This window comes from Lissotriton vulgaris, unplaced genomic scaffold (assembly GCF_964263255.1).
Source record: "Lissotriton vulgaris unplaced genomic scaffold, aLisVul1.2 SCAFFOLD_598, whole genome shotgun sequence".
NCBI lineage: Eukaryota > Metazoa > Chordata > Amphibia > Caudata > Salamandridae > Lissotriton > Lissotriton vulgaris.
Window position 1 is genome coordinate 904834 of NW_028241877.1, and position 144179 is coordinate 1049012.

Here is a 144179-nt window from a genome sequence, read left to right on the forward strand (position 1 = left end):
GTTCCACTCGTGCTGCAGCAAAATGAATGGCTGCATGGTCTTGTGAACTGCATGGTGCCATTTGTGCTGATTTTCAGTGCTGCTTACCCTACTGGCACTAAATTTGCACCATGAGCTACGTGGGATGCATATTTCTGTCCGTTGGCAGAACTCCACGGAATCACGTGAAGTTTTTGTGGAATGCCAAGAATTTCATGGAGTGAAACTCTGCATGTTCCACCCACTTCTCGCAAAGATGAGGAAATGTGAATGCATGTAGGTTGCAGCTGTCAAAAATGAGGGTTTAAAAAGACCGATGGCAGTTCCCTCTAATTGTTTATCTCCCCTGTGCCACAGCCAAATGGGCATGCCTTTCATAAAAGATCTTTTTAGTCTGCAGACATCTGAATAGAACTATAATTTAGGAATCCCTTTCCCTTTTTTTATTTTTTTCCACAGTAACTCAAAGAACCATTACATACAGTAGTAAATCAAAATCATTTCAGTCAGAATAATCTGAATGCATCCCCCAAATACCGAAACCAATCTTACGTTTCTTGAGCCCTTTTACCGAATACATATTAAACTCCAAAGAATTTTTTTTTAACATCTTAGCTCTCCATCGCTCAAAAGGCGGAGGTTCGACCTGTAGCCACTCGGCTGCAATACATAGTCGAGCAACAGTCATTCCAATAAACAGAAAATGTCTGTGTTTATATAAGGGAGTACCCTTACAGAATTCCGGACCAATACCCAAAAGCATCACTACGGGTGTTATAACAATGGGAATCTTTAGTACGGTAGAAAAAAAATGCTCAATGCGTTGAATATATTCTGCCAAACAAACGCATGAAAAACAATTGCAGCATATCTGAATTGTCTCCCCGACATCGAAAACATTTTCCATCCTTTACTGTTCCCAATATTATCATACGAGCCGGTGTATAATATAAACTAAAAAAGGTCTTAAAGCATAGAGCTTTCAGATTCACAGATAGAAGAGTCTCCCTAGATCTAACTATCGCATCCTTTAAATTCAGATGCTCAATAACTAGTATCACAGACCACTTTGTACTATGTTTATCAAGATTGTCTTTTTTACAAGATAGTAGTATTTGATAAACAGCCCCAATTTTAACCTGACGTTAAACCGCTTTAACTACTGGGCTGAAGTAAGTATGGGCGAAATTTGCGAATTCGGGATCCGCGAATTCGTGGGAAATGGCAAAAAAAAAGAAAATCCACGAGCTCGTGGATTTTTGTGCCATTTGCACAAATATGTGACCACGAGGGCCTGTAACTTTGCCAGCGCGCCAAAAGGTGCCGGGGTCTCTTGAGTGAGCTGTCCATCATAGTGGGGACGGGCGGGAAGACGTTTCATACCGCTAGTGTGTGGTGGACAGGGCCAAATGGGCGGGGCTTATATGCGCCTTCATATGCATCTTGTTAATAAAGGGTCAAAGACCGAGCATAGCAGCAGATGAGGAGATTGAAGCCTCCTGGTCACAGGAGCTACACGGGGATGGCGCTCGGGAAACTCATGGATGCAAAAATACATTTGCCACAGGACCCCAGAATCCTTCAGATGTCCAATATAGCTCTGCTGCCCGTGTTGGTACAAATCCATTCTGATCCTGCTCAGTGGGTTCAGGCGCATGCAGCTGCTGCTGCTGGACAATGTCCCATCCCATACCAAACTGCCCCGTACAGGCATATGCTGGAGCTGGGCAGTAGGGTGCAGTGACATGCGGGTGATCCACACCTGGTACATGCGCATACCAGTGCCAGGGGGGGACACGTGTTTATTGGTGCTGTGTACAAGTTATGTCTTTACATTTTGACTGCACCAGATGGTGGTTCCACCTACATGGATCAGGAGCATAATGGTGCTGTGCGGTATGGGTAGGGGGGCACTTAGCACAATGTGTGCTCAAACCCAGAGGGCTCCCAGGCAATTGAGCATGAATGATTTTCACACTGAGAGGGCTCTGGGGCAGTTCAGCAGCATGGGGGCTCACACCCACTGGGCCCCGGGCAGTTCAGTAGCGCATGGGCTCATAACCCCTGGGCAGCTCAGTAACATGGGGGCTCACACCCACAGGGCTCCCGGGCAGTTTAGCAGCGCCACCCTCTTGTTCATCACTGCCACCGTCTAGTTCTTCACTGCCACCCTCTGGTTCATCACAGCACCCTCTGGTTCACCACTACCACCCTCTGGTTCATCACTGTCACCCTATGGTTCATCACTGCCACCCTCTGGTTCACCCCTGCCACCCTCTGGTTCATCACTGCCACCCTCTGGTTCACCACTGCCACCCTCTGGTTCACCAATGTCATCCTCTGGTTCATCATTGTTACCCTCTGGTTCATCACTGCCACCCTCTGGTTCATCACAGCCACCCTCTGGTTCGCCAATGTCATCCTCTGGTTCATCATTGTCACCCTCTGGTTCATCACTGCCACCCTCTGGTTCATCACAGCCACCCTCTGGTTCACCACTGCCACCCTCTGGTTCATCACTGTCACCCTCTGGTTCATCACTGCCACCCTCTGGTTCACCACTGCCACCCTCTGGTTCATCACTGCCACCATTTGGTTCATCACTGCCACCCTCTGGTTCACCACTGCCACCCTCTGGTTTACCACTGCCACCCTCTGGTTCATCACAGCACCCTCTGGTTCACCACTGACACCCTCTGGTTCATCACTGTCATCCTCTGGTTCATCACTGCCACCCTCTGGTTCATCACTGCCACCCTCTGATTCATCACAGCACCCTTTAGTTCACCACTGCCACCCTCTGGTTCACCACTGCCACCCTCTGGTTCATCACAGCACCCTCTGGTTCACAACTGCACCTGCTGGTTCATCACAGCACCCTCTGGTCCACCACTGTAGATTATGGGGAGAAAGCACACCTGCCCCGCCTTAACCGGGGGCTGGTTAATGTGTTACTGAATTTGAGCTTCAATTGTGTATTGTATTGTATTGTGAGGGGTGCTTATAGAGCCCACTGACACCATGGGTTTCCTGGCGCTGGTTGGAAGTAGAGGGGACAGAGGGACTAACCAGATTGGGGGAAGAGCCAGGTTTTTAAGGACTTACGAAAGAGAGTCAGAGAATTAGAGGTTTTAAGAGGAAAAGGAAAAGAGTTCCAAAGCTTGGGGGCCAGGTGTGCAAATCTCCGGCCTCCAGATCTGCAGAGCTTGTAAGAGGGGACAGTCAAGAAGTGAAGATGAGAGGATCTCAGATTCCGGGATGGGCAGTAGGGTCTGATGAGAGATTTCACAAAGGCGGGACAGGGCCCAGCTAACGACTTGAAGATGAAGCAGCCGATCTTGAAGGCCGCCCTTGAGGTGACAGGGAGCCAGTGGAGTTTGGCAAGTCGGCATCTTCTTCATTATCTGTAAGTGATTCCTGTTGTGGTTTAATTTTTGTGACAGCCTGGAGCATTGTGCCATACTTGTAACTATTCTCTGACCCTGCTTCGAGGGTCAGAGCAGGGTCAGAGAATAGTTGCAAGAAGGAAACAACTCTGGAGGCGCCGCTCAGGAAGCACTTACAGGGTTACAGCAGGTGCCCAAGTTGAAGTTAATTTCTTTGTAACCATTTTGTAAATGGTTACAAAGAAATTAGCTTCAACTTGGGCACCTGCTGTAACCCTGTAAGTGCTTCATGTACTTCCGTTTTTGAAAATCCGTCCCGCACGTGATTTCGCGGATTTTTCTGCAATTTCGCGAGATTCGCGGACCATGAAATTGCAGAAAATCCGCAAATTCCGCGAACGGAACGGATTTTACGCCCATGCTTAGGCTGAAGTCCGCTCTACCATTTTTCCAAAGAGTAAAATCTCTAACCTGGAGATACTTGAAAAATTGGTTTTGAGGTAAATTAAACAGCCTGGATTTTTCTTCATAAGACATCAGGAAGCCGTCATCCCTAAAGAAATCCCTAAGTGAGACTATACATTTTACCATCCACACTTTAGCAATAGTATCCCAGAATATAGGTGGAAGAATATTTACATCGTTAATTGGAGTATATCGAGATAATTTTCCTACTGAACACAACTTACGTATTTTTTTCCACATGTTAAAAGCAGATATAAGAACCTTAAACCTTGTGCTTTTGTAGTAGCTACCATCAATTTGTTTAAAAAAGCATTGACGTGCCTCAGGACCCAGCAAAATTTGAAAAATAGACGGAGCCTCCACCATATTGCTCACATCTTCTCCAGTTAATAGGATCCTCATTCTCAACAAAAATCAAGAATAAAAATAAAGAGCAAAGTCAGGGATGGCAAGCCCTCCCTGCACCACAGGTAAGGTCAGAACTTCATTGCCAGTCTGGGTTTCGCCGGAGCCCAAAGAAACTTGGAGCAAATCGACTGTAAATGCTGCAGTTGTGCCATAGAAAACTTCAACGGGACAGCTCAAAATATGTATAATACCTTTAGCAAGACATTCATCTTTATAATACTAGTCTTACCAATCAAAGTAAATTGCATTCTAGACCATTTATCTAGTGAGTATTGAATATTACTTAATAGTGAATTCCAATTAACATTGACCAGTTCCTCCATAGATAGTCTAATTTTAATACCCAGATAGATCACTTCTTTTACCACTCGTGGATCTTGCATAATCACTTGTTCAGTAATTAAGACCTGTGTCTTAGTGACATTTAATTTATAACCAGACCTCTGGCCAAACAGAGATGCAAGCCTCTCTATCTCTTGCAACGCTGAGACGGGATCAGAGGTGGTTACAGCGATATCATCTGCATATGCAAATACTGAGTACAATACATTATGAACCATGAAGGGTTTGATCAAAGAGTTGTTTCCAAGTTGTTCAATAAAAGGATTTATAAACAAAGCAAACAATAGTGGGGAGCAGGGGCACCCCTGTCTAGTACCTCAAGTGATTTGTACTTCTTCCGAGAGTAAGCCCATTGAAGCGATCCTGGTGACTGGTAAGTAAGCCCACTCCGCCCGGTCGATCGCTTTTTCAGCATCTAATAAAATAAGACCTAACTCATGCTTCTCCGTTTGGGCAACATCAAAACGTGTCATCACTTTACTGACATGCAATACTGTGCTACGCTCCGGGATAAATCCATGTTGATTTTGGGACACCAAAGGAATAATAATTTGAGACAGTTGATTAGCTAAAATTTTGGAATATATTTTGCAATCACAATTCATTAATGAAATTGGCCTGTAAGACCTCGCCAATTCTGGGTCTTTACCTTTTTCCCAAAAACCACTATAGTGGCTTCTGCCCAGGTTTTAGGGGGCAATCCACTCTATGCAGCCCTAAATTTGCATAGAATTTCTTCCTTTAATGCCCCAAAAAACAATGTATATATTTCTGCCGGTAGTTTGTCGGGTCCAGTCGCTTTACCCCATGCTAATCCATTAATGGCTGCTTCCAGTTCATCCAATGTAATCGGTTCCTCTAACCTCTCCCTTTCACTACGCTCAAGTTGAACAACTGGGCAATCTCTACTATCTAGAATAGGAGTGTAAGGAGATAAGTCCTCAATATGCAATTCTGAATAAAACTGGTGCAAAATAGCTAAAATCCTTTTAGGATCCTGAGGCAATATGCCAGCATTATCCCACATCCCAGCTATACGCCGTCCAGATTCGTTCATGCGAAGACGAAGCGCGAAGCATCGTCCAACCAATTCACAAAATTCATGAATTTGTTTTTTATGGGCCAGGTATTTCCTGGCACTATCCATATTCCAGATTCCCTTAATTTGGGACCACAGACACGCCACAGCCTCCTCTAGTTCTTGTATATTGACTGTGCGCATAGTAGCTTCCATAATTAATCTATTTCAGCATCCCCCAACTTGGCATATAAGTCCTGCATCTTCTTCTTTCTCTTCCTATTCTGATAGCGGACAAAACTTAAAACCTCACCTCTAAAACATGCTTTGAATGAATCTCACAAATTGCTGGTTGTTTAGAATTCCGGTTAATAACAAAAAATTCCGTAATTCACTCTGACATATGTCTCTGAAAATCTTCATTCAAACACAATTTCTGATTGAAGGAAAACTTTAAATTTGGAGGTAAGAAAGAGAGAGCAGGAACTCAGAGCACAATTGGAGAATGATCAGATGTAATTCTTGGCATAATTGCATTGACACCATATTAATTAGTGAGGCCGACAACAAGAAATAATCTAAGCGTACACATTTTTTATGCGGGGAAGAGTAATATGTATATCCCGGATCTCCAATATTTAAATGATGGGAATGTCTTTCCCTTGATCAGGCCGGTCACATATCTGTGCTAAGATATATCAAAAGTCAGTGTGACATGTTGGAACAACCACATCTTCTTGATGATCTAAGCAGCCTGGAGAAGAAGGGAAGGAGGGAATAAACAATGGTGTGCTTTCAGTATTCATTTTATTGTATTCTATTTATTGAGTTGGGCATGACCCTTGCCGGTATTAGATCACTGTACATCAGGAAAGCAAAACGGTAAACAGATAGCAGTATACAATTGTGAAAGAACAACAAAGTCAATACTAGAAAGTGGAATAGCATTTAGTAGGACCAAACAGAGGGAACGTGGGTTGCCTTCAGTAAGCTCAAAACGTGGAAGGGCATGCCATAGAGGTTAGTTTCTGGGAATCGTACATCTTCATTGGGGAAGTACTCTTCATTAGTAGTTGCTTTACATTTCGTTTGAAGAGGGCAGTTGTTGGGATAGATCCGGTCTCAGGAGGAAGAGAGTTCCAAATTTTGAAGGCAAATCCAGAGAAGGAACGCTTGTAGGTTTTCTTTCTTTTTTAATTTGTAGGGCTTTAGTAGAAGGGAACCTGTCCTTCATAAAGTTCTAGTCTTGCCTGATAGGACGAGTTTCTTGGCTAGATAAGTTAGAGTCTCGTGGTGAAGAGCTTAATGAGTCAATCAGGTGATTTTTATGTGGATCTTTGCATCATATAGGTAGCCAGTATAGTGCTGTGAAGTCTGGGGTGATGTGATCACTCTTGTTTGAGCCATTGATGAGTTGAGCAGCTGCTTTAAAGGTTGACTTTAGAGGTGCTAGTTTGGAATTTTCTAGACTCGTGAGGATGGCACTGCTTCAATCTAGTTTGGAGCTCGCCAGAGCTTATACTGCTGTCTTGAGATCTGCAGTGTGAATGTAAGGTTGTAATGTCCTTAGACCATGCAATTGGTAGTTGGCTACCCTGATGGTGGCACCTATGTGATCCTGCATAGAAAGGTAACTGCCCAAGATTATTCCTAGAGATTTTGATGAGGTTATGATGTGAGGGGTACAATTAAAGGATCTTGGATGTGAGAGCCATCCTTAGATGTCAGGGGTGAGGTTGGATGGAGAGCTTAGGAGCAATTACATTTTGAGGGTGTTTAATTGATGGTGGTTGGGTATCATCAGCACACATGTGGTATGAGATGTTATAGTTTGCAGATTTCAGTTGAGGGTTCCATGAACGGTTGCAGAGAGGGGAAGGATTATCAGAGGCTGAAGCCGCAACAATATCTTTTGGAACAATTCTCCCACCAGAAAAAACATTATCTGACTTTGATACACATGGGGTCTTTCCCCTCAAAGGATTTGACCCCAAAATGGAAACAAACATGGCCAACCAAGGAGTGTCGTCTCTGTGGTCAAGGGGAAGAGTCGCTACTACACTTTCTATGCACATGCTCTTTTTTATGGGAAGCCCAAAAATCCATTCTCCGGGAGGCTCTAAGGAAGGAACAAATAAGAACATGTAGAGCAGCGGTCATTAAATGTCTCGGAGGATCGTCAATTCCTCTGTCCTGTAGAGCCATAATACTATGGAAAATCGCAGCAAAAGAACTGGTAAAATGCGACCCTGCCAAGCAGCCAATTAATTAGCAGATTTTTCCCAAATGCATTGTTATATTCGTCATTATTTTTAAAATAATAAGTATCTCCTTATTCAGACATCAACCTCAAGCCTTTTTAGGTTTTTAAAAAAATGTATATTCTAAAGCACGGTGTTTTATGATGGTTGTCCATCCTGTTATGATTTTTTTTAATGAATCAAATAAAAGTATATTTGACAGAGAGGGGAAGGGAGAGATGAGACTTGCGGGATGCCAATTGTTAATGGTGCCTTTGTGGAAAGGGCATGGTTGAATTTTGTGGCTGTAATTCAATTTGAGCTCCCTTGTGTAAGAATGAGGAAAACCATTTTAACACGGTACCATAGAGACCCATTCTGCATTCTAGGAGATTCATAAGGTTCTTGTTCCTAATCATGTCAAACACAGTTGACAGATCAAGTAGGATTAATAGGCAGTAGTCATTCTGATTGAGGCATTTTAGGGCATCATTGACAATATGGACCAGGGCAGTTTAGGTGCTGTTTCCCAGCCTTAAGCCCAGTTGTCACTAGCTGAAGAGTTGGAATTATTCAATTTGGTTGCATAGTTCTCACAGTATGCATTTTCCAGGAGCTTAGCCAGAGCTGGCATATTGATGATAGGGTGATAGTTATTGGGGTCTGACTTGTTGGTGGGAGGTTTTTTAATATCGGGGTGACCTGGCCACATTTTAAACAATCTGGTAAGTAGCTTTAAGCTAGGGAAGCATTGATCATCCTGGTCCATAAAGGAAGGAGGGAGTGTTTGATCTAGTTAAGGAGTTTGGAAGGTAAGGGGTCTTTGAAGTGGTTAGAGTATTTCAGGGTACGATAGAAGTTTTAAGTTGTCAGATTCATCGATGGTCTCAAATAAGGCGCAAGAAGTATTGTTTGCTGGTTTAGGTGAAGGGCTTGAGCGTGCTCTACCTGAAGTAAGAGGGAGTGAGGTAGAGGGTCATTGGTAGATAAGAGCTTTACAGCATTTTGGAGGTCAGTATCAATTAACCTTATTTTCTCAACATTGAAATCGCCAAGGAAAATCTCATTGTTGTATTAACTGTTGCTGGTAGAGATGACCTCCATGATTTGTCCAATTAATATGTGGTTACACCAGGAGGAGATATTGATCCCCAGGTAATTGCTTGAGGGCAGAGATTGAGTGTGAGTTTGATTTACTGAGAGCTTGTTCAGATGGATGCATGCAATGCCCCCACCCAGACGGCCCGATCGGTCCGAACGGATGATGTAATGGCTGGGAGGGACTAAGACGTCCAGAATAGAGGAAGTGTATTTGTTGTGCCATGTTTTGGTGAGTAGTTGGAGGTCCAGGTCAAGAGTAAGGATAAGGTTGGCAATGATGGCCTTATGTTTCACTGCAGATCTGCAGTTGATTAACAAGCACTTTAGATTTGTTTTGATTATATTTGTGAATGGATGAGAATGATATGGGGATTCTTTTGAGGTTGGACTTAGTTATGGTCTTTGAAATGGAATGAGGATTCCTATGTGGGCAAATGATGATTGTCTGAATTTTCCCTACAGGAAATGTATGTTTGATAGAAGTTTGGTTGTAGGAGGCAAGAAGGTAGAGGATATCATTGTTGGATAAGTAGCTAGCCAGCATATTGGGTTGAAGGAGAGGTCAAGATTTGGTTTACAGCTCCATTTAGGGCGAGGGGACCCGGTGTCATCAGGCTGTTGGCAGTAAGGTATTTGAAGGTGGAAGTGTGCAGCAATGTTTTTTTTTTATTTGTACCTTTTTGTTCCAGATTGGAGGGAAGGTGTATTAGGATCTGGATGTCAGCCCTCATCAGATGTAATTCAGTTTTTAGGTCAAAGAGCGTTGATCAGAAAGTGGAAGTACTGTAGGATTGAATTGGAGGAGATGTGCACTGGGTTTTGTAGGTGAGTAGGAATGTTGACAGATTGGCACGGCCCCGAGGTGAGGGGAGGAGTTGTTGGGCAATGCCTGTGTGATTGTGTGTGGCTTGTGGTCAGCCTGAGTGTTGGGAGGAAGGAGGATTTGAGCAATGGAGGAAGAGTGGTGAGTTCAATTAAGATTAAGCCTGGGGAGAGCAATGTAATGGAAGGATCTGGAATTATCATAAGAGGTTGGGGATTTATGATTGGTCGGCAGGGAGAAGAGCTTCACAGTGTCAGACGGTTGATCATGAGAGGAGTTGAAGCTGCTATTTGATAGATCGGCGTTGATATTTGGTTCAATTTCCATTTGGGGAAGGGAGTTGTTAGGGAGATGGTGATTTATAGAGGGATTGTCCCTTTCATGTGGGGGGTAATATTTTGAACTGTGTTGATGTGGCAACTAGGGTTGGGGTTGTTGCTTTCGCGGGGTGTGAGAGCAGACTGGGTTGTATTGAAGCCATGGGCGAGAGAGAGGGTGGGAGAAGGTGAGGGAAGGATTGGATGGGGTATGTGGGCATCGCTCTGTCTTTAGGACTCTGTGCCCTTTTCCACTGCAATCCAGTGCTAAGGTGGTTGTGCTCATTCCTATAAACAAGATAACTTTGCTGTACACTCAATTTCCACATTTCATTTACTTACATGTTTTATTTTTATTTATTTTTAGAGTTTTCTATAGCGCTAGCCAGACCAAAGGTAGGGTATCGGAGCACTTTACATAATGAACAATGTATTAGATATCACATTTAGGGGCCGATTAGGATGGCGGACGGACTTGCGTCGGTCCGCCACCCCTGAGTAGGAGGGACCGTCCGCATGGGCAGCGGCGGTCCCTCCATGGCAATTAGGATGTGACCGCCACCCTGGCGGTCACATCCTGTATGTTTTACATTGCGGCGGGTGCTGCTTGAAGCAGCACCCGCCGCAATGTGAAAAATGAAAGCAGTGCATTTGCATGCACAAAGCGGCAGGCACCGTGCGGTGCCTGCCGCTTCGTGCACGCAAAGGCAGGGGGGTACCATAGGTACCCCCATGTGCAACCCCCGCGCAACCTTCACCCAGGGGGCCCGCAAAGGGCCCCCAAAGTGAATGTCCGTATGCTTTTCCACGGCAGAAAAGCCGCCGCGGAAAAGCATTACTTTCCCTACATCCTAATATGGCTGGCGGTATCTGATAGACACCGCCAGCCATGTTAGTGCTTTTCCGCCGTGGTCGCCTTCCGACCGCGGCGGAAAAGCGGAGGACAGATTGTGAGACCCACCAGCCATCCTAATTTGGCGCTGGGTCTTTCAAGCCTCCTCGGCGGATTTCCCGCATCCTCCGGGCCGGTGGTGGCTTCCGCCGGCCCGGAGTATGCGGGAAATCCGCCATCATAATGACCCCCATAGTGTGCATGTGGCATACAAAAACATGTTATAACTGATCAATGCAGGATAACTTAGTTCAAAGTAAAAGCAGAAAAGAAAGTAATTCTGAGTGATAAAAGTCAATTTGAGACTGTGCAAGTCTTAGCATTTAACTATCTGTGAATGGAGAGTGTAGTTAAGTTTTGAGGTTGTGAGTTAGAGTGGTGATTGTCTAGGTTTAAGTGAGGAATTTGTTCATCAGGAATAGTTTTGCTTCCTTTTTGAAGAGAGGTATTGGGACGATTTTTCTGATTGATGGTGGAAGTGAGTTCCAAATTCTTGGTGCCACTCCTGAAAATGCTCTGTTGGAGGTTTTAATCTTGTTGAACTGCGAGGGTTTCAGTAGTAGATTGTCTGCACTCCTAGAGGGTCTGTTTCCTCCAGATAAGGTAAGTTTCTGAGCTAGGTATTGTGGGGTGTTGTGGAGTACTGCCTTGTGCGTGATGCAAGCCATCTTTAGGTGAATACGAGCTTCGTAAGGTAGCCAATTGCGTGCCTTTAGGTGTGGTGATATGTGGTCAAATTTCTTAGATCCTGTTATAAGTCTTGCTGCGGCATTGAGACGGGCTTTTAGAGGGGCGGTTGAGATTTTAGGCAGCCCTGAGAGGGTAGAACATCCGTATTCCAGCCTTGATATGACTGAGGACTGGACTGCAGTTTTGAGGTCTGGGTTTTGGATGAATGGCTTCATTTTTCTGAGATAGCTGAGGTGAAAGCGAGCATTTTTAGCCATCAGGTTGATGTGAGTTTGCATGTTAAGGTTCTTATCCAGTGTGATTCCAAGCGATATTGTAGAGTCCACCAATGTTGGTGTACTGTTCAGAGCAGTGATAATTTTGGTTGTTTCGTTTGTTTCCCGGGAGTTGTTGGGGGGAGAGATTAGAAGGAATTCAGTTTTTTGTGAGTTTAGCTTGAGGAAGTTGGTAGCTAATCACTGGACTGTTTTTTCAAGAGCTAGAGTCATTGTCTTTATCTCTTCGATGGAGGTGATCTTGATGTAAAGTTGGGTATCATCCGCGTACATGTGGCAAGAGATGTTCGCCTTCTTTAGTAGATCGGTAAGTGGTTTGACATAAAAGTTGAATAGAGTGGGGGATAGGGTGGAGCCTTGTGGTACTCCTAGTAAGTTAGGTGAGGAGAGTGAAAGAATCTTGTTGGACATGAATGATTGCGTTCTGTTTTCCAGAAAAGATTTGAACCATAGAAGAACTGTGGCAGATAGACCCATCCTGTTTTCTAGTCTTCTCAGGAGTTTGTCCTGGCTGACCTTGTGAAAGGCCGAGGAGAGGTCGAGCAGCACTAATAGGCAGGTTTTATTGCTGTCAAGGGCAAAGAGGGCGTTGTCTAATATATGTAGGATGGCTGTTTCAGTGCTATGACCACGTCTGAAACCTGACTGGTGGATGTTCAGTAGATTGAAATTTGTGATGTGTTGGTTCAGTTGATGTTGCACACATTTTTCCAAGACCTCAGCTAGCATGTTGGTTATTGGTTGGAAGTTGTTGGGGTCTGAGGTATTAGATGTCGGTTTTTTGATGATAGGGGTGACCTGTCCTGTTTTAAGGCAGTCCGGGATGTGACCTTGTGTTAAGGAGGCATTGATGATTTTGGTCCATAGAGGGGTGATGATATGGTAGATGTGGGGCAGGCAATTTGACGGGACAGAGTTATTGAAATGGTTGTTGAGTTTGGTAGTCGAATTTTGCTGATGTCATGGGGATAGTAAAGTTTGAAAGTAGACCAGTGAGATTTATTCTTGGGTAGGGTTAGCTCATGTTGTACCGGATTGATGACTAGGGTGATCTTTGGGGAGGCTGAGTTGCTTGCCACCAAATTTGGTTCGATTAGGAGGGAATTTGTTTTTGCTGTGAAGAATGAGGAAAATTCTTCACTACTTGGCTGTGAGGTTGATTTTGCCAATTTGTTCGATTGATGTTTCAGAATTTCGAAGAGTTTTTTTGGTCTATTTTGGCATTCTCTAGTTCTGATTTGAAGAAGTCTCTTTTTGAATGTAGAATACTTTTATTGTTTGAGTTTCTGGCTTTCCTGAGTACTTTAAGATGGAGAGGGAAGGATGTTGCTTCCATTTTCGTTCCATTGATCTTAGTTTGAGTCTCTCTTCATTTAGGGCTCTGCTGAACCATGGATTTTTGTCTTTGTCCGGAATTCTTTTGAGTTTTGGCGGAGCAGCTTGGTCGAAGACTTTGGTCATCGTGGAGTTATAGTGAGCAGTGAGGGCATTAACGTCTGACATGTTATTGGGGGTAAAAGCCTCCTCACAGTGGGAGCCAAGATTGTTTCAGTCGATGTTCTTTGTGTCGCTTATCAATTTTTTCTCCGGCTTCATTTGCTGCGAGCAGGTTTTCGTGTTGTTGGAGGGAATTTTGGGAGGTGATAATGTGATGTCTGACCAGTCACAAGGGATGATCGAGATCGATTCAAATTAACTTTGTTTAGAGATGAGCCAGTCAAGAGTGGCACCCTTTATATGAGTGGGATTTGAGATAGCTTGGATCAGGGAGTGGTCTACAAGAAAGGTTTTGAGGGTGTTAACCTGTTTGTCCCGTGGGTTCTCCCAGTGGAGATTGAAATCTCCAAGGAATATGTCATTGGAATTAGGAGAAGAGTTTGCATGATGATTTCCATGAGTTGTTCTGTGAAAATTGTGTTCAAGCCTTGCGGATGGTAGAGTATATGTAGTTTGTGACAGTGGTTACTTGAAGATTTCACAGAGATTCCAAGGTATTCACAGGATTCCATGTGTTCTGATTGAAAGTTTGAGGAGGAGATGTCAGACCGATGTATGCAGGCTAGGCCTCCGCCTATTTTGTGTGGACTGTCTAATCTAATGCTGATGTAGTCTGAAGGGACAAGTAGGTCTAAGCAAGGTGAGGAGGAATCCTTGAGCCAAGTTTCTGTGAGGTTGATAATGTCAGTTTTCATGTTAAGGGGTTGGTTGTTGCGGGAGTCGTGTTGGTATTTGTTCTTATCTCATTTCTAGGTGAAATGTAATTTCTAGGTGAGGGTGTAAGAGTGGTGTGTGCTAAGTGGGGAGAGTCAGTGTTGCTTCTATCATCGATTTTGGGTGATGGAAGGGGTCGGTTTTCATCAAAAGATGGCGGAGAGGTGGGGACAGTAAAGGTCCTGAGGGGCGCTGTGTGGGGTAGCAGAGGGTGTCCGTGTAGTGCGTGGCAGGGGAGGGGAGTTGGTGATGGTTCTTTCAGATCTGGCTGAGGGAGGGGGTCGCTGTAAGGCGCTGTATAGGTTAAGTAAAGGTGTTGGTGCAATGTGTGATATAGAAGGGGTGTTGATGATGCTTCTTTCATCGGATCTGGGTGGGGGATATGGTCATTGATTTTCAGGCACGGAGTGGATAATGGGTGTAGTAGGGTCCTGTAGTGAGGCATTGTGTGAGCTGGTGGTGTGGGTTTTCAATGTGATAAAGTATTTGTCAAACAGTTCTAGGTCCTTGTTAGCAGCTTGAATAAGCACTGTGCCATTATTGTAGGACGTTACATTCAAGGAAGCTTTGAAATTCTGCATGGGTATTGTTGTAATCCTGGTTCCGTATGGTATGTTTTTTGTTGTCTTGGATGGTTAGTAGCTTGTGGAAGACCAATCGCCATCTGGCTATTTTTCTGGTGAAAAATATGAGGTAGTTAATTATAATGCCTTTTTTAGTATTAAAGGCGGGATCAAGGAACAGGGTGCCCGGGTTTTTTCTGAGGAGATTTTGTTTGAAGGATTTGGAGGCAGTTTTTGATAGCTTATGGGGGTATTGAATAGAGTATGCGCTGTTTCCTCCGGGAATCATGTTTGGTCCTTGATGTTCCATGGTGGACTATCATTTGGACAGGGTGGAATCGATATCCAGAAGATTGCTATTTTAATGGGTGCTAATAATTATCCTTCAACTTGCGTCGTTTTATAGGTGGTTGAGAGTCTATGTGGTCTAACTGTTACAGTATAGCTGCCGGATAGTTGGGGCCGTTGTAGGAAGGTGGCTGATTAGTTGTTGCTTATAAAGATTTTGCCGTTACAGGATGGTTGCTGTGATAGTTGGGAGTCTATAAAGAATGGGTGCAGAATTGTATAGTAATTTGCTGTTAAAAGATGGCTGCCTTTTTCTATGGGGACCGTTACAAGATGGCCGCTGTTTTATAAGAATTAGCTGTTACAAAATGGCTGTAAAGCAATTTGCCGTTACAAGATGGCTGCCTGTTTAGATGGCCGCTGTGGTATAGGAATTAACCATTACAAGATAGCTGCCATTTTAGAGGGGGGCCGTTACAAGATGGCTCTCTTTTTAGATGGGGGCGTACACGATGGCCGATGATTTTCTATGGGGACCGTTAATGTGGTAGCTGTTACAGGATGGCTGCCGGATTTAGAGAGTTTTTCACGGTTGTCAGTATGTAACTAAGTAGTCCATCTTTGCTTATATGGTTCACAGGACTTCAGCCATTTTAACTTCTGGAAAATACAGAGGGGTAGTGGGTAGCAAGAAAATGGCTTCCCTCAAGCCAATGGCAGAACACCCTCTAGTACCCCCAAATAATAGTCTGACAATCGTATAAGCAGCACAGATGTGGCAATCATATAAGCAGCACAGATGTGGGGCTAAACTAGTGATCCATGTACCCCTAGTGTGATGCATGTCTGTACTCACGTTTAGCCTCAGTCGGGGTCTGGCGCCGATTCCGATCGCACTCAGCTCCTGAGCGTCACCAGCTCAGCTGAGTTCACTGGCGGTGCAAATTACACGCTGTGATGGTCGAGGGCGTTGCTGTGGGCTCCCAGTTTCCAATTTTGCTGCTTGGAGCTTCGTACCTAGGGCAAGGCGGGAAGACGTTGAGCCAGGTGGTGTAATAAGGCTGTGTCAATTTCTGCGTGTTTAGGCTGTTTTGTGCGCTCCTCTCGCCACGCGCGGGGCGCATCCATATATGTAATGCTCAAAAAGTACCACTTTGTGGAATCCCTCACATCAACAGTGGCGGTCATAGAATCCCACTCCGCTTCTCCGGGGCGATGGAGCAGGGGTCTGCAGTTCAGTCTATATGAACACAGAGGGCGTTCACGAGGCTCCCGCTAGGATGGCAAGGGCATCTTTACTCGTGCCGGGTCTTGAACGGGGTAGCTGCCTGTGGAATCCTTGGGTCACCAGTTGGTCGCTATCCAGTGGGCAAGTTCAGCTGGGAGCCGGTCTGAAGTGATGTGGCTGTCTCTTTAAGGAGAGAGGGGGGGTCACCGTGAGGGCTCACGCTGGCCGACATACGGGATTGCGATCCCAGCCCGGTCTCCGGTTTTAATGCAGAGTGCATCTGTTGACGAGTCTGATGGAGGAGACTTGCATTCAATGAAGAGTCGAAGTTGTCAGATTCCATCCCTTGATGCCAGGGTGAAGTCTCCACTTGCAGCGCCTCAAGCACTCAGACGGGGATTCTTAGAGATGTCGGTGACGGAGGATGTCGCATCTAGCGCTTCTTCATGCTGAGAAGGTAAGGAGTCAACAATTGTATTCCTAATCACATTCGCTCTTTGCCTAGTTTTCTCCTCTGTTGCATGTTTCTTCTGTTGGGGGCGATGGTCTAGGTTTCCAGGGATTAAAGCCGATGGCTATCCCTTACCTTGGGAGCTCGTAGGGAGAGCTCCTTCTTCATCAGCCTGCTGTGTTCCTACTAAATTGAAACTACAAGTACCCAGGTCATGTAAATGATATGCTACTGGTGGGTCTGCATAACTTTTAGTGCCAGCCACTTAAGTAGCCCTTTTAAACATGATGCAGGCCTGCCATTTCAACCTGCATTGAGTTTTAAAGTCCCAATTAGATTTGGCAAAATAAACCCTTTGCCAGGCCTAAATTGTCCCTTTTAAATGCATATGTCATTCCTAAAGTAGGTCTTAAACAGCCACTAGGACAGGAGGCATTCTTTCAAAACGTTGGACATGTTCATGTAAGTTGTACATGTCCTGATAGTGAAAAATTCCTAAAATTGTTTTTAACTAATGTGAGGCCTACTTTTCTCATTGGACAACATTGGGTTACCTGATCACATTTAATAAGTGATAATATTTGTTTGGGAGAGGTGAAAATATCATGTTTGGTCTCAAAAGATTTGAAATTCAAAAAATCCTCATTAATGCTAAAGTCAGATTTAAAGTCACAATTCTGAAAATGCAATTAGTTTTATAAAGGTGGCACTTTTTTTGTCCTAACAACTTGGTGCCCGCAGCCTGTGTTCTGGGTCACATGACTGTGAATAGAGTGGCAGTTGGCCTTTGTGTGTTCCCCAATGAGTCAAAGGGGGCTCTAAGTGTTGGCAAGATGGGCCATGCCATCCTGCCATGATTGGAGGGATGGAGCTGTTTCCGGCCCAACTTACTTCTCAAAGGGGCTACCTTCAGCACACTCGCAAAGAGCTTTATACAAGCCCATTCTTACCTGGACCTCTAGGAGCCTGGACAGGGAAGGGAGAGCATTTTCAGAACCAGATGTGGGGGAAAGTTCAGAATGTTCTTCTCCTTCAAAGGCTGACACCAAGTATACATACCGAAACCTCAGACCGGCTCTTCAGTACACTCCTGAACTTATTGAAGAACTCCTTAAGGAATTCCCTGTATTCAGAGCACTGCCTTTATACATAAGCCCAGCCTTGTTTCTCAGACGACCACTCTGCTGCTACCACAGGACTGCCCTGCTGCTGAGGCCAGCCTCGCTACTTGACAAAAAGAGGACCATCTCCTTGTTCACAGGAAGACCTGAGTGGTTCCAAGGTCAGGTGGCTGACCTCCTGTTCCTGAGCTACAGGGACACAAAAATCTCCCTACAACTGCCCAGCTGAACTGCTGCAACTTGATCTGCCTTGACCTAAAACGCAACCAGACTGACCCCTGCTGATTTCTGCTAGAGTGAGTCTCTGATCCCCAAGAGGAATCTTCAGAGGTCCTGGATCTTTGGCTGGCATCAGAGTGCACTCCTTTAGAAGGAAAGGAGGAATCTGAAGTTTTGGGCCCTTCGAGACAGTGAACCCGTCTCTTCATGCTACAGCAACTGCCAGCAACAACCATCAACGCTAGATCTGCAGTTCGAGCTACTGCAGACACAGTCCACAGTGACTGCCAACATGAAGCTCTAGCAACAACTGTCTGTGATGCCCAACCATATCTTTGCGATACAGCGATAACTGTCTGTGACACCAGGACTAATCTTCACACTAAAGTGACAACCATCCACAATGCACTGCTTGCCCCTAGTGGCCTCCTCCACAACAAACTGGACTCTTTGCGCTGAGCTTTTAGAAGGTAACTTCTCAGCTGGACTAACCTGGTCCATGTAGCCAATCTACTTTCCGTCTTATTCGGCCTGAGCTTGACTTGTGACTTTACTCTGGTCTAGCATGACCAGATGACTGTGAGTGGGGCTTTATAGTTTAGGTGTTGTTTTCACTAAAGACTTTAGAATTAAATGGCTCCAGTTCTACTGAAAGTAAGTTTGTCATTCTGTTATGGTTTTATTTAATTGAATTTACTCTACTTTAGTATACTGATTTAGGATTTTTCTTCTTTCGTGTTTTCACTTTATTACTGCTAAATTGCTGCATAAATACTTTACACATTACCTCTAAGTTAAGCATGACTGCTTTTGTGCCAAGCTACCAGAGTTAGGCACAGGTTTATTTATTTAGTGCCTTTTGTGGTTCACTCTGACAAGGACTGTGGTTGTTGCTTGAGAAAGGTCTTCAACTCTCTAATCATAAGCCCAGTTTCCTACAGTGATGAAAGAGCTATAGGCTGTAAACAAAAGATACATTTTATTCTACCCTCACAGTCGATGAGGGCTTCCAACCTTATTTAGCCCTTCCTAAGGAAAGTCCGGAAAGATATCTGTTAGCACGATTCAGACTAAACATGGAGTATGGGATCATGAGCTTCCCACGCCAAAATCACTTGTCGAGAGTGTTAGCGAAATGCCCATGTGATAAAACCTCCTTTGTCTGTGGATCTAATTGTGTTTTGGTTTTACGATGTAATTGACATTATAGATATTGCAATTTAAATGAAATGGAGCTATGTAACACTGTACTTTAATGATTTTAATTATTTAAATGGAATAAAGTTTATTTTTAATTGATTTGAGTTGCGTGCATTACTCGATTGATCACCTTTTCTTACCTTTTTGATGGCTGCATGGTGCTGTCTTCTGAGTTCTTTTGTGCTGATGGTTGATTCTGCCTTTCATAAGAGTCAAGCAAATATTGTTTCAGTGTTTTTTTCAGATGCCATGATCCTTAGAAGACCAGCAGCTACAAACTTTCTATGTCAAGAGATATTGAGAAGTATATGTAGACAGATTTAGTGTTTTTATGAACATTTTTTGTAACTTTTAGTAGCTCAGGTCAGGGTAGTAAGGCTTCAAGAATGCAACAAGCAGGTGGCTGAGGTTGACCATTGCTCTCACCTAATTTTTAGAGGATCTCGCGGTTCCTCAAAGAATCAAAGTACATTGACATCTAGTCTAGTAGTATTGTGCGCTGAGATGGACTTTATTTTGGAAGGGATTTGCATAGCAGCTATATACACCTTCTTGCATATGTTTGTTAATCACTATAGGCTTTAAGTTTTGTGTTGAATTTGAGAGTTAAGTCTTTAAGTGATGGGGTGTTAAATGCAATTCTTTCATAAATCATTTACTGTTTTGTGAAGTTTGAAACATAATATGAATATATTATAATGCATTACATTTTATATGTGAACAAAGGCTGCTTGCTTGCGTATACCCCGCTGTTGGTGACTGGGACAAGGATGAGGAACTTGCAGGTAAAATCTCGATTATTTGCCCGTAGTTTTCATTACTTCCAGTCCTACTCGTTCTTGATACAGGCAGTGCTTAATTTGTAAAATATTAAGTGCCGGTGCTCAGATTTTTAAGGAGGCCACACCCACACACCCCAGGCTCCACCCACTCACTCCACTGACTCCACCCACATCCTCTATTGGCTCCACCCACCCACTCCTAGAACGAGTATTGGTGAACGTGCCATAACAAAGGTTAAGCTAAAATCTAAAGGTTGAAAGGTCAGGAAATGAGCAATGTGCATCGCCATAAGGATGCACTACAGGACAGTCTATACCCTGTACTGTGCACCAGTGGCTGAGGGTCAGTCACTAGCCAAGTGTCATTAAAGCACAGATTGGCCAATCTGTGGCAAAGCAAGATCCTGAGGAGGTGTCTGTCACCCACAGGGGGTGTAAGTCTGAAAACACCACACATCCACCCAGAGAGGTGGAAGACTGAGCACCACACACCCATGACATCTCACCTCCACATCCCTAGCCCACAAGAAGCACATCAAGGCCATATTAGCTCCTGTATACACAGGCTGTCAGGACTTGACTTGCAGAACCCCTGCAGGTGCTCAGCAGTGGGTAGAGAGACAGGAGAAGGACAGAGCTCCTGTCTGGAGTCCAGTGCTGCAGCGAGCATACCCAGGTACACTCTGAAAGTAAAGCCCTGCTGTTTCTTTCCGATGATGCTTATTCCGGAATGAAAATTGCAAAAAACACAGCCTCATGGGAACAGTCCAGTCCGAACTACCAAGCCATGTCTTTCCCAGACCAGAATCAAGCATCCAAGGACCGGTTTCTGGCTATCAGCCTTCATCAGCCTGGATAGCTTGACTCCAGTGGTGTGGAGAGCCTGGGACTCACGTCTGAGTATACCCAGCACACTTGGGGTGAAAATTGCAAAAAACACAGTTGATCGACAGAATGTAGAACAATGTCATACATTCACTCCAGTACAAGGATCTGGGCCTAAGTCCATCGTTTTTTTGCACTCCACACCTCCCTGGGTTAGACACTGGCTATATGCAAATCAGCTCTGACTCTGAGCCTCATGGGAACAGTCCAGTCCGAACGACCAAGCCATGTCTTTCCCAGACCGGAATCAAGCATCCAAGGACCGGTTTCTGGCTATCAGCCTTCATCAGCCTGGATAGCTTGACTCCAGTGGTGTGGAGAGCCTGGGACTCACGTCTGAGTATACACAGCACACTCGGGGTGAGCATGGGCGAATTTTGCGAATCTCGCGTTCGCGAATTTTGCGGATTTGCGAACTCGCAATTCGCAAAATCCGCGAATTCTCGCGAATTTGCGGATTTTTTTTTGGTGTGTTCGTGCGGGTTTCTGCCAGTTTGCGAGGGTTTTGTACAATTTTGCAAAAGCGAACTTACCTGTCGGGTCGCAAGTTTTGCGAACTTGTTGTTTCTACGTGTCCAGCCTGTTTGGGACACTCTTCTTCATCACTGCCACTCTCTGTCACCACTGCCACTCTCTGACTACTCATGCCACCCTCTGGCCCACCCATGCCACCCTCTGTTTCATCACAGCACCCTCTGGTTTCCAGTCAGTGTACATTATTGTGGCAAAGCAAAGCACACCTTCCCTGCCTCAAGTGACCTGAATTAATTTGGGGCTGATTAATGTGTCACAGAATATTTTTTTAGCTGGCACCTGCTTCCTTAGTGCTTCCTGATTAGTGATCTTTTGCACTTGCTAAGTGCTTTCATTGTTGCAAAATTAGTTACAACACCTGCCCTGCCCCAACTGACAATAATGAATTAGGGGCTGATTAATGGATTTGAACTTCCAGCCTGGCTCCTGCTTGTCTCCCTTAGCTGTAATTCAGGACCTTTGTGGCATATGTGTAACTATTCTGAGGTTCAGAGCAGGGTCACATAATAGTTGCAAGTAGGCAACTGAACTCTGGAGGGGCCCCTCAGGAAGCACTACAGGAAATGGCTACTAATGATGAGCCTGAACTTTTGAACCTGGTAAGTAGTTTCAGTTTTGCTAAGATCGTATTTCTGCAATTTAGCGCTTATTCGCGGGGCGCGAAGTTGTACTGTGAAGCCGCGAACTCACGCGAACAGTGCGAGCAAAATCCGCTGCTCGCGGATTTGCGGATTTTGCGGGAGATTCGTGAATCTCGCGGATTTCGAATTTACCGAAAATCCGCAAAATCCGCGAGCGAAACGGATTTTCCGCCCATGCTTAACTCGGGGTGAAAATTGCAAAAAACACAGTTGATGGACAGAATGTAGAACAATGTCATACATTCACCCCAGTACAAGGATCTAGGCCTAAATCCATCGTTTTTTTTTGCACTCCACACCACCCTGGGTTAGACACTGGCTATATGCAAATCAGCTTAGAAACCGGTCCTTGGATGGACGGGTACCACCACCGGGACGCCCAATAGTGTCCGGCATAGGATCAATTCTTGAACCTCTTTCTGAATTTGCTGACCAGTATCTACGACCACTAGTTCAGAAAACCCCTACATGTCTTAAAGACACTAGGGACCTTTTGAACCATTTGCAACACATCGACTACTCCCCAGACACCATGCTTCTGGTGGGGCTTGACGTGGAAAGCTCATACACGAGCCGACCACAGGAGAAGACTATGGAAACTCTCGAGAGCATACTCTTCAAAACTACCTGGACGTACAAAACTCCCAGACATTTTGTTTTAGAATGCTGCCGTCTAGCTCTCATGGAGAACTTCTTTCAATACCAAGACACGCTGTATTTACAATGCCATGGGACCTCGATGGGCAGTACTTTTGCCCCTAGCGTGGCAGGGCTGTATGTGAGTACCTTTGAGGACACATATATTTTGAACAACACCAACAACCCTTATCGTCAATGTATCCTGTTTTGGAAACGATACATTGACGATATTTTTGTCATCTGGAAAGGGGACCAACATAATTTGGCAGATTTCCACACATGGTTGAATCAACAGGACGATTGTCTACAGTTTACATACACCGCAGACAAAAAGAGCATTGACTTTTTAGACGTAACCATCTACGCTGAAGCCGATGGTCTTCAAACAAAGACCTTTTTTAAGACGACCGCAAAGAACAGCCTTTTGTCCTTTAAGAGTTTCCACCCAAGACCTCTACGAGAAAACTTACCGTACAGCCAATTCCTGATGTTGCGGCGCAACTGCAGCAAAACTACAGAATACAAATCACAAACAAATGATCTCTGTAAAAAGTTAGAAGCTCGAGACTACCCTAACAAAATCATTACCAAATGTAAAAAACGAGCGAAGAACCAAAACAGAGATGCACTATTGGAGAACATCCCAAAAGAACCACAAGAGGAAATCCTAACATGCGTCACCACGTACAGTCCAATGACAAACAACATTAAGAAGATGGTCAATAAAAATTGGAGGATACTAACATCAGGCAATCTCACCTGGCCCAAACCGAGATTCGCAAACAAGAGGAGCAGGAATCTGAAAGATATCCTAGTTCACACTAGACCAGCCCCAAGAACACCAAGAGACAATACGACACTGTGGGGCCACCCAAAAGTGACAGGTCATTACCCATGCGGCTCTTGTTCTGTATGCAGCCTCACTAGACCAACTAAAGAAATTCAACTCTTACCGAATTTCAAATGGACTCTGAATAATCATACCAATTGCAACACACGTTGTATACATGATTACATGCCCGTGCAAACTGAATTACATCGGGATGACATGCAGGAGAGCAAAACAGAGAATATGTGAGCACAGGAGCAACGTCAAATGTAAGAAGAGCACAACAAAAATGGCCACTAACTACCTAGAAAAGGGCCACACAGTATTAGATCTGCAATGGGTGATTCTCAAAACTTTGCCAAATAAAGACCACAATGCCGAGAGAACCCTATTTGAAAAAGAACAAAGATGGGTACATAGACTCAAGACTGACAGCGAAGGACTGAATGACAATATACCCTGGCTGTCAGTAGCAAGAAAATAATTATCCAATAAGGATCATGAAACTGTTTCCCATCATATCTTTGATCAGATAAAATCAAGAGCCCCCACAGGCCAGACACCACTATGAAAATACATCATAGCGGTGGTCACATAACCTCCTCTAAGGTGACCTCATTCCACCATGGTGACTAAATTGCTAAGAAAGAGATATGTCCTAGAGGAAAGACCACCTTTTGTTTAAAATGACACCTAGAAGAAATGGCCCACACACATTGCATCACGCAATCAGGTGGGTTCATAATCCCTATAAGGCGGCTCCCTACGTATTTCTCTCCATCAAACCCTTACCAAATAAAACACTCCCTTGTATAAATACGATTCCAGTTCCGAACATTCTGAAAGTCGGAGTTCGATCACTATAGTTTCATCAACAATAGTATTAGACCATTAGGAGCTCGATTGCCTCGGTTGCATCAACAACAGTAACAGACCAATAAGAATTCACCAACGATACAAACGACGCCCATTAAATACGACCCGAAAGCAACATTCACTGCTTCCGGTTCGGTAAGAGTAGAACAGCGCACAGACAAGAAAGCTGAGGAACGGGTGCAATAGGTAGCGTGAGGACATATCGAGAACACGCCCTCGACAAAACCGCAAGTATTTGAGAAATGCCCCTCCTAATTACTGGCTTATCCTTTCCTCCCTCTAGCCCTTTCCAAGAGCTCTACCACCGAAGGGAGTACGTACAATAATTGCGCGAGGTAAAGTTAAGAAACGAACCGGGAAGCAGCGGTGTTATTAATACTGGCGTTCATTTTACCCTTAACAAACCCTTATGGTTACGTTTCCCACACCGAGTGCCACAATCTAGGGGAATAGGCACTGATAAGCGAAACCCTCTCGATTCACAGTGTACCCCACAGCACAACGAGTGACTATATAGGCACGATCACTGCTGTTAGCAGTATAAGTACAGCACAAGTATTGCTACACCGACCTACACAGATCCACGCCTGTTAGTCAATACATGCATGCTGATCCACTCTGAAGCATGCCATAGCCAACTGCATGAGTAATGGAAGTATAAGAGAGAGTTGACATTGCCATGAATGAAAACCGGTCTTGTAAAGTATTGCCATTTTTTAGTTGTTTATGTCTATCGATTGATAGAAAAGAGAAAGCAATCTCTTCTTAATGTGTGTCCCCCCAACCCCCTCCCTGTATGCGTGTTGCAAACTTGTGTTTACTCGTTACAGGCACTATAAGACCTCCAGAACAAAGGAACAGGTCAATAACCTTTTTCTTTCACTTATTGAGCACTTCATTTATATAATCCTTCACACTATCTCACTAATGGTCCTGATGAATGCCCCTAAGTCCTAGAACTCAGGCAACCGAGGCAGAAACATGTCGACCTAATTTTTTAACCACCCCCATTTTTTAATTCGCAACTCTAGGTGCATCTAATACTCATTACCCAGTCTACAAGATGCACTGATATAGAGTTTACCAAACCCGAAACCAGAAAGAATAAAGTTTCCGTAACTCTGAGTTTTTGGGTTTTTATTATTTTTATTTCTGGCTCACTACCGCACCAACCTTGGGTAAAAAAACCTCCGGGTGGAGGCTGCATATCAAAATAGACCTAATGATTATGCACATACCGCTACGATACCACCATACCCATCACGTGCATGAGGGTCTTTTTTCTGGGACACCTTTTGCAAGTCCTACATACTTAAGGTTGAGCAGGACAAGTGATCCATTCCCCTTTTGATTAGTAGATATTGTCATGTCATGTCATGTCAAAAGTTTTTATATAGCGCATCTTATCACCGCAATGTCTCAAGGCACTTACAGCATAAAAACCAACGGGAAAAAGAAAGAGGAGGCAAGACCCGAGAGAGAGAACTATTTGCCATGCAATGTCCATTATTTTTTTAGCATTACTCCATATGGACATAAACAAAACATTCCAGTCTCCTCTAACCATTCCAAGCTTTAAATCGGGTAAACTGTGAGAAAAAGTGGTGATGAATGTTCAAGGCAACAGCAAACCAACCCTCTCCCTTCCAGCCTCCTACAAATTACTTCAAACATAAACAGTGCTACTGCTAATTCATCCCTTTGCCAAACGACGAAGTGACCAGGCAGTCAGAAGATAACTGTGGGTGCACTAGTGTAAATTACGTGAAAGGGGCACAAAGTGTGTTCGAAAAATGTGTGTGCAAAAGTGATAGTGGTATTTTTTTATTGGGCCAAAACACAAATAATATAGCGTGCATTGTTTACATTCTGCCATTTTAATTAGTTTCAAGCTCAAAAGAACAATTTTTCAATGTGAAACTACCCCTTGTTTTTGGAAAAAGTGAATCTCATTTTAACTCCATCAGTCGCCATGAGCCATGGAGCCTGGCGGTTCTCCAAGCAGCTTGCCTGTAGAGTGCAATATTAATTTGATGTTGCCTTGTGTTGGCGGGGAAGCAGTGCAGATGGAAACTGTCACATGAAACATGGCACAGTCCGCGCCTTTGAGACAAATGCACACATTTAAAATATCTGTGAGTGTTCACACACAAGGCCTGTCTGATAATCATTCGACTGTATGATTTACATCTAAGGTTACTACAAGAATGGAGATGATAGAGCCAGGGGTCCTACAGTGGACCAATTTGCGCTAGAAACACAAACATAGATAACCTGCAGGAATTTCTGTCCATACGTGTGTCAATGCGTTCTGCCTAAAACTTGTTCTGCAGCTGCAGACAAGTGCTTTAACCTGCCCTTTTTCATTTGCAGATTCTGCAAAAAGAAAAACATGCCGGTTTACATATCCGGAAAAGCACTGGCACTGGCAATTTACTCTGGTAACCCATAAATTGTGAGGTCAGGTGTGGCAGAGGAAAGGGGCTGTTGAGCTTGAAAAAGCAGAGTTGACAGTTAACTTATACATTTATTTGCTGCAGAGAAATTGGTGAAGAGGAAACACAATAGTAAATCTGTTCCAGATTAATTAGGAGCTACAACTCTTGTCATATAGATATGCTTTACCTACACACTGTGTTAAGTTAGCACGAGCTTATTAGGAGCTTAAACGCCATTTCGCCTTTCTGCTGCTTCTGCACATGGCACATATTGCTATTTTAGCTTTGAGCCTAGTAGAGTGTTTTGCTTCACACAAGGATAATATGTTGTTGCTTCGGTATCAGCTTTGCTTGGTAAGCTATGTCTGTACAATGAGTGCTGAGGCCTTCAAGGATACTCCAACACAGTGGTTGTTGGGAGGTCTGATCTTCACACGTTCTAGACATAACATACATGCAGATGCGGCCAAACTCTGGTTTTAGGCGCGTTTAATATTGCATTGCACAGAGAATACACACACACTTGATGATGCTTCGGATGCAGAGAGCTGGTGGAAGATGATGTGACCGCTTTCCACCAGGATCAGAGGTGTGGGGCCGCCCTGCCAAAACCCAAGGAGACCTACTTAGATATTATATAATATACTAGCAAGGGAGGGTAAGATTCAGGTGCTATTTAGCCTTCTTCCCTCTAGCATTTTAACATGCTTTCTCCCTTTGTGTTTTATGGACTAGTAAGTATGCTGATTACTTTGTTTCTTATAATATGTTTGCTTGTATTAGCTAAGGTACTGCGCTTGAGAACAATGCATTAGAAAATAAACATTTCAAATGTGCACGTGTCTTCATTTACTCCTGGTTCCGGATTGATATGATTGTATAACGAAAGAGTGTTCATGTGTTCCACGTTACCTGAGGTGTTCTAAGTCCATGTTCTGGTTTGTCTAAACATTGGGAGTGTATAAGAACCAATGAGACACTGTTGCAAGTCTGGTAGGAGATTTTTGGGTACTAAGGTGAATTTTGGGACACCCTAATTCACTGAGGTTCCAAGTCTCTGTGCACAGTTCTGTGTGAGAACAGAATCCCTGCCACATGGCGCCCAATCGTTGGTGGTCTTAATACATGACTCTTGAGTAGGGCAATATTCAGTCCTTAACTCCTTCACTATTGCTTCCGGTTAGCGGTAGTGTCGGACAAACCTACCTATGTTTAAATAGGATTTTTTTAAGCTTGATTCTTTCAAAACGGTTTCCTTGAGTTACTACACAGTTGTGCTACATAGTTTTCTTTGTAACTCTTCCTTTCTGTGTCACTATGGCCGTGGTGGACATTCCGCAACATAGTCGCATTGCGGTGCACAATCATTTGCAGACTTATAATGTTCCCATGGATGGCATGGCTGTGATCATGGTTGTGGGTGCAGAGGTGGCTTACCCATACGAGATTTTTTACTCATGGGTGACCTTCCCGGCTGTGAACGCAAATAGCAATGTGTTCGAAATGTACACTCCCACTGCTGTGCTGCAGGAGTATGCTCCATATAGGGCACAGGAAGTTACAATTGACACTTGGCAGCACCAAGTTTGGTTGAAAGGCACCCTACCCCACTCTTTGACAGCTCGGAGGTTAGGTCCCTTGTCCATTCTGGGCGCAACTTGGCCTGTTTTGGCTGGATTCACACCTCATCCTCAGCATGGGGCATATAACGTTGCTGAGTTAAGACGACTACATGTAGTCGCAATTAGCGTGATTAGGTCGTTAGTGCAATACATTACCCGTAATCTCCCGGGCGGGGCCCCAGGTGGTGCTGCGCTTCCTGCCGGACAGGGCAGAATGAAGCTTAGTCCTGTAATGGTCATCGCTGTGATGGGCAAGCGTCCCCAGGTTAAGGATGATTTTCCTTTCTGGCTTGCCAAAAAGTTTGACCAGCTTGAAGTGGTATTTCCTAACATGACTCCTGGTGAAAAGCACAGGATTCTGACAAGTAGCATGCCTAAAGACTTGACCACCGAAATTGGTGACAGTGAGTCGTGGGGAAAGACCTTTGCGGCAGTATATGCGAGGTGCAACGGCACTCCATCTATGACTGTCCTTCTGACGGTCATTTAGCGTGTTCAGGATGAACACGCACCTGAGGCAGCGGTTGAATTGGGTATGCGCCTATGTGGCTCTTTTGACGTAGTTTCTGATCTCATACTTGCAAATGTCAAGGGAGATGCGGTGAACTTTCAGGTGTCCAATGCTTTGCAGGCGGTGCCCGATAAACCCCGACAGTTACAGAGGATTATTGTGGCGGCTTATAAGACCGTGTGCCGCAATAGCGTGGATTTCAAGCCTTTTTCCCCTAAAGAGAAAAAGCAACCCCAAGGGCAGAAGCCTGAAACTGACGAACAGCCCAAGACCAAGAAACAGAATTGGCCCAAAAAACAAAAACAGGGTAAACAACAGAAGCAGAAACAGGAATCTCGTCCTGTGTCTCCATTGCCTGCACCGACAGAACGTATTTATGACTTGTGCGATCGCGCGACAATAAAATCACCTGATCGTTTTCAGGTTTCTGATCAACGCTCTCCTCGCTCTTTTCAGGATTCATCGGCCTCATCGACCCGTGGTGGAGGAGGCGGTAGAGGTTGGGGTGGCCAGCAGGACGTGACCAGCCCCGCCTGAAGGACGGTAAAGGCAAGCAGGACGATTTTTCACCGAAGAGACCCCAGTTTCAGAAAAAGAAAGCCGCCGCTTTAACAGCGAGATATGCCACAGATAGTGAGAACGCAGCTTTGGAATCAGACATAGGCTCTGACCTTACTGGACAGCGAGGCGGAGATTACCATTGTGCGAGAGGCCCTGCGTCTTCTACTGAAGGTGGCAGCGACTGACCTGATGTTGTTGTGGAGACAGCTGACACTAGAGTAGCTCCCCCTGATAGACTTTATGAAATAGTCCTCCTAATTGAAGGTGACATACAACGTACCATAAAAGGGGTATTTTGGGAAAATCTTACAACTACCTATGAAATTTTGTTAGCGGAGACCTACTGGCCCCCACCTTTTGTGCTTGCAGCTCCGAGAGGGGAGGAGGTAATCCTCCCTAGTTTCACACACACTGTCTCAAAGGAGCATGCCCTGAATTTTGCAGAAGAGTGGGCTAAGTCTCTTGTGCCAGCTCTGTACCGTACACACTGTGGTCGGGATAAATTTTCCCCACACCACGAGATTCCTTTATGGTCTATGCCACAGCCTCATCCTCAATATCCCATTAAACGTGAAGCTAAGGCTTCTGTTGCGGAGATCCTTGAACAATTGGAATATCAAGGAGTGATTGAAACTTGTGTTTCACCGATGAATAACCCTCTTTTTACTGTGACCAAACCTGACGGATCATATCGTTTGGTATTAGATTACCGGCATTTGAACTCGCATTGCCGTACCTGTGCAGTACAGAATACACACAGCTCTCCTTTAGTGGAAAGTCTTGTGCGCAAGCGGTTTAAAACTATGCTTGACATATCCAACGGTTTTTATGCCCACCATTTGGATGGTTTAGGTCCCAATGGAACAGTTTTACATGCGGTGGCAAACATGAACAATTTAGACGCTTACCAATAGGTTATAAGAATAGTCCAGGCGTCTTTGCTGGCCGCATAGTCTCTCTTTTGGAGAGGATAGACACGGATGCGTGTTCATATGTGGATGACATTTACCTCACAGACGACGAGCTTTGGGCGCATCTGTGTCGCGTTGACCGCATAATTTGTAACTTTGCAGACTTTGGTTACAAGTTTAACTTTGCAAAGTCTCACATTGCAAAATATACAGTGTTGTTCCTGGGCTACGAGCTCAACAATGAAGGTTGAGGATTAGCTCCTCACTTCTTGGAAAAATGCGCACAGTTGCGCGCTCCGACAGCTCTGAAAAAATTACAGTCCTTGCTAGGATTTTTGAATTTCAGGCGTACTTATATTCCCGATTATGCCCAGCGTATCAAGCCTTTATATGCTTTAATACAACCTACTTTGACCAAATCTTGCTGGCTGCCAGAACATTCAGTCGTTTTGCGATCTCAGCAGGCTGATCTTCTAGAATCTAAATTCTTACTGACTCGTGATAACCACACCAACCTGGTGATAAGAATCATTCCTGGGGCGGTGGGTTTCAAGTACCTTACTTTTAATGAAGGAGACACAGTACCTATTGCTTATAAGTCACGCTTGTACACTTCGGCTGAAATGCGATTTTCCTCTGTGGAGAAGGTTTTGACAGCAGTGCAAATGGTGATTTTTAAGGAACGTGCACTGTCGCAGGGAAAACGTATTTTGGTTATTACCCCGTTTCCTGCCTTAGAAGCAGTGACGGAAGCCAGTGTACCAAATTCTAAAGCTTTGCACCCACAGTGGATACAATGGGCTGCATCATTGACATCTCCGGATGTCACGTTTAATTTTGATGCCTCCTTACAGTCGCAAGAGTTTTTGCAGTATGTGTTTGTTCATCCTGCGTCTTTGGCTATGCGGCCTGTGGAGGATTTCCATTGCATCATATACACTGATGGTTCGGTGCAAGTTGCGCATGGGTCTAAGCATGCATACGTTTCCGCTTGCGCCACTGTGGTAGGTGCCATGGTGAACGATGACTTCAAGTCCAGAGTCGTGCACACGCAGACTCTAGGGGACTGCAAGGCACAATTGGCAGAGCTTCATGCTCTGATGCTTGCATTGGAGTACACTGATCCCAGTGTGATGACTCTTATTGTAAGTGTTTCTTACTACTGTGTCCAGTCTTACAACAAAAACCTCTTCTTTTGGATTCAGAATGATTTTCGTGATTCCAAGGGTAGCACAATAAAACATAAAAGGATCTGGGTCCGAGTGGCTTCTCCACTGTGCCTTTTACGAGGCCGGGTCACCCCACCTGCTGCCAAACGCCTTCCTGTCTGCCTGCCTGCCTGCCTGAGCGACCCAGCCGCCCCTGAGCCGCCCGTCATCGCCGTTTCCCGCAGCTGCCTCCCTGCGGCCCCGCCCACCTCCAGCCCATTGGCCCCCCCGCTCCCGCCTCCCAGCTGACCCGCCCTCCCGGCTACAGATTTATGACGCCCCCAGAGCGACCGTGCAGCGGACGCGCGCAGCGGTAGCACCGATTGAGCGCCGAAGGTGCGCTAAAGGTAAGCCCGTCTGCGCCCGTCCGCGCCTGGATCGCGCCCAGTGCCAGGACCCCTGGCCCCCGCAGACCCCAGCCCACCCGCCGGACGTACGACGCCGCCACCCTCAACGCACTCAACGCCGGTCGAGTCCCGGGCTGCTACCGAGCCACCCCGAGACGCACCGACGGACCCTTCTGCTGCAACTCCTGCAAGTTCACCTGCCTCCGGACCTGCACTACACCTACACCAACCAAGACGAGCAACAGCAGCAGCCACCTGAAATGTATCCTGCTCAACACCCTCTCCGTCCACAGGCACGCCATCGAGATCTGGAACCTGCTCGACACTACAGCCCCAGACGTTGCCTTCTTCACGGAAACCTGGATGAACGCCTCCTCAGCGCCTGACATCGCCATCGCCATCCCAGGCGGCTACAAGATCATCCGAATCAACCACACCGGAGGAGGCATCGCCATAGTCCACAGGAACACTATCCGCATCACGACCAACAACAATGACACTCTCGCAACCGCCGAGCACCTGCACTTCCAAGTCCACATCAACCCCAAGACCACCCTCAGAGGCACCCTCATCTACAGACCCCCTGGACAACGCACACAATTCAGCGAAGACATCGCCGACTTCATCAGCCCACACGCCCTCTGCTCCGCTGACTACATCCTCCTAGGGGACCTCAACTTCCACCTGGAGAACAACAACAACCGCAACACCACCACCCTGCTGGACAACCTCGCCAACCTGGTACTCAAGCAACTGGTGACCACCCCCACCCACTACGCCGGACACACACTCGACCCCGTCTTCTCATCCAGCAAGGACATCGCCTTCAGCCACGCCACCAGACTCCACTGGACGGACCACAGCTGCGTCCACTTCAGCTTCGCAAGGACCACGATCCACCACCACCAGCAACAGGCTGCACGCAGGAACTGGAACAAGATCACAGACGACCAGCTCGCGTCCTCCCTGAGCATGAACCCTCCCACCAGCACAACGAACCCTAGCCAGGTGGCCACCAACCTCACGAAGTGGATCAGCGACTGCGCAGACGAGCTCGCCCCCCTGAGGACCCCGCCCAGCAGACCCGGTAGCAAGAAAGCCCCATGGTTAACCGACGAACTCAAGAGCTCCAAGAAGAACTGCCGAGCCCTCGAGAGAACCTGGCGCAGAGACCCAACACTGGACAACATGACTGCCCTCAAGCTCGCCACCCGAAAACACCACCAACTCATCCACGCCACCAAGAAACCTGCATTCAAGGAACGACTGGACAACAACGCACACAACAGCAAAGAACTCTTCAACATTGTCAAAGAGCTCTCCAACCCCAACGCCGGAAACAACAACATCACCCCTTCGCAAGACCTCTGCAACTCCCTCGCCTCCTACTCCCACAACAAGATCGCGGACATACACAACAGCTTCAGCACTCAACCGACGAACACCACGACTGAACCACCGCCCCCCACCACCACCCTCCGCGCCTGGACGATCAGCACCGAAGACACCGTCCGCACGATGAACTCCATCCACTCCGGATCTCCGACCGACCCCTGCCCTCACCACGTCTTCAACAAGGCCGACGCTATCATCGCACCCCACCTGCGGGACATCATCAACACCTCCTTCGACACCGCTACCTTCCCGGAGAGCTGGAAGCATGCCAAACTCAGCGCTCTACTCAAGAAGCCATCGGCTGACCCCACCGACCTCAAAAACTACCGCCCCATCTCGCTGCTCCCGTTTCCTGCAAAAGTCATCGAGAAGACCGTCAACAAGCAGCTGGCCGCCTTCCTCGAGACAAACGGATCCCTCGACCCCTCGCAGTCTGGCTTCCGGGCCAACCACAGCACCGAGACCGCCCTGATCGCAGTCACCGATGACATCCGAGCGCTGCTCAACAACGGAGAAATAGCGGCTCTCATCCTCCTCGACCTCTACGCGGCCTTCGACACTGTCTGCCATCGTACCCTAGTACAACGCCTCAGCAACGTCGGAGTCCAGGAGAAGGCACTGGAGTGGATCATCTCCTTCCTCGCAGGAAGGACACAGAGAGTCCGCCTCCCTCCATTCAGATCTGAAGCCACCGAAGTCATCTGCGGCGTCCCTCAAGGCTCCTCACTCAGCCCAACCCTCTTCAACATCTACATGAGCCCCCTCGCAGACATTGCACGCCAGCACAACCTCAACATCATCTCCTACGCCGACGACACCCAGCTGATCCTCTCCCTTACCAACGACCCCGCCACCGCCAGAGCCAACCTTCACGAAGGGATGAAAGAGGTAGCCGAATGGATGAAGAACAGCCGCCTGAAGCTGAACTCAGATAAGACGGAAGTCCTCATCCTGGGATCCTCACCCGCCACTTGGGACGACTCCTGGTGGCCCCCCGCCCTAGGCAACGCACCCAAACCAACAGACCACGCAAGCAACCTGGGCTTCATCCTGGACTCCTCCCTCTCCATGACCAGACAAGTCAACGCCGTCTCCTCGTCGTGCTTCAACATCCTGCGCATGCTACGTAAGATCTTCCGGTGGATCCCCACCGAGACCAGGAAGACGGTCACCCAGGCCCTCGTCATCAGCCGTCTGGACTACGGCAACACCCTCTACGCCGGAACCACCGCCAAACTCCAGAAGAGACTCCAGCGGATCCAGAACGCCTCAGCACGACTCAACCTGGACATCCCCCGTCGCAGCCACATCTCCGGACACCTGAGAGATGTGCCTTGGCTCCCGGTCAACAAGGGAATCACCTTCCGTCTCCTCACCCACGCACACAAAGCCCTACACAGCCAAGGCCCAGGTTACCTCAACAGCCGCCTCAACTTCTATGCCCCCAAACGCCAGCTTCGATCGACCAGCCAAGCCCTCGCCGCCGTCCCCCGCATCCGTAGAGCCACTACAGGGGGACGGTCCTTCTCCTACCTCGCCGCCAAGACTTGGAACTCCCTCCCCACCCACCTCCGCCTGACCCAGGACCACCTCGCCTTCAGGAAGCAACTCAAAACCTGGTTGCTCGAGCAGTAGCAGATCCCCCTCCCCCAGCGCCTTGAGACCCGCTGGGTAAGTAGTGCGCTATATAAATGCGATGATTGATTGATTGATTGATTGATTGATTGAATGGCTGAGCTTAAAGAGCAGTTGCCACTCGTGTTTGTGATTCATACTCTTGGTCATCAGCGCGTCGGAGTCCACGCTGTTGGCAATTCGCTGGCCGATGAGGCAGCAAAATCAGCAGTATCAACATATTTGGTTGCAGCGGTTACACGGTCCAAAACTAAGATTGATGATGATATCTTGGCAGCTGTTGCTGCGACTGAGAAGGGAGGTAAATATCCTAAGGGGTTCCCTTCAAAGTATACATACTACTTAAGTCTCGATAAGGTTCCTTATGTGAAAATACCTGACGTTGGGGAGAGATTGATTCCCAATGCAGATTGCGGACACACATTGCTCACTGCGGCACATGAAGGTGTTGCGTCTGCGCATGCGGGCGTTTCGGCCACTGTGGCTCAATTACAACAGCGTTTCTGGTGGCGGGGACTGTACAAACAGATGCTTGATTACGTCCTTCAATGTGACATTTGCCAGCAGATTAAGCCTTCAACTGCTGCACGTCCACCCCAGACACAGTTGTTCATTTCTAATAAACCACTTGGTTGTGTTTATTTAGATCACTGCGGTCCTTTTTCTTCTGATACTGTGTATAAGTACATCTTAGTAGCAGTTGATTCATGCACACGCTTTGTGTGGGTATGGCCTCACCACAGTGCTGATTCACGGACTGTCATAATAGATTTGCATGTCTTTGTAGGGATTTTTGCCTTTGGTACCTTCCATTCGGATCAGGATCCTGCTTTCGCCTCTAAGGCGTATAAGGATGCCATGGCTTCGTTGGGGGTCCAAGTCAAGTTTTAGTCTCCATACAGACCTGAGGGTAATAGTGTTGTGGAACGAATGAACCGTGACTTAAAGCAATCTTTGACAGCTCGAGTTAGAGGCACTGGCAGGAACTAGCTGGCCCACCTCAATGGCGTGCAGCGTGCTCTTAATAATCTCTCTAGAAGGTCTCTGGGTGGGCGGACCCCATACGAAATGCTCTTTGGTATCAAGATGTATGCACCGCACCTTGACGGTCTAGACTCGGTGGCTGCTGCTGTCTACTTTGACGTAGATGAACAATGCAATGTTTTACAGACCCTACAAGAGACGAGAGACAGTCTTGCAAAGGAACTTTTGCCCTCCACCTCAGATGATGTGTTGCAGATCCCGGTAGTTGGCTGGCTACCCCAAGTTAGAGAATTGGTTCAGGAGAAGATCGAACACAAGAAAGAATTTGGTCCCTCTTATTGAGCTCCAGTTCCAGTGCTTGGTGTGAAGGGCACAAGAACAGTCATTTTACCACCACTTCCATGTCGTAAGGAAAACAGGTATATCTCCATTGACAATATCAACATACACAGAGTGGCCGATTCTTCTTAGTATGACACCTGCAGTCTCATGTCCTTCGATTGTGAGAAATACTGTATTGGAGCCTGAGGTTGCCCTGGAGATGCCTGCAATTTCTAGTCCTTTATTGAGTACATTACCTGGTACTCACCTTGATGAAACTGACTGCACTTACCCAACTGACTTATCAATGCCTGATTTACAAACTCGCTTGGCCACAAAATCCAGATTTTCTTTTGACACTGTTTCACACACATCGCAAAAGCCTTCAAGGATTGCAGTGTATGCAAGGCTGTTTAAAAACATTTGTTGATTTCCCCTTGGACCTATGTTTGGCTGGTGGTTTTTGCTATTTACCTTTTTATGTCAATTGGTTTTGTGTTTTATTTTTTCCGTATCATCAATGGACACTATGTCGAAGAGAGAACATGCATTCGACATCTTATTGGAAAATTGGCACCCCATTCCTCCTCGCAGACTGCACACAGATTGAAAAGAGACTTGGCTTTTGTTAACATCACTGCTTGGCCTGTCCTGGATGGGATAGTTTGGGATGCTGTTAAATGTCACTTCCATGGCCCCACTGAGGTTATAAATGTCCCTAATGTGCTTAGAGTTAACATGGGGGGTGTAGTTAAACAAAATATATGTTCTGATGATTGGGATGTTCAGGCCGTTGTAGCATTGTTTTCCGATTTGAAATATTAGGCTACTTTTGATGCATGTATTTAGAAGCTGCTAATTACGGTGATTTATATTGTTATCAACATTTTGGCAATCACTATTTGCATAAAACTAATACCAGGAGGATTACAGTGAATTATACACAATGGGAACATTGTCCGGCTCCTGTACACTTATTTTGCTGATTTTACCCAGTCCAATCCCAATGCATTTTATTTTAGAATGACTGAAAAGTCAACGTCCAAAGTTAGACTTACCGATACCAAATTATTGTACTCGAAGTTCTTTCTTGAACAATTTGCTGTTGAAGGCTACGAGTTGTGGAAGGAAACAGTTGACCTTAAATCTGTTTGGGGTTCTAAAAATTGGCAGGTGCAAGGCACTGAGGCTTTGCACCGTGCATGTCTCATCCCAAACCATATGTTGTTTTTAAATGCTACCATTTCTCAAACAACATGCTTTGGTTTGGCTACCTCTAAAAAAATAAATGCTCCTTCTTTCCCTGATTTGGAAGAATATTCAGGTTGGGGTAATACTACAAATTTTTCGATTAGAGAGTTGCAAACTCTCTTGCTAAATTCTTCTTTTAACATATCCAGTTTGGATCCCAATGGCTGGTTGCTCTGGCACAGAAGTTCTGACTCATGCCAACATCGTTTTCTGGGTTTGACTCAAGGCTTTACACAGGTCAGGGTGAACCCCCGGTTTGACAGTGACCATTCTGTGACTACCTATTCTGTAGGGAAATTGTGTCAGAATTGCCTCAAACATTCTACCTTGGCATCAGTTAAACTGCATTTATCTAAACTGACTGACGATGTTGATCTGAATGATTTCATAAAAGGCCCAGCTAGAGGTAGATCTAAAAGATGGATATATACTGTTTACAATGAATTCTGGAAAGCGTCCCAGATTGAGGCGGCTACCCGCCTTAGGGCTGTAGATCAAGCTAATTTAGAAAAAGTGCTTACAGTAGCAGATAAGCACATTAACACGCTTTCTTCCCGCATTTACACATTGGACAATGTAGTGTCATCTGTTGTTGATATTGTGCGAGATGAAATGTCTGTGTTGTACCATGGTCAGAATCAATTGCGTTCTATTATACAGTTTGCATGGACCATGTAGACGCTTAAGGCCGGACGAGTACCATGGCATCACATGAATACCTCTTCTCTATTTGCCCCATTTAATTTGACTGATAAGCAACGTTTACTTTCAATGAAGGATGCTTCTTTTTCCTTTTCAGTGGCAGAGGCCACTACTGCAACGTGGCTTATCCATGGATTAATAACTCTACCGTATGCTCTCTTCGAGTTTAAATATTGTATGAAGTATTTTACCATTGGTAGATACGAACCTCTTGGTGGTTCCTATCTCCATGAAGCCTGGTCTCTTCCCTTCACATATACATGCCTTATGGAGGGCAAGGAAGTTTATCTGAATGGTGAGGAATGCACTGAAACACCGGATCACTCATTCATGTGTAGACATATCCAATTATACGGCTCCTGTAATCAAGACGAGCCTAATTTAGCCTGTGTTTTGAAAGGTACCCCAGTGCCCGCTATCGTTCCCACATTCACTTTACTGGCAAATGGGAGTTATTTACTATTAAACAATGAGGTTTGCTGTGGGTTAATAAAAGGCATTGCTTATGTTGTTACCTTCAGTGGACGTGTGGTTTGCTGTAAAAATGTGATGTATCCACCCACGCATGGGAAGCTGGATGTTTCCATCTGTCCGAGGATTCTGACCTTGAAAGCAGAGTTCAATAAGATGAGTCGCATATGAGCTCTATTGCCCCAAAAAGATGTTGCCCTCACATCTGCTCGCGAAACATTTGTCCTTCACGTAGCTAATACCCGCACAGAGGTGCATGCTTTATTAAATACAGACCTCCCATTGCATTTCGGTGATTGATTCACACAATTTTTAATGCATCCTCCACAACTGGGCTGGCGCACTGTTTTAAAGTGATTAACAGCGGCCTTGTGACTTTGTTTCAAAGTATATTTGGGGTCATTCCTGGTTTCTTTCATTCGATCTTTTCCAGCCTATTTGGTGGATTACCCGTTTTACTGGCACTGGCGGCCAGCGTTCTTTTGCTGTTTTGTTTCATTCAAAATGGATGCACGTCCTGTGTTTCAAGACGAGCTGACATGACTGGCACTGTTTCGCGACAGAATGCTTGAATACTATGGAGCGCTGCCACTCGCCACCTTAAATGCAGCTTATGGATATCGTTTTGATTTTCCTATTTATACATGTGTCAAGCCTGTCTTTCATTGCCTGAGTTGCGATTTCGACTGGGCCCTGGATTTGTGTCTCTGCAATACGGTGTCTCCTCAAGTGGATTATAACCAGCTCATGAGCCCCTTAGTTGCTTATGAATTGTTTTGTTCTGACATAGGGATTATGGACTTTGCAGCGATGCATGAAATACTGGGTCGTTGGAATGTGTTCGCAATTGCGCAAGATTTCTTGGCACACAGCATCATTGAAAACCCACCGAGTTGCCCTCTGATGGTACTAGAGGCTCCGGTAATTGAAGAGCATGTATATTCTTTACGCTATTAAATTGGATGGCTGAACTTTTTTCGGATGAGGACAGTGACTTCCTACTTGGAGGCTGTTGCTGCTTATTTTGCATGTTCGATGTTAGGATGACGGCTGTGTCACCTTTATTGACATTGAGCACTTTTTTTTTTTCCTTATGCAAAACATTTTACATCCCAGGCCTATTGACTTTGCTTAAGCTGAAGACTAGACTTTCTTGGTCATATGAGATTTTGGTTTTGGGTGGAAAATTTGTATTTTTTCACTGACACAAATTTAGAATGACTGTCGTTCTTGAACTCTGCATTTTAAAATTTGCCCCTTATCTTATCTTAGCTTATCTTATCCGTGCTCGGATCAAGGGAGGGTGTCATATAGATATGCTTTACCTACACACTGTGTTAAGTTAGCACGAGCTTATTAGGAGCTTTAACGCCATTTTGCCTTTCTGCTGCTTCTGCACTCGGCACATATAGTTATTTTAGCTTTGAGCCTAGTAGAGTGTTTTGCTTCACACGAGAATAATATGTTGTTGCTTCGGTATCAGCTTTGCTTGGTAAGCTATGTCTGTACAGTGAGTGCCGAGGCCTTCAAGGATACTTCAACACAGCCGTTGTTGTGAGGTCTGAACTTCGCACGTTCTAGACATAACATGCATGCAGCTGCAGCCAAACTCTGGTTTTAAACGCGTTTAATATTGCATTGCACAGAGAATACACTCACAATTGATGATGCTTCGCATGCAAAGAGCTGGTGGAAGATGATGTGACCCCTTTCCACTAGGATGAGAGGTATGGGGCCACCCTGCTAAAACCCAAAGAGACCTTCTTAGATATAATATAATATACCAGCAAGGGAGGGTAAGATTCCGGTGCTATTTAGCCTTCTTCCCTCTAGCCTTTTTAACATGCTTTCTCCCTTTATGTTCTATGGACTAGTAACTATGATGATTACTTTGTTTCTTATAATATGTTTGCTTGTATTAGCTAAGATACTGCACTTGAGAACACTGCATTAGAAAACAAACATTTCAAATGTGCACGTGTCTTCATTTACTCCTCGTTCAATATTGATATGATTGTATAACGAAAGAGTGTTCATGTGTTCCACGTTACCTGAGGTGTTCTAAGTCCATGTTCGGGTTTGTCTAAACATTGGGAGTGTGTAAGAACCAATGAGACACTGTTGATAGTCTGGTAGGGGATTTTTGGGTACTAAGGTGAGTTTTGGGACACCCTAATTCACTGAGGTCTCTGTGCACAGTTTTGTGTGAGAACAGAATCCCTGCGACACTCTCTTACCTGTGACCTGCAGACACCATGGCACTGGCTCCATTAGATCGCTGGCAAATAATATGCTTTGGTGGACCCCCAGGCCAGACCATGAGCATCAGCATGCAATACAAATGATAAATCAAAAGGAATAATTCATGGCCCGGTTCTGCTGAGTTTTCATTTCCGTGCAAGCGAGTTGTTAACAGAAAGCAGCTACGCACTTTTTTTTATTACTTCGACAATGTCATATTAAGGTTATTGCCAAGACCGGGACTTTCCAGGACCCAGTCTGCCTTGCCCGCAGCTCACCCATTAGCCTGCCCTCAATGTAATAATTAACCAATGCGAAAGAAAATGCTCCTTTAAAGGGAGGCGTGCACTACTGAAATCACTAACGTGATGCAGTCATCAGCCTTGACCTGGGCGGGCCATCCTGCAGGAAGGAGGACGAAACAGGACATGTAGGTACATTTCTTTTTAATAAATCTTGGGCTTATCTCACTAGGGAGAAAAATGTAATAGCCCCAGCCCTGTTAAAAAGTGCTGGTGCTTAGCACCTGAAAGCTCCCGCACAAATTTAGCACTGGATACAGGGATTGTGAATCTTCAGGTTACAGCCTTCATCAGAGCTTGGTATATTCAGGAGGTTGCTGAGAATGATAGCCTCCTAAAATCACTTATGTGGTGGGAAGAGCTTTCATTTCAGGTTCCCGTAGTGTCTCCTGTTCAAATGAGGTGGGAGGAACCTCAGTCACGATGTCTGTGATGAGGAAGAATATGACTATGAGCAGGGTTGATGCTAGGCATGGGCAGTGTGGGCAGCTGCCCAGGGCATCACACTTGTTAACATACAAGAGAAGGCTTGCAGCAGTGCCTTTTAAGAGACTCTGTTATGCTGGTGGCACAGTGCTGTGAGACCCAAGGGAGGGCCCCCTCCTCCTCTGGGTCTTGCAGCCAAGGGCCGAAAGGGCTTCAGTAATCATATCACTGCATCTGCATGAGAACAGTGATTATTTAGGCATTAAACTGCCCTTAGGTGGGAAGTGAGCCCTGAAACTGTATAAATAAAAAGCATTGGCATAGCCAATAGGTCTCGCCTTTGGGACCTGATAAGTGTTTAGTCAGATCTATTGACTAAACACTATTATAATAAAAAAGTGTCAGAAGCATTTTTGCTACCTTATATGTGACCAAGAAGGCTTCATCTACAACTGAACAACCATATTCTCTAACCAGTGTGGCTCACTGGTTAGAGCAGGCAGACCCTGAAGCAGAGGTCAGACCCGGGACCAGGGTTCAATTCCCGATGCGGCAGGGTCTTGAGCTCAAATGTCCATGGACTCGATAATTCTCGCTTCGGTGCCTGACCTAATCATGGGTTCACACTCTGCAACTCTGGGCATTAAGCTTGCTTAATCTCCACAACGCCCCCCCGCGGCGGGATGCCTGGTTTTCACCTTGGGGATGCCCTGTAGGGGCTATCTCACAGGGAAAAGCCTGGACGGGTTACCAAGGCAAGCGCGGAGATACCCCTTCGGGGGTCGATTCAGGCGCTATATAATAATAATAATAATAATAATATTTTAAAAAAAGCATTTGCAATAAAAATGTCCTCAGTTTTCTATTGTTCTTGCAATACTAGCAACTTGTTTCTGACTGTTCCAATGGTTGTCTGTTATAGATTTTTTGGGGAGGTCATAAACAATGGGAGAGTGAAGGTTGGGAAACAGTACCTGTATTACAACACTAGCAGTGGAGGCGCTAAGTGATAGTGTACTGGTGTTGAGTGATGCTGAGGTGGGGCTGAGTGATGCTGAGGTGGTGCTCAGGAGGCACTGAGTGATGCTGAGGCTGCATTCAGTGATGGAGTGATGCTGTGATGCAGCTGAATGATGCTCTGGTGGTGCTGAGTGATGCTGCAGTGATGATGGGTGATGCTGTTGTGACACAGAGTGATGCTGAAGTGGCGTTGAGTGATCCTGTAGTTGTGCTGAGTGATCCTGTGGTGGAGCTAAGAGATGCTGTCTTGAGGCTGAGTGATGCTGGGGTGTCATTGAGTTATGCTATGGTGATGCTAAGTGATGCCGTGGTTGTGCTTAGTGATGCTGTGGTGGCGCTGAGTGATGCTGTGGTGTCGCTGACTGAAGCTGTGGTTGCACTGACTGAAGCTGTAGTTGCACTGACTGATGCTGTTGTGGTTATGCTGTGGTGGCCCTGAGTGATGCTTTCTGGCATTGGGGTTGCACTGAGGGATGCTGTGGTGACACTGAGGGATGCTGTTGTGATGCTGAGTGAGGCTGTGGTAGCGCTGAGTGATGCTGTGTTAGCAGTGAAACTGAGTGATGCTGTTGTGACTCTGAGTGATGCTGTGGTAGCGCTGAGTGATGCTGTTGTGGTGCTGAGTGAAGCTGTGGTGGTGTTAAGTGATGCTGTGGTTACTCTGAGTGATGCTGTGGTGGCGCTGATTAACGCTGAGGTTGCACCGGGTGATGGAGTGATGCTGTTGTGGCACTCAATGATTCTGTGGTAAGGCAGAGTGATGCTGTGGTGACGCTGAGTGATGCTGAGGCAGTGCTGAGTGATGCTGTGGTAACACTAGTCCTATAAAGACACTAAATAAATAAATATGTAGCTCTCTCGTAACAAAAAGCCTTATAGAATTTCTAAAGGTAGCCCTGTCTCCATCCTCCTCCTGATTCTCCAACCTCCAGCTACAGAAATGCAGGCAACACACTTCCACTGTCTGGACGAACAGTCCCCACCCTCCATTTTGTGCTGTGTCAGGCCAGGGGCATCCAAAAGAGATACCACTAGTCACCATTTCTCTGGCTCACACTCATATACACTTTACTTGAATTACGCACATGACTACACATGCATATATACTCAACGTGTACAAGGGATGCCAGTGCGAGGTTCTAAGCATACATACACGTAAAACCAGAACAAAATAGTCAAAAAGGTGTCATTCCTTGTTACACAGGCAATAAAGTATGACCACACTTCTAATCATGTCGATAACCATGGTGCAGTTTCACCACCCCTTGTTGCCTTACGCCCAGGACAGAGAGAGTCGTCCACTGCCCATTATGAGGGCACCATTGTGCATCCCTCAGGGTCATAGAACATGTCCAGTTCCTCAGATCAGGGAAAGGCCTCTGTACTCTGCACACACGCTTATAATAGAAACACTAGAGCCAAGATAAATGTTGGATATTGGAAATTCATGCAAATGTGCACATCGGCAGAGGAGGGCATGCCCGTATATCATGCCTGAGACAATCCTGCCTCAAGAGGAATGTTTACTAGTTTTCCAATTCTCAACATCCATATCCCCGATAGTGTTGTAAAATCAATTAAAACATTCCTGCCCAAAGAAAGATAGAATCCACAGTCACAAAAGTGCTTGACAATAGTTTGTTAAGTAGAACCCGCAAGAAAATATCGCGAAGTACTGACAAATATTTAGAAAACTTGTTAAACCATTAACGCATTCTGAAATCCTACCCGAGTTTCCAAAATATAACCATATCAACAAACTGTGATTTTGTGTGCTGTGCTCTGTGATTTCGTGTGCTGTGCTCTGTGATGTACTGTGCTGCAAAGAAAGCACTGAGTTCCAAGAGTGTGTGTTGCAATGCCCAAACTTGGATTGCAAGCTAAAGCCTTACAAGCTGTGTAGTGCTAAAGTGGCCAACTTCACAAAACAAGAAGGAAGAAACATCAGGTGACCACAATACATACCTTTAGATGAACGCTGAACAGCTGCTTCTCCGCCAGCAGTGTCAGAAGGCATTGCTCCACTGACAGAAGCTGAGTGGTAAAGTCTGTCACTCTGGAGAGTCTATTGTCCGAGGCCCTCTCTACCAGAGTCCATGTCACATGGCCAGTGCAGCCCAGCCAATGGGATGCAGTCTGCTGAGCTGAGCAGTGACTGTACAGTAGGCAGCACCTCTTGGTTGTTCTGGACCTGCACTGCTTCTCTAGGTTGTTCTCTTCGCTGATAACCCTGCTGCCGGTGTCATATGCCTCGCATGATTTGTTACCTCCACCTTCATCCTTATAAGGTAGACCTCCACCATCTAGTGCCACTGCAGGTACACTTGAGCCTTCAGGGCACAGGCCCTTCTTCAGCGGTAGATGTCTCAGGGTTTTTAAGGCCCCCATTTGGTGAGAGATAGAGGTGAGCAGAGGCTCCTGTCTAACCATGGGGTGGATTTCATGAGTGTTTAAGGCCCTTCGTTTACTGCTCGAGGCTGGTTTGCACCTCAGAAAACTAAAGAAATCATTGAAAGCTGGCAAGCGCAGCGGAGGGCTCAAGTTTTGGAGTCGAAAACAATACTGTATTAGTGCATGGACAATGGCACTGTGATCCGGTGGAGGACAGCCAAGTGAATCCGAATATGTGCAGGGCTAGTCTATGCGCACAGGCGCTGGGGCCCATTCAGAAGCACACAACTGTTTATTTAATGAGTCATGTACAGTGCACTTGAAAAAATATGGCATGGTATGTTCTGTGACTAGAGCCGCTGTCACTGCAAGATTATTGCAAGCTCCGGCTGTCAGAGAAACACTCGGGGACTCGCTTTACCTACAACCGTGGCGGTTTTCATGGAAAAGGCTGCCTTTTCAATGCTGGCTAACATTTTTTGAATTTTTGTGCTGCAATTTTCGCAAAGAACATCCATAAGCCAATAACAGAGCAAAATTTAAGGGTAGAAAAGTAGGCTTGAGATCATTTCTGAGTGTGTGGATGGCTCCTTCCCTGCTGGCCTTGCGTGTCTGTGTGAAATGAGCAGCTGTGTGAAATGACTAGATGGGACTTCGGGTCAGCCAACCAGGAGGAGGCCTGCGCCTGTTTCCCTTGCGTTTCCCTTGCAGGAGCGAGCAGGGGCACCATATGTTTGCAAGTTAATTACAAACATATGGTGTCAAACCTCGATCCCGCAAGGGAATTGTCAAACGCCCACGCTTTGCTATTGAAAGCAATGCAATGCGTGCACCTTTTTAGGGCAAAAACTGAACCATTTCCAAAAGGTCTCTTCTATTCATCGCATGCGAGCTGCGTTTGTGAGACCTAAAAAGCAGGAAATCCTACAGGGCTCCCAGTAAAAGACAGAAGTACCTTGCATCATAATGAACATTGCTCACCTCAGGGTTCCCAGCTTTCCAGGAGAAAAATGCCGGCCATTTGTTGTTTATTATGTGTCTGCAAAGGCCCAGATGATTGACTAAATAGTACTTTAAAATAATTGTATGTTTTCATTTATAACATGACTTTTCTGCCTTTCTTTACTTTAACTATTAGTAAGGTATTCTTATTGTGTTAATGCATGTCTCGAAAACATTTAAAAGTAATTTCTATTTATACCTGCTGTTGAAAATTGCCCTTTTTAGAGTGTTTTCCCTCAACTTTTTGCTTTTGTCCCTCCTGGTTTTCCGCTGATCTATGTGCTAGCCAGTAGCGGCTCCTCGAGGGAGTGCTGGCGGGGCGGTGTGGCAGGGAGGGGCAGGGTGAGGGTAAGTAAAGTCCGGCACATGGCCAACCGGAGTTAGCTAACTAAATAAATAAATAAAACAATTTACATTGTGCGCGCTGCAACGCCAATGGCGTTTCAGCACGCGCAATATAATTTGCAATATTTATTTATTTATTTAGTTACCTAACTCTCTTTGCCCGTATGCCAGAGTTTACAACCTCCCACCCTGCCCCTCTCTGCCCCACCACCCCACAGCACTCCCTCAAGGAGCCGCTACTGATGCTAGCCTTCGGACTTTGAGCACTTTTGACTCTATAATTCAGTGCCAAAGCCCGGTGCTTGTCATATACATACTGGTGATTGGTGTATACATGATTGGCAGATTTGAGTTACCTGTAAGTCACTTGTCTAGGGGAATGACATATACCTAGGGCATGTAACTCAATTGCTCCTCCTTGGGCCTGCAGCACTGGCTGTGCCGCCCATGGAGGTAGCTCTTCAAACGTGCCACGGGTTTGCCTGGCGGGGCATGTGTATGACAGTTTATGTTACTCAGCTTGACAATATAAATGCTACTTGCCAAGGTTCTGCATGACTCTTGCTGCATCGGAGTTCTCCCTGGAGCAGGGTGCAGTGTCAAGAAGAAGTAGGGCATTGGTGCTGGTGCACTACATGTATTGGTAGCTAATGGCACCGGATGGCGTGTTCTCGCATTGATTAATATGGTAGACCAGTGAGAAGGCTATTGAGCAGTATTTCTTATGTGCAGAAGAGTGGGAGTATAGTGTTTAATGTTGATGAGTTAGTAATGGAAAATCCTCTCTGGTCGCACAAGTGAATTTGACACTACTAATGTGGAAATGCCAATTTGAGAAAGTGGGTATTTCTGTGCTCATGGCTCTGTGTGCCTGTCAGCCGGTCTCCAATCCACATCTAGGTGATGGTCGGACAGCTATATCAGAGCATTCCTGATGTAAGGCCATAAACTAGGTGCTTAAAGGAAACTGCAGCCCTCTGACTCTGAGAGGCCTTCATAGGACAGATACGAGGGGATGGAATTGGTACCTGCATTCAAAGGGGTAGGGTCTTGGCCACCCTAAAGATATTGATCATGCATCCAGAAAAAATCCACAAAGTGATACTCCCCTTCTTGGATCCTGACAAGCTCCAAGCCACCACAAATCTGCGGATAATCCAGTTCCAGTCCCTCCTGTCCCAGTGGTTCCTCTTATCAATGTCCTGGCTTCAAACCAGCATAGTATGGTTCAAAAGGTCACCTTTGAAATGCACAGGACCACTCTGAATTTTGTCCTGTCTGCAATCCTACCCGGGAGGATTGCAGACAGGACAAAATTCAGAGTGGTCCTGTGCATTTCAAAGGTGGCCTTTTGAACCATACTATGGTAGAGATAGTGATCCCGCACTCGTGAAGGTGCTGCTGGGTGCCTGAAGGCCTAATCTGCAGGGACAAAACCAGGTATCTGTTTCCTTCCACTTTAGGTGTTCCCGACAAAAAAATCAAAGTGTTGCCAGTGGGTGTAGTATGTGCCACTGACATGTGTAGTTTGAGTGGCTGATGGACTGGGTCACGAGACGTAGTCAAAACCTGTGATATCTTGACCATTACAAACGTACAAGGTATGCAATTGTAGGAATGGCATGTTAGTGGGAAATTGGAATATCTCTGATCAGCCTGCATATATATTTCTGTCACTTTTGATGTGGGAGGGATTGCTTGCATCGTGATCACTTTGGAGAAGTACGCTCATGGGTTCCTGTTGCCTACGAGGCTGAGGAGCTAACAGGGCAAGTGAATAGCAATGACTAGAACATATATGTTCATGCCGTTCTGCTGCTAATGGGAGTGTTTGACAATTGCGTATAACTTTAAAGCATATATCCAATGTGCATGTCATTTTGATTTCAATGTGCGTGTAATACAAAGACCAGTGTTTTATACATACTTTGAGGAGTCTTTTTGTAGTGTACTCAGTGTGTTGCAAGGGTGGTGTTGTGCCAATACTTTACACTTTGACCCTGAGGACATGCCTGACTGCTCTGTGCTTAGCTACCCAAGGGTGAGAATGGGTTATCGAACAAGTGTATCATACTCAACCTATCTAGGATAGGCAACCTATCTAGGCTTCTATGCGTCCCAGGCAGCCAGAAACACCTGGGTCTAACAACTGCTGTTTGATGTATGTACAGGCAAGGGTTAAAAATACTGGTTTTAGGAAATGTAGCTTCTTTTTTCTTCTGGCCAGGACATGAAAATACCTGTGTTGTGTCGGTAGAAAACTGACCATGTGGCAACCCTGTTCACTAGTCTTGGCCGGCACAATTAAGAGCAGTGCGGTGGCAGTGAGTTGGGGGGCGGGTAAGTCGACATATGACAAGATACGTTCAATTAAATAGAAAAAAAAACACTTACCATGTGCTCACCGCATTGCCCCCCCCCCCTACTCTTACCTGCCACTCCCACCACTCTTATTTTTGCCGGCTGGCACTGCTGTTTGCCTAGGATAAAGAAGCAGGGTGAAAGAAGCACACAGAATGGAAGTGCAGTGAATATACCGGAGTACAACAAAGGAAAGAACTATGATAGGAGTTGGGAAAGAGATAATAGAGTAAAAGTACAGCAGAGAGGTTACACATGAACTTACTGGAGGCAGAATGGCAACAAAGAGCAAGAGGCTTGAGAAAATAGAAAGAGGAAGAGTAGCAGTGTATGAGAAGTGCTACATCAGTGACAGAGCCGCTAAGCATGGGCAATGTGGACAGCTGCCCAGGGTCCTGTGCTCAACATTAAAACATGAGGGCCTGCTTCTATTTGAAATGCCACCCTATCAGTCAGCCCAACTGCTCCTCCAGTGCCCCCTACCCAATTTGTTCACATCTAAACCTAATTTTTCAAGGGAGGTATCTCTACCTCCCTCGTCCTAGGGTATGGTGGCATTACTGGGGGTGCATGGCAGGGGCAGGGAAAACAGTGGGGGGAAGTGGACAGCAGTAAACCCAACAACTGTGTTGGATCACAACGTCAGGAGCAGGACAGCACCTCGCTTAAAAACCTGGCCTGAAACCTTGCCTGCCTTTTCTGTTTTGCATTGCCAGGCAACAAAAGGGCCCCTTTGTTCCAAGGACCAGCCAACCATCATCATGTGAGGAGAGATTTGTTTGGGAGAGGAGGGAACACCCATAAAAGACTGATATGGAAGGGCAGGGTATAGGAAAGTGCATCTTTTTGCATTGCTAGGCCTCACTTTTTGCCTGATGCCTGATGTGATTTTAAACTGTAACTGCACTGGATGCCTGCTAATAAGGTTCCCAATGTCAGATCTCTTTCCCAAACACTACACCATGACTGGCACCACTTCAGCTACCCCTGTAAGTCCCTTGTATATGGTACCCATGATACCTAGGGCATGGGAACTGAAGAGAGTCCCCGGAGGTACTCTATATCCTATGTGTGGGCATATCTGCGTGAGCAGATAGGCCCCTACTATATACAATCTATTCTGTGATGTTGTAAGTGAACAGGGAAGCCATAAAGAGTGCATGGGCTGGATACTCATCAGCACTAGTTTCCAAGCTTCATGATGGCTTCACTGATTTATAAGATGTTTGGTACTAAACATTTTGTCTTAATAAATCCTTACTGATGCCAGTGTTGGATTTATTAATACATTCGCATGGGATTCTGAATATCTACCAAGCACTAGTGTAGACTCTGGTTTGTTTTTGCCGGTCTGACACCACCAGAAAAGTTTCTGACCTTATGGGGTGAGAACCCGCACTCTCAAAGGAAGGAGACAAAGTCTGCTTTGCACAGAGTTTCTTTACACCTTCCCCAGGACAGGATGGCTTTCCTGGGCAGGAAGCTTCAAAGGTGTTACCAAGTTTTGAAATCCAACCCAGGAACCTCCAGATAGTGAGAGAAGCCAAGTCTCCTTTCCTGCTCCACGTTTGGTGGAGGAAAGGCGGGAATATTAATGAGGCTAGGGGGAGGCTCCTACCTTAACCAGCACCAACACTAGGGTGGGGCAGGCAATGTGAATCTCTTTCCTGAAAATGGTGGGAAATGAACCTAGGATAGTGTCCCTTCCCATAGGACTTGGTCACTAGAGGGTGTAGATACCCTAAAGGTAGGCGGCTCATTGGCTAAGACCTGTCTCCCCTTGTAGCGCCCCTAAATTCAGTACTTAGGTGGCACCCCAGACCGGAACATCAGAATCAACAGAAAAGAGAAGTCCAGGACAAAGAAGACCTGCTGAACAAGAACTGAAGCCCTGCTGCAGAAGAAAACCTGAAAGGACTCCAAGAACCCCAGAGCACCTCCAGCCTGTACGAGCCAGGGTCCGTTGACAGGGTATTGCCGCCTTTAGGAATGTCATATCTGCATAGTATCCCAACATGCCTGGAATTTATTAATTTCCAAGTTAGCCACCCTCCAACTACAGAAGAAGATTCATATCCCTCCTAATTATGTTGATAATATCATTGTGTGGTAAAATAAAATTGTATGTCAAATTTTGGGTTGTAGCACAGTAAACATAAGGGTGCCGAGTATGTGCACAGACCCTCGTACCAATAAGGGGGGTTGGTTTGATTCTGCCTGCCAAGAGTTAAAGCGATTGGTGAGACTGAAAGCCAGGAGCGCTAGGCACCAGCCTGGCTCCATAGCCTCCCAGGAGCTGGCTAAGCTTAAACTCCAATATAAGTCTGTTATGCAGGAGAATGAAGACACCTTCTACCACGATAGGTGGAAGGAGATGCAGGGAATTATCCTCTCCAAAGATCAGCAAATGTTTTGGGCTAAAGGTAACGAGATTAGTGCCCGAAACAGGGGTGCCCTTGTTTGTGTGATCCCAGAAGAGCAGTGGCTACTTATTTGGCAGACCTGTATAGGGGTCGAACTGGTTCCGATAGATTCCAGAGATTTCCCAGGCTAAAACTCCCTATCACTTGATTTTAAGTTAAGGAGGTAAAAACTGTCATCGAGAGAGTGAACCTCTCCTATGCTGCTGGCCCTAATAATATTCCAACAGTAATAATCAAGACGAATAGTGTCTGGTGGGCCACAATTTATTCCTTGCTGTTTAGTTGGATTGCCAAGTCCAGCTTTTACCCTTCTTCTTGGAAGGGGTCCATAGTAAAAACAATTTTTTAAAGGGATTGTTACAGACCCATAACATTATAGGCTTATTAACCTCCTGGATATTTCACCAAAGATTGTCTCTAAGATTATTTTAACCAACTAGAAGACTGGGCCCTTTGAACAGGTGTCATGCCTGTTTGAATTGGACTCGGAATAAAACGCTTTGCTTCTGCTTACCTCTGATTTTTGTCTTCACGTATGGCTAACGCCCTGGACAAGGGGAGAGTGTCACATGGCCCATAGGGACATTGTTGGTTTTTATTAAGTTAGTTTGAGCACGTTGCAACTTGCCTGCTGCTTTTGCCCACATTACTACACGTCTTTATTTTTACAACATTTCAATGATTGCTTTCACATGAGAACTCATAGCTGTGTTCACTCTCTGCAAGTTCCTGGGATTTTGACTGAACATTATGTGCAAGGTCAAACAACAATGCCCCTTTTTATTTTGCTCTGGCCAGACCTCAGCCCTTAGACAAAACATACGCATGCAGCTGTTGTTTGGACAAATGTACTTGGGTATTTATTAGAACACACAAATAGGTAGAAAACACCTATGAAGTAGATCTACCATCTATTGGCTAAAATATGGGTTCTGCTGACAAAGCCCAGAGATCTTCTATTATATAATAATACTGCTAAGCAAAGGGAGGGAGGTTAGGCACTATAGTCTTTTCTCCATTGTCTTTCTATGATGACATCTCCCTTCATGAAATATGGTCTAGCTGCCATGCTGACTATATTTGTACTATGCATTTTCCTGCTTGTTGAGGCATGTATACTGCATGTTAGAACATGTTAGTTAAAACAAATAATAGTACAAGCATGTGAACAAAAGGGTGTATCTTGTTACCGCGATACCTGTAAGATCTAGGAGTGTTGTGATCTGGGGTATCTAATCATTTGTTTCTCTGGGAGTAGGAGAGCAAGTGAGACACTATAGCTAGTTGGCCCTGGGTTCGTGGGTACTAAGGTGGTAGGAAGACCCAGTCCCTATACACCAGGGGCCCGATGTAGGTCGGTCGGTAACGGCCGAAAATAGGTATTTTCAGCCGTTACCGATCGGTAAATAGGTAAATGGTATGTAGGGGTCATTATTTTACCGAATCGGTAAAATTACCGATTTGGTAATTTTACCGATTCGGTAAAATAATAAATCGGTTAAGTTACCGATTCGGAGCCACCCATATGTAGGTGGGACTCTTCAGAGTCTCAGGAGCCTTAACGAATCGGTATTTTACCATCAAATCCAATTTGATGGTAAAATACCGATTCCGGTGTGCATGCACATGTGTGCATGCACACCTATGCCATGTGACAGGCAGACCTGCCCTTAGGGCAGGTATGCTTACCACATGGCACCCAAGCCTGTTTTGGGGGTGCCAGAGGGTGTCAAAGTGACACCCCCTGCACCCTTGTGAAATTTGGTATTTACCGATTCGGTAAATGCCGAATCGGTAATGCCCATTCATTCCTATGGGCTTCAAAGCCCATAGGAATGAATGGGCATTACCGAATCGGTATTTACCGAATCGGTAAATACAGAATTCATCCGATTCGGTATTCCAGCACATCTGGAATACCTACATGTGGGACCCATAGATTTACCGATTTTAAATTACCGAATCGGTAAAATTCGGTAATTTAAAATCGGTAAATCTTTTCTACCTACATCTAGCCCCAAGTTCCCATATTCCTGTGAATAGTTCTGTATTTGTGTTGAATACCTCCAACAACATCACCACAATTTTATAATGGCAGAAAGCTTTGGGTTAACATTTACTAATGAGGATGTCAATGGGCTCTTAAATCACCATCTCACCTGTCAGATCTCAATGTCTCCAAGACCATAGCACAGACTCAGGATTGAGACACATTGACAGAAAAAAAAGATAAACATGTTAACAGTAATCCTTCATGGGGTTATTATAACAGAGTACCTCAGAGCCAATGCAACCCCAAATGGTCTGCTGATGGCTAATACCCCAAGGATATTCTTGGAAGACTCCAGCTTTAGAAAAGGATGGGCGCGAATCGCATGGTACCTAAGAAGAGATTTGCTTGTCTCAATTATTAAAACAGCCAAAAGATTAGCAGACACCATTCTGGTTGTGATGCAGACCAGTTAAGGTGAACTAAGATCAACAGTGACAGCCTTCAAAAAGAGATTAGATGAAATAAACTAGGGAAACCAATGATACAAAGAATACCTCACCTAGTCTAAAATTAAGAAACTACAAAAGTATGTCAAGAAGTTCTCATATTCAAAGGTTTATCCCTACTCCACACCAGATTATAAAGCACCTTTAGACACTTACTCAGATCTGTCAGATGCAAACTCCTCAGATGACAGATTAACTGACTCACAGACATGAGGGATTGACTGCGAACATAAATGGAGAGCCATAACAAGAAACAGAAGGAGACCGTGGGCAAGTCCTTGGCAGGGTTACAATAACTACCCACTTTCCCCTCTTTACTTTCAGCCACCTTTACAGTCACAAGGCCAACTGATGATGCCATAGGAAACATATTTTAACCCTGTGGGCCTACCACCTATCCCTCAAAATCAGCACCATCCTTTTTTACCCAGGGGCCAGGGTCATCGGGGAAGAAGAAAAGGGGTACAATGGGACACAGAGGAAAGCAGGATACATACAAGGAGCATGAACAATGCGCAACAGTGACCCAACACATAAATTATTCAGTGGCCAACCTCAATGGCAAAAACCTTACAACTACACAACTCCAGGTACTAAATAAATGCCTGGGTTTTGTACCCAATCCCAATTTCGACAGATTCCTTTTACATTGCAAATTTGCAAATTTCGTTAAAAAATTACACCTGAAAGCCCATTTCGGGGATAAGGTAATCCATAAGATCTCTCTTTCAGAGGCCTGAGAAAAAAGTCAACTTTTTACCTGCCTACTCATATCACCCCCAGTGGAGTTAGTGGCTTTTGAACAGGAAGTAAATAAAAGAATTGAAGGCATTGACACTAAAACTGTGAAAAAAATCCAAAATGTAAGCAATATAGAAAATCAAGCTGTACGTGAATGATAAGCTGACACTGATATTACCATTAAAACCACTGACAAAGGCTGAGGGATTGTCTTACAGTCCACCACAGCCTATAGAACAGAATGCCTTAGACTATTAGCAGACTAATGCAACTACAAGATAATTGTGTTGATCCCATGCCCACACTGAAATCAGAGGTTAACTCCCTGCTAGAGTAGGCAGAATGTGAGGGGTGGATCACAAAGCACGAAGGGGATTTTTTGAGAAATACCAATCTGGTGATAACATATTTTTATACTGTGCCAAAAGTCCACAATAATCGTGACCCATCTCCAGGCAGGTCAATTGTATCAGGGATAAGTTCCCTTCTGAAACCTTTGTTACAATTTTGAGACTTTTTCCTGAAGCCAATACTATAGAAGACGGAGACCTACATAAAAGACACAAAGGGGCATATTGATCCATATCAGAAACAGGGAATTTGATGACCAATTAGACCTCCTAATGAGTTTAGATGTAGAGGGCCTGTACACCTGCCTCCCCCAAGAAGAAACTCAAGAAGTCCTTAATGGGGTACTTGAGAGTGCAGAATGGACCTATTCCACCCCCAAAAATGTTGTGATGGACTACGCTTGATCAGCTCTGACAAGACACTAATTTGAGTTTGTAAGTACCCTTGTTCTACAAACCTACAGTACTTTGATGGGGAGTACCTTTGCTCCTAGTGTGGCAGGTTTATAGGTGCACAACTCAGAAAAGAAACAACTTTCATGAGACCAATCCATACTGGATTAACATCATTCTTTGGAAATGACAAATATATGACATTCTGGTGATATGGAGAGGGGACGTACACACAGCCGAGTTAGGAACCTTAAATTCACACTTACTATCAGTAGAGAATCACTTACATTCCTGGATATGAATATCTTCCCAGAGAGAGGGACACTACAGACAGATACTCATCATAAATCCACTTTTAAGAACAGTTTGTAATGCTTTGACAGTTTTCACCTGTGTCTATTGCGGGAACATATTACTTATGGCCAATTCCTCCTCCTGTGGCGGAACTTTAGCCGTATAAACGACTTTAAACAAAAAGCAAACCATCTGTCAGATAAACTGAGAGAACAGAGAAACTACCCTGAGAAAATCATTCAAAAACTAAAAAATGAGCGAGAAATCCGAATTGATATGCACTTCTAGAAACACCAGAAAAGGAAAAAAACAGAACTTCCTCTGGTATGTGTCACCACATACAGCATTACATCAGACTGTGTCAACAAGATCATTAAATGCAATTGGTGCATTCTAAATACAGGACCTAGACAGTGTGGCTATCCTCTCTTTTCTATCAAAAGAGCCATACACTTCTCCACACCAGAACAGAGCCAAATTAGAATTAGAGCATATGATTCACAGTGCACTAGGACTTCCAGAAGTAACAAGTCACTACCCGTGTGGTCAACGCAGTGTTTGCCACCTGACCGACCAACGAAATAAATTGACCTAGGCTTACACACTCTTTGGCAATTTCGAAGACATACAAACTGCAACACTAAACAGGGCATATACCTGAGAACCTGTCCATACAAACTCTGATATGAAGTCTTGACAACTCGAAAAATAAGCACAAGAATCTGAAAAAACAAGAGTAACATTATGTGTAGGCGAAATATCACCAAAATAGCGGAACATTACACCACAGCTGGACACTCCGTAAAAGACCTCAAATGGGTCATTCTTGAACATGTCATAGCGGATGCAAGGAATCTGGAAAGAATTTAATTTGAGAAGTAGCAGCATTGGAAGGACTTAATGATGACTTCCCCTGGTGGAATGTGCTTAAATAATACTTATTGCATCTCACCATCCAGTAGCTAACACTAATGAATAGGGACAGCAGTCAGACACTGTACAAAGGTGTATGTTTTCACCATATTACTCAAATCATTGCATCACAATTTATTTTTATCTTTCCCCTTAGTAAAGGTGTTTTTTCCCTTTTCTCTTCCACCTTTTTGTCATAGCTTTGTACTGCTCCCCATAGATCAACAAGACCACAGATCCGGGGACCCCTCTCCCCCACATAAATATTTGACCCCATCTCCACCTATAAGTGAGTTTGGGAGTCCTTCGCCAGACTCTTCCCTTTAGGAACCAAGGGAAATTTGCAGGCGGGACTACGTTTCCCAGCAGTCCCGTATGACAGCACCAACTACTCCTCCTTTCGGGACCATGTGATTCTGGTCAAATGACTTCCTCCCTCAACATACAAGATAGCTCAATTCAGGGCCGGACTTTGTTGGAGGAGTGGGGGAGCTGAATAGGTGCAAGGGAGGACAATGTTCCTTGGAGAACAGGATAATTGCTGGAGAAACAGGATAATTGAGTCCTCTCTTTAGCGCCTTAACCGCTGTGGCAATTCCGCCGCGGTGTGGGCCGTTCCTTTAAGTGGGCGGGCTGCATCGGCCAAAGGATGTGCGCAGTACTATCGAGGTAGTGTTGCTACGGCTGTTGGCCAACAAGTGCACTTAGAGGGTTAGGAAACAAAGGGTAAACACTGTGTTTTCTAATCTCCTAAAGAGTGTGGCGGAAGGGATCGCCCCACCCTGACTACTTCAAGGAGCCTGAATTTTAGGTGTCATGTAGGTGTCATAAAGATGACAAACATTTTTTAAATACACTAGCTCGTGCATGCTTAACACTACTGGCTATTATAATTTGATTTCATCTACCTTTTATGTGTGTATACATATTTATGTCTTGTCTGTCACCTAGAAGGAAGCTCATGTATCTGCATGCCTCATTTGGCACACGATAATGTAAGTGTGTACAAGCATGAGACAATTACATGATCAGGGGTGTGATTCACCCCTTAACAAAAATGCTTTTGTGTTTTCTATTTCACAGACCACTACAGCGAAAAGATTGCATATCGTCTGTATGACCGCATGCTGCATATTTAATGTACTGTTCAAACCTCCATTAGGAGTTGGTATTTAACACAATCTGTAGTAACTATATGGATTTAGTTGGTCCTGAAGAAAGCCTGATGACCCTGAGAGGCACGTGCAACAGACTGAAACATGTCGACTTTACTGAGTTATTGATGTTAGGGGTCATTGCACTCATAGAACATCATGCTGTTTTATCCCAGCTAAAGGACCTTATTAATAAATAAGAATTAGGATTCTGACTGCTTTTTTAATTTGCACTTAGTTTTAGTAAAAGCTCCACTTACGAACCCTGTTCAGCCCAACCACTCACACTAGGTGCAGTGGGTAAGGATCCAATGATGAAGCATGCCACTGGTGGTACTAGTAAGTGAGGATCCTACTGATATATGCATGTGATGCAAGGGTCGCACCGATTCACCTGGGTGCAGATTCCTTTCCACTTTGATACATATTGAGACCATTTAATTCGACCTCTTTAAACGTTAGAAGCTAGTCAGTTGTGATGCTTTCTCTCTCTTGTGTACTCCCTGGCCCAGTAACCTGGAGAGATGCAGACAAGAGCCAAATATCAATGTGATTAGGGTGGACAGCCTGAAGGACACTGGTGCCAGCATCACCATGGTGGCAGAGCCCTTAGTGTCCCCAAGCCAATATCTTCTTGGACAGACCTATACAGCCCTCGACACTGATAATCAGGCTAAGGAACATCCAATGGCCTTGGTGACATTTGACGGGGGAGGGGTTAGTGGCCTCAAAAGGTTAGTGGTATGTCCTGCTATCCCTCTACAGTGTCTGCTTGGAAATGATTTGGAGAACTCAGCTTGGGCCGAGGTAGAGAGGAAACCCCAATGCTGCAATTCTGGAAATACATGAATGGGTGTGTGTAAAAACCAGAGCCCAAAGCAAATTTCAAGGTAAAAAATAAGTTTTAGAGCCTGAGATTATGGACCAACCTTCCAAGAGAAAGGGCAGGAGATCTGGGAAACCAGCTTCAAAACAGACACCAGACCAAGTACCCTCTTCCAAGGGAGAAGACTTTTCTACCCCAGATGGAACGTACCCTCAGGAACTTAGGTCTTAGGTCCAGGCGTACCATCTAGGGAAAATATGTGCCAGGGGCAGATAACCTTACCCACTCTTGAAAGCCTGAGGCAGCAAGCTGCTGATCAGGAAAAGGGAAGATTCAGTGGTTTCCAGGTGACTTATTGGAAGGAGAGACCCCTATACGCTGAGGCTAGAGACCCCAACCTTGTACCACTAGGAGAGTGGATGTGCCTCAGCAGTTTAGAGAATTCTACCTCACATTGGCCCATGATATTCGCCTAGCTGGGCCTCTTGGTCAGACAAAAACCAGGAGTAGGTTAGTCAACCACTTTTACTGGCCAGGAATGTCTCAGAAGGTGAAGGAGTTTTGCAAACCCTGCGCCACCTGTAAGGCCAGTGGCAAGACAGGTAGCAACCTAAAGGCCCCCTTTGAAGGGCATACCCTTGACAGCAACAGGAAATACATTTATGCTGGTGGTAGTGGATCATGCCACTGGGTACCCTGAGGCAATTCCCCAAGGACCACCACTGCACCTGCAGTGGTCAAGGTCCTCCTTAGTATTTGCACTAGGGCTGGCTTTCCAAGGAGGTAGTATCATACAAAGGTACATACTTTATGTGTGCATACTTAAAACACATGTGGACTGAGTGTGAGGTGACCTATAGGTTCACTACACCATACCATCTGCAGACAAATGGGCTTGTTGAATTATTTAACAAGACCCTAAAAGGCATGGTTGGTGATTACCCTGAAAAACTCAGAAAGAGATGGGATGTTTCACTACTTTGCCTGTTCTTTGCTTAAAGAGAGGTGCCACAAAAGGTAGTAGGGTATTCCCCTTTGAACTTTTGTTTGGACTACCTGTAAGAGGGTAGCTCTGTCTTGTCAAGGAAGGATCGGAGAGACCCCTCCAGGAACCAAAACACTTCATTCTAGGATGGCTGAATACATGAAGAAAGCAAACAAAAACCTTGAGGCCAGCCAAGAGACCCGATGCTCTGTTTTGACCAAAATGCTGCCATGGTGGAGTGCCAGTCAGGGAAGAAGATATGGGTTTTGGAGCTTGTTACACCTAGGGATCTCCAGGACAAATGGACTGGGTCCTACCCGAGTTTACCTATTTATTTGACCTTGGTACATGTTCAGACCCTTAAAGGATGATACATGTAAATCATCTTAAACTCTACAATGACAAGGATGATGTGGCAATGCTTATGGTTACAGATGAGGAAAAGGAGGCAAAGAGTGAGCTACTCCCTGATCTCCTTTCCCACAACTAAACTTAATTTTTCAAGGGAGGTATCTCGACCTCCCTCGTCCTAGGGTATGGTGGCATTACTGGGGGTGCATGGGAGGGGCAGGGAAAACAGTGGGGGGGAGTGGAAAGCAGTAAACCCAACAACTGTGTTGGATCACAACGTCAGGAGCAGGACAGCACTTCGCTTAAAAACCTGACCTGAAGCCTTGCCTGCCTTTTCTGTTTTGCATTGCCAGGTAACAAAAGGGCCCCTTTGTTCCAAGAACCAGCCAACCATCATCAGGTGAGGAGAGGTTTGTTTGGGGGAGGAGGGAGCACCCAGAAAAGACTGATATGAAAGGGCAGGGTATAGGAAAGTACATCTTTTTGCATGGCTATTACCCACTTTTTGCCTGATGCCTTGTGATTTTAAACTGTAACTTCACTGGATGCCTGCTAATTAGGTTCCCAGTGTCAGATCTCTTTCCCAAACGCTGCACCATGACTAGCACCACTTCAGCTACCCCTGTAAGTCCCTTGTATATGGTACCCATGATACCTAGGGCATGGGAACTGAAGAGAGTCCCCTGAGGTACTCTATATCCTATGTGTGGGCATATCTGCATGAGCAGATAGGCCCCTACAATATCCACTCTATTCTGTGATGTTGTAAGTGAACAGGGAAGCCATAAAGAGTGCATGGGCTGGATACTCATCAGCACTAGTTTCCAAGCTTCATGATGGCTTCACTGATTTATAAGATGTTTGGTACTAAACATTTTGTCTTAATAAATCCTTACTGATGCCAGTGTTGGATTTATTAATACATTCACATGGGATTCTGAATATCTGCCAAGCACTAGTGTGGACTCTGGTTTGTTTTCAGGCGATCTGACACCACCAGAAATGTTTCTGACCTTATGGGGTGAGAGCCCGCACTCTCAAAGGACAGAGACAAAGTCTGCTTTGCACAGAGGTTCTTTACACCTTCCCCGGGACAGGATGGCTTTCCTGGGCAGGAAGCTTCAAAGGTGTTACCAAGTTTTGAAATCCAACCCAGGAACCTCCAGATAGTTAGAGAAGCCAAGTCTCCTTTCCTCCTCCACTTTTGGTGGAGGAAAGGCGGGAACATTAATGAGGCTAGGGGGAGGCTCCCCACTTAGCCTGCACCAACACTAGGGTGGGGCAGGCAATGTGAATCTCTTTCCTGAAAATGGTGGGAAATGAACCTATCAGGGCTAGGATAGTGTCCCTTCCCATAGGACTTGGTCACTAGAGGGTGTAGACACCCTAAAGGTAGGCGGCTCATTTGTTACGACCTGTCTCCCCTTTTAGCGCCCCTAAATTCAGTACTTAGGTGGCACCCCAGACCTGAACATCAGAATCAACGGAAAAGAGAAGTCCAAGACAAAGAAGACCTGCTGCACAAGAACTGAAGCCCTGCTGCAGAAGAAAACCTGAAAGGACTCCAAGAACCCCAGAGCACCTCCAGCCTGTACGAGCCGGGGTCCGCTGACAGGGTATTGCCTCTAGGAATGTCATATCTGCATAGTATCCCAACATGCCTGGAATGTATTCATTTCCAAGTTAGCCACCCTCCAACAACAGGAGCAGATTTATATCCCAATGACTCAGAGAAAGGGTAACATCTCCACTAAATCACGTGCAATTTTGGTGTACGTAGGTAACTTCTTGTTGAGTGAGGAGATAATAAGCAAGGCGAAGCCGCAATCTAAGCGTACATACAAGAACATTTCTTTCTTCGCCTGCCCTGATTTTTGCCATGCCACTATGGAAATGAGATGGCGTATGAGGCAGTTGATAACTCCTTTTCAGAATGCAGGTTGTGAGGTTTACTTAATGTTTCCAGCTCGCCTCAAAGTAGTTCTTAATGGGCATGTCAGAGTGTTTTACTCCGAAATTATGGCTCAAGAATACCTTGCCTCTCTTAGAGAGAACAGGGAGCAGAATAGGGAGCAGAGTAAGCAGATAGTTGCGGTAAGGGAGGGTCCCCGGAAAAATCAGTGAGGCCCTACATGATCATTAACAAAAAGTATTGAAAATACATTCAACATTGGATGTAAGATACGAAAAGATAAGTAAAATATGAAAAATATGTAGAGTATATCAGAATGTACCATTTTTTCCCTCTTATCACGTTTTACACTAAGATTGGGGGGTCAGGAGGGAGGGGTAAGAGTCGAGATGAGATATATTACGAGATGGGAGAGGGAGAAGACGAGACAACCCAGGGGTCTCGGCTGTCAGACATAGGTCCGTCGGACCTATTTGCCAGTTAGGGGGGTGGGCTCTCAGGGGTGGGGTGTCTGGGGAAGGGGAGGGGGGAGTGGTGGCGTACAGGGCACAATATAATGCAATCACAAAGGGAACATGTGGAGGAATGTGGCAAACCAATAGATCTCAAGGATACAGAACCAAAATGGGGTATACATTTCTTTAAAGTTGTAGTAACGGTGAAAAAAATATAATAAAAAAAATATATATATATGGATATTAGATTCGTAACCTGGAATGTCTGTGGCTTAAATGATTATCAGAAGAGACAGAGGGTTTCACTTGCATTAAAACAAATGAATGTAGATTTTATATTCTTACAAGAAACTCATATCATGCTTTCACAAGTTTTCCTGCTGGAGCAGATGGGTTTTCATATATTAGTACACTCTAAGCAAGGAACAAAAACTAGAGGAGTAGCGATATTGTCAAAAAATAGGAATCTTATAGTCAGAAAGAAATTGGAAGATCAGTGGGGGAGATGGGCAATGGTTATATGTCTGATTGAGGGGGAATGGACAGCCCTTGGGGTTGTATATGGATCAACAGAGGACGACCCAGAGATCTTAGAATTCCTGGATACGGAACTTGCTATATGGGCTCCTCGCATTATTATGGCTGGAGACTTCAATATAAATGGGGCGGATGGGTTAGGGGTAGGTTCTTTCGGTAGATATCAAGGCAGAAAAAAAAGTGTACATCAAGCATTATCTAACTTATTAATGAATAATGCCTTGTCGGATGTGTGGGGGAAAATTAGATCAGATAAAAAAGGATATACTTACTACTCGTCTCCACACCGAATTTGTGTAAGGTTAGATTATTTTTTTGTACCAAATCCATTACTCTCCAGCTTAAAGATAGATAGACTTCCCCGAATTCTCAGCGACCACAATCCCCTCATATTAACATTAAAAACGACAGCAGGAACTAGAACTGAGAGGGTTTGGACATTCGAAAGATGGCTCCTACAGGATGATACGTATATACACCATATGTCAAAGTGGATGAAAGATTTTTTTGAGATCAATAGAGGAAGTGCAGCTGTCGGGACAGTATGGGATGCATTCAAGGCAGGCGCCCGTGGAGAGACCCTTAGCTTTAGCATAATTATGCTTAAACAAGAGCAGATTAGGAATAATGAATTAGTCAAGGCAGAGGTAGATGCTGAGGAGGAGTTACACCAATGTGTATCAACAGGGAGATCAGTGGACCACGCGCTCATCAAGGTATTAAAAGCAAAAAGTGAGGCAGAAGAATATATTGCAAATAAGGCAGCTGAGAAGTTTACGGTCAAAAGAGAAAGATGCCATGAATTTAGTGAGAAAGTAGGTCGGGTATTAGCCATACGTAGTAGACAAATTACAGCGTCAGGAATGATAAGGTAAATTAGGGATATAACTGGTGGATTACACACTGATTCGCAGGAAATTCGAGAAGTATTTAGGAATTTTTATGAGTCATTATATGATGACCAGCAGCCTACTGACCCTACGGAAATAGCTGGGTATTTACAGGGAATACCAGTTGAAAGGCTTACAGAGGCGGAGGCAGAAGGGTTAGAAGCATCATTCGAAATAGAGGAGATTAAAACAGCAATAGCAAGTCTACCCTCAGGGAAAGCTGCTGGCCCTGACCAGCTCCCTATTGAATTTTATAAAACATTTTGGGGAATACTTGGAAATGATTTAGTTAAGACAATACAGACAGCCCAAACAGGGGAATCTATTCCAAGTTCAATGGGGGGGAGCGGACATTGTGTTAATATTAAAAAAGGGGAAACCTGCCACTGAGCCGGGGTCTTATAGACCGATTACATTAATGAATACTGACACCAAAATCTACTCTAAGGCATTGGCTACTCGATTTGCTACAACAATAGGAAACCTTGTAAGCAATAACCAACACGGGTTTATCCCTGGAAGGGGCACTACGCATCATACGCGTAAGGTTATCACCCTATTTGATGCCGAGGAGGTTACAGGAGACCCGATGGCGGTTATGTTACTGGATGCCGAAAAGGCTTTTGATCGGGTCTCCTGGAACTATTTGTGGCATGTTTTAATAAGGGCAGGGGTTAAAAAGGGGTATATTAGAGCATTACCAACATTATACATGAATCCAGTAGCCTCCATAAGAGTAAATGCAGGCTCTACTCGACAATTCAGGATTAAGCGGGGCACGAGGCAGGGATGCCCGTGCTCCCCGCTTCTATTTGCAATGTATATGGACCCCTTAATCCGTAGGATAGAGCTCTGCGAGAGGATTACTCCTCTACACACACATTTGGGACAATGTAAGATTCTTGCATATGCCGATGATGTGGAAGTGATTACACCAAACCCCACGGAGGCTATGGGCAGATAGAGATTGAGGCACAGAGATTTGGCTTAATCTCGGATACGCTTTAAACACCTCTAAGACACAGATAATTAAAAATTCTTATACACAATGTGATGATATCCGTGTGGTTCAAACAGGGGTGTATCTCGGAGTAAATATCACGGCTGAGCTTGATACTCTAGTGGGAAAAAATATAGTCCCAATAATCGCTAAAGTAGGGAAGCAATTAGACAGGTTAGATAAACTACATCTCTCAATTGTTGGGCGAACAAACATTATTAAAATGATGGTATTGCCAAAATTTTTATATATATTCAGAGCCATTCCACTATTTTTTGAGAACAAATGGTTCAAGATCTGTGAGCATATGATTAACCGGTTTATCTGGGCAAAGGGGAAAACAAGGAGAGTGTACAGATTTATGACATTAACACGAGAAAGGGGAGGCTGGTTGCTTCCAGATATGAAGTTATATTATTGGGCAGCAGCACTTCAATATATGGTGGGTTTATTGGGAGGAGCAGAGGTAGAAGCCCAGGATGAATTCGGCACATTAGCTATATATGGATTAGTAATGGGAACGGAGGCAGAAAACCTACTATTGAAATTTAAAGACGCAAGTTATTATAAAAGGACAAGATTTAAAACTATCCTAGCAGCATATAAAATATGGAAATCATTTACTAAGCGGTTCGGAATTGGGAAATACAATTTTTATACAAGGTTAGAAGGCAATCCCACTCTTCCTAGCGAGGTGTTTTCTGATACAGTCTTTAATGAGTGGGGCAGGCAAGGAATTCGGAAGGTTGGTGATATTCTAGGTCCGCAAGGCATGATGCAATTTTCAGAGCTACAGACACGATATGGCTTAGATACGAGACAATTTTTTAAATATCTTCAAGTAAGAAGCTTCATTAATACAAAAAAGGGTGGCCCTGCGGATTTGTAAAGAATCCAATATTGGAGGTTATACAAGCAGGTATAGACTGCACGATTAAGAGGTTCTATTTAGAATTATCAAGTTTAAAGAAAGATGACTTAGAAAAGTGGGCGGATAAATAGGCAACTGGCTTAGACATAGACCGAGTTCATTTTTCTCAATCATTAGATATGGGACAGAAATTATTGTGTTCAGCCTCATTGCAAGCCCAACACAACAAAGTTTTGTACCACTTATACGATACACCTGCGAAACTTGCCCAATGGGGAGCTGTGTCAGGTACTAACTGTTTTAGATGTGGCAGTTTAGAGGCTGATTTATTACATATTTTTGCAACATGCCCCCACTTAGAAACAACTAAGAAGGATATTGAGAATTTTCTAAATAATGCTTTAGGGATCAAAATTGTATTAACTCCATCAATAATATTATTAGGAGTTGAGGTGGAGGGGCAGACACGGAATGGAAGTTTTATTTCCGTAGCGATGGCAATTTTGAGATTATGTATAGACACGGCATGGCTGGACCCTCTCCCCCCAACATATTATCAATGGTTAGCTAAGCTACTTTCAATTTACAAGTTAGAATCCGCTATATACGCTAGGAAGGGGGAAAAGGGAAGGAAATTGGGTAGTCAAATTTGGGAACCGATCACTCGGTGGAAAGAAGGAAATGTTACTTGATAGACACTGTGATAAGCTGCTCTTCTGCTTCTTTGCTTTAATTCTCCTTTATATTTGTTTATTTTGGTTTTTGGAATATTAAACTATAGTTAGATGATTATGTTTTCCAGTAAGTTGGTTCTGATTTAAGAAGGCAACAGCATGTAGATTGATGTGACTATGTAATGAATGATTTTAATATATGTATGTGTATTATATACAACAGTATTGTTTCTATTTTCTTATTGTGCCCTGTACATGTTATAAAAAAGGGAAAAACTCAATAAAAAAAAAAAAGATTTATATCCCTCCTAATTATGTTGATAATATCATTGTGTGGTAAAATAAAATTGTATGTCAAATTTTGTGTTGTAGCACAGTAAACATAAGGGTGACGAGTATGTGCACAGACCTTCGTACCAATAAGGGGGGTTGGTTTGATTCTGCCTGCCAAGAGTTAAAGCGATTGGTGAGACTGAAAGCCAGGAGCGCTAGGCACCAGCCTGGCTCCATAGCCTCCCAGGAGCTGGCTAAGCTTAAACTCCAATATAAGTCTGTTATGCAGAAGAAAAAAGACACCTTCTACCATGATAGGTGGAAGGAGATGCAGGGAATTATCCTCTCCAAAGATCAGCAAATGTTTTGGGCTAAAGGTAACGAGTTTAGTGCCCGAAACAGGGGTGCCCTTGTTTGTGGGATCCCAGAAGAGCAGTGGGCTACTTATTTGACAGACCTGTATAGGGGTCGAACTGGTTCAGATAGATTCCAGAGATTTCCTAGGCTAAAACGCCCCATCACTTGATTTTAAGTTAAGGAGGTAAAAACTGTCATCGAGAGAGTGAACCTCTCTCATGCGGCTGGCCCTAAATATATTCCGACAGTAATAATCAAGACGAATAGTGTCTGGTGGGCCACAATTTATTCCTTGCTGTTTAGTTGGATTGCCATGTCCAGCTTTTACCCTTCTTCTTGGAATGGGTCTATTGTAAAACTTATTTTTTAAAGGGATTGTTGCAGACCCATAACAATATAGGCTTATTAACCTCCTGGATATTTCACCAAAGATTGTCTCTAAGATTATTTTAACCAACTAGAAGACTGGGCCCTTGACTTTGAACAGGTGTCATGCCTGTTTGAATTGGACTCGGAATAAAATGCTTTGCTTCTGCTTACCTCTGATTTTTGTCTTCACGTATGGCTAACGCCCTGGACAAGGGGAGAGTGTCACATGGCCCATAGGGGCATTGTTGGTTTTTATTAAGTTAGTTTGAGCACGTTGCAGCTTGCCTGCTGCTTTTGCACACATTACTACACATCTTTATTTTTGCAACATTTCAATGATAGCTTTCACATGAGAACTCATAGCTGTGTTCACTCTCTGCAAGTTCCTGGGATTTTGACTGAACATTATGTGCAAGGTCAAACAACAATGCCCCTTTTTATTTTGCTCTGGCCAGACCTCAGCCCTTAGACAAAACATATGGATGCAGCTGTTGTTTAGACAAATGTACTTGGGTATTTATTAGAACACACAAATAGGTAGCAAACACTTGGAGAGGGACCTTTCCAGAAAAGAGAAGAGCAAGACACCACCTATGATGTAGATCTACCATCTATTGGCTAAAATATGGGTTCTGCTGACAAAGCCCAGAGATCTTTTATTATATAATAATACTGCTAAGCAAAGGGAGGGAGGTTAGGTACTATAGTCTTTTCTCCATTGTCTTTCTATGATGACATCTCCCTTCATGAAATATGGTCTAGCTGCCATGCTGACTATATTTGTACTATGCATTTTCCTGCTTGTTGAGGCATGCATACTGCATGTTGGAACACGTTAATTAAAACAAATACAAGTAAAAGCATGTGAGCAAAAGGGTGTATTTTGTTACACGATTCCTGTAAGATCCAGGAGTGTTGTGATCTGGGGTATCTAATCATTTGTTTCTCTGGGAGTAGGAGAGCAAGTGAGACACTATAGCTAGTCGGCCCTGGGTTTGTGGGTACTAAGGTGGTAGGAAGACCCAGTCCCTATACACCAAGTTCCCATATTCCTGTGAATAGTTCTGTATTTGTGTTGAATCCCTCCAACAACATCACCACAATTTTATAATGGCAGAAAGCTTTTGGTTAACATTTACTGATTAGGATGTCAATGGGCTCCTAATTGGCCCTCTCACCTCTCAGATCTCAATGTCTCCAAGACCATAGCACAGACTCAGGATTGAGACATTGACAGAAAAAAAAGATAAACATGTTAACAGTAATCCTTCTTGGGGTTATTATAACAGAGTACATGAGAGCCAATGCAGCCCCAAATGGTCTGCTGATGGATAATACCTCAAGGATATTCTTGGAAGACTCCAGCTTTAGAAAAGGATGGGCGCGAATCGCATGGTACCTAACAAGAGATTGGCTCCTCTTAATTATTAAAACAGCCAAAAGATTAGCAGACACAATTCTGGTTGTGATGCAGACCAGTTAAGGTGAACTAAGAGCAACAGTGACAGCCTTTAAGAAGAGATTAGATGAAATAAACTAGGGAAACCAATGAATACAAAGAATACCTCACCTAGTCTAAAATTAAGAAACTACAAAAGTATGTCAAGAAGTTCTCATATTTAAAGGTTTATTCCTACTCCACACCAGAGTATAAAGCACATTTAGACACTTACTCAGATCTGTCAGATGCAAACTCCTCAGATGACAGATTAACTGACTCACAGACATGAGGGATTGATTGCGAACATAAATGGAGAGCCATAACAAGAAACAGAAGGAGACCGTGGGCAAGTCCTTGGCAGGGTTACAATAACTACCCACTTTCCCCTCTTTACTTTCAGCCACCTTTACAGTCACAAGGCCAACTGATGATGCCATAGGAAACATATTTTAACCTTATGGGCCTACCACCTATCCCTCAAAATCAGCACCATCCTTTTTTACGCAGGGGCCAGGGTCACCTGGGAAGAAGAAAAGGGGTACAATGGGACACAGAGGAAAGCAGGATACATACAAGGAGCATGAACAATGCGCAACAGTGACCCAACACATAAATTATTCAGTGGCCAACCTCAATGGCAAAAACCTTACAACTACACAACTCCAGGTACTAAGTAAATGCCTGGGTTTTGTACCCAAACCCAATTTCGACAGATTCCTTTTACATTGCAAATTTGCAAATTTCAATAAAGAATTACACCAGAAAGCCCATTTCGGGGATAAGGTAATCCATAAGATCTCTCTTTCAGAGGCCTGATAAAGAAGTCAACTTTTTACCTGCCTACTCATATCACTCCAGTGGAGTTAGTTGCTTTTGAACAGGAAGTAAATAAAAGAATTGAAGGCATTGACACTAAAACTGTGAAAAAAATCCAAAATGTAAGCAATGAATAAAATCAAGCTCTACGTGAATGACAAGCTGACACTGATATTACCATTAAAACCACTGACAAAGACTGAGGGATTGTCTTACAGTCCACCACAACCTACAGAACAGAATTCCTTAGACTATTAGCAGACTAACGCAACTACAAGATAATTGTGTTGATCCCATGCCCACACTGAAATCAGAGGTTTACTCCCTGCTAGAGTAGGCAGAATGTGAGGGGTGGATCACAAAGCACGAAGGGGATTTTTTGAGAAATTCCAATCTGGTGATAACATATTTTTATACTCTGCCAAAAGTCCACAACAATCGTGACCCATCACCAGACAGGTCAATTGTATCAGGAATAAGTTCCCTTCTGAAACCTTTGTCACAATTTTGAGACTTCTTCCTGAAGCCAATACTACAGATGACGGAGACCTACATAAAAAAAACAAAAGGGCATATTGATCCATATCAGAAACAGGGAATTTGATGACCAATTAGACCTCCTAATGAGTTTAGATGCAGAGGGCCTGTACACCTGCCTCCCCCAAGAAGAAACTCAAGAAGTCCTTAATGGGGTACTTGAGAGTGCAGAATGGACCTATTCCACCCCCAGAAATGTTGTGCTGGACTACTCTTGATCAGCTCTGACAAGACACTAATTTGAGTTTGTAAGTACCCTTGTTCTACAAACCTACAGTACTTTGATGGGGAGTACCTTCGCTCCTAGTGTGGCAGGTTTATAGGTGCACAACTCAGAAAAGAAAACATCTTTCATGAGACCAATCCATACTGGATTAGCATCATTCTTTGGAAATTATAAATATATGACATTCTGGTGATATGGAGAGGGGACGTACACATAGCCGAGATAGGAACCTTAAATTCTCACTTACTATCAGTAGAGAATCACTTACATTCCTGGATATGAATATCTTCCCAGAGAGAGGGACACTACAGACAGATACTCATCATAAATCCACATTTAAGAACAGTTTGTAATGCTTTGACAGTTTTCACCTGTGTCCATTGCGCGAACATATTCCTTATGGCCAATTCCTCCTCCTGTGGTGGAACTTCAGCCATATAAACGACTTTAAACAAAAAGCAAACCATCTGTCAGATAAACTGAGAGAACAGAGAAACTACCCTGAAGAAAATCATTCAAAAACTAAAAAATGTGCGAGAAATCAGAATTGAGATGCACTTCTAGCAACACCAGCAAAGGAAAAAACAGAACTTCCTCTGGTATGTGTCACCACATACAGCATCACATCAGACTGCGTCAACAAGATCATTAAACTAGGAGTGGACCAACCGCTAGTGGTCACCTTGCAAAATCTCCACCGGAACACCACTGCAAGTGTAAGGTACAGCCAAGAGGGTAAGAAGACCGACCCCTTCACTTGCACAAGTGGAGTAAGGCAAGGTTGTATCCTTGCGCCCTTTTTGTTCTCCATTTACATTAATTCGCTGGAAAAAGACCTGCTTAATCTCAAGGTGGACTCACCCCAAATTGGTCATTGTGCGGTACCTGTGTTATTATACGCCGATGACGCGGTTCTGCTTGCTAGAACCCCCCTAGGCCTGCAAAAACTGATTGATGGGTTTGTCAGATTTATGGACAAACTAGACCTGGCAACTAATCTGGAAAAATCCTACATCATGTCCGTTGGAAAACCTACAAAAGGATCTTTTTCCTTTCACATTGGGTCGCACAAAATCGACAAAGTCCAGACCTTTTCGTATTTGGGGGTACTATTTGATCATCACCTCACTTTTAAACCCTTGGTCGAAAAACATTCTACGAAACTTGCAGCTTCAGTAGGAGCTATCATGGGATACGGGCAAAGACTGGGAAAATGGTCCCCGGAACAAATCTTGAACCTTTACAGGGCAATTTGTTGCGCGAAAGTCTCCTATGGCGCAGAAGTGTGGGGCTTCTTGGACAGTAAAGCCCAGCAGATACAGACTGAAGAAAACAAATTCATGAGGAGAATTTTGAAGGTCCCTCAGAGTGTACCGGCCCACATAATCCATGAAGAACTAGGAGAACTCTTCATAGAAGATAAAATCAAAATTAAACCCCTCCTGGCATGGGTCAAAATATGGACTAACCCAGAGGCCGCCCTCACAAGACAAATCATCGAGGACTGCCTCAAAAAAGATAAAGGTGACATCATCCCTTGGCTGAACTATGTAAAGAAATCCCTAGCCGAAATCGATTGCATAAACTTTTTCACATCCCCAGACTCCATAACACCTGAGAGTAAATCATTGGTAAAGAACCTCTTCTTGGCACAGCTCAAGCTATTAAGAGCAGAAAAAGAAAATTGTAAACCCACAAATTCCACCTATAACGAACTCACAGTAAAGCATGGAATGGAACCGTATTTAAGAGTCATGTTTAACGCCCAGGACCGCTTTGTCATGACACGGTTCAGACTAAACATGCTACATTATATTCTTGCGGTCCCGGCAGGGTTTACTCACACACTGGCGGAGAAGGGTACCTGCGGCTGCGACCACAGGTCTCCGCAGGATACCCTTCATTTCGTCCTATTGTGCCCATTTTTTACTATGCCTAGACGTAAGTTCCTGGTGGGGATTTTGAAAGACATAAAACCTAAACATGCAAGAACGGCTCTGAGATTCCTACAGGAAGCAGAGGACGCATATACCCTCTTTTGCACCATAAATTTTATTCGTGTAGCGATAAGACTAAGAAATACTAGAGAAAATTGACCATTGACATTTGCCTGTTCCCATGATGAGTCAAATTGCACGAACATTTTAATCAAGGACTCCCGTATTTAGTGATTTATTTATGTGTTACACTAAAAGCTTTTTATGTGTGTATTTTATGTGTGTATTTTGTATCTGTGCTTTTATGGTGTCTTTTTAAGAACCGAATAAAGATTATAAATTGAAATTGAATTGACTGCGTCAACAAGATCATTAAATGCAATTTGTGCATTCTAAACACAGGACCTAGACAGTGTGGCTATCCCCTCTTTTCTATCAAAAGAGCAATACACTTCTCCACACCAGAACAGAGCCAAATTAAAATTAGAGCATATGATTCACAGTGCACTAGGCCTTCCAGAAGTAACAAGCACTACCTGTGTGGTCAATACAGTGTGTGCCACCTGACCGCACCAACGAAATAAATTGACCTAGGCTTACACACTGTTAGACCTGTCTGACCTCTTGCGTAGTCCCTCCAATTCATTATTTATTTTATCCCCTTTTTGCCCCTCATGCCTTTATTAATTTTTTTGTGTCCACTAGATTTATCAGGGTGTTGGTCTAGGGGATAGGTGCTCTTTCACCCTCATAGTTTTTCACCTCAGGCCTAGAGGCCTTTCCTGACAGGAATTTCCTTGGAGTCACAAAATGGTGGCTACCAACTGACATAACTGACAAGCCTGGAACCTGTCCCATAGGATAGAGTAGGGCATTCCAGAACCTTCTGGTCCCTTCTGGACCCCTGAGGGTCAGCCTATAAAAAGCGGAATGCTGGTCAGCCATTTTGTCTTTTCAGAGGAGGCTAGCTGGAGTTAAGGCTGTAGTATAAGGCGAGGGTAGGACCATCAGAGGGCTGATCTCCCAGTGTAGGGACACACCTTACTGTTGCACCACACTTCTTCCCTTGTAGCTGCTGACCTGACCCTGCTGGGGAAGATCCTGGAGACCCTGGGCACCTGTTTCATCTGGTCTCAGAAGTAGGAGTGGGTGAGGGATCTTGTATGAAGCGGAGCTCCATCCACTGGACAGTGAGGGAAAAGGGAAGGACCACCTAGCCCTTCCAATCGACTCCCTCCTATTCCCCCCTCAGCTGGTAAGGTGGGTCTGAACTGTCTTGAGATCTCTAGAGTGTTAATCCTGCTCTGGGACGATATTAAGGATAGTGCCACGGAGCAACCCGACTCCCGAATTTCTCCTTACCCTCGGTTGTATCAAAATCCTGTGGGTACTGAGGGAGATTATCGCGCCCCTGCCGGGTGCCCCCTGCCTGCATCTCCAGCGAATTCCTGGTTTATGGCAGAGAGGCTCAGAGAAGCCGTCGAGCGGTAGTGTCCTGGTACCGCTTCTGCGTGGAGGAGAGGGAAAAGCGTCTCTCCTTGGTGTCAGCGCAGTGGAGGCAGGTCCGGTAGGAGTGTCCTGAGGCTCGAGGTGAGAGGCGGCGCCAGAGTGAGAGTGAAGCGTCTCTCCTTGGTGTCAGCGCAGTGGAGGCGGGTCCGGTAGGAGTGTCCTGAGGCCCGAGGTGAGAGGCGGCACCAGCGTGGGCGTCCCGCGCATGCCAGGAGGAGTAGTGCTTCCCTGGACCGGCGCGAAGGAGAGGTGAGGAGAAGCGCCAGAGGAGTCTGTGGGGAAATCCCCTTGCGGGAGCTCCGCGGGAGGAGCGGCTGACTGGGGACGGGGGCGGAGCCCTTCCTACCCCCGGGAAAAACCAACGCCGAGATCCCTGGCACTTGTGGTAAAAGGACTGAACCCTCCCGCTTGCAGGGCCGATTCACTGGCCGGAAGCCAGCCAGAGAAGCGGAATAGGTGAGGAGAGGGAGGGAAAGTAACGGAGGAGATCGGCAATCCTTTAGGGAACTGGTGAGAGTGAAGATTCTCCCCCAAAGCTTGGAGTGGGGAGGACTTATAAACAGCGACTAAACTGTCCTCATTTAGTCAGGCCTATAAGGAGTTGGGCTAGGTAACAGTCGATGACTGAGAGAGGTTGATTGCATATACTCTGTAAAACCTTGGGAAACAGCTGAAGGTTGAATTATACTCTTGGAAATTACTGCCAGCAGTAGCTGAAGTTGCCGCATAGCCCTGTTTACAGTAAGAAGGAGAAAAGTAGAGTTGAGAAGCTGTATTTGCTAGCCTGTATTTGTGAAGGAGCCAAATCTAGAAAATATTCCTTTGAATGTGTTAGGCTCAATCATAGAAGCGAAGTCTAGTTAAATACTGTCATTGCTTCTGGGAATCAAAGGGTTGTGTTGTTGTGCAGGAAAGCCAAAGAGTGAAGTAACTTGTCAACTGTGAAGAAATTCATAAATCTCCTGTGGAATGTAATGTAATGAACTGTATTAACTAAAGCTAAATAATTGACAAAAAGAGCAAAGATTATTTTTATAAACAAGATCGTATTTTTCCAAACATTGGTGTAGTGTCATTTTTGGGTGATATTGCGTTGGATTACTGCCGGGTGGTTTGCAACCTTTACACATGTGCCTCTAGTGATCGTGTCTTACCCTAGGCCAAGCTACCCTAGGTGACCTGACATCTTTAGGTTCCAACAAGTTGGTGTCTAGCGGTGGGATCCTGACTGTGGTTGCAACTACTCTGTAGTAATTGAGCGTAATTCACTAGCCTACACCAGGAGTTTTCTCCTAGCGGCCCTCCTAATTTTTACTTTTGTTTTTCCAAATTTGTTCCTGGTGGTGGGGTGGAGGTAGCTTCAGGTTGCCCTTGCAACTCTATTCTTCTTGTGTGTGTAGCTTTGAATTGCCTGTTGTAAAATGGAGTTTGCACTAGAAAAACTAGACACCTATTCTGTGGCTCAGCTGAAAGATGTCTGCCAACAAATGGGGGTATTTTTTAAGCATGGTGCCAGGAAGGGGGAACTCCAGACCAGTCTAAGGGCTTGGGTGGAAGCACACAAAGAAGGGAAGGAGGAGGATGAAGGGACAGACCGGGACACGGTTGTGGAGATAGATGGATTATTCCACTCAGAGGGGGAAAACCTACTCCCAGGACCAGTGTCCTACTCCAGGAGGGGCAGTAGTGTCTCCGGGGGAAGCTTGACCGAAGCAGAGCTCACCGACCGGAGGGAAATGAGACACTTAAAATGGGAGTTGGCTAAGCTGGAGCAGGAGAAGGAAGAGCGGAGGATGGCTCATGAGTTCAGGTTGAAAGAGTTAGAACTCCAGACCCTGCAACAGGGGTCCTCTCCGGTGATTAATGGTGGCAGCGAATCCAAAGAAACAGCCAGGGAGTCCAGACCCTATTTGCCAAAAGACCTCATTGCTAGCTATAGTCAGGGGGATGACATAGCCAAATGGTTGGCTGCCTATGAGGTCTCCCTAAGAGCCCATGGGGTGCAGGAGAAGCACTGGGGGGGTGGTTTGTATAAGTACATACCTCCTGCTGGTCGGAACACCTTGCTGGCCCTGGAACCAGAGGAGCAGACCAACTACCCCACCATGAAGCTAGCCTTGATCAGGAAGTTTGGGTTAACTCCTGAGAAATATCGCCAGAAATTCAGGGGGAGCCACAAGTTAACCACCCAGAACTGGGTGGACTTCCTTGATTACGCAAGAAAGGCCTTGGAGGGCTGGGTAAAGGGCAGTGAGGTGAAGGATTATGAGGGGTTGTATGATCTATTTTTGAAAGAGCACCTCCTCGAGAAATGCTTTCCCGAGCTGCGCCAACACCTGGTGGACAGCAAGCTGACCAATCCCCGGAAGCTTGCAGAGGAGGTGGACATCTGGGCAAGTACCCGGGTGTCCTCAAAGGGGAGTGGAGGGGATTCCCAAAAGGTCGGACAGGGCGCCCCTCAGAAGAAGGAGGGGGGAGATAAAAAGAGGGAGTTCTCTAAAGGTCCCCAAAACCAATTCCAGGGGAAGGGAACAGGTTTCACCCCTAAGGCTAACCTGCCCAGAAACCCTAATCCTGGCCAAAGCCAGCAGCCAAGGGTTCTCCACTGTTTCGAGTGTGGTGGTGTTGGACATTATAAGGGAGATGTCAGATGCCCAAAGAGACCACCCCCTCCCACCGGAGGAAAACCACCGGGAGTAGCTAGTGTAGCGCTCGGGAAGGAGTTGCCCTTAGATAAGGGAGGTGAGTGGGCGGGTGTCACCTTAGTGTCCCTGGGAGAACGGGAGATGGTTCCTAAGATCCAAGTGCCCCCAAATACTGCTAAGTATGGGCAATGGGTCACCATCAATGGCCAGAGAGGGGAGGCTCTGAGAGATACAGGAGCCAGTATGACTATGGTGAGAAGTCAACTGGTGTCTCCAGAGCAGGTGGTTCCCCATGTACTCCACCCCGCCGCGATGGCTGACGGCAGAATGGGCCACTATCCAGTGGCTGAGGTTCCCTTTGAGTGGGAAGGGGTTGCAGGTTCACTTCGAGTTGCCGTAAGCCCTGCCGTGCCAGTTGATTGTCTGCTGGGGAATGATATGGAGCACAACGCTTGAGGTAGAATACCGGACGCACTCTGCGATGCTGGGTACACCTGACTGGGCCTGTGTGAGCACACGGTCTGCGACTGCCCGGAGAGGGAGTTCGCCTGGGTTGGAGCATGAAACAATGGCCCAACCCGCTGCCAAAAAGGGACAGAACCGAAGACAGGAAGAGCCTGCTTCGGCTTCCACACCCCATGTGACAGATCGGCCACCTGCGGTGGTGGACCAGGAGTCCGTGGAGGGGGAAGTAGACTCTCTGGAGGATTTACCCATCCCCGCTGAGTGGCATGTGGAGGGAGGACCTACCAGAGAGGAATTCTGTAAGGGGCAGAGGGAGTGCCCTACCCTTGAGAAACTGAGGCGACAGGCTGAAGCCCAGGCAGCAGGTGATGTTACGGGACACTACCACATTTACTGGGAGGATGGACTCCTCTACAGTGAACCCAAGGTACCCTTACCTGGTTCATCAAGGGCCTTGGTAGTCCCGCAACAATACTGAGCCTTTCTGCTGGAATTGGCTCATGCTATACCCTTGGCAGGACACTTAGGTCAGGACAAGACCTTTGCTCGGCTTGTCCTCCACTTTTACTGGCCTCAGATGAAAGTGGCGTCCAACACTTACTGTCGGACATGTGTATCCTGCCAGGCCAGTGGGAAAACAGGGGTGAAGCTGAAAGCTCCCCTGGAACCACTTCCAGTCGTTAGCACCCCCTTTGAAAGGGTGGGCATCGACATTGTAGGGCCTTTAGATCCACCAACAACAGCTGGTCACAGGTTCATCCTGGTTCTGGTGGATCATGCCACACGGTACCCAGAGGCAATTCCTCTGAGGACAGTCACTGCACCTGTGGTGGCTAGGGCCCTAATGGGAATCTTTACCCGAGTGGGTTTCCCCAAAGAAGTTGTGTCTGACAGGGGGACCAATTTTATGTCAGCATACATGCGGGCAATGTGGAAGGAGTGTGGAGTGACCTACCGGTTCACCACCCCCTATCACCCCCAGTCGAATGGACTGGTTGAGAGGTTCAACAAAACCTTGAAGGGCATAATCAGAAGTCTACCTGAAAGCCAGCGGAGGAAATGGGACGTCCTCCTACCCTGCTTGCTATTTTCCCACAGGGAAGTGCCACAGAAGGGAGTGGGCTTCAGCCCCTTCGAACTTCTGTATGGGAACCCTGTACGCGGTCCTCTCCGCCTGGTGAAGGATGGTTGGGAAAAGTCTCCCAGGAAACCCCCCCAGGATGTGGTGAGCTACATGCTGGCCTTCCGGAGCCAAATGGCGAAGTTGTGGAAGCAAGCTTCTGACAACTTGGAGGCCAGCCAGGCAGTCATGAAAGAGTGGTATGACCACAATGCTCACCAGGTGGAATTGGAGCCTGGCCAGAAAGTGTGGGTGATGGAGCCTGGAGAGCTTAGTGCCCTCCAGGATCGCTGGACAGGCCCATTTGAGGTGTTGGAGAAGAAGGGTAAGGCCACATACCTGGTGGACCTTAAGACCCCCCGACAGCCCCTACGGGTGCTTCATGCCAACCGACTCAAACCCCACCATGAGAGGCCCGAGGTCATTTTAATGATGGTGACTGATGGGGAAGAGGAAGCGGAAAGCGAACCTCTCCCAGACTTGGAGTGGAGGGAGTGATTCTCTCTCCCACTCTAACTCCTGAACAGCGGGAGGACTGCCGCCAGATACTGGAGCAGTACTCTACGTTGTTCTCCCTTGTCCCGGGAAGGACTCACCTGTGTACCCATGATGTGGACACAGGGGAAAGCCCACCAGTGAAGTCAAAGACCTACCGGCTGTCCGACAAGGTGAAGGCTAGCATCCATGGAGAGGTTGTCAAGATGCTAGAGATAGGAGTTATAGAACCTTCCAACAACCCTTGGTCCAGTCCGGTGGTGCTAGTGCCAAAAGCTGCTCCACCAGGCACCACACCAGAACTGAGGTTCTGTGTGGATTACCGGGGACTGAACTCAGTTACAAAGACTGATGCTCATCCGATCCCTAGGGCAGATGAATTAATTGACCGGCTAGGAGCTGCCCAATATCTAAGTACCTTTGACCTCACTTCCGGGTACTGGCAGATCTCCCTGACAGATGGAGCAAAGGAAAGGTCAGCCTTCTCCACGCCTGAGGGACACTTCCAATTTTGTGTGATGCCCTTTGGGCTCAAAAATGCCCCTGCCACATTTCAGCGGCTGGTGAACCAGGTCCTCTCTGGAATGGAGAGTTTCTCCGCTGCTTACCTGGATGACATTGCTGTCTTCAGTAGCAGTTGGGAGGACCATTTGCAACATTTGCAAGCAGTTCTCCAGGCCCTGAAACAAGCTGGATTGACAATCAAGGCCAGCAAATGCCAGATTGGGCAGGGGTCGGTTGTGTACCTTGGACACTTAGTGGGTAGGGGGACAGTGCAGCCCCTGCAGGCAAAGATTGAGGCAATCATGGCCTGGGAACCCCCCAAGACACAGACTGAGGTTCAAGCTTTTCTGGGCCTCACAGGCTACTACCGTCGCTTTGTGAAGGGGTATGGCACTATTGTAGCGCCCCTCACAAAGCTCACCTCCAAGAAACAACCTCGACGGGTAGTTTGGACGAAAGCTTGTCAGCAAGCTTTTGAAAAACTGAAGCAGGCAATGTGTGCAGCTCCGGTCCTGAGGGCCCTAGACTTCTCCAAAGAGTTCATTGTCCAGACAGATGCATCAGAACATGGCATTGGGGCAGTGCTATCGCAACTGAATGAAGAGGGCCTGGATCAGCCTGTAGTCTTCTTATCTAGGAGGCTGCTTCCCCGGGAACAGAAGTGGAGTGCAATTGAGAGGGAAGCTTTCGCGGTGGTGTGGGCTCTGAAGAAGCTGCGGCCATACCTGTTTGGCTTGCACTTCCTGGTTCAGACTGACCACCGACCCCTTCGTTGGCTAATGCAGATGAAGGGGGAGAATCCCAAGCTGTTGAGGTGGTCCATCTCCCTGCAGGGAATGGACTTCCGGGTGGAACATCGGCCTGGAGTGGACCACGCCAATGCAGACGGTCTCTCCAGGCATTTCCGCCTTAGTGATGAGGACTCCCAAGGGGTTGGGTAGCCCTCCCCACTTTCAGCTGGGGGGGACGCGTGTTAGACCTGTCTGACCTCTTGCGTAGTCCCTCCAATTTATTATTTATTTTATCCCCTTTTTGCCCCTCATGCCTTTATTAATTTTTTTTGTGTCCACTAGATTTTTCAGGGTGTTGGTCTAGGGGATAGGTGCTCTTTCACCCTCATAGTTTTTCACCTCAGGCCTAGAGGCCTTTCCTGACAGGAATTTCCTTGGAGTCACAAAATGGTGGCTACCAACTGACATAACTGACAAACCTGGTACCTGTCCCATAGGATAGAGTAGGGCATTCCAGAACCTTCTGGTCCCTCCTGGACCCCTGAGGGTCAGCCTATAAAAGGCGGAATGCTGGTCAGCCATATTGTCTTTTCAGAGGAGGCTAGCTGGAGTTAAGGCTGTAGTATAAGGCGAGGGTAGGACCATCAGAGGGCTGATCTCCCAGTGTAGGGACGCACCTTACTGTTGCACCACCCTTCTTCCCTTGTAGCTGCTGACCTGACCCTGCTGGGGAAGATCCTGGAGACCCTGGGCACCTGTTTCATCTGGTCTCAGAAGTAGGAGTGGGTGAGGGAGCTTGTATGAAGTGGAGCTCCATCCACTGGACAGTGAGGGAAAGGGAAGGACCATCTAGCCCTTCCAATCGACCCCCTCCTATTCCCCCCTCATCTGGTAACGTGGGTCTGAACGGTCTTGAGATCTCTAGAGTGTTAATCCTGCTCTGGGACAATATTAAGGATAGTGCCACAGAGCAACCCGAATCCAGAATTTCTCCTTACCCTCGGTTGTATCAAAATCCTGTGGGTACTGAGGGAGATTATCGCGCCCCTGCTGGGTGCCCCCTGCCTGCATCTCCAGTGGATTCCTGGTTTATGGCAGAGAGGCTCGGAGAAGCCGTCGAGCGGTAGTGTCCTGGTACCGCTTCTGCGTGGAGGAGAGGGAGAAGCATCTCTCCTTGGTGTCAGCGCAGTGGAGGCGGGTCCGGTAGGAGTGTCCTGAGGCTCGAGGTGAGAGGCGGCGCCAGCGTGAGAGTGAAGCGTCTCTCCTTGGTCTCAGCGCAGTGGAGGCGGGTCCGGTAGGAGTGTCCTGAGGCCCGAGGTGAGAGGGAGGGAAAGTAACAGAGGAGATCGGCAATCCTTTAGGGAACTGGTGAGAGTGAAGATTCTCCCCCAAAGCTTGGAGTGGGGAGGACTTATAAACAGCGACTAAACTGTCCTCATTTAGTCAGGCCTATAAGGAGTTGGGCTAGGTAACAGTCGATGACTGAGTGAGGTTGATTGCATATGCTCTGTAAAACCTTGGGAAACAGCTGAAGGTTGAATTATACTCTTGGAAATTACTGCCAGCAGTAGCTGAAGTTGCCGCATAGCCCTGTTTACAGGCAGAAGGAGAAAAGTAGAGTTGAGAAGCTGTATTTGCTAGCCTGTATTTGTGAAGGAGCCAAATCTAGAAAATATTCCTTTGAATGTGTTAGGCTTAATCAGAGAAGCGAAGTCTAGCTAAATACAGTCATTGCTTCTGGGAATCAAAGGGTTGTGTTGTTGTGCAGGAAAGCCAAAGAGTGAAGTAACTTGTCAACTGTGAAGAAATTCATAAATCTCCTGTGGAATGTAATGTAATGAACTGTATTAACTAAAGCTAAATAATTGACAAAAAGAGCAAAGATTATTTTTATAAACAAGCTCATATTTTTCCAAACATTGGTGTAGTGTCATTTTTGGGTGATATTGCGTTGGATTACTGCCGGGTGGTTTGCAACCTTTACACATGTGCCTCTAGTGATCGTGTCTTACCCTAGGCCAGGCTACCCTAGGTGACCTGACATCTTTAGGTTCCAACACACACTCTTTGGCAATTTCGAAGACATACAAACTGCAACACTAAACAGGGCATATTCCTGAGAACCTGTCCATGCAAACTCTGATATGAAGTCTTGACAACTCGAAAAAATAAGCACAAGCATCTGCAAAAACAAGAGTAACATTATGTGTAGGCTAAATATCACCAAAATAGCGGAACATTATACCACTGCTGGACACTCCGTAAAAGACCTCAAATGGGTCATTCTTGAACATGTCATAGCGGAGGCGAGGAATCTGGAAAGAATTTCATTTGAGAAGTAAAAGCATTGGATTTCTAAATTATCCATGCAGCAAAAAGGACTTAATGATGACTTCCCCTGGTGGAATGTGCTTGAATAATACTTATTGCATCTCACCATCCAGTAGCTAACACTAATGAATAGGGACTGCAGTCAGACACTGTACAAAGGTGTATGTTTTCACCATATTATTCAAATCATTGCGTCACAATTTTTTTTTTATCTTTCCCCTTAGTAAAGGTGCTTTTTCCCTTTTCTCTTCCACCTTTTTGTCATAGCTTTGTACTGCTCTCCATAGATCAACAAGACCACAGATCCGGGGACCCTTCTCCCCCACACAAACATTTGACCCCATCTCCACCTATAGGTGAGTTTGGGAGTCCTTCGCCAGACTCTTCCCTTTAGGAACCAAGGGAAATTTGGAGGCAGGACTACGTTTCCCAGCAGTCCCGCATGACAGCACCAACCACTCCTCCTTTCGGGACCATGTGATTCTGGTCAAATGACTTCCTCCCTCAACATAAAAGATAGCTCAATTCAGGCCCGGACTTTGTCGGAGGAGTGGGGGAGCTGAATAGGTGCAAGGGAGGACAATGTTCCTTGGTGTAGTAAGTGCTGGAGAAACAGGATAATTGAGTCCTCTCTTTAGCGCCTTAACTGCTGTGGCAATTCCGCTGCGGTGTGGGGCGTTCCTTTAAGTGGACGGGCTGCATCGGCCAAAGGATGTGCGCAGTACTATCGAGGTAGTGTTGCGACGGCTGTTGGCCAATGAGCGCACTTAAAGGGTTAGGAAACAAAGGGTAAACACTGGGTTTTCAAATCTCTTAAAGAGTGTGGCGGAAGGGATCGCCCCACCCTGACTACCTCAAGGAGCCTGAATTTTTAGGTGTCATGTAGGTGTCATAAAGATGACAAACATTTTTTAAATACACTAGCTCGTGCATGCTTATCACTACTGGCTATTATAATTTGATTTCATCTACCTTTTATTTGTGTATACATATTTATGTCTTGTCTGTCACCTGGAAGAAAGCTCATATATCTGCATGCCTCATTTGGCACACGTTAATGTATGTGTTGTACAAGCATGAGACAATTACATGATCAGGGGTGTGATTCACCCCTTAACAAAAATGCTTTTGTGTTTTCTATTTCACAGACCACTACAGGGAAAAGATTGCATTTCGTCTGTATAACCGCATGCTGTATATTTAACGTACTGTGCAAACCTCCATTAGGAGTTGGTATTTAAAACAATCTGTAGTAAATATATGGATTTAGTTGGTCCTGAAGAAAGCCTGATGACCCTGAGAGGCACGTGCAACAGACTGAAACATGTCGACTTTACTGAGTTATTGATGTTAGGGGTCATTGCACTCATAGAACATCATGCTGTTTTATCCCAGCTAAAGGACCTTATTAATAAATAAGAATTAGGATTCTGACTGCTTTTTTAATTTTCACTTAGTTTTAGTAAAAGCTCCACTTACGAACCATGTTCAGCCCAACCACTCACACTTGGTGCAGTGGGTGAGGATCCAATGATGAAGCATGCCACTGGTGGTACTAGTAAATAAGGATCCTACTGATATATGCATGTGATGCAAGGGTCGCACCGATTCAGCTGGGTGCAGATTCCTTTCCACTTTGATACATATTGAGACCATTTAATTCGACCTCTTTAAACGTTAGGAGCTAGTCAGTTGTGATGCTTTCTCTCTTTTGTACTGCCTGGCCCAGGTACCTGGAGAGATGCAGACAAGAGACAAATATCAATGTGATTAGGGTGGAAAGCCTGAAGGACACTGGTGCCAGCATCACCATGGTGGCAGAGCCCTTAGTGTCCCCAAGCCAATATCTTCTTGGACAGACCTATACAGTCCTCAACACTGATAATCAGACTAAGGAACATCCAATGGCCTTGGTGACATTTGACTGGGGAGGGGTTAGTGGCCTCAAAAGGTTAGTGGTATTTCCTGCTATCCCTGTACAGTGTCTGCTTGGAAATGATTTGGAGAACTCAGCTTGGGCTGAGGTAGAGAGGAAACCCCAATGCTGCAATTCTGGGAATACATGAATGGGTGTGTGTAAAAACCAGAGCACAAAGCAAATTTCAAGGTAAAAAATAAGTTTTAGAGCCTGAGATTATGGACCAACCTTCCAAGAGAAAGGGCAGGAGATCTGGGAAACCAGCTTCAAAACAGACACCAGACCAAGTACCCTCTTCCAACAGAGAAGACTTTCTACCCCAGATGGAACGTAGCCTCAGGAACTTGGGCCTTAGGTCCAGGCGTACCATCTAGAGAAAATATGTGCCAGTGGCAGATAACCTTACCCACTCTTGAAAGCCTAAGGCAGCAAGCTGCTGATTAGGAAAAGGGAAGTTTGAGTGGTTTTCACGTGACTTATTGGAAGGAGGGACCGCTATACGCTGAGGCTAGAGACCCCAACCTTGCACCACTAGGAGAGTGGATGTGCCTCAGCAGTTTAGAGAATTCTACCTCACATTGGCCCATAATATTCCCCTAGCTGGGCATCTTGGTCAGACAAAAACCAGGAGTAGGTTAGTCAACCACTTTTACTGGCCCGGAATGTCTCAGAAGGTGAAGGAGTTTTGCAAACCCTGCGACACCTGTCAGGCCAGTGGCAAGACAGGTAGCAACCTAAAGGCCCCCTTTGAAGGGCATACCCTTGACAGCAACAGGAAATACATTTATTCTGGTGGTAGTGGATCATGCCACTGGGTACCCTGGGACAATTCCCCAAGGACCACCACTGCACCTGCAGTGGTCAAGGTCCTCCTTAGTATTTGCGCTAGGGCTGGCTTTAGAAGGAGGTAGTATCATACAGAGGTACATACTTTATGTCTGCATACTTAAAACACATGTGGACTGAGTGTGAGGTGACCTATAGGTTCACTACACCATACCATCTGCAGACAAATGGGCTTGTTGAATTATTTAACAAGACCCTAAAAGGCATGATTGGGGATTACCCTGAAAAACTCAGAAAGAGATGGGATGTTTCACTACCTTGCCTGTTTGTTGCTTAAAGAGAGGTGCCACAAAAGGTAGTAGGGTATTTCCCTTTGAACTTTTGTTTGGACTGCCTGTAAGAGGGTAGCTCTGTCTTGTCTTGTTACAGATGAGGAAAAGGAGGCAGAGAGTGAGCTACTCCCTGATCTCCTTTCCCACAACTCTAAAGATGGGATGGTTGATGGAGTAGTCTTTTCAGACACCCTCACTGACCAACAGCATACTGATTACAGGCAAATCCTAACTAACTTTTCTTTGACCCCTGATCAGACTAAGTGGTGTGCACTTCATGTGGACACGAGTGATAGCATACCTGTCTAAAGCAAAATAATCATGCAGTCTGAGCATGTCAAAGAAAGCATCAAAGCCGGGGTAAAAAAGATGCTGGAGTTGGGTGTTATTGAACCCTCGGAGAGCACTGGGCCAGCCCACTTTTGTTAGTTCCCAAGATTCATTTCCACTGTGGAATTAAATAAATGAGGTTTGGTGTGGACTTCAGGGGCCTCAATAGAGTCACATAAGCAGATGCAAATTCAATTCCAAGAGCTGATGAGCAGATTGACATACTGGGGGCAGCCACAAATCAGAATACCTTTGATTCACATCATGGCACTGACAGATAGATCTGACCCCTGGAACAAAAGAAAAATCAGCATTTTTCACTCCAGATGCCTTTTGGTTTGACAAATTCCCCAGCTACCTTTCAGAGGTTGATGAATAAAGTCCTTGCTGGATTGGAATCACACAGTGCAGCTTACATGAATATTAATAATAATCCATATTTGTAAAGCACAAACATAAACCCTCCTTAAGGTTTCAAGGCACTGGGGGCATCGGCGAAATTAAGTGAGCTATTGCCCAGAGTCACCTGATGCTATGTTGCAACTGGAGCCGGGGAACTAACCGTGAGCCCTGCACTCCGGAGTCAGCAACTATGGCAGCTGCACTACACTTCTCCTGAGATCTGGATGATATTGCTGTCTTTAGTGCCACCTAGCAGGACAACCTGACCCACACCCAAAAGGTCCCAAAGGCTCTATAGAGTGCAGGCATCACTATCAAGGCAAGCAAGTGCCAGATAGGGCAAGGCAAGGTTGTTTACTTGGGTCACCTTGTGGCTGGAGGCCACGTTCAGCCACTACAGCCAAAAATCCAGGCCATTCTGGGTTGGGAAGCTCCAACCACCGAGACCCGCGTCATGACATTCCTTTTTTTGACTGGGTACTATAGGAGGGATATATTGTTCAGGGATATGGATCTATTGTGACCACACTCACAGAACTGACCTCTAAGAAAATGCCCAAAAAGGTTAACTGGACAGGTGAGCTGTCAAAAGGCTTTTGACACCTTTGAAGAAGCTATGGGCCCGATTCACAGAACTAACTTAAGACAAAATCCTAAACTTACTACTTTTGGTATTCACAGAAGTTAGTATTTTGTCTTAAGTTTGTCTTAAGACAGACTTAAGACAGACTTAAGACAAAATCCTAACTTAAGTCTGTCTTAAGTCTGTTTTAAGACAAACTTAAGACAAAATCCTAACTTCCGTGAATACCAAAAGTAGTAAGTTTAGGGTTTTGTCTTAAGTTAGTTCTGTGAATCGGGCCCATTGTATTCAGCACCCATTCTAAAAGCTCCAGGTTATACTAAGCAGTTCATAGTGCAGACAGATCCTCCCGAACATGGGATATGAGTGTTCCTATCTCCGACCAATGATGATGGCCATGACTAATCTGTTGCTTTTATAAGCAGGAGGCTTTTTCCCAAAGAGCTGCTTTGGAGTGCTATTTTGAGGATAGCATTTGCTGAGGTTTAGTCCCTGAAAAAGATTATATCATACCTGTTTGGTTCTTACTTCCTTGTCCTAACTGACCACAGACCTCTCAGATGGCTCATGCCTTTGAAAGGAGAAAATCCCAAATTGCTAAGGTGGCCCATATCCCTACAGCAATGGACATCACAGTGAAACACCGACCTAGGGCTGGCGATGACAATGCAGATTGCCTTCACAGGTTCTTCCACTTAGACGATGAAGGGGCATATTATCAAGCACATGCGATAATTATCAAAAATCACGGATAGCGCGGTTTTCATTATCGCCGTCTATCGTTGGATTTCAGCGCAGGGTTAGCAACGTATTATTAATGCTTTTCATCCAGGCGATGTGAAATCCAGCGATAGAGGGTGATAACATGCATTAGCGTGAGAAAAGCAGTGAAAAATGGCCTGCGATAATGTTAACCTTGATAATTGGCAGGTGTGGACTTAGCCCTAAAATCCATCTCCCATGTTACAGATGGCTAAGTTGGATTAATAGCAGGAGTTCAAATTCTGCGATAGAGGGGCCTTAGCGTGACTTTGATCATCGATTCGCGGGTCTGGGACATCCTTGTAAATATCGCAATGCAGTTTTAGCCATGTTTACCCATGTTGTTCTGTGAGAAACGCCCCCTTTGCATGTCATTAGCGATAATAATCACTGACATGCAACAAAGTGGATAAAAGACTGCTGCCTACTCAAGGAAACACGGCTTAGCGTGTCCTTGATAATAGAGCAATATTTAAATTGACGCTTTTCAACTGAAAACGGCCACTAAAGTGGCAAAATTGGGCTTGATAATATGCCCCAAAGTCTCTCTAGGAAAACGTTTGGAGGGGGCCATTTTGGAAAATGCCTCTTTTTGCATGGTTAGCCCCCATTTTTTTGCCTGATGCCTCATATGGCTTCAAACTACAAGTGTACTGGGTTCCTGCTCACCAGGTTCCCAGTGCCAGATCTCTTTTACAAACACTATACCATGATTGTCCCCATTTCAGCTATCCCTGTAAGTTCCTAGTGAATGGTACCTTAGTACCTAGGATGTGGGTACAGAAGAGGTTCCTCAGGGAAGTAGAATTGGTTTTGCCATCCCAGGAACCCCTCACCAAGGCTATGCACTCTGCCATTGCAGGTTGTGTGTCTTGGTGAAGAGAAATCTAAAGAGTAGATATGGCACTTAGTTCTGTGTGCCATGCTACCCATACACTGAATGAGATATAGGTAATGAAGCAATTTAGTTCTAAGGCAGGGTTCACTATATCCAATGTGAGGGCATAACAGCATGTTCAGACATGCCCCTACAAAGTCTGGAGGGTCAGATGTGACTTACCTCCAAGTTTGTAGTCACCAGGACCTAACAGAGCAGCTACACAACAAAGCCTGGGGTACCGGACCACCAACGGCAATAATCAAGACGAAGTGCCACACTGGACTCCCAAAGCACCAGAAGTAAGCACCCATTGAGGGACATCGATCACCCGAGACCCACATCCTGAGTGGCCCAGCTGGCCTGAGATTGCCTCTCCTAGTTGCCTGCTCCTGACTGCGAGAACCTTCAGGAACCTCCATGCGCAAAACGCTCTTCTGTTCTGTTTGCTCTGAACGTGGCCCCACTGACCCCAGCACCACCAGTTCTCCCATGGTCTCCAAGCTCTTGTGACCTCCTCCCACCCTTATCTGTAAGTCCTCCTGTCCAGCGTGTTGTAAAGTGCCCCCCTTCATCTTGGTGCACCTGCTTCCAAGACCCTTAGAACTCTTCTCCCAGGTGATCTGAGGAGCTACCGAACTTCTCCTACAGAAACTTTGGACCTGGTCCCGACATCGACCTAAAATGAGAAGGTGATCTTCAGAAAGTATTGCCTGATGTTATATGCATTCTTCTACTTTTTCCCGATTGTTTTGAATGGTGTGCAATCGCACACAAATGTGATATATTTTCCAAACTTTGCAAAATCGTAATTCTGAAAGTACTTATCTTAGAACTGTGTTCTTAGTCTTAAAAATTACATTAAAAAATACTTTATTTTTATAAATTGGTCTGAGATTTATTCTTTAGTATGTCTCTTATTTATTCCCTATGTGAGTACAACAAATGCTTAACACTACCTTCTGAGAAGCAGGACGACACAGCCCATAGCGGTTATCAGAAGTTTGCCCAGGAGGCTGGAAGGTGTTTTTGGAGCAGTGGGGGTCGCTTTTGCAGTGATCCTGCAATTTCAGCCCCCAGTAACAAATCAGCAGCACTGGGGGCTGGTTTTAATAAGCAGCAGTGCTTCACACATGTTTATTCCCCCCGGGGGTGGGGCCTGGTCTGACAACATTGCCAGTGCTATTTGGGTCCCAGTCTGGCCCTGCTGATAAGCCTACATGCTCGACCACACTACCACAAAAAGAGCATTAGAATTATCTTCATTTACCTATGCATACCATTTGGGGATTCTCTTGACTTCTGCACTGTGCATTTTTTTTAGTAGACTATATAGAGAGCCAGATTCCTAAACAGAGTTTAATAAAGCTCAGCCACCTGGGCCTTGAAGCGCTGCATCAGGCGGCAAGGTCCAGGTATAGGGCCCTCTTCTCTGGGCGTTGCTGTCATTATCCAGTGCTGTGTGAGCCAGGGCAGGAGTGGGCCTTTCCTTGGCCTCAGTGCTGTGAAGCACAGTGGATAAAACCTCCCTCACCCCGCCCTCGAAGCACATTGAGTAATTTAATGTAAATTAAGAGAACCAGGTACAGGTCCCGGTATCAGCTCTAAATCCTGTGATTCTGAGCAAATCATTAAACTTCCTCATGCCTAAAAAAACCCTGACCTTCTCTAACGGGATTAGTACTTTTGTAAAGCAATCCAAAGACCGTGGGCTGAGTTTGTGCCTTATAAAAGTGCAAAAAAGAAACCAAACTGTAATGTCACAGTCACCTCACATCCTGGCACTATCCATCATGCATGACTCATGAACCCCCTGATGAGTGGATGGGTGGAATGGTGGGTGAATGGAAGAGTGAAAGGAATAATGAATGGATGTACTGAAAGGTCGATGGAGGGAAATACTGCATGGATGGATGAGTGAAATAATGGATAACTGGGTGGATGGATGGATATATGGAAGAGTGAATGGATGGATGGATAGAATAATGGATGGATGGATGGATGACTAAAGGGTGAATGTAAAGATGGATGAGTGAAAGGGTGGATAGACGGATGTTTGAAAAGATAGATAAATGTGTGAAAGGATGAATGGATGAGTGAAAGGATGGGTGTAAACATGGATGAGTGAAAGAATGGATACATGACGTAAAGTGAGGGTGAAGGGATGAAAGAAAGGATGGATGGACGGATAGATGAGTTAATGTGTGAATGGATAGACAGATGAGTGCATGGATGAATGAGTAAGTAATAGTTGGGTGGAAGGACAAATGGGTGGATGAGGGAAAGGATGGAGTGATAGTGTCGCTGAATAGATGAGCAATAGGATGGATGGATGATCTAAAGTATGGATGGACAGATGAGTGTAAGGATGGAATGAGGGACAGATGAGTGAAATGATGGATGGATAGGTTTTGATATGGATGGAAACATTGATAGACAGGCATACAGAATGGTGAAAGACTGAATGATGGAGGAAAGAATGAATGGATAAAAGAATGTAAAGGGGAAATGGTGGATAGCAGGTGGCTGAGAGGATGAATGGATATACTTAGGTGGAAGAAACAAGAGAGCTCTGCTGGGGAGGGTTTCGATGACTTGCTCAGTGCCATAAAAGCTTTGGTTTAAAGTGGTGGGTATTTTAATTTTCTGGCTGTTCCTTGCCTGTGTGCCATTTATGTATTTGCCCTCTGTTTACTTATGTCATATCTACATCATATGTATGACATTGTGATTGCCACCCAAATGCTACTTGAGTGTAACACTACTAAAAGTAAATTGTAGCAAGTTTGTTTTAGGTGTAAGGTTCTAAGGAGAGCCTTACAGTGCAACGAGCTATGCTTGAGGTGTAAATTGTGCTTGTGGCAATAGGTAAGGTGTCCAAAATAAACTGTGCAATAGTGTTTCCTCTGTGCCTTCTTCAAGGCTGCAGAGAAAACCATCTGTGTGACCCCTGCCAGCCAGTGCTAGGCTCTCAGTATGGCAAAGTTATTGCAGCTCTATCTAATGCTCCCATCGACAAAGTTTAACTCCCTATTTTAAATCCCACTTGCTGATACACTTATAATGCACCCCCTACAGTGGGCCCTCCACATAAGTCCATCCCTGTGTTTACCACCACAGAAAGAGCTATTTAGTAATATCCCCACAGCAATGCAATGCAATAACTTCTTAATGACACCAAGAGTACATAAGCCCAATTCTCTGGGGATGAGTAAGGCGTCAGCTTCCAGTTTCTAGCTAAGAAACTGAACAGTTCCACCGTAGTCTTGAGGCAAAACCTAATTGCTGATATTGTTTCTCTGTCCATATGATAAAAAGGCCTAAACTTCCAACTCATAGCAGCAGCAGGAATAAGCAGCACTGGTATACTGGTGCAGCAAACACACACGCTTGCTTGAACAGCAAAGCTGCCCACTGCCTTATCCTCACAACTGGCTTCACTATTGGTTCCAAAATAAGTCCGTCATCAAACTTTATTTTCAATGGCAATGCAAGGGATTTATATGAAAACTAACTCTAACTAGCACAGACTTCCACCATAGAAGGTATGAAGTTGCGTCTTTGAACCACATGTAAGTAGTTCTGCTGTTATTCGCTTGCATTCTGGAACTTGTGTTTTAATTTTCCCATCATAAATGCAGCAGAACAAGATCCAAATGAAAGGAATACATTGAAAGCAGTATAATTTGGGAACCGTAATGACTTGCGTCATAAACAGTCTTTTCAGTACAGTGCTGGTTTTAACCCTTCATTGATGCATTGTCTCCTAGAGGCATGGATTTGTCTACAATGCATGCTTTGCTTTGTTTCTACAGACCTCTGCTGCCCTTTTAGTTCTGTAGCATGTAGCCAGGTTCTTAGCTGGGATGGTGCAGTGAGATAAAAAACGGTGATGGATCAAGCCCTGATCTTTGGACTGGGTAAGAGTGGTTTGCTTAATTCAGACACTCTGTTCATCACCACCCCCTTTTCTGAATCGTTTTTGTCCACCATAAGCGTGGAAGGGTATACTCAGATGTGAGTCCCTTGCTCATTGCACCATCAGGATTCAAGCAAGCCGGGCCGAAGACGGCTGAAATGCCAGAAACCGGTCCCCGGAAGCTTGTTTCCTTCCCAGTATAAGAATTGGCTTGGTAGTTTGGTCTGTCCTGTTCCCATGATGCACTGGGCCAGGGTCAGACTAATTTGCATGTAGCCAGGTTCTGAGCTGGGATGGTGCAGTGAGCTAAAAAACGGTGATGGATCAAGCCCTGATCTTTGGACTGGGTAAGAGTGGTTTGCTTAATTCAGACACTCTGTTCATCACCACCCCCTTTTCTGAATCGTTTTTGTCCACCATAAGCGTGGAAGGGTATACTCAGATGTGAGTCCCTTGCTCATTGCACCATCAGGATTCAAGCAAGCCGGGCCGAAGACGGCTGAAATGCCAGAAACCGGTCCCCGGAAGCTTGTTTCCTTCCCAGTATAAGAATTGGCTTGGTAGTTTGGTCTGTCCTGTTCCCATGATGCACTGGGCCAGGGTCAGACTAATTTGCATGTAGCCAGGTTCTGAGCTGGGATGGTGCAGTGAGCTAAAAAACGGTGATGGATCAAGCCCTGATCTTTGGACTGGGTAAGAGTGGTTTGCTTAATTCAGACACTCTGTTCATCACCACCCCCTTTTCTGAATCGTAGCCCTTTTAGTTCTGACCTGTGACTTATAAATCTTTCAAATAAAAATGAAAAGATACATGTATTTGAACTCAACTTTATTGTGTATATTGTCTACAATACATGTTTTGCTTCTACAGAACTCTGCTTTCCTTTTAGCTCTGACCTGGTTGTGACTTATAAATCTATCAAATAAAAATGAAAAGATACATGTATTCGAACTCAACTTTATTGACCTCCTGGACCTTCCGGCCGCCTTCGACACCATCAGCCCCACACCCTAGGCACACGCCTCCACAATGCAGGGATCTGTGACAAAGCCCTGGACTGGACCACCTCCTTCCTCACCGGCAGAATCCAGAGAACTTCCTTCATTCCGATCTAAACATCAAGATCATCTGTGGCATACACCACCAATCGTCCCTCAGCCCGACACTCTTCAATGTCTACATGGCACCGCTCGGCAACATTGTCCGATCGCTCAACCTCAACATCATCTCATACGCCGACAACACACAGCTCCTTCACCAAGGCCCCCACCGCCGTCAAAACCAACCTCCGTGAAGAAATGAAGGCAGTCCCCGATTGCATGAAGAACAGCCACCTGAAACTGAACATGGACAAGATGGAGGTCCTCATCCTCAGCTCCACCCCATCCACCTGGGACCACTCCTGGTGGCCGTCCTCTCTGGGAGCTGTACCGACACCTACCATCCACACACGCAATCTGGGGTTCATACTGGCCTCATCGCTGTCAATCACCCAGCAAGTCAACGCCGTCTCCTCCTCCTGTTTCATCACCCTCCGCATGCTCCACAAGATCTACAAATAGATCCCCACTGGAACCAGAAGAACGGTCACCCAGGCCCTCGTCAGCAGCAGACTGGACTACGGCAATGCCCTCTATGTGGGAACCTTGGCCAAACTCCAGAAACGACTACAACGCACACAGAACCCCTCTGCACACCTTATCCTCGACATCCCCCGCCACACCCACATCATTTCCCATCTGAGACACCTGCACTGGCTCCTTGTCAACAAGAGGATCACCTCCAAGCTCCTCATCCACGCTCACAAAGCACTCCACAACACCGGACCAAGGTACCTCTACAAACTAATCACCTTCTACACCCCGAACCGCCAACTTCACTCTGCTAACCTCGCCTCGCGCTCATCCCCCGCATCGGACAAGTGACAGCTGGCAGCAGATCATTCTCCCACTTAGCTGCCAAGACATGGAACACCCTCCCCACTCACCTGCTGCAGACCCAGGACCTGCTGACCTTCAGGACTGTTTGAGCAGTAGCAGTAACCCCTCCCCCCCCCCCTCCAGCGCCTTAAGACCTTCACGGGTGAGTAGTGCGCTCTAGAAATGCATTGATTGATTGTATTTTTTTACCCTAGTGATATCGTTCAAATAATATTTGTGGACCTTTTATCATGCACTAAACTAGAAACAATCAGTCAACATTGAATAAGGAAGTCCATCTTTGTGAGACCTGTGGCTAGCCTATCCATTCAGTGCGACTAATGTAATACACTTATTACAGCTTTAAAATAGGTGAACGTATTTAATGTGGGTATTTATCTTTTTATCCTTGTTACTGATATGCACACGCAAGGCCCATTGGTGATATCAACGAAAATTAGAAGTCATGTGATGTCGCTTTCTGTGATGTCACTTCTTGTGAGGTCACATGCAAATTAGAGGGGCCTCACCTCTCCCCTTTCATCCGCGCCCCAAAAATCCTATGGCTGGCCCTGACTAGGAGTCATATGTATTATAGGTATCTTCAATAACAATGCCAACCCCAGCCCTTTCTCTCTCAATCTCTCCTCTTCCCTTTGTGTTTGTGTGTGTGTCTCTCTCTCTCCCCTCTCTCACACACACACACACGCACACATTCACGCTCCAAATAACATTCGTTTTTACGAGAATTCTGAGATTGCTGAAAACCCATTTGAATTTAAGGTTTGTAGGCATCTATCGACAGCTTAATACAAAGGCGGCTGTGTGTGCAACGCTTGCAGACTTCCTCGGTTCGTTCCTCGACAAAATCTCCCAATAAAACACATTCTCTTTGGCCTCCTGTGGGTCTTCGGTGCATTCTCGTCAGTCTCATGTTCGTTAGCAGCAGTAGGCCCAGCAACAAATCTCCTGAAAGCAGCTTTTATGAACTATATTTTTTTTCCTATGCATCCATCTCCCTTTATTTTTGCTAATGACATGTGATAACTTTGTTTCCTGTTCCTCTGAGGCTCCTGAAAAACAATTTGCCATCATGCTGCCTTCCTTCTACAAGAATCTCTGAAGGTTGTGCACTCAGGCACGAATTTCACTTTCTTGGCCGGCACAGGTCGGCATAGAACTTTAAGAAAGAGAAGGGCATATCTATCACAGAAATGGCAGGCGCTTTAAAAAAATCGAATTATTTATAAGAGTAGTTCTCATTATTTTTTTTTATAAAAAATCTTTAACTATGTAAATGTAGTTGAGTCGATGTGCTGTGCTATATTAAAACACAAAAAAGTGAATCTGAAGTCGGACATCTGTGGCTGCACCAGCAATGTAAAGAGCTTGCACATTTGTTTATTTTGTAGAGCACTAAGAATTACACATTTCCATTCGCTTACTCCACAAGGATTAAGGTTAAAGGTTAAGGGAGTCTCACAGCCTGGGGTCTTGTACACCGATGTACAATGTTTTAGTATCTTGAATCTTGGAGCTGTTTGATCTTTTGGTTGAGGAGGGTTTCAAACTTCCTGAAATGTAACTCTCAATTCTCCACGGCACCAGTCTGTGAATGTGAGAAACTTATTCCTACCTCGCTTGCCTTAGCTGGTTTGATGAAAGATGTACCTCTCATAAGCAGGTGAGCAATCTATTGCCAACATTGTTTGAAATAAAGATGTATGTGTACAAATGAAATGTATTTCGACTGCTTAACATAATAATTCAATGTGAAGGGAAATCTCTAGCCGTGTAGTAGTAAGCTTAGGTGAGGGAATATAATGTCCAGTAGACCATGCAGTATTTTGGTCACAATTAACAGAAGTGGAACTATAAGAAAAAAACAGAAAGTCAATTTACTGCATTTTAGCAACCTTTAAGGACATGCGTACACATTTCTACTTTCTCCACTTTCCCATTCGACCCTGTACATGTTTCTTAAGGTGTGAGCTGCCCCTTTCTGTAAAACCTGTAAGGCCTTACCCCATCGTCCATGCGCCTCGTCTCAGTCATTAACAGTTGGAACTTGAGGTGCCTCATCCCTCTGATAACCACCTCTTTTAAATTTTAATACACAAAAACGTCGACAACCTGCAGTCTTTCAACCATCCACATGATGTCATCATAAACCCTCCCCTTCTAAACGTCCTGCTGCTACTACAATCAATCTGATTCCTTTTGATGCTGTGGGTGGGGCAAGTGATAGACTGAAATATAAGTTTGTCTGTTTTTATTTGGGATATTTCTCACTGGTCATGTTGTGCAGCGCTCAGTGGGCGGTGTGAAGTAGTGTGGCTCACTGGTTAGAGGCGGCAGACCCGAGAGCAGAGGACGGCCCGGGACCAGGGTTCGATTCCCGGCGCGGCAGGTTTCTGGACCAGGGTCAGCGGACTCGATGGACTCGATAATTCTCTCGCCTTGGTGCCCACTCTGATCAGCGATCACACTCGGCAACTCTGGGCATTAGCTTGCCTTATCTTCACTAACGGCCCCACCAGACCGCCGGGGAGGCCTGGTCTCACCCTGGAGATACCCATTAAGGGACCATTTCTCAGGGAAGCCAGGAAGGGTTTCGCAGCGGTCGAAGCGCCTTGGGACCCTACGGGGAAGTAGTGCGCTATATAAATGCCTATACATTTACATTACATTTACATTTGCTCCCCACTCGTGCTGAGCTGGGGCAGGGGACAGAGAGAATCCATTGCAGGGAGCCTTGTGACCGCTTAATTAGCGGAAAGTCAACTAGGCAGGAAAGAAGCAATAATCCCAGTCAGATTTACAGAGAGGACTTGTCTATATTCTCGCATCTTCTGGGTTCCAAAGGTAGACAAAATGGTCAGACCAGTTCTCGATTTAAAAAATCGGAGCAAGTTTGTTTATTTTCCCTCTTTCAAGATAGTAACCCTTTAATCAATAATCCGTTTGATGGCTCAAGGCGATTTCTTGGTAATACTAGACATACAGGACATGCATTTTCACATCCCAATTCACCAACCTAAACTGCCCCCTTACCCTATCCGACTCAGTTAAGTCTCTAGGCATCACCCTTGACAAGAACTTAACAATGGAGGGCCACATCAAAAACTCTGCAAAAAGTGCTCTTTTTTCTCTAAAACACCTCAAGAAACTAAAAACTTTTCTACCCCACGATGACCTCAAGACAGTAGTCCAATCCCTAGTTCTCTCTAAAATCGACTACGGGAACGCCATACTTACAGGGACTCTAAAAGCTCACCTAGCCCCTCTAAGGGCAGTGCTGAACATGTCCGCTCAACTCGTATTTGGAGTTAAAAGATTTGAACACATCACTCCAGCTCTCAACGGCCTCAATTGGCTTCCCATGGAAGGGAGATGTATCTATAAATTGGCCTGCATCACACACAAAACCCTTTACTCTCCTGCCCTAACTACTTAAATAACACACTGATTAGAGCAGGTCAATCCAGAACAATAAGAAGCTCCAAGTCACTCCTTCTTATTCCTCTGAAATTGAAAAAGAAAACCACCCAATAACGATCGTTTTCTGGCAACTCTCCCAGGATATCGAACGCTCTCCCTGGAGTCCTCAGATGCAACCCCTCCTTCTCCTGTTTCAAAAGGCACCTGAAACTCCATCTCGTAAACAAATACTTTCATGACCAACGTCAACTAACCTAGTCTTCTTTATCCGAGTTGTCTCCTCTCCCTCTGGACATTGAAGAGCCGTTGGCGACCGGACTATGTCATTCTCGCCTTTTCTTTTATTGCTCTCTCCCCCTCCGCTGCACTGCATATTTATTTTCCCATGCTGTATTTTTTCTGTGGTTTGCTTCCTTACTGCCGGCCTGCTTTGTAATGTAATGTCCTTCTGTTGTTTACTTTGTGTATCGAAAGCGCTCTGATTCTTACGGGTCAAGCTAGCGCTATTTAAAACTTTAAAATAAATAAATAAATAAAAAACATTCACCAGTTCCTGAGATGCACTCTGGAAGATCAGAACTATCAGTTCAACACATTACCATACAGCCTGTCTAAGTCTCCTTGGGTACACAGTAGTATTTGTTCCATTAGTGGCATATTTGCATTTGCACTGTAAACAATCTTTCTGTGTTTAGATGATAGGCTTATTTCTTTATTGGATCCCTGCTTCATTCTCAGAAGGGTCAATAGATTCTGACAGAGAAAAGGAGACTGAACCTGTCATTTTAGTTGCAGAAATTACTGTCATCAACACAAGCCACAGTCCATACCTGGTAAAGGGTGGGTGGCATCTACCACAGTGGTAGTTCCCTGGTCCCACCATCACTTTAAACCCCTGGAAAGGTAGCTCCTGGACTACTGGTCTCAGGAGAGTAAGACCTATGAGAAGACAATTTTGGTGGGGGATGAAACAAAGCAAAATTTACAATGGTGATTAGATCACCAGGATGTAATAAAAGTAAGGCTATTTAATTGCCAAACTCCACCGCTGCTGAATACAGAAGCAAGTGCCTGGAGGTTGGGGTGCAAATATGGGGTAATCTAAGTGAAACAGATTTGCTCTCAAATGAAGCACGTACAATCCTACAGTTGGAAGGAATTAATGGCAATTGAGCGAGCAATTAAATTCCTGTCCTCTCACTTGATGGAGAAATCAATTGTGATAATCACCGACAATCAAGTTGTGAAGTGCTATATCAACAAGAAACAGAAGCACACAGGGAAAATCCAGAGCTCATATTGCTCATCAGATCTGTTCCAGTGCATAGCACAATGTTCTGTGTCCGAATGGCTTGGATCTTCCATGGACTCAGAACATATCGGCCAACAGGCTCAGTTGAAACTTTCCACTCTCCCTAGACTACCATCTAAGGACAGTGATTCAGGCCTGTTAGACCTGGCATCTTTGGCGTGGTTTCCCCCTATCTTTTTGCCTCTACCTCCTGTATTTTTGATGCTGTGCTGGATTTCGTTTTTGCTGGTTTCGAGGCTTTGGGCACTTTGCCACTGCTGTTCAGTGTCAAAGTGCAAGTGCTCCCTGTGTAAATTGTTATTATGTTTGGTTATCCATGATTGGCATATTCGTGTCACCAAGAAGTCCCTAGTAAAGTGCACTGAGTGTGCCAGGGCTGGTGATAACAAATGCTACTATTGGACCTGCAGCACTGATTGGGCCACCCACATGAGTAGCCCTGCAATTGTGTCTCAGGCCTGCCACCGCAGTGCCTGTGTGCAGGCTGTGAACCGCCAGGTCCTCCTGGTCAGTGTTCACACTTGCCAGGCTTAACCTTCCCTTTCTGTACACATTGGTCGCCCCTATGGAAGGCCCAAGGTACCCCCTTGGGCAGGGTGCAGTATATGTGAAAGGTAGAGCATGTACTTGTGCAGGTGACATGCTCTGGTTGTGAATTACAGCCATTTTTGTTTTTCACTATTGTGGGGCTATCTTGCCCCATAGGCTATCATGGGGGATGCTGGCTACAGTGGCTACCAGCATATCTTGAAAATGTGCTTCCAGACGTTGGGAGCATTCCTTGTTGAGGCACTACCTTTGGTTCTTGGAAAATAAGACTCTTCCAGTTATTTGTTTTCAGACATGAGTATCGTTTATTGTATTCATTTCATTCTTTCGTGAAGTTTGTTTTTCATTCCATTTTCATGTATGTCTGTTTATAATTAAACATTAAGTCTTTACACTTTGCTCCAATGCATTTTGGCCATAATGGCCTTCTTCCAGGAGCTTTCCTGTCAATGAAAGGATATTGTATCTTAGCATTTTGTGCATCTTAACCAAACCAGTATATACAAAGAGCAATCAATATACATTTATTTGCGAGATACCAACAATGCAAATTCATGGTTGTGTAATTAAATGTTTTTTTAACATGTTGCCCAATAAAAGGGACTGGTGTGCAACATGGCCTAAAGGACAAAAAAGTGCTATGACATGGTCAACGATGATCGCATCATAGCGCTTTATTTTTAGGTCTCGCCTGAGCCAAGGTGCTTGCGCATTGCTCCGGTGAGATTACAGTAAGCAGAAAAGAAAAGTCTACCAAAACGTCTGCTGATTGCATACAGTGCCTGTGATCAATGCGCGTGCACACCATTGCCAGCCACATAACACACCACCATTTGTCTGTGCCTCGGCATCAAACTTCAAAGGCTGCCGTTCTCCCGCCCCCAAAGTGCACATCGCGAACTACCATTTGTCTGTGCCTCGGAATTAGACTTCAAAAGGCTGCCGCTCCACCGCTCCAGCAATGCAGAGAGCTTGTTTCTGGACGAAAGTGAAAACCTACTGTGCTTGTTTACAGTAGCCTTGCTCCTCAAATGCTGTTGCTGTGTTGCCATCTCTCTAGGGACACTCAGCTTGAAAACACTTGACTTGCTAGCTGCAATGCTACATCCACTATGCTTTGCCTCTAGACACATTGATCCCTCGCAGACTGTGCTGACTCTGCCCCTCCGGATTCTGTCTTATGATGTCTGCCCTGCCACCATTTACTTCAGACCCTCAACCTCACACCTCCTCACCCTCACACTTACACACTGTCACACACCCTCACTCACCCTCACACCCTCACCCACCCTCACACACCCACACTCACCCTCACAACCTCACACCCTCAAACCCCATCACACACCCTCACTCACCCTCACACCCTCACCCACCCTCACACTCCCACACTCACTCTCACACCCCTCACCCTCACACACCGTCACACACCCTCACTCACCCTCACACCCTCACACACCCACCCTCACCCGCACAACCTCACACCCTCACACCCCCACCCTCACAACCCTCACAACCCTCTCACACTCACTCACCCTCACCCCCTAACACCCCCACACACCCTTACCCTCACACACCACATAACTCAGGAACACCACCACATCACTCAGGGACACCACCACATCATTCGGGGACACCACCACATCACTCTGGGACACCACCAAATCACTCAGGAACACCACCACATCACTCAGGGGCACCACCACATCACTCAGGAACACCTCCATATCACTCAGGGACACCACCACATCACTCGGGGACACCACCACATCACTCGGGGACACCACCACATCACTCAGGGGCACCACCACACCACTCAGGGGCACCACCACATCACTCAGGGGCACCACCACATCACTCGGGGACACCACCACATCACTCTGGGACAGGATCACATCACTCTGGAACACCACCACATCACTCAGGAACACCACTGCATCACTCAGGGACACCACCACATCACTCAGGAACACCACCACATTACTCAGGGACACCACCCCATCACTTGGGGACCAGACCACATCACTCAGGGACATCAGCACATCACTCGGGGACACCACCACATCACTCGGGGACAACACCACATCACTCAGGGGCACCACCACATCACTCAGGGGCACCACCACATCACTCAGAGACACCACCACATCACTCGGGGACCCCTCCACATAACTCTGGGACACGATCACATCACTATGGAACACCACCACATCACTCAGGAACACCACCACATCACTCAGGGGCACCACCACATCACTCAGGGACACCACCACATCACTCAGGGACACCACCACATCACTCAGGAACACCACCACATCACTCAGGGACACCACCACATCACTCAGGGGCACCACTCAGGGAGACCACCATATCACTCGGGGAAGTCACCACATCACTCGGAGACACCACCACATCACTGAGGGGCACCACCACATCACTCAAGGGCACCACCACATCACTCAGGGAGACCACCACATCACTTGGGGACACCACCACATCACTCAGGGACACCACCACATCCCTCGGGGACACCACAACATCACTCAGGGATACCACCACATCACTCAGGGACACCACCACATTACTCGGGGCACCACCACATCACTCTGGGACACGATCACATCACTCTGGAACACCACCACATCACTCTTGAACACCACCACATCTCTCAGGGGCACCACCATGTCACTCAGGGACACCACCACATAACTCAAAAACACCACCACATCACTCAGGGACACCACCACATCACTCAGGGGCACCACTCAGGGACACCACCACATCACTCAGGGACACCACCACATCACTCAGGAAGACCACCACATCACTCAGGGACACAGCCATATCACTCAGGAAAACCACCACATCACTCAGGAACACCACCACATCACTCAGGGACTTCACCACATCACTCGGACACCACCACATCACTCCAGTACACCACCACATCACTCGGGGACACCACCACATCACTCAGGGGCACCACCACATCACTCAGGGGCACCACCACATCACTCAGGGACACCACCACATTACTCAAATGACACCACCACATCACTCAGGGGCATCACCACATCACTCAGGGACACTACCACATCACTTTGGGACACCACCACATCACTCTGGGACACCACCATATGACTCTAATACACCAACACATCACTCAGCCCAACCACATCATCACTCAGCACCACAACAGCACTGTCCTTGCTTGCTACCAACAAGCATTGCCATAGCCATTAGGACTCGCATTAGGAAAGTCTAAGCTATTTTCTTTGTGACTAACAATGCTAATAATTTATATATTTTCAAAGTCAACACATATTAAAAATACAATACCAATAGCTCACAATTTCCTAATGCGATGCCTATTGCATTGCACATGCTTGTTTCTCTAAGCCATGTTGCACTGCAGCATGTGCTACTTTCCAAAATGTAAAAATATAGTTGACCAAGCCAGTAGATTTCTCATAGGCGAAACCTATTGGCTTTGCCAATGTGTGTTGTGTCTTGTGGCTAAGCCAATATAGGTAAAACGGTGTAATCTTCCACTCTGAGTTATTGGGTTAGGCAAGCAATCTCACAAGCTTATATTTCATCTGGTCGTTCAGCTCCAGAAAAGCTCCAAGTGCATTCTAAAAGGGTAGTATCCACTTCCTGTGAAGAAACAGCAAGGGTTTCTTTACAATAAATCTGTGGGACTTCTTTTATTTCTCATTGTTGAATAGAAATTCTGCAAGAAGAAAATGTTAATTTTGCAGCAGAAATTTTAAAAACAACAATGAAGTACCTCTTTTGGTTTTTTACATTCCTGTCAATTTAATTAGAATAATGAGAAACATACATAATTTAAATTGGTGGTGTTTTCTTTACGCTTAAGTATATCCTCAAGTGTCAAGGACCTGCATGAGTAGCATGGACGATGGGGTAACGATTCAATTACTTAATGGCAATCTTCATTTCCTGTTTCACTGAACCTCCATTGGAGCTGTAACAGAAGTTACTGGTCCCATTCTGAGATGTGTGGTTTTACCCGACACCCTTAAATATTACACCAGGCTCTAGCTGCTGGCATCAGTCATGAATTTTTGGGGAAAATGCACAGGAGAATGGGGAATTACCAGGAGAACAGGAGCTGGAATTATTTTTCAATCAATCAATAAATCAGGGAATTGTAAAGCGTGCTCCTCACCCGTGAGGGTCTCAAGGCGCTGGGGGCAGCCAGTGAAGCCCAGTGTTAGCCGAAAAGCCAGGTCTTGAGGATCTTCCTGAAGATGTGCAGAGTAGGGGAGCATCTGATATTGACCGGGAGCTCATTCCAGGCCTTTGCTGAGACGTAGGAGAAGGCTATTCCACCTACTCTGGTTCTGCGGATGCGCAGGGTATCCGCTAGGGTGAGACCGGCAGACCGGAGGTTTCTTTTGGGTACGTGGAATTAGATTCTTTAGTTGAGGTATTTGGGTCCGGTGTTGTGGCGAGATTTGTAGTTGTGGGTGAGTAGCTTGAAGGTTACTCTCCTCTCGACAAGGAGCCAGTGGAGGTCTTGCAGGTTTTGGGTGATGTGTTCAAGTCGTGACATGCCAGGACGATTTTGGCCGCGGTGTTCTGGATAGTCTGGAGTTTGCGTAGCGGGGATTTGTTGGTTCCAGAATAGAGGGTGTTCCCGTAGTCCAGTCTACTGGTTATGAGTGCGTGGGTGACGGTTTTTCTGGCTTCAGGGGGGTTCACTTGAAAGTCTTGCAAAGGATGCTGAGGGTGTGGAAGCAGGTGGGGGCAATGAGTTGATCTGGCGGGACATGGTGAGGGAGGAGTCAAGTATGATGCCAGGGTTCTGGGTGTGGTCTGTGGGATATGGGGGGTTGCCAAGGGCGGTGGGCCACCAAGTGTTAAATGTAAATGTAAATGTATTTGAGCTTATATAGCGCATAGCTACCCGCAGTGGGTTTCCCGGCGCTTGGTTAGGGAACCCGTCCTGGTATTCCCCTGTGAGATAACCCTCGCAGGGTATCCACAAGGTGAAAGCCAGGCATCCCGCCGCGAGGGGCCGTTGTGGAGATTAAGCAAGCTATTGCCCAGAGTCGCAGAGTGTGAACCCGTGAGTCGAGAAGGCACCGGAGCGATGTGGAAGCAGGTGGGGGCAATGAGTTGATCTGGCGGGACATGGTGAGGGAGGAGTCAAGTATGATGCCAGGGTTCTGGGCGTGGTCTGTGGGATATGGGGGGTTGCCAAGGGCGGTGGGCCACCAAGTGTTAAATGTAAATGTATTTGAGCTTATATAGCGCACAGCTACCCGCAGTGGGTTTCCCGGCGCTTGCTTAGGGAACCCGTCCTGGTATTCCCCTGTGAGATAACCCTCGCAGGGTATCCACAAGGTGAAAGCCAGGCATCCCGCCGTGAGGGGCTGTTGTGGAGATTAAGCAAGCTATTGCCCAGAGTCGCAGAGTGTGAACCCGTGAGTCGAGAAGGCACCGGAGCGAGAATTATCGAGTCCATGGAATTTTTGAGCCCAAGACCCGCCGAGGCGGGGAATTGAACCCTGGTCCAGGGCCGATCTCAGCTTCCGGGTCTGCCGCCTCTAACCCCTGTGTTGTCCCAGACTGAGGGGGTGAGTACAAGGATGAGGACGTCTATCTTCTCCGAATTGAGCTTCAGAAAGCTGCTGCACATCCAAGCTGCAACGTCTTTCATTCCTTCCTGGAAGCCAGGTCTGGTGTCTTCAGGGTTCTTCGTGAGGGAGAAGAAGAGCTGTATGTCGACACGGTAGGAAACTATGCTGAGTTTATGTAGTCTGACGATGGCGACGAGGGGGGCATGTAGATATTGAAGAGTCTGGGACTGAGCGACGATCCTTGGGTAACTCCGCAGTTGATCTCTGTGGGTTCAGAGAGGAAAGGCAGGAGTCTGATCCTTTGGGTTCTTCCGGCGAGGATGGAGCAGAGCCAGTCAAGGGCGGTTCCCTATGAGTCTGGTTGCCAGAGTGCGGTGGGAGACGTTGTTGAAGGCTGCTGAGTGGTCTAGAAGGATGAGGGCCACAGTCTGGCCTTGGTCGAGGAGTGTGCAAATGAGTCAGGCGCTCTCTGTGCTGCAGTTACCACGGAATCCGGATTGGGAGGAGTGGAGGAAGGCGTTCTCTTCGATGAAGTTAGTCAGCAAGGCATTGGCGATCTTCTCTGTGACTTTGGCTGCGAAGGGAAGGATAGAGATGGGCCGGTAGTTTTTCATGTCCATCGGGTCTGCAGACTGCAGGCCCAACTATCAAATCCAAATTTGTTAGAGTTCACCTCATACCCCTACTTAATCCAACACCCCCTGAGTTAACAGTATCATTAATTCTGGGGCTGCTGAATTAACACCTCTGCACCTTGGCCTTACATTGTTACATTTATCTGCTATTTAAAAAATTGGTAATTCTTAGCAAATCGAATGCAAGCAGATCTGAATTGATATAGATTGATTTGAAATAATCTGGTGTAAATGCCAGCCGACTAATTACAAAGGGTTTCTTAGTGACAATTGTTTTCTACTAGCCCAGTCGCGGCATATGGGCTTTGGATTTGTCTATATAGACCCAGTAGAATCATAATGAAATTGAAACCAAAGAGCACCAGTAAACATCATTGACCAACATTTGGAATCAACTGTATTTTTTCCACTGACTTACTGTAGATATGCAAAGCCATACGTCAGCAACTGGTGCCAGTAATAAATATTATTTCGGTAAACTTGACCTAGTCGAATACAATAAAACAGAATGTGTTCTTCCTATTTTGTGCTGAAAGATCTCTTTGTTTTCAATATATTCAACGAAATAATAACTAAGGGATTGATTTAAATTGTAGCTGTCAGCCCTCCCGCCACAAGGGCGACGGAGAAATGTACTTGGCCAAATCCAAATTTAGAAATGTTCGCCTGCCCAGCGGATATTTTTAGCTTTGGCAGGAACTGCTTCATGGTGGTTCCTTTCAATGCATTGCAATTTTTCGATATGTCTCCATCACAATGACGTAGCAGTATAGCAAAGTTACAAAGTTTTTTTTTTTCTAAAATAAAACCCAAAGCGGGATTTTCATTTTTTTTTTAACTAAAGAAATATCCTGCCTTTGCCATGGGAGTTTCCTCCCATGGTGAGATGGCTTTGAGCACTTTAAAATGACCCTTACTGCCAGATTTTCCTGGTGGTGACAGGCATTGAAAAACTGGTGTATATCCAACAATCTAAATTAGGTGGATGGATATATCGCCAAACCTCTGATGGAGCTTACTTTTACTGGGCCATCGGAGAAGCTTGACCATGGCAGAGACAGAGTAGCCTTCACTGTCGTCAAACTGTGGTCCGCCAGCATTTAAATTGGGCACAAAGACGATAGTCTTGGTCTTGTCAGGGATGGAACTCTGCTGTGTGTCAATGGAGTTCCTTCTCTGCTAAGAATTAAATTCGGCCTAAGCGTTAAGTCCCTACATGAACCACCGCACTCACATATACTGTATATTTGGGTTAGCACTGCATTTAACAGGGGCTCAAATAAGCAGTTTTTTGTCGGCGACATTTAAACTGCTGGAAGTAAATTGTGCAGTGCTTGGTATTAAGACAATATTGCACCTTAATATGGGTTCCAGAATATTGTGCTACCAGAATATCTTGGAGAAAATATCGAGGACCAATTAGCAACATAGTATGTATATACAGATAAGTATACATTTACTTTACTTGACTCAACGTTCATGTAACTTAAAAATATGTTTATCTTCAAGGTACATGGATGAGGAGTTAAGAAGAGTAAATCTATACTAATCCATGGGCATTTTTACTTCTCGATATTTTGGTCTTTGATTTTTTGGTAGAACAATGCTTCTGTTATCGATATTTTGACACAGCTTAGTGTAAATCATATTACAACATGCAAAGCATTGTTCTTTGATGCCAGTAGGAATTAAAGAAACTACTGCACGTGAACTTGTATTGTACTTAGTAACAGTTAGCAAAACTTTTACTCTTCATGAAAAATAAAATGCAAATTATTATTATTATCGAATGTAAGGGAGTGTCATTAATTACCTAGACAAGAAGTGCGTTGCCGAGTTTCCTTCTCCGTAACCAAAAACCCTTCATTCATAGGCACAAACCTTCAGTTTTGAAGGGCATACCTGGCGTCCTCAATTTCTATAGGATCTTCACGTGGTACATGGGGACAGTTCCTTAAGACGATGGGTGTCCAAACAGTCACTGTTATTTTTTTATTACCTCCTTGTTTGAAAGTAAATAGCTTCCTAATAAATATGCAGATTTCCAAGTTGGTGAACACGACAAACAAGATAGCATATCTCCACAATTGATAACAAATTACGCTAAGGAAAACAGCACAGAAATTTGCCCCCAGCATTATTTTTCAACAATGAGGCCATACAATTAAAAATACAATCGTCAGACAGCAATGGGAGAGAAATGTAATAATGTGTAATCTGCCTTTTGAAGACACAAAATGTGGATTAATGGCGATAGTTAAAAAAAAGAGCTAAAACATTTTTTGCAATAAAATCACAGGTAAACAGCTTCAACATGAAAAGCATGGGATGTATGTAATCCTTGTTTAATTAGAGGCAGACAATATAAATACTTTATTGGATAGCAAAATACAGGCATTGATGAGTATACAGAGGTAATTCAGTGGTCATTTTAAGAAAGAGTATATTAGAAAACGAAAAACGTGATATTTGTTGGGGTGGACGATTTTTTGCAGATGTTACATTTCGAACATTTTTTCAACTTTGAATGGGGCATTGTGCTAAATAATTAAAATGTAAATCGGGGTAGCCATGCCCGCTTTGTGGATTTTTAAAATACTTTAAAGTTAGTTGTCTTTTGGAACATGTGGTCAGCTGTTGCATTCACATATGGTCAAATGATCAAAGGCTGAACTCCTCTCTAATTGTCCCCTGCTGCTCGTCTGCTCTGTCAAGGATCAGGGCCTCAGCAGGTGATGAGAAAGGCATGAGAACAGGCTGGGAGGAGAAAGAGCCACCGAGAGGCCCGGGCTTCAGGAAATAAAGACTTCCAGTACATCACCCTGACAGTAAAGGGCCTACGAAACGCGAAGTCTGGACACTTTTGCCTTTTTTCCCTCTCGTGACAACTCCTCTGCATATATCGTACTAAAAACGTAAGTCCGAGACATTTACAGCTCTAAAAGGAGAAATAATAGACGGACGACGCAGCAGGCGCAGACGCGTTTGTTTCTTTCGCTGGAGAGGAAGCTGCGAAGTTAAACAGTTTATGGTATTTGGCATGTTTGTGGAAACCATTGCCGCTCTTTTCACTTCTGCTGCCCATTGTTTGCTTGTCCCGTCACTTTGCCAGATGGCTCTTTATTGTCACCGGTGTCTCCAGCTCGCCGCTGGATCAAACCGGGCCCAAATGGCGCGATAAGCTTCAAGGATTTACGAAGAGCAAATCCACCATTTGTAGGACCTTCCGTCTCGGTGCTTAGCCTCACCTAGCAAAGCTGCACAGACAGCACAGTCTGCCGCACCGAGACAGGCGGCCCGCTTCCATTGCTGTAGGGCCTGGCGAGATGGCGGTATTAAAAACAAAAAAAAAGTATATCTTTTTTGTCTTTACGTTACTATGGAATTCAGTGTGAAAAATAAAATGTAATGATTTTGTTCTGATGCATTTGCTCATGTGGCGTTTGAGTGAATCTTCCATCGGATGTGATCTGGTGTTGCACACCCACGGCTCTCATGGACCGTGCTTTGGGGCTATTTTGCTGTTACATTCTGTACATTACTTCTGTGCTCATACCACATTGGTGTGTTCTTGTTGTATCATGAGTGATCTGGTGTCATGGTCGTGTTTTTTTTCTGGGTAGACTGGGTAAATTACAGCTACAATGCTGCTGAAGTTCTTGTGGTATCTGGGTGGAACTTGCAGAACTTGTAGTGTGACTTTGGCAGCTGGTAACACTTTATATGATAGTTTATTCATTAAACGCACATGCATTATATCAAGGTCTGCATTTCCGTTTTGAAGCTGTGCTGAACCATTGGCGCATCTTAGGGCCTTAATATGATTCTGGTCACGGACCACCAGACTCTCAGTGGTGCAGCAGTGGTGGTCCAGACAGCACTGCAAGAGCGGTCCGACTACCCGATTACAAGTTGGTCAGTCGAATCGCCATTGCACTGCTGCAACTGCCAGGGAACAGAGATCACTGGCAGAGGCACAGCAGTATCGTGGCTGCAATACGCTTGGCAGGACCGCTGCCGTCCCCCCAAGTATATTGCGAGTCTCCTCTCCTCACGGTTTTCATGGCAGTTCCTCCTCCATGAAAACCGTGGCGGAGAGCAAACAAAGGCTTCTGGGCCATGGAATGCATGCAGAGGGGCACATGTTGTGCTCCCCTGTGTGCATGCACCCCAGTACCTGCACTGCTTGGACTGCACAAGTCCATGCAAGGCAGGTACGGCTTCTATGTTCTGATTGCGACACATTTTTGAAGAGGCACACCATGGAACCACCAAAGAAATGCCTGCCAGACACAGGAAACACTCATAATCTGGCGGGCAGTGCTCACACGGCTTTAACGGTGCGAAAGCATGGGGGTTGACGTACTTCCCGTTCACGCACTGCCAAAAGTTGTAATCGGGCCCTCAGTGTTCTTGTTTGTTAGCTGTCCTTCCTTGATTACTGTAGTATTGTCCTCTTATTCTCCCATGACTTTTCTTTACCCTGTCATTCTTGTTTAACCCACTCTCTACCCCTGCATCAAAGCTCTCTCAGATCCCAAACCTATTTGCACCCCATAACGTCATTCCTCAATTGGCCACCTCTCATTCATCTCATGGCAAGAGATATGCTGAAGCTCTATATAATCGTGGCAGAGAGTTTCATAGCAAGCAAGAACCAAATATCGTTAACCTTTTCGCATGTGAAACGGCTGGCAACATCCCAGCATTTTTTTCCAGTTCTTCATCCCATCCCAGATAGGGAGACCAGACGACCCGGGTTGCCCCGGATAGTCGCAGTTTTTAGTGGACTGTCTCGGTGTCCTGACACATTTCTTCAGTGTAAATACTTGTCCAAATTTTTGGGGACAAAGGTAAGGTAACTGTAATTGTAAGGAAATTTGAATGGTATGCGGTAGGTGCCCAAGAAGACTGAAAAAAACATTAAGCAATTATTTTCCAGTCAGGCACCACAGGAGGAATTCGGCTGCATGCTCCCAGCAGAGGGGAGACAGGGTGGGAAGAAGGGCAGGGGGCTCAGGGTGGAGGTTCTGTCATTCTGCTATCAATAATGTTAAGTAAATGTAGCCTTCTTTGTAAATGTATGCCTATATATGTATATCTATACTACTATTATAAAGAGAACTGTGTCCTTTGAGCCAGATAAACTCGAAAAGTACACCACCAATCAAAACACCCAAGATATCTTTGAAAACCTCAGGGCAAGCAGAAGGACATAGGCTATTAAAAATAAAAAATATACGTTGTTTAAAAAATTTAGAAATAAAAATAAAGTAGTCCCTTGCAAGTAGCGCCAGCCGCTACGTCTGCGTGATGACATCATTTGCGCTCCCAACACTTCCTGAACACTTCCCGAAATGGCGGCGAAGATCGCGACCTGCTGGGAGGACAGCCGCGGCCCTGCTTGCTGCTGGGCGAAGTGGCGGCCTGTGCGGGCAGGGCGCCTGGATCGGGACCGGCGGCTGAGGTAAGGATCAGGCTCTCCGGGACACGGGCGGGAGGGGGCCGGGCAGGGAGGGGGCCGGGGCGGGAGGGTAAGGCGCAGGCTCCGGGACTCAGACAATGTCGTGGCGGGCGGGGGCCGGGGCGGGAGTGCACGCAAGCCTCAAATGCTGCCCCAGCCTCTTTCTGCCCCAGGCAACGTTGGGGCGGGCTGCTAGTATATATATATATACTGAACGTAAACTTTTGGAATTGGGCTTAACATTCTGCCCTAGTAACAACATGGAGCTCACTCAGACTAAAATTGATCTTTTCCGAATTGCGAGGAAAATGAAACTTCATAAATACTTCAAAATGAGACCGCACACGAAAGATACGACCAAACAGGGGTCTAGATTGACAGCTACAGATGCTCTGAGTGGCAGGGATCTGCCAGGATTTGAAGCCATGAACTATCTAAGAATGGAGCAAGAAGGAAATCCTTGTAATATCATGAATGAGGATATGGTACAACGAGCCCTGTTACAAGGCATAGAACAAGAAAGGGAGGAAACTCAGTTTAAGCCAAAGTCCACCTTTGTTCCTCAATCACCATGGGATGCGATTGACACCTTCACAGAGGCTATGACCCTGGATCTGATTAAATACAGGAAGAGAATGACTCCTACTAGCCACAACATCACAGAATCACAAAGGAGAGCCTTACGAGATCTTATGGGGGATAACAAGATCATTATAAAGCCCTCTGACAAGGGGGGTAATGTGGTATTGTCAACTAGTGAATATTACCAACAGGAGGCTATGAGACAGTTATCAGACCACAAGTACTATATATGAGAGTGAGAGATTGTAAGAGTTCCTGTTTAAATAAGTATGTGTTTCTATAAGTGATTGTTTAAGAGAGTAAGTATGTGTAAGTTTCCTTAGAAGTAAAGTGGTAGTGTGTGTATAGCTGTATATGAAAATAAATGGATTTTCAATAGTTTTTTTGCATGTGTGAATATGTGTGTGAGTAACTTTTGGATGACTGTCGAAGTGTAACAGGATGTATAGGTGTATCACTAAATATAATGAGTGAGTATATGTATGAGTGACTATATAGAACTGTTGGTGAATGAGTGGATGTGTATATAGATGGTGGAATTACTGAATTGTTTGTTGTAACTGGTATGGGTATCTCCATTTTTTTGAAAATGTTAAATACTAATTTTGAATATGTGTTTCAAGGCTTACATTACACTGAAAGGAGGTCTGTCACTCTGTCACAAGGATGGTGTCATCAGTGATGTCATGAGTTATGTCACTGACCATGTCATGAGTGATGTAATATGTGACGTCATCAGCAGTGCATTGCAGGCGCGCAAGTTATAGTGAGTCCAACTAACTATAACATGGGAATTTCAATGGTTTTATGTCAGTAAAATTTCCAGCTAACTATAACTGGTGTGAAACCTATAGTTTTTTCAGTGAATTTAATAGGTTTTTTAAATGCTAATTCCTAACTATAACTGGTGTGAAACCTATGGTTTTTTTCAGTGAATTTCATAGGTTTTTTAAATGCTAATTCCTTTCTATATCGAGTTTCTAACCTATGTTTTTTTAATAAATTTGCTGTTTTGTGTAAGTATTAATTAGTAAGTTTTTTTTTTTTAATCATTTTTTCCTGGGGCGCTCTGGGTGCGCGCTCCGGTAAGCTCTCCGGAAAGCGCACCCAGAGCGCTACTTTAGTTTGTGAAAAAAATATGAATGAAAAGTTAATAATAACGCAAAACATTTCGTACCATACAAATAAAAGCAGTTTTTGATTTTGCATTTCCGTGAAACTATGAAGATGTCACTTCGGTGCGCAGCGTAAGCGCCCCCGGAAGCGCCTACGTTCGCGCCGCGTGTGCGCACCCGGAGCGCTCCAGTGCACGCAGCGTCAGCGCGTCAAGTCATGTGACCTGAAAATAACACTTTTCATTGGTTGCTAACAGTTTTTTTTACAAAGAATGAAAACCCCACCCATTTCCTTCACTTCTTCTTTCACTTTTGTGACTGAAAGACCTGTTTTTTGCTCCTGGATCTTTCTCGGTTTACCATGGCTGCCAGAGAATCCAGCAGTGATGAAGAGCCTGAATTCATCAATGAAGAGCCTCCTCAGCCAAAGGTGAAGGAGCATTTTATTTTGAATTTTTTTTAAATACCACCTAACCAGAAAAAGGTGAATGCTCCAAAAGTGGAGTGCAGGATTTGCAAACAAGTCCTGTCACGGGGTGACCCCAAAAAAAAATACTCTTTTGGGAACTTTACGATGATCCGGCATGTGGAGAGGAGGCACCCCCAGAATTTTGCCCGGGAAAGTGTCAGGGCTCTGGCACAAGAGGTTCCCAGTGAAGAGCCTCGACATCCACCGGAGGAGCAACTACTTCTGGGAGGGGGAAATCGCAGGAGCTCGTACCAAATATTCAACCTGCTTTTAACAATGGTGTCCTGAGCTGCAGATACTGCAATCAACTCCTTACCTATGGGGAGCAAAGGGTCCAGCTCATGGTTCAAGCATTGGAGAACCATCACTGCCCTTCCCACCCCTAATTTTTTTAGTTTTTTTTGCTCCTGTTGAGCAGTTTCCATTCCCTGTTTTTGTTCCTGATTTGAAAAAAGAAGAAAACAAAAAGTTCTTTTCAGAACTACCTCCAATTCTCATCAAAGAGCTATATTCTTAAAAAAATGAAAAAGAGTAAGTGAAATGGAGTGCATTGATAATGGAAGGGAAAATGAGTAAGAAAGAACAGAAAGGTATGAGAGGAGAAAGGAAGTGAAGTAGGGGGACTGAAAGAAGGTGAGTGTTGGGAAGGAAAGTAAGGAGAAGAAGAGTGAATATGGAGAATGTTGATATTCAAAGAAAATGTTGAATAGTAACGGGGGTGTGGAAGGGTAAGAAAAGATGCATTGCTGGAGTTGAAGACTGAAGGCCTCATTTATGAAGCCATGCGTCACTTTAACGCCACCAGAGCGTCACTTTTTGTGACGCATCAGTCCAGTAAAAAATGCACCTTATTTAGTCATATTTACAAAGTGGCGCATCTAGGTAGATGCGTCACTTTGTAAGCCCCTGCGCCACATTATTCCTACGTCAGGTGTAATGTATGCAAAAGGGACGTATTGACGCAAGAAAGGGTCGTAGAGGTGACGCAGTGAAATCTATGAGATATCACTGCGTCACTTTTATGACGCTGTTGCGTCCAAATCTTACGCCTGTTTCACAGCAGGCGTGCAGGCCCTTTCACATGGGGCTTGGCCCCATGTGAAAGGATACATTGCTGGAGTTGCTTCATTTTTGAGACACACTCCAGCAATGCATCACTTTTGCGCTAACAGATACGTCTAAAATACTGACATATCTGTAAGAACTTCCAACATAATACGTCATAAATTTAATATGACGCATGAGTAGAAGACTGAAGGACTCATTTCTGAGGCCATGCGTCAATTTAACACCACCAGAGCGTCACTTTTTGTGACGCACCAGTGCTGTAAAAAATGCACCTTATTCAGTCATATTTACAAAGTGACATATCTAGGTAGTTGCGTCACTTTGTAAGCCCCTGCGCCACATTATTCCTACATCAGGTGTAATATATGCAAAAGGGACGTATTGATGCAAGAAAGGGTCGTAGAAGTGACGCAGTGAAATCTATGACATATCACCGCGTCACTTTTATGACGCTGTTGCTTCCAAATATTACGCCTGTTTCACAGCAGGCGTGCAGGCCCTTTCACATGGGGCTTGGCCCCATGTGAAAGGATGCATTGCTGGAGTATCTTCATTTTTGTGACACACTCCAGCAATGCTTCACTTTTGCGCCTACAGATACGTCTGAAATACTAACATGTCTAAAAGAACTTCCAACATAATACGTCATAAATTTAATATGATGCATGAGTAGAAGACTGAAGGACTCATTTATGAGGCCATGCATCACTTTAATGCCACCGGAGCGTCACTTTTTGTGACGCACCAGTGCTGTAAAAAATGCACCTTATTCAGTCATATTTACAAAGTGACGCATCTAGGTAGTTGCGTCACTTTGTAAGCCCCTGCGCCACATTATTCCTACGTCAGGTGTAATGTATGCAAAAGGGACGTATTGACGCAAGAAAGGGTCATAGAGGTGACACAGTGAATAAACTGGGGGCCTCATTTCTGAAAAGTGACGCATCGCTGCGTGAAAACAGCGATGCGTCACTTTTCGGTGCGCACTCCTTACGACATTCCTGATGTGTCATATTTAATGTATGACGAATCATGTCGCAAGGAGTTACAGATATGTCAGTATTTCTGATGTATCTGTAAGCGCAAAAGTGACGCATTGCTGGAGTGTGTCACAAAAGTGACGCAACTCCAGTAATGCGTCCTTTCACATGGGGAAAGCCCCATGTGAAAGGTCTTGCGTCAGTCTTACGCCTGCTGTTAGGCAGGTGCAAGATTTTGACGCAGCAGCGTCCTAAAAGTGACGCAGTGAAATCTCATAGATTTCACTGCGTCACTATTATGAGGCTTTTTGCGGGGGAACGCCCCCTCTGCATACATGATACCTGGCGCAGGTATAATGTGGCGCAGGGTTTTAAAAAGTGACCCATCTACCTAGATGCATCACTTTTTAAATATAGCGCAACGAGGCGCATTTTTTACACCGCTGGTGCGTCACAAAAAGTGACCACCGGCGGCGCAAAACTGTCGCAAGGCCTTCATAAATAAGGCCCTGGATTTTCCCCATGCTTCGCTCCCCGGTGCGCTCCCCGGTGCGCGTACCGGGCGCTCCCCCTGCGCAAATTGAAAATGTTTTTTTTTTAAATGCCCCGCGGGACCCTATTTTAGCCCCCACATCAAACCTAGGGGGTCAGGGGGGGTCTACCCTGCCCCCTTATAGTAATTTCCCCCTTTTTTATGCCACCTCTTGTGTCTTGATCCTACCGAGACACAAGATGGCGGCCGCTCCGGACTGTTTCGAATGTTTACAGACACCCGTGAGCCAATCAGCTTTCTGTGCGCAAGTCGCCTAGCACGCCCGGTGCGCTCCCCGGTGCGCGTACCGGGGTGCGCCTATATATATATATATATTTATTTGAACCTAAATTACTCAAAATCCACTGGAGCACATATCTTGAGACATAGCAAAGGCACATCGGGCTACCAGTTCCTACAATTTTGCCAAGTTTGGTGTAAATCCATTCAGCCATTCGGGCTAAAAGTGAGGTCGACGCCCTATGGAAATTAACATGGGGATAACGCGTTTAGGGACCCCCCTTTTATCTCGGCCCCCGCTTAACGCATCCCCCCCAAACTTTAAGGGAAGGACCGGAGCTCGACGAGGCCATTTTGAGGAAATTTTGAGGCAGATTCGTCAACCGGCGCCAAAGTTATTCCGAATAGAATTGTGAGATTTAACATTGAAAAAAATCCTAACTATAACTACCTACTGGCGACCGCCAGTAGGTAATATATATATATATATATATATATATATATATATATTACCTACTGGCGGTCGCCAGTAGGTAGATATAGTTAGGATTTTTTCTCTATGGAACTTTTGAAAATTCTATGTCTAATAACTTTAGCGTTTGTGGACAGAATCGGCTGAAATTTTCAGGAAAATGGCACATTTTGTTTCTGATCAGCCCCTGGGGGGGTTTCGTCAAGGGGGGGCCGAGAAAAAAGGGGGGTCCCAAAACGCGTTTTTCCCATTCATTTGTCCATAGGGCCTTTGGCCTCACTTTTAGCTCGAACGGCTGAATGGATTTACACGAAACTTGGCAAAATTGTAGGGACTGTTTGCCCGATGTGCCTTTGCTGGGTCTCAATATATGTGCTCCAGTGGATTTTGAGAAATTAACGTTTAAAAAAGAGATATATCTGTGACAGCGTCCTAGATAGCGCTCCAGATCGCGTACTTTTCGCGTAACGGAGCTTTGCGAAGCGAAGCTGATTGGTTCTCCGGTGTCTGTCAACATTCTAAACAGTCCGTAGCGGCCGCCATCTTGTCTCTCGGTATGATCGAGAGACAAGAGGAGGCCAAAACGAAGGGGGAAATGAAGGAAATGGAGCAAGGTAGACCCCTTCTGACCCCCTAGGATTGATGAGGGGGATATTAAAGTGTCCCGCGGGGCCAAAAAAAAAAAAAAAAAAAAAGTTGTTTTTATGGGGTGCGCCCTGTTCGCATACTGGAAAGCAGTCTGGGGAGCGTACTATAAGGAAACAAGAATGATTGACTTTTAACTTATTGTATGTTTATTGATTGTTCGTTTTGTTTTTTTTTTGTTTATTTTTATTTACGTAGCTACATGTAGGTATCAATGTAGAGTCTATAATTTAATAAACGCCGTCTCCTTTGTAGATATCTTACTTGTTGTTAAAGAAGTTATTGTGGTATATGGAATTCATACCATAGTCTGTCTGGAAAGCCGAAACAACATGGTGGCAGGAGATGATAAAGAGATGTTAAATACACATAGGGGATTATATAGTGGGAGAAAGGAAGTAACTATGAACAAAGTTAGTATGTAACACAAAAAAGTTGCACAGTATATTTTAAGTCTCACTTTATATTATATCTATTTTGGTACTATTTCATAATTTACATATAAAAAAGAACAATGTCTCAAACTATTTTTAATTTTTAAAGAAAAATTTATTGTTGTGATTTTTCAAAATCTAAAAGAATTTCCAACATTAATTCATCAGGTATGTCCTCCTTTTCATTCCATGATTCAATTTCAACTACACAATTAATTAAGTCTTGGTCCAGAGAGTGATCCATAAAGTCTATTTCCTCTTTGTCTTCTTTAGGATTGTTTTCCATTTCAATTTCAAATGAAATATTAATTTCATTTTGTTGTCCTTCCATTTTCTTGCTGTAAATTGCATAAAAAATAAATATATCAGTACAGATAGGGCACTGTTGGGTTTCAGTACAGGCAGGCAGTTTGGTTATTTAAACAGTGTTTTTTTCTTTGGGCAGTGTATGGTATCAAATTGGAAGTAGAAATATGAAGAAAATTATCAAATAAACTCTTAGTCAATTCTGAATTATACTAGAGAAGTCTAACTCTATCCTTAACTCAGGGCCGGCGCTAGGCATGGGCAGAGTGGGTTGCCGTTCAGGGCCTCGCATCAGCCCATCAGCATGGGGCCACGCATTGGTGATGTGTCCTTTCGTTTTCCTGGAGATCTATCACAAAGAAAGGTGTCGCCTGCAATTAAGGTCCATTGGCGGGGGCCCCTCCTTGGGCCTCTCATGGATGGTGTCAGGAGGTATAGGGGAGGGAGAAGGAGACACTCCCTCAATTGCAAGGAGACCATTCACAGACACTGTGGGGGGCCCATTGTCCAGCATTTTGGCGCTCCCTCAGTTTTAACTTTTAGACCACAATCAATTCTCACACCTATGAAGGTGTGAGAAATGCGTGTGGATTAAAAGTTAAAACTGTGGGGGCGTCAAAATGATGGACAATGGGGCCCCCACAGTGTCTGTGAATGTTCTCCTTGTAAGTGGCCAGTTATGTAATTTGGAGGGGGCCTTGCGCACGTTCCCTTTTAGCTCAGGGCCTCGCAAATCCTTGGACTGGCCCTGCCATAACTAAAACAGAGAAGTCTATTTTATTCTATAAGTATTACAGAGTGAAAGAATAAAACTGTTTGAAAATGTTTTTCTAATTAGCTTTCAGTACAGAACATACTTCAGTTTTAAAAATAATATCTTACCTTTTAAATATAATTTGAAGTTATCAGTTGATTTTTTGTTGTTCTACACTTCACGAAGTAGTAGTCAAAATGGCTGTGTTTCTCTCTCTTTGTTTATATATGTTCAGGTACATAACCAATCAAATGTCATGATATAATAGTAGAAATTGAAAGTAATATTTTAATTGGCTGCCATTTCCAACACTTTCGATATGCTTTGTGAGGTAATTTACCTCAGGGATTTTAGAGAGTTCTACATGCTAAATGGCTAAATGGTATTCCAACTAAATTTGTGAAAATGGTAGGAATTGGTATGTAGTATGAGCTACTGTTTAATTGTTGAAAGTGTCTCCAGTGGTTTTTCTGTAAATTACTTTCCCACCTTTTTTGAGCGAGTGCTTGTCAGTGCGTTTCCCGGTATGCGAACTTGCAGTGTTACCGGAGTCCTCCATTTTGTGTTTCGGTAGAATTGAGATACAAGATGGAGGGTAAATAATGTTCAGAATGGGTAGATTGGTTAGCTGCAGGTACGCGAACTGGGTAGCGTACCGGGAAGCGCATATAGGTGAAATTAAGTGAAAAAAAAGGTTCATTCGAAATTTTAAAAGAGTACACTAAGTTAAGGTAGCTCTGAAAAGAGCTTTTGGGTTTTGTGTATGTTCTAGAAAGTTATAAGTAGGAACCAATACACATTCTTAAATTTAGTATGAAAACTCTGTTTCCCTCATCTGAGAAATGCACGCCATCTCCTCTGTAGATATCTTGCATGTAGTAACGCAAGTTATTGTTGTAGATGCAGCCCATTCCATGGTCCCTCATGTAAGCTGAAACAGACTTATTTACATGCTTCCTCGTTTTCTCAATTTGTGGACAAAATTGATTGGACCACCTCCATTTTTGTCTTTGGCATATATTAGAATATACCAAGGCAGTTTGAGGAAAAAGTGTCATCAATTGCTCAAAGGTGTCCTTTAAAAGCATTTTCAGACCTACCCCAGTCAAAGTGCCCAAATCGTTTCCTCCACAGTGCACTATTATGAGGTCAGGGGTTGGCAAATGTAAAAAGGTTTTCACCAATGGTATCAATTGGTGACATTTCAATCTTCTTCGACCAATCCATTTGATTTCCACATTTTGTAAATTGAGGTTGTGTAAATTTTTGTTATCAGCATACCTGTGAGACCAGTGGATGTAGCTATGTCCCAGAATCCAGACTGAAAACATGGCTAGAGGAGTTTTTGCTGCAGTCAGATGAAGTGTGGGAATGAAATGGCAGTTGAAATAGTGATGTTTGTAATGTAAAAAACGGTGGAGTTTAAGTGCAAATGATTCATTAGCAGTGATTGGTGTATTTTCATTGCTGAAACAGAAAGTTAGGGTGTATGGATGTGTTCTTTGAAAGATGTATTTTGAATGGTTATTTAAAAATGTTGTTATGAAAGATTGCAGTGGATTAGCAGGTGTACTGAGAGTTCAGAGTTCATTTGAAACATTGTTGTGTGAACTTGTGGCCATGATAGGTCAGGCAGGCGGTAGTTGCTATGGAAAAGAGGTAGAAAGGGCAGAGGGGGGAAGGGTGTTGATTTGAAAAAAGTGAGGGAAGAGTTTTTATTGGCTGACATGAGAGATATGTGTGTTGAATATTAGCGTTTCGGTGCCTTTGTTGGTTCCAGCCTCTGGAGTGCATACCTTTAATTCTGGTACAGAATAATTGGTGTGTTTCTGAGACTGTTTTCAATTTCAAAAAGAATTTGTAAAGGTGAGTTATCGTTTATATATTTTAGTTAAAGAGTAGTATGCTTTTTTGCGTAAATAAGAAAGTCAGCAGTGTATTTAAAATGATGTTTTGCGTCAAGTGTTTGCATTCTGCTTTCAAAGGCGATTTTGCATTCTTCATTTATAGGTGTATTATTGTTTTACATAAAAGGTTTGAAATCAAATGCATGCACACTTAGGGCCCGATGTAGGTGGTCGTTTAGGCCATTTACCGACCGGTTACGGACGATTTTGGTCGTTTCCGACCTGTAAATGGCGAAAAGGTATGTAGGCGCCTAAATCCAGGGTCACATGTAGGTAAATTTACATTTACAGAATCGGAGAAATTGTTTTTGATGGTAAAATGATGTGACTACTGCAATGCGTCGCTTTTGCGGAACAGATATATGATGTAATTGTGTTGTTAATGTTACGGTGTACATGTAAAAAATGATGCATAAGTGTTGCACGGGCATTGTAGATACTCTCCTATGTGTGCTTAGCAATTTCAAGTCACTTTCCCCGGGTTCAAGGGCCTTGTAAATACGTCCCCATGTGTGTCTGGTCATTTGAAGTCATTTTCCTTGTAGTGTAAGGCCCTTGTAAATACGCCCCCATGTGTGCCTGGCAAATTTTCATTTTGATTGTTTGAGTTACATAGCCATGTTAAAAGTTATTGAAAAAAAGGTGCAAGTTCCTTAAAAAAACGTTTTCATGTGTATTAGGGCATTTTAAGTCTGTTCCCCATGAATGTAGGGGCTAGATTTAGGTGGCTGAAAATAGCCATTTACTGATCGGTAACAGCCGAATTCGGTCGTTACCGACCGGTAAATGGGCATTGACATGTAGGGGCCCTTAAATGTAGCGTTTTCGGTAATTTTACCGAATCGGTAATTTTACCGATTCGGTAATTTTACTGAATCGGTAATTTTACAGATTCGGTAATTTTACCGAAAATGCAAGATTGAAATGTGGGTAGCCAATTTTCCATTGGCACATGGCTTTCAGAATCGGTATTTTACCATGGAATACAAATCCATGGTAAAATACCGATTCCTGTGTACATGCACATCTGTGCATGTACACATATGCCATGTGACAGACAGACGTGTCCTTAGGGCATGTCTGTGTGCCACATTGCACGCATGCCCGTTTTGGGGGTGCTAGATGGTGTCAAAGTGATACCCCCTGCACCCTTGACAAATTCGGTATTTACTTATTCGGTAAATACCGAATCGGTATTTGAATTGAATCCTATGGGCTTCAAGGCCCATAGGATTCAATAGCAAATACCGATTCGGTATTTACCGAATCGGTAAATACCGAACTTTTAAGGAATCGGTAAAAAACGTTTTCATGTGTATTAGGGCATTTTAAGTCTGTTCCCCATGAATGTAGGTGTATTATTGTTTTACATAAAAGGTTTAAAAACTTTGTTTGAAATCAAATGCATGCACACTTAGGGCCCGATGTAGGTGGTCGTTTCAGGCCATTTACCGACCGGTTACGGCCGATTTCGGCCGTTTCCGATCGTTAAATGGCAAATCGGTATGTAGGGGCTTAAATCCAAGGCCACGTGTAGGTAAATCTACATTTACAGAATCGGATAAATTATTTGTTCGGTAAAATACCGAATCGGTAATTTTACCGATTCTGTTAATTTGTTATGTAGGGGGGAGTCTTCTGAGTCCCAAAGGCCTTAACGAATCGGTATTTTAGCATGAAATCAAACTTCATGGTAAAATACCGATTCCGGTGTGCATGCACATGTGTGCTCGCACACCTATGTCATGTGAAAGGCAGACCTGCCCTTAGGGCTGGTTTGCTTGCCACATGGCACCTGTGCCTGTTTTGAGGGTGTCAGAGGGTGTCAAAGTGATACCCCCTGCACCCTTGTGCATACTTTTTTTTTTTATAGCATTGTCGAATCTAGTTCTTACTGTTATTGATTTACTGTTTGGTAATAGTGGTTAATAACCTTTTTTATTATATTTCACCACAGATTCAACTGCAGATTATTTGGGAATTAGACAATGCCGTCTAAGGATAGAATTCGAAAGGCTACAAAACGTCAAAGACAGCTTGACCCCGGGAGCCGGCCGCCTATGTCGGGTGCGATCTCAGGCTACACCAGGGCTATAAGACTTGGGGAGGGGGTCGGAGCCAAGCGTCTTCTCCGAGTCCGTGCCATCACACCGCCCCTCGGGGCCTCCGTCAAGCGGTTTAGGGAGGTACTGTATCACATTGTTTTCAAATGCAGTCAGGTCCACAAACGGCCCCCACTTACTTTGAGAATAGTGAAGCTGCAGCAGGTGCAAATAAGGTTTAGACAGTGTTACAAGCGCTGCTCAGAACTCTGAAGTATGGCACCCAACATCCAGGACTTATGCCATTTGTGCAAGGCAGTGACATCGAAGCAACTCAGGGACCAAAACCATGAACGAACACTCATGTATGAAAATCTTACTATTGATGCTTGACTGAGGCCAAGGAGATCAGAGTGCATGAGTCTCATGCTCGATCGATTGAGCTAGCCGGATCGGGCAACTAAAAGTATAAAATAGTTATGTAAATAGTTATTTAATAAAATGTTTTACCCTGTTACTTTTCTGGTGTGTTGTATATATTTATAATATTTGCATAGGGTTTGTCATTATTTTGGGTGGGGTGGGTGGCGGAGCCGAGCTGTCTTGCAGCCATCATCGTGTGGAGCTCAGTTCATCTCACTAGTTTCGTATTTCTCATGAGGGGTTGTTCTTAATGTTTCTATTTTAGCTAGGTCAAAAAGAGATCCCATTAGTGGCCTACTGATTTTGCTCGATTCCTTTTGTTTTTTAAAACGATTTTTCACTATCTGCAAAGACTAAACAGAGTATTGTGACTCTGTGCTTGTTTGTAAATAGAGAATGAACCAAAGAGAACCAATTCTAAAACAGTAAATGCTTGGATAACAATCAATCAAATGGAGAGAGAAGCAGACACGACGGATTAGAACGGGGCAAAGGCCTGCGTTAACTACCCTTCACTATCTGCAAAGAGAGAGTACTGCTGAGAGAAAAGCGAGGGGGGGAGGGGGGGGCAGCGTTCAAAGTACATCAGCGTGCATAAATACGAAAATGTTTTTACCTATCACGTACTTCACATTTGACAGCTTTTGATATTTGCTATTAAAAAACCATTGAAATTCACTGAAAAAACCATAGGTTTTAGGCCATATATAGTTAGGGATTAGCATTTACAAAACCTTAATTTACTCGCACAAAACCATAGAAATTCGCATATATAGTCAGATGTAATAACTAAATATCGCGCACCCGCAATCCACTGCTGATGATGTCACATATTACATCATTCATGACATGGTCAGTGACATCACTGATGACATCACTGATGACATCTCAAATGACATCACTGATGACATCTCAAATGACATCTCAAATGACATCACTGATTTCATCACTGATGACATCACTGATGACAACTCAAATGACATCACTGACAACATCACTGATGACATCAATCATGTGATAATACGATCAACCTCTTCAGACTCTAATATAACCTTAGATACACTCAGAGTAAACAGACACTCACAGACTGTCACTCATCCATGGAGTTACTCACACACCTAGTCAGTCATGCACTGAATCAATCACACCTCCATTTCATCAACTATACAGTTATACACACCTTACTTATTCAAACATATACTAACACATATTTACTCTCTTATACAATTCCTGATACAAGTTTTCAATGATCCATTCAGCCACTCACACATTCACTGGCTCTTATACACAGTAATTTATATATGTGAACTCTCACATGTACTGTGTTTTACATATTTACTTACTTTGACATGTAGCACTGAGATATCCATTCACTCACCAATACACTCGTACACAGTCAACCACCCATACAGCTGTTTCAACATGCAGTTTTGAACCCATATTCTAGTGAATCAACTGTTCACACATGTATACACAGAGTCACACACCTCCCAGCCACCCCCACACACACACTCACTCTCCCATAGAAATACTTAGGCAACCAATCAATAACCCATATAGTTACTCATATAGCTACTGATTAACACATGCAGCACTTCATAGAACAACAGATATAATGATGCACAAATTAAGACAGTTTAGTCACTAACCCATGCACTCAGTGAGACACATTTAATCACTCTCTCATACAGTCAGTCATGCACCTACTAAATCCTTCATCCAGACACTTATACATCTACTCATTCTTCAATATGTAAGACATATTTTAACTTTACAGAAACATACAGTCACTGGATGTTGTCATCAGTGAAGTCATCAGTGATGTCATTTGAGATGTCATCAGTGATGTCATCAGTGATGTCACTGACCATGTCATGAATGATGTAATATGTGACATCATCAGCAGTGGATTGCGGGTGCGCAATATATAGTTATTGCATCTAACTATATATGCGAATTTCTATGGTTTTGTGCGAGTAAATTAAGGTTTTGTAAATGCTAATCCCTAACTATATATGGCCTAAAACCTATGGTTATATATATATATATATATATATATACATATATATATATATATTACCTACTGGCGCTCGCTAGTAGGTAGTTATAGTTAAGACCTATTATGCATAGGAAATCCGCAGCATTCTATTCCCAATATCTTTGGCACCGATTGATGAATCTTTGCGATATTTTCCAAACTTTTGGCCAGCTCTGGTCCGCTCCTGTCCTTAAGGTTTTGGGGTGATTCGTCAAATGGGGCCTGAGAAAAAAGGGGGTCTCAAAATGTGTTTTCCCTATGAAAATTCCCATAGGACCTTTAGCCACAGCTACAGCCCGAACGGCTGAATGGAATTACCCATATTTCGCAAAGAGGTAGTCCTCTGTTCAGACTTGTGCTGTTTGCTTATATGGTGTCAATCTGCTCAGTAGTTCCTGAGAAAGTTACAGATAAAGTCATTTATATATCTATGGGCGCGATGGATCCGCGGAGAGTGTGCAAGGATTGTCATCGTACCATAAGCGCACCCTTCGGATCACGCGCTGAATGCTAATTGGCTGTCACGTCGTTGTCAACATTAAAAACCAGTAACTGTTGGCAGCCATTTTGTGCCTCAGTATAAGCGAGGCTGAGGAAGTCAGTGAAATATGTGTGCAAAACGAAGAAAGGGGGCTGGGTAGAAATAATTTTACCCTCTAGATCTGCTTAGGGGGTCCCAGAAGGACCCCTGGGGCACATAATTATTATTATTTTTAAACCCGGCAGGTGCGTGTAGGGTGCGCGGACTGTGCCATAAAATAAATAAAATAAAACAGAGTTTTTTTTATAATTATTCCCCGGGGATCAAATACCGGGGGCAAAATTATTTCATTTTATGTGAGGCCCAGAGGGGCCGCCCAGCCTCGGGGATCGTCACCTCCTGGGGCTAAAAAGAACAAAATGGTGGGGGAGGGGTCCAAGGTCTCCAAAGCCGCAGGGAGCACCACCCTCCGGGGCTTTATGTATTGTGGGAGGGGGATTGCGTGCCCCTCCCCTCCTGGAGCACTGGAGCGCCCGTTACCTCCCCGTGATGCAAAAAGAAATGATTGGGGGGGGGGCTGCAAGGTCTCCAAAGCCCCGGGGAGCACCACTCCCCGAGGCTTTATGTATTGTGGGAGGGCCGTTTCCTGCACTGTCCCGGGGTGTCCATCCCACCCTCCCATAGCAAGGAAATCTGTTCTCTCTTTCAAAATGTAAATCAGATTGCTTTTCCACATGGCGAGAAGCATGTTAGTAGGTCTCCATGTGGAAAAGCATTGCCGGCTCCCAAACGCATAGAAGTTGTGAACCAAAGGCGCTGGAGTCGCGCACACTACAGATTATGAGTCGTGCATCCAGCGCTTGTACACCAGGGGGCCGCACTAAGTGCTGCGCTGGGTGCACGACTTTTAATTTTACCATTAAAAAATAGCCCCTATCAGTAATTTCTAATATTCCCGGTGACCCTATCCCCCGGGTCAAAAAAGGTTGGGGACCGTGGGGGTAGCCACAATGTCCCCATGGTCCAAGCCGGCTCCCTGCGTTCGTCGGGACCCGGCATTGCTTTTCTGCATGGGGAGATGCTAACTTGCATGAGGAAATGCAATCTGGTTTGGATTTTGAAAGTGAGAACAGATTTCACTGTTGCGTCTTTCAAAATGGAAACTAAGTTTGCTATGGGAGACTGGGAGCCGCAAGACTCCCGCTCTCTCATAGCAAACAGCAGTGTCCCGGGGGTAAGCACCCCTGGGACACTGCAGGAGTCGGCCGTCTCCAGGGCCTTCGAGGGGCCCAGGTGGAGGGCCACGTAGTCTGCTTCCCACAATACACAAATACACGGGGGTGGTGGTTCACGGGGCTTGAGGGGGGTCGTTGAGGTCCCCACACTTCTAATTTTGCAGGCGGGGCCTTGGATGTGAAAGTGGCGCAAGGGGGTTGTAAATCTGGTACACAGTGTTATGTTTTACTTTGCTTTCCTTTCTGTAATGTAGAGGTTCCAGGGTAAATATAACCGTTTCTGTACAGCTTGTACCATTCAACCCTACCCCGAAACTGCTTTCTGTCTGTTACCATAGTAACACTTCATGGAACACTTACGTGAGCACAGAGAATAGAAGTTCACCACACTATGTTGCTAATAGAAAAAGTTACGGTGCTGGAGTTTTAAAACTTTTCCATAGGAACCGTTAGTCGTAGCTATAGACTCTGATAAAGATCTGGTAAAGAGTTAGCCTGAAAATTATACTTCAAATTATAAATATCATTCCTGAGTCCTCCCCACTGGAAGACCGAATACTCGATGGTCATCTGCCTGATAGTACGATTTCACTAATATATAAGAAGTTAATCAGCAATCAGGCAGATCTCCTCATGTGTCTCAGGGAGTCCTGGGTTGGGGACGGGTTGGAACTGGATGACGAAGACTGGCAGTCTGCTCTGTCTTCCCTGAAGGAGGTTGCCATTCCCGCCCGTCTCCGTCTCGTCCAACTCAAAATTCTTATTCGCGTATATGTTACCGGTCCTCGTTTGGTCTCCATGGGTTTCTCTGCAGATGGGTTATGTAAGCGTGGATGTGGTTTGAGTGCTACTTTCCTTCATATCATCTGGGAATGCCGGGAGGTGGCTGCGTATTGGACTTGGTGCTTGCTGAAATGGAGTATGTCACCGGAGTTGCTCTGCTGCCTGAGGCCCGGAGATGTCTGTTGAATGTGTGGGAGCCGAATGATTACAACGTCGCCCAGGGCCGGTGGGCAGCCCTTAGGAACATGATCGCCAAGAGAGATATCGCGCAGTTGTGGGGTTCCCAACGACCCCCCACCATGTCAGTATGGAAAGTATGGAAGGAGAATATGGATTGGTGTATGTTTAGAGAGAAGACTGTGTATTTGGCTAGGGGCCAACCTGGGGGGTGGACTAGAATATGGGGCCAATGGAACACCTATAGAGTAAACATATGCCCGTTTGAAGATAATCCAGACATCTCCCTATCTCCCTGATCCGACATTCCTTGTGTAGTCTACTTTCCTTCCTGATTTTTGACTTCCCCACTGACTCCCCCCTGACCATCTCTACCGCTTGCTTGTTTGTTCATCTTGTATTTGAGGGCCCCCACGTGTGAGCACAACTTCATATATAATGTCTCATGCCTTGGGATTTGTTTGTTTCTTTTCTTTGTTCCTTTTATAAAAAAACAAAATGCTATTATATCCTGATTTTATTCTGTGTTGCAGCGAATCGTATCCTGTATTATTGCCAGACCTCTAGGAGATTGGCCACAGTTTTGTGCTAAACAATGGTAGCTTTTACGTGCTCTAGCAGCCGGCCCCTGTGGTTGTAGGCCCATGGTTGTAATCTTAACTAATTGCACAATAAAGTTAAAAAAACAATTATAGATATCATTTGTATTGGGGACCACCACGCCCCAAGAAAAGACGACATGTATGCTTTTTTAGGTCTCGACTATCCTATCCCGTTAGGGATTGAATAGGCGAGATTACCCGTTAGGGATTGAATCGGCGAGATTATAGTAAGCAGTCCGAAAAGTCTACCTAGCCTGCGGATCGCGTACAGTTCATGTGAGGCAGGCGTGTGAGGCAGGCGCGTGTACATAAAACACCATCATACTTCCAAGGAAGCAGCTCGCACACCACCATTTGTCTGAGCCTTGGTATCAGACTTCAAAGGAATCCGCTCCCAAGCCGCTGCCCCGCCCACCCACCCCCATCAGAATTCAAAGGAATGCGCTCCCGCTCCCCGCCACAGCAATGCCGAGAGCTTGGTTTTTTTTGCATCCATTTCGTGGGGAAGTTGTGCTTTGTTCGGCGTTCTCTGCACCTTTATAGTTTTTTTTCTGGACAAAAGTGAAAGCCTACCGTGCTTGTTTACAGTAGCCTTGCACCTCAAATGCTGTTGCTGTGTTGCCATCTCTCTAGGGACACTCAGCTTAAAACCACTCGACTTGCTAGCTGCAGTGCTACATCCGCTATGCTTTGCCTCTAGATACGTTGATCCCTCGCAGACTGTGCTGACTCTGCCCCTCCTGATTCTGAAACTGACCAACGCAGTCACGACGCAATCTCTTCTCTCTGTCTTATGATGTCTGCCCTGTCAACATTTAATTTGTACCCTCACCCTCACACCTCCTCACCCTCACACACCCTCTCACCTGCACACACCCTCACAATCCTTCACTCACCCTCTCACCCTCACCCACCCTCACACACCCTCACTAACACTCACACCCTCACCCTCACACCCCTCACAACCCTCTCACCCTCACTCAACCTCTCACCCTCACTCACCCTCACCCCCTCACACCCCAACACACACTCACCCTCACACACCCTCACCCTCACAACCCCTAACCTCCTCAACCTCACACACCTCCTCACCCTCACACCCCCCACTCTCACACACCCTCACCCTCCCACACCCTCACCCTCACTTACCCTCTCAACCTCCCACACCCTTTCCCTGTTGCGTGTTTATCTAGGTTCCTGATCGATACTGTGACCTTATGCCCCTATTTGGCTATAAATCCATTTATTCCCTATATTGGCATAACCGTTCAAGTGCGATTTTCTGAAAAGTCATCTCTGGCCTCACACGAACAGAGCCACATTCCAGCATAGTTCTCTCTGCCACTTCCTTTGCGACCAATTAGTGCAATGACAGAGCAGTAGTCACTATCTGATATTCCTAGATAACACTCTGAGTTCTTCAACAAGATAAAAACTCAGCAAACCTGGAAATCCCCGCTTGCTATGTTTTGATTAGTAATGGAACTCTAATGAGCAACTGATAACTATCACTTCCTAGTGACATCTTTAATTGACGTCTTATGTCCAGCAAACTTGCGTCAAACCCGGCACCTGTCAGGTATAAATATTACCAATGTTGCCTTAAGCAATGCCTGTTGTACGAGCTACTGAAGCCAGCTGCCTGCACGACCCCGTGTTGGTAAATCTAGCACTCTGTCGCTGCAGCCTGCTATTCTGTGGTGGCGAAGCTGCTGATACCATTATCGCCACTAAAGCGCGACCTATGGTGCAGTACGCTTAAGGAGCTGAACAGCCGTCCCTCTGCGAAGACATCCAGCAGATTCCAGCTGCCCGCGGACGCTGTCCCCCCTCCTTCCTCGACGCGCTGAAGAGAAGCCGCTGCCTTTCTCGTGCAGAGAAATCCAGCCACGGCGCTTCCGGTTTACCCTCGCAGGTGACTGGGATATCGAGAGAGACCCCTGAAGGAGATACCAATCCTCCATCATTCTATTCAGAGGTATGGTGTTGACTAAACCCTTAGACGAGAATTCTTGAAACAAACCTTGGCAAAACCAACTTAACTTAAAGCTACTTACTTACTCCCCCTTTCACGTGTTAGGCTTAGGTCAGGCACACTGGGGTAGGCTTAGTTAGAAGCACCAGTTGAGTATGTTAGCCTAATGTATATATGACTGTATATATGTTTTATTACTTTTAAACCATTGTATGGCTAAGAAACCATATCAATGCTTTTACAGTTCTATTTCGCAATACTTATCTTACTGTACGTACTTTTTATAATAACAATTATTGCAATTGTGGCAATACATTTCTCTTGTACGAGAAGAAAGACTGTTCAATAAATGTTAACCCTTTATTGACAAACGCCTGTCTCTCTATTCTCTACATCTCGTGAAAGTAAACTGCACTAGACTGACTGAGTGAAATACATGTCTATTGTTTCACACGACCCTAGAGATTGACTCTTGATCTGAGGAGCAAAGTTGTCATGTCGCACGGTTGTTGGAAAACTGAATCCCTTCTTGTCTGTGCCAAGGAAGCTGATCACTTCCTATGCAGAGGCGAAAGTTTCCAGTGACCTCTGAGCTAGTCGGTAACACAACCCAATTAAGTTTAGCATAGTCAGTGGAGGCCTGGAATATCCGCAGTTCCACGTCGATACTACTGTTTATGTTATTCCAATGCGCAGGGCCTAGTGGGAAACTAGGAACTACACTACATGGCGCCCAAACGTTTGGTAAGGCGATAAACTAACGCAAAGGCAGTTAGAGTAACTCAGTCGTGCATATTTCACACCCCTTTCTCCCGTAAATACTCCAATAGACGTCTGGAGTGGGTGAACGGTTAAAATCTGCCCGACCTTAGTAGAAAGAGATTCCTATGTAAAGCTCTGGTTTATTCAACGTTGAAGGATACAGTGTTCCAAAATATTGTGCACCTAATCTTTGTCTCCTTGGAGACCTACTCTGCAAACCTCGCATTTTTACAATGCCAGAAAACGGAACCTCTGGGGCCGCAGCAGATGCGACTCAGCAAGGTCCTGAATACACAGACCCGGATGCTATTATCATCCCGGTCCACTTAAGAAGATCTATAACTTTAAAACTTATAGAAAACGGACTGACACCTCAAGGTGGTACAGTAATTTTCGTGATAGAGGCTCACGAGTATCGGCAGACAGAGGTATTCTATTCATGGATAAATTTTCCAGCGGTAAACGCTATAACAAAAGAGTTTCACTATTACAAAATAGAGGAACCTCCGGGAGAGTACGCTCCTTTCGAGGAGATTGAAATCCCACTTAAATTTCAAGAGCACCTGCTCTGGTTTAATGGCGCCCTAAAACACAATGATCACATTACCAGGCTCGGTCCACTAGGTAGACCAGGAGCAACGTGGCCGGTTCTAGCCAGCTACACACCACATCCTGACGTTGCGAAGATGTCAAAAGAAGATCTCTTAGTTAACATAGGAGAATTAACTAAAGCTTATAGAGAGTTAGAAAAATTATTTATTAAAAATAATTTAAATACTCCTAAAAAGAGCTGGGATAGAAATAAACAATCCACTCCCAAGGAAAAAGTTTTCCAGTCCAGAGGAAGGTCTCCTCGACGGAGGGAAAGAACTCCGACTCGAGGACGCCAGTCTCCCCAGAGGGAGCCCTCTGAGAAAAGATATAACCTTAGAAATAGGGATAATCTGAAAAAACCTGATAGATATCAAAGTATTGATACACGTCCCTCTCGATCTTTTCCACAGAATTCGGAAAGAAGAGGACGGTCAGACCCAGGAGAGCACACCAAGTCCAAAGACAAGGAACCTGCTCAGAGTAAAAAATCTCAATTTCAGAAAAAGAAGGTAGCCAGTATTAGAGTAATCAACCATGCCGAGAATACTGAGGACACAGTTGAAAAACGGGGAGTGGGCATAGACAATGTTGGACAGTGCAGCAGAAATCAGTATAGCGCGCAAGATCTTGATGAGTCATCTGGAGACAGTGGACACGAATGAATACATTCAGGTTGAAACTGCAGACGCCAGACTTAGCGAGCCCCATAAAATATACTAAATAACATTGCGTATAGAGGGTGATAACACTAGGAAAATTAAGGGTCTATTTTGGGATAAGCTCTCAAAAGGCTATGATATTCTGTTAGCTGAAAAAGATTGGCCCCCGGAGTTTGTCAGGGAGTGCCCTCGTGGCGAAGAAGTGATTATGCCTGCCTTCTCGAATCACATTCCGATTCACAAAAAATATACATATGCAAGGAAATGGGCAGTAGCCCAGGCACCTGCATTATATAAAAATCATGTAGGATGGGATGAGGATTCACCTCCTCACAAAATCCAATTAAAAAGTGAACCAACTGCCCAACGGCAGTATCCCATAAAGCAAGAAGCTAAAAAACAAGTCAGGGAGATCTTAGATCAACTTGAATACCAGGGGGTGATTGAAACATGCACCTCTCAAATGAACAATCCTTTGTTTCCTGTCTCCAAGCCAGACAATTCATATCGTCTAGTTTTGGACTACAGACACCTTAATACATGTTGCAAAACTTTTGCAGTACAAAACTCGCATAGTGCAGCCCTAATGAATAACATAGTTAGGAAAAAATATAAAACGACATTAGACATTTCTAATGGTTTCTTTTGTCAAAACATTGCACCAGAAAGCAGATATTTGACCGCTTTCTCTGCATTTGGGTCGCAGAAAAAATTCTGTCGACTCCCACAGGGGTTCAAGAACAGCCCAGGACTATTCTCAGCTAGAGTAACAGAGTTACTACAAATCTATGATGATGAAGCATTATCTTACGTAGATGATATTTATCTCACAAACGACGACTTGGATACTCACTTGAAAACAGTGAACACCATTATACTTGGGTTCGCAGCAGATGGTTACAAATTCAACTTTAAAAAGTCCCGAATTGCCCATCTGACAGTACTATTTTTAGGGTACGAATTATCAAGTGAAGGGAAAAGCCTAGCGGACAACTTCTTAGAGAAGTGCGCTGTACTCCAAGCTCCAAAAACGCTGAAGAATTTACAATCAATACTAGGTTTTCTGAATTTCGGAAGAACTTACATTCTAAATTACGCAGAGAGGGTTAAACCTCTCTACGAACTAATTAAACCTGATTTTAAACAAATCAATTGGACTCAAAAACACACAGAAATTTTGAGATCACTGCAAACAGACATGTTAGCAAAAACAAAATTAGATACACGTGACAAAACGATCGATCTTGTAATCCGAGTCATCCCAGGAAGATGCGGATTCACATACCTAACCTCTAATGAGGGAGAAAAGGTACCAATTTCAATTAAATCTCACTTGTACACACAAGCAGAAAAAACATTCAGTCACACAGAAAGAACTGTGAACGCAGTGCAAATCGCATTAGCAAATGAAAGAGAACTAGCACACGGCAAACGGATTAATATCCTTACAGCGGAATCCGCCTTCGAGGCGCTATTCAGCCCAGTAAACTTGCCTACAGTGTCACTGGATCCGAAATGGATACAGTGTATAGATTCTCTAGGTGCGGAAGACGTGAAATACTATTTCGCCCCGCAATTTGAAGAACTGAATGATTTAGAATATGAAGAAGAATATCCTCTGCCAATCGAAATTCTGCATCTCCCACAATACGCCTGTATAATCTATACAGATAGCTTTGTACAGCATTTCAAGGTAGAGAGCAAATCCTACAATGCAGCGTGTGCGATCATTAAAGGTCGTTGGCTGTGCGGTAAATTCAGACCGAAAGTAACAAAAACTGAATCTGTAAGAAACTGTTCCGTTCAGAGAACTGAAATCAGATCTTTAAAGATGGCGCTCGAAAATGCAGAACGTGAATTCCCGACACTTATAGTGTGCGATTCTCATTTTTGCGTCAATTCTTACAACAATAGACTGCAGAGTTGGATCGAAAACGACTACAAAGATGACACAGGTGCCACAATAAAGCATAAATTGCTCTGGAACGAGGTAGCTCTTTTACACAAAGAACTACAAAAGACTCACGTGATTCACGCACAGAGTCTTCGATGTGATGGCGTTCACGTTGCAGGGAATTCATTGGCTAATACAGCCAAAGCGGAAGCAACTAAACCGGCTTCCGTAGCCACAAAAAAGCGTACAGATAAGTACATAGACGGGGAAACCATGCTGGCAGTAGAAACGACTGTAAAAGGCGACTGTGCAGCACTACCCGTAAACTATCCACTCAATTATGCATACATAATCGATGCAAACTCTGTTCCTTTTGCTCGAATCCCTGGAGTGGGGGACAGAGTAATTCCAAACATGAACAGGAGAATATTTTTAATAGCAGACGCACACATGGGTTTGGGTCTTAGGCACAGAGAGATCAAGGAATCACTGACTGAATTACAATCAGTATTCTGGTGGCCGGGAATGAGTGTAGAACACCAAATATATGCAAACAACTGTGAAAACTGCAATAGGGATCGCAGTAGCGAACCATGCTACCGGCTACCAGTCAGAAAGAGCGTAATGCTGCCTACACCCCATCCTGCGTCCTATTAACAGTTAAGACGAAAAGCACTTAAAAAATGAGGCCCCCAGCGCTCGGCTGACGCTAGAACGGTTATAAAAGATTTGCGAGTCTTTATAGGCACATACGCAATTACCACGTTCCATTCTGACCAGGGTCCTGCTTTCAGCTCTCGAGCCTATAAGGAGGCCATGGCTAGCATGGGAATTGGGTTGCGGTATTCTTGTCCGTCATACCCTGGAAGGGAACAGTGTGGTAGAAAGAAAAAACCGTGACATAAAGCAATCTATAACAGCGAAGGTATTAGGTTCAGGCGCTGGGTGGGTCAAACATTTAATAAGTGTCCAGACTAGTCTTAACAACATGCCAAGAAATTCTCTAAAAGGTTTCAGCCCATACGAACTATTGTTCGGAATTAGAATGCGAGTTCAGATGTCAGTGGTACAAGAAGAAACAACGCACTTTGATGTAAAAGATCGTTTGGCTGTTTTACAGGAACTGAATGAAACAATAAAATCATTAAGCAACATAAAGTTAAAGCAACAGCCAAGTACCACTGACGAGGCACCATCCGCAACAGCCCCAGCAAGGCCTGTCTGGATTCCAAAGATTGGGGATCTAGTCAGAGAAAAGACCGCAGTTAAGAAGGAATTTGGGCCTTCTTACAGAAAAGCAGTACCTGTCTTAGCAGTCACCGGAACAAGATCAGTTGTGCTACCGCCCCTTGCTGGTAAAAAGGAGAACAGAGTCGTGTCTATCGATCTGGTAAAACCACAAGCATGTGGCCTATAATCAACAGTAGGCCCAGTGGACTCCCAAGAAACAACAGAATACCCAAACTTGCAACAATCCAAGAGGTTCAAACTAAAAGACTAATCACATTCGATCAGCCTGCAGTGCACAATGAAGGACTGTGCAATAATGCCATGGAACTCGTGCCTCTTGAAACACAGATTGAAACAGTTTGTCAAGAAACAACACCAGTCTACAATGATGTGGCATCAGAAAGTGCTATCGAGAGACAGATTGAAAGAACAATCCCATCAATTGACAGAACTGCCTCTGGTTATTTCATCCACTTCGACAACTTCTCTGAAGATTTAAACGACCCCGAAGTGATGCCAGAAACAAAAAAGTCTTTGAAAGAAAAAGCAACTGAACTCTTTCATCAGCTGAAAGAAATCTACCTTATTTCCCCTTGGCTAGAGTTCTGGTTCAGTCTAGGTGTATTTTTCCTCCTGCTTTGGCTCATCATGGTACTGTGTTTGGGAAAATTCATTGAAGGAAAATATATTACAATGGACACAGCAAGTCAGAACATCAACCTAGTCCTGAAACCACACAGATCATCCCACGTGAAGAAAAGAGAACTGTCAACAGTAAATGTCACAGCAATTCCAATACCTGGTGGGGTAGTATGGGAGAAAACAGACTATGAGATCTATGGTCCGGTCGAAATCCTGAAGTATCCTCATCAACTAAAGGTTTCCTTAAGTGACTTTGTGACACCTAGTACATTCTCTGATGATTGGGACTTTAACAGTATTAATGACATGATGTCTGATTTAGTAATGTCAGCTAGATTCACAGATCATGATTATTTACAAGGTTCATCTAGTTATGAGCAGTTATTCTGTTACACCCACTATGGGGATCATTACTTGCATAAATCTGCACAGCCTAGAAATGTTTTTATGTATAATCAATGTGAACATTGTTCTACACCACCTAAAAGCAGTTCTAAAGCATTTTTTGAGAAATTCAAATACTTCTCAGGGTTTAACACCAGTGATGCAGAAACGTTTTATTATAAACTGTTAGATAAAACAGGAATGAAAACAATGCTGACAAATTCTAAATTGATATATTCAGAAGCATTTGATGAGAAAATGATGACATTTGGTTTTGATTATTGGAAAAATAATATTGAAACAAAAACAATTTGGGGTACAAAAGATTGGCAGGTGCAAGGCATTGAAGCACTATTTAGAACCTGCATGATACCAGAACAAATGTTGTTTTTAAATGACACAATACACCAAACATCTTGTCTTGGCCTAGCTAAGATCAAAGACCTTAAAACACCGTCTATACCAAAGCCAATACCTGAAAATGCAACTACAGATATTGAGTTAGACGTGTCACAAATTTTACATTTCAACAGAACAAATCCTGATTGGAAAAAGTGGTTAATCTGGCCTACAGACACAAATAGCTGTCAAGATAGATTCCTGAATAAAACGCAGGGGTTAAAAATGACCAGATTAGACCCTAGATACTCCCAGAGACAACATCCAGGGATTATAACAACATACAGTGTAGGGAAACTCTGCCTTGAATGGCTAACCTCGTCCACACTGGCTGAAATTAAGCAACACTTGTCTTTGCTAAAAGATGGTGCTGATTTGCGCGATTTCATCCTTGGACCACGCAAACAGCGTCAAAAGCGTTTCATAGCGACCAGTATCTATGCTGCTTACAACGAGGCTTGGAAAGTAAAGCAAATTGAAACTGCTGAGAAAATACGAGAAATTGATCGTATTAATTTGGAAAAATCACTTTCTGTGGTAGACAATGGGTTAACGACTCTGTCTTCCAGAATATATTCTTTGGAAAATATTGTATCCTCTGCCTTTGATGTGATAGACAGAGATTTGCTAATGTTACAACATGGCCAGTCTCAATTACGCTCTATTATAGAATTAGGCTGGACGCTGCAAAATCTTCGTTCAGGCTATGTGCCTTGGCGTTTAATCAACACAACGTCATTATTTTTCAGTTTTAACCTTACTGATAAACAGATCAGTTTGGCACAGAAAGGAGCAGACTATACAATCCTGAGCATCGAAAAACTCGAGAGATTACCATTGACAATGTCAGAGAGTCCTGTCATTGAATGGATAATACACGGAATTATCACAATTGCGATAACAACTTTCCGATTTAAAAAGTGCCTTGAGTACATACCTGCTGGCCAGTATGAACAATTGGGTAAAGGATATGTAAAATCCGAATGGAAATTACCATACACTCATTCTTGCTATAGTGACAGTGACAAAAATGTATTTCTTAGTGGTGAAAATTGTAAACATTCACTAAGCGGTATACTTTTGTGTCAGGGTATTAATTTACACGGAGCATGTGATGGAAATTCAAACAACCTTTAATGCCACAAGCTAGTCACACCTGCAACTCAGATAGAGCCCTTCTTTATGCAACTCGCAAACGGGAGTTACATTCTTAGAACGGATCACAGATGTTGTGGCCTGACGCCAGGGAAAAGTTATCTAGTACAAGTTACGTCCATGGTCAAATGTTGTATGCAAGCATTGTTTCCGAGCGGGCCTCCAGACATAGTGACTCCCCTCTGGCCTCGTCTGAATCTCTATTCTATACGAATTGATACATTAAGCAAAATGAAGTCTGTACTTTTACAGACAACCGTGCCTATAACGTCATCTAAAGAGACGTATGATCTTCTAGTCGCAAGGACGGCTACTGAGGTTCATGACCTTTTATCAACAAATTGCCCCGTGCATTTCGTAGAAATGTTCAGCCAACTCCTTAACATGTCTAGTGCAACAAGCATCCCAGGCATATTTAAGACAGTCTTTACGGGACTGCTAACACCCTTCCAGGCCATTTTGGGAATCTTTCCTAATTTTGTGCACTCCATTTTTGGCGGCATACCATTATTTATGGGACTCGTCGCAGGGATTCTATTTTTGACCCTCCTGCTACGTTATGGCAAGCCTCGGCTCAGACATAGCTCCCATGGGAATGGAAGAGACAATCCTAGCAATGCGCTACCGTGACAGGATAACTAACGTCCTTTGATTGGCCAGGCTGAGAGATCTAAACATGACCTGGTTCCTTTCATTCAGACCGATATGGCAAAATTGCATTTTACCTGTGCTACGGTGTATGCTTTGCAGCGATGAATGCGTGTTGGACATCTGTCTTTCACTTCCATCAGCAGTACCAATGGACGTCGATACTTTGCTCAGTCCAATAACGGCTCACGCATTGTGTTGTCCCCAGCGGGTACCAATCCTGATGACGGCATTCGTGGAGACTCCTGTGCTACAACCAAGTGGTAACAGTGGAGCGAGTGACAAAAGCAACATCATCCAGGTACAACGTTCTGTGAGCATTGCTGGTCCTGCCTTCGATGACAGCAATCATTCTCACACCTGCCAAGTTACAGCGCTATCTAATTTGGTTGAACTATCACCTGAATTTGTAGACCAATTCTTTGAGAGCCTGTCTGATACGATGTTCTCACCCGTACAGAAACAATAACTTTTGAGAAGCTTTCCGACACACAGCGTTCCCATGAACTCTGAATTCGGCCTTCAGTTTTGATCAACAAAAACTGCCAAGAGCTTTGGAAATCTATTTTCTTTGAATTGGACATTTTTCTAATATTGACCTTTTTTGGCACGAACAATTCTTTGCTTAACGTAAAAACTATTCTTAGAGAACAGAAGCTTCATACTTCTACTTCTAAATACATCTAGAGACATAACAACATTACACCAGCCTCTAGCACACATGTTATTACAATGCATTTTTATGTGATGATTTATCTCGCCTTTCTTCTGTCAGAGATACTTCATGTGTAATTCCTTTTGCATAATCGTTCATTGATTTCATATGCAATAATTTTTTGAATGATTACTATGCTTTAAAAAACGTACAGTACCTAAATTCATGTATTACAAGTACGCCTATTTCGAATGCATTTATGTATTTTGGGGTGGGCAATGTTACACATGCATCTAATTGCTTTAGTTTTAGTAATTTTGATGGACATTAACCCGTGGAGTGGGTGTTGCGTGTTTATCTAGGTTCCTGATCGATACTGTGACCTTATGCCCCTATTCGGCTATAAATCCATTTATTCCCTATATTGGCATAACCGTTCAAGTGCGATTTTCTGAAAAGTCATCTCTGGCCTCACACGAACAGAGCCACATTCCAGCATAGTTCTCTCTGCCACTTCCTTTGCGACCAATTAGTGCAATGACAGAGCAGTAGTCACTATCTGATATTCCTAGATAACACTCTGAGTTCTTCAACAAGATAAAAACTCAGCAAACCTGGAAATCCCCGCTTGCTATGTTTTGATTAGTAATGGAACTCTAATGAGCAACTGATAACTATCACTTCCTAGTGACATCTTTAATTGACGTCTTATGTCCAGCAAACTTGCGTCAAACCCGGCACCTGTCAGGTATAAATATTACCAACGTTGCCTTAAGCAATGCCTGTTGTACGAGCTACTGAAGCCAGCTGCCTGCACGACCCCGTGTTGGTAAATCTAGCACTCTGTCGCTGCAGCCTGCTATCCTGTGGTGGTGAAGCTGCTGATACCATTATTGCCGCTAAAGCGCGACCTATGGTGCAGTATGCTTAAGGAGCTGAACAGCCGTCCCTCTGCGAAGACATCCAGCAGATTCCAGCTGCCCGCGGACGCTGTCCCCCCTCCTTCCTCGACGCGCTGAAGAGAAGCCGCTGCCTTTCTCGTGCAGAGAAATCCAGCCACGGCGCTTCCGGTTTACCCTCGCAGGTGACTGGGATATCGAGAGAGACCCCTGAAGGAGATACCAATCCTCCATCATTCTATTCAGAGGTATGGTGTTGACTAAACCCTTAGACGAGAATTCTTGAAACAAACCTTGGCAAAACCAACTTAACTTAAAGCTACTTACTTACTCCCCCTTTCACGTGTTAGGCTTAGGTCAGGCACACTGGGGTAGGCTTAGTTAGAAGCACCAGTTGAGTATGTTAGCCTAATGTATATATGACTGTATATATGTTTTATTTCTTTTAAACCATTGTATGGCTAAGAAACCATATCAATGCTTTTACAGTTCTATTTCGCAATACTTATCTTACTGTACGTACTTTTTATAATAACAATTATTGCAATTGTGGCAATACATTTCTCTTGTACGAGAAGAAAGACTGTTCAATAAATGTTAACCCTTTATTGACAAACGCCTGTCTCTCTATTCTCTACATCTCGTGAAAGTAAACTGCACTAGACTGACTGAGTGAAATACATGTCTATTGTTTCACACGACCCTAGAGATTGACTCTTGATCTGAGGAGCAAAGTTGTCATGTTGCACGGTTGTTGGAAAACTGAATCCCTTCTTGTCTGTGCCAAGGAAGCTGATCACTTCCTATGCAGAGAAGAAAGTTTCCAGTGACCTCTGAGCTAGTTGGTAACACAACCCAATTAAGTTTAGCATAGTCAGTGGAGGCCTGGAATATCCGCAGTTCCACGTCGATACTACTGTTTATGTTATTCCAATGCGCAGGGCCTAGTGGGAAACTAGGAACTACACTACATCCCCCTCACACACCCTCTCACCCTCACACCCCCTCACCCTCCCTCTAGGGGTGAGCGGGAAATCCGTTACGCTCGCGGATTTTGCGGATTTTTGGGAAATCCGCAATCCGCGAATTTTGCGGATTTCCTGCAAAATCCGCAAAAAAAATCCGCGAACGTAACGGGTTCAAAAGTTGAACCCCCACTCATGCAACTATTTTACAATGGCGCCAGCAAGCTTCCAGCGCAGTTGTAAAATAGTTACAAAGTTAGCTTGCACAGGAACCACTAGATAAAACGAAGCAGGTGCTGCTTTATTTTATCTAAGTGCTTCCTGTGCAAGCTAACTTTGTAACTATTTTACAACGGCGCTGGCAGCTTGCTGGCGCCATTGTAAAATAGTTGCATGAGTAGGCTCACTCAAGGGACCCCTGCGCCCTTCGGGGCGATTGCATAGTAATAACACACACATGGTCGCTCGAACTAGTTGATGCTCAAATTCAGTGACTCATTCATTAGCCCAAAAACAATCGTGAGCGTCGTCGAGGCTGGACAGGTGTGCCTTCTTCCCAAATCTACCGTGGAAAATCAGCTGTGATGCTGGATAGGCTTTGCATCCTTGACTTTCACGAGCGCAATACCTGTGCTGTTCCTGTGACCAGGAGCTTCTTTCTCTTCATCTGCTGAACTGATCTTTCTCTGACCTTTTATTCACACAAGAGGCACATACCCTACTGGGCACATTGTGTTCGCACGGGTTTCTGCAAGTTCGCACGCGTTTTGTACAATTTCACAATTTGTGAAATTGTACAAAACCCTCGCGAACTTGCAGAAACCCGTGCGAACCTAAAAAAAGAAAAAATCTGTGAGGATTCGCGGATTTTGCGGATTTTCGCAATCCGCAAATTCGCAAATCCGCAAATTCGCAGATTGCCAATTCGCAAAATCTGCTCATGCCTACCTCCCTCACACTCTCCCCCTCACACCCCCTCACCCTCACACCCCCTCACCCTCACACACCCCCTCACTCACCCTCTCACTGACCCTCACCCACCCTGTCACCCTCACCCACCCTCTCACACACCCTTTCACCCTCACACACCCTCTCACCCTCACACACCCTCTCACCCACCCTCACACCCCCTCACCCTCATACCCCTCATCCTCACAACCCCTCAAACCCTCACCCTCACACCCCTCTCACCCTCACCCCCCCTCACACCCCACATACACTCACACCCCCACACCAGCTCATCCTCACACCCTCACCTTCACACACCCCTTCACTCTCACACCCCTCACCCTTACACCCCTGTACCCTTACCCTCACACCCCATCACACACCCTCACCCTCACACACCCTCACCCTCACACACCCTCACCCTCACACACCCTCACCCTCACTCACCCTCTCACCCTCACATACCCTCTATACCCCTCTCACCCTCATACACCCTCTCACCCCCACACACCTTCCCACACCCCCTCACCCTCACACCCCCTCACACTCACTCTCTCCCTCACACACTCTCTCAACCTCACACACCCTCTCACCATCACACACCCTCACTCTCACACACCCTCACCCCCACACACACCCTCACACACCCTCTCACCCTCACAACCACTCACCCTCACCCTCACACACCCTCACCCTCACACACACCCTCACACACCCTCTCACCCTTACACACCCTCACCCTCACACCCCCTCACTCTCACATCCCCTCACCCTTACCCCCATCACCCCCACCCCGGTCACCCTCACCCTCCCTCACCCTCACTCCCCCTCACCCTCACACCCTCTCACCCTCACCCTCACACTCCTCACACTCACAACCCCACACCCTCACTCTCACAACCCCACACCCTCCCCCTCACACACCCTTCCCCTCACCCTCACACCTCCACACCAATTCACCCCTCACCCTCACACACCTCCTCACCCTCATACCCCCTCACCCTCACACACCCTCACCCTCACACACCCTCATGCACCCTCACCCTCCCGCAACCCTACCCACCCTCACACACCCTCATACCCCCCGCACCCTCACACCCCCTTACCCTCACACACCCTCACTCTCCCTCACACCCCCTCACCCACAAACCCCCTTACCCTCACACCCCCTCACCCCTGTCACCCTCACCCTAACACCCTCACACCCTTATACCCTCACCCTCACACCCGCTCACCATCACAACCCCACACACTCACTCTCACAACCCCAAACCCTCCCCCTCATACACCCTCACAGCACCTCACCCTCACACCCCCACACCCTCACACCCCTCACCCTCACACACACCCTCCTCCTCACACATACTCACCCTCTCAACCCCTCACCCTCACACCCCCTCACTGTCATACCCCCTCACCCTCAAACCCCCTCACCCTCACCCTCACTCCCCCTCACCCTCACAGTCCCTCACCCTCACACCCCTTCACCCTCACACCATCACACACCCTCACACCCTCACACACCCTCACCCTCAACCCCCTCACACACCCTCACCCTCACACACCCTCACCCTCACACACCCTCACTCACCCTCACACCCCCTCACCCTCACAGACCCTCACTCTCACACCCCCTCACCCCCTCACCCTCACAGACCCTCACCCTCACACCCCCTCACCCCTCACCCCCTCACACCCCCTCACTCACCCTCCCCCTCACACACCGTCACACCCTCACACACCCTTACTCCCTCACACCCCGCACCCTCACACACCCTCTCCCTTACAACCTCACCCTAACACCCCCTCACCCTCACACACCCTCACTCACTCACACACCCTCACACTCACACACCCTCAACCTCACACACCCTCACACCCCTCACTCACCCTCACACACACTCACACACCCTCACCAGCATGGCATAACAAATCATAGCATAGCATAACAAAACATAGCATAGCATAGCATAACAAAAAAAGCATAGTATAGCAAAAGATTGCATAGCATAACAAAACAAAGCATAGGCTAGCAAAACAAAACATAGCATAACAAAACAAAACATAGCGTAGCAAAACACAACAAAGCATAGCATTACACAACACAACAAAACATAGCATAGCATAACATAACAAGACATAGCATAACAAAACAAAGCATAGCATAACATAACAAAGCATAGCAAAACAAAACATAGCATAGTATAACAAGGCATGGATTAGCATAACAAAACACAACAAAACATAGAAGAACAAAACATAGCATAACATAACAAAACATAGCATAACATAACATAAAACAAAGCATAGCAAAACAAAACATAGCAAAACACAACAAAACATAGCATAGCATAACAAAACACAACAAAACATAGCAT

General features: G+C 45.1%; 1 protein-coding gene across 1 annotated transcript; it reads right to left on the reverse strand.

Moving 5' to 3' along the window:
- Positions 1–39634: 39634 nt before the first annotated feature.
- LOC147669870 (uncharacterized) lies at positions 39635–108997 on the reverse strand. Its single transcript, XM_086948187.1, has 4 exons — positions 108800–108997; positions 56206–56270; positions 44711–45336; positions 39635–39726 (listed from the first exon to the last, which is right to left on the reverse strand). Exons 1-4 carry the CDS (start codon positions 108995–108997, stop codon positions 39635–39637), a joined length of 981 nt encoding a protein of 326 aa, XP_086804313.1.
- Between the last annotated feature and the right edge of the window lie 35182 nt (positions 108998–144179).

Coding starts and splice junctions, on each gene's coding strand:
- LOC147669870 (XM_086948187.1), bottom strand. CDS start 108,997: ATGCATGTGCGTTTAATGAATAAACTATCATATAAAGTGTTACCAGCT. Junction 56,271..108,799: donor AACAAGAACACACCAATGTG/GTATGAGCACAG, acceptor TTGTTTTTTCAG/ATTCTTGTGCTTATTTTTCG. Junction 39,727..44,710: donor CAGCGTTCATCTAAAGGTAT/GTATTGTGGTCA, acceptor AAAAAAGTTCAG/CCATCCAATTTAATAGCGTA.